The sequence below is a fragment of the Colletes latitarsis genome, unplaced genomic scaffold (genome assembly GCF_051014445.1).
Source record: "Colletes latitarsis isolate SP2378_abdomen unplaced genomic scaffold, iyColLati1 scaffold0007, whole genome shotgun sequence".
Taxonomy (NCBI): Eukaryota; Metazoa; Arthropoda; class Insecta; order Hymenoptera; family Colletidae; genus Colletes; species Colletes latitarsis.
In genome coordinates this window covers 9,683,488-9,827,666 of record NW_027488367.1, presented here as the reverse complement: position 1 = coordinate 9,827,666, position 144,179 = coordinate 9,683,488, and positions in this window count along the sequence as shown.

Here is a 144,179-nt window from a genome sequence, read left to right as displayed (position 1 = left end):
TCTGGCCAACAAGTATGCGAAAAATGCGAAAGCACGAGACAGATGAGGGCAAATCCCAGACCTAACCGAGACATAAACGGCGTTATCCTCTAAAATATTAATCGCAACCAGGTTTATTGACTGGTTCGGTGTGGAACCACATTACGACGGGATCCAAACCACAAAAAACACAAGATCTGGCCAACAAGTACGCGAAAATTGCGAAAGTATGAGCCAGATGATTGCAAATACTAGAACTAACCCGGACATAACCAGCATTATCCTCTAAAATATTAATCGGAACCAGGTTTAATTGACTGTTTCAGTGTGGTACCACATTACTACGCGATCCAAACCAGATAAAGGCCAGGATCTGGCAAACATGTATGCGAAAAATGCGAAGGTACGAGTCAGATGAGGGCAAATTCCAGACCTAACCGAGACATAACCGGCGTTATGCTCTAAAACATTAATCGCATCCAGGTTTAATTGACTGTTTCGGTGTGGTAACGCATTACTACGTGATCCACACCAGAAAACGGCCAGGATCTGGCCAACAAGTATGCGAAAAATGCGAATGTACGAGCCAGATGAGGGCAAATACCAGACCTAACCCAGACATAACCGGCGTTATCCTCTAAAATATTAATCGGAACCAGCTGTAATTGACTGTTTCGGTGTGGTACCAAATTACTACGTGGTCCAAGCCAGAAACGGCCAGGATCTGGCCAACAAGTATGCGAAAAATGCGAAAGTACGAGCCAGATGAGGGCAAATCCCAGACCTGACCGAGACATAACCGGCGTTATCCTCTAAAATATTAATCGGAACCAGGTTTAATTGACTGTTTCAGTGTGGTACCACATCACTACGTGGTCCAAGCCAGAAAAAGGCCAGGATCTGGCCAACAAGTATGCGAAAAATGCGAAAATACGAGCCAGATGAGGGCAAATCCCAGACCTGACCGAGACATAACCGGCGTTATCCTCTAAAATATTAATCGGAACCAGCTGTAATTGACTGTTTCGGTGTGGTACCAAATTACTACGTGGTCCAAGCCAGAAACGGCCAGGATCTGGCCAACAAGTATGCGAAAAATGCGAAAGTACGAGCCAGATGAGGGCAAATCCCAGACCTGACCGAGACATAACCGGCGTTATCCTCTAAAATATTAATCGGAACCAGGTTTAATTGACTGTTTCAGAGTGGTACCACATCACTACGTGGTCCAAGCCAGAAAAAGGCCAGGATCTGGCCAACAAGTATGCGAAAAATGCGAAAATACGAGCCAGATGAGGGCAAATCCCAGACCTGACCGAGACATAACCGGCGTTATCCTCTAAAATATTAATCGGAACCAGGTTTAATTGACTGTTTCAGTGTGGTACCACATCACTACGTGGTCCAAGCCAGAAAAAGGCCAGGATCTGGCCAACAAGTATGCGAAAAATGCGAAAATACGAGCCAGATGAGGGCAAATTCCAGACCTAACCCTGACATAACCGGCGTTAACCTCTAAAATATTAATCGCAACCTGCTTTAATTGACTGTTTCAGTGTGGCACCACATTACTACGTGATACAAACCAGAGAAAGCCCAGGATCTGGCAAACAAGTATGCGAAAAAAGCGAAAGTACGAGCCAGATGAGGGCAAATACCAGACCTAACCCAGACATAACCGGCGTTATCCTCTAAAATATTAATCGGAACCAGGTTTAATTGACTGTTTCAGTGTGGCACCACATTACTACGTGATACAAACCAGAGAAAGCTCAGGATCTGGCCAACAAGTATGCCAAAAATGCGAAAGTACGAGCCAGATGAGGGCAAATTCCAGACCTAACCCAGACATAACCGGCGTTATCCTCTAAAATATTAATCGCAACCTGGTTTAATTGACTATTTCGGTGTGGAACCACATTACTACGGGATCCATTCCAGAAAAAGGCCAGGATCTGGCCAACAAGTATGCGAAAAATGCGAATGTACGAGCCAGATGAGGGCAAATCCCAGACCTAACCGAGACATAACCGGCGTTATGCTCTAAAACAATAATCGCAACCAGGTTTAATTGACTGTTTCGGTGTGGTAACGCATTACTACGTGATCCACACCAGAAAACGGCCAGGATCTGGCCAACAAGTATGCGAAAAATGCGAATGTACGAGCCAGATGAGGGCAAATACCAGACCTAACCCAGACATAACCGGCGTTATCCTCTAAAATATTAATCGGAACCAGCTGTAATTGACTGTTTCAGTGTGGTACCACATCACTACGTGGTCCAAGCCAGAAAAAGGCCAGGATATGGCCAACAAGTATGCGAAAAATGCGAAAATACGAGCCAGATGAGGGCAAATATCAGACCAAACCCAGACATAACCGGCGTTATCCTCTAAAATATTAATCGGAGCAAGGTTTAATTGACTGTTTCGGTGTGGCACCACATTACTACGTGATACAAACCAGAGAAAGCCCAGGATCTGGCCAACAAGTATGCGAAAAATGCGAAAGTACGAGCCAGATGAGGGCAAATACCGGACCTAACCCAGACATAACCGGCGTTATCCTCCAAAATAGTAATCGGAACCAGCTTTAATTGACTATTTCGGTGTGGAACCTCATTACTACGGGATCCAAACCAGAAAAAGGCCAGGATCTGGCCAACAAGTATGCGAAAAATGCGAAAGCCCGAGACAGATGAGGGCAAATCCCAGACCTAACCGAGACATAAACGGCGTTATCCTCTAAAATATTAATCGCAACCAGGTTTAATTGACTGGTTCAGTGTGGCACCACATTACTACGTGATACAAACCAGAGAAAGCCCAGGATCTGGCCAACAAGTATGCGAAAAATGCGAAAGTACGAGCCAGATGAGGGCAAATACCAGACCTAACCCAGACATAACCGGCGTTATCCTCTAAAATATTAATCGCAACCTGCTTTAATTGACTGTTTCAGTGTGGCACCACATTACTACGTGATACAAACCAGAGAAAGCCCAGGATCTGGCCAACAAGTATGCGAAAAATGCGAAAGTACGAGCCAGATGAGGGCAAATACCAGATCTAACCCAGACATAACCGGCGTTATCCTCTAAAATATTAATCGCAACCTGGTGTAGTTGACAATATCGGTGTGGTACCGCATTACTACGTGAGCCAAACCAGAAAAAGGCCAGGATCTGGCCAACAAGTATGCGAAAAATGCGAAAGTACGAGCCAGATGAGGGCAAATTCCAGACCTAACACAGACATAACCGGCGTTGTCCTCTAAAATATTAATCGCAACCTACTTTAATTGACTGTTTCAGTGTGGCACCACATTACTATGTGATACAAACCAGAGAAAGCCCAGGATCTGGCCAACAAGTATGCGAAAAATGCGAAAGTACGAGCCAGATGAGAGCAAATACCAGACCTAACCCAGACATAACCGGCGTTATCCTCTAAAATATTAATCGGAACCAGGTTTAATTGACTGTTTCAGTGTGGCACCACATTTCTACGTGATACAAACCAGAGAAAGCCCAGGATCTGGCCAACAAGTATGCCAAAATTGCGAAAGTACGAGCCAGATGAGGGCAAATTCCAGACCTAACCCAGACATAACCGGCGTTATCCTCTAAAATATTAATCGCAACCTGGTTTAATTGACTGTTTCGGTGTGGTACCAAATTACTACGTGGTCCAAGCCAGAAACGGCCAGGATCTGGCCAACAAGTATGCGAAAAATGCGAAAGTACGAGCCAGATGAGGGCAAATCCCAGACCTAACCGAGACATAACCGGCGTTATGCTCTAAAACATTAATCGCATCCAGGTTTAATTGACTGTTTCGGTGTGGTAACGCATTACTACGTGATCCACACCAGAAAACGGCCAGGATCTGGCCAACAAGTATGCGAAAAATGCGAATGTACGAGCCAGATGAGGGCAAATACCAGACCTAACCCAGACGTAACCGGCGTTATCCTCTAAAATATTAATCGGAGCAAGGTTTAATTGACTGTTTCAGTGTGGCACCACATTACTACGAGATACAAACCAGAGAAAGCCCAGGATCTGGCCAACAAGTATGCGAAAAATGCGAAAGTACGAGCCAGATGAGGGCAAATACCAGACCTAACCCAGACATAACCGGCGTTATCCTCCAAAATATTAATCGGAACCAGCTTTAATTGACTATTTCGGTGTGGAACCTCATTACTACGGGATCCAAACCAGAAAAAGGCCAGGATCTGGCCAACAAGTATGCGAAAAATGCGAAAGCACGAGACAGATGAGGGCAAATCCCAGACCTAACCGAGACATAAACGGCGTTATCCTCTAAAATATTAATCGCAACCAGGTTTATTGACTGGTTCGGTGTGGAACCACATTACGACGGGATCCAAACCACAAAAAACACAAGATCTGGCCAACAAGTACGCGAAAATTGCGAAAGTATGAGCCAGATGATTGCAAATACTAGAACTAACCCGGACATAACCAGCATTATCCTCTAAAATATTAATCGGAACCAGGTTTAATTGACTGTTTCAGTGTGGTACCACATTACTACGCGATCCAAACCAGATAAAGGCCAGGATCTGGCAAACATGTATGCGAAAAATGCGAAGGTACGAGTCAGATGAGGGCAAATTCCAGACCTAACCGAGACATAACCGGCGTTATCCTCAAAAATATTAATCGCAACCAGGTTTAATTGACTGCTTCGGTGTGGTACCGCATTACTACGTGATCCAAACGAGAAAAAGCCCAGGGTCTTGCCAACAAGTATGCGAAAAGTTGGAAGGTACGAGCCAGATGAGGGCAAATCCCAGACCTAACCGAGACATAACAGGCGTTATCCTCTAAAATATTAATCGCAACCAGGTTTAATTGACTGGTTCGGTGTGGAACCACATTACGACGGGATCCACACCACAAAAAACCCAAGATCTGGCCAACAAGTACGCGAAAATTGCGAAGGTATGAGCCAGATGATTGCAAATACTAGAACTAACCCAGACATAACCAGCATTATCCTCTAAAATATTAATCGGAACCAGGTTTAATTGACTGTTTCAGTGTGGTACCACATTACTACGTGATACAAACCAGAAAAAGGCCAGGATCGGCCAACAAGTATGCGAAAAATGCGAAAGTACGAGCCAGATGAGGGCAAAAACCAGACCTAACCCAAACATAGCCGGCGTTATCCTCTAAAATAATAATCGCAACCAGGTTTAATTGGCTGCTTCGGTGTGGTACCGCATTACTACGTGATCCAAACCAGAAAAAGCCCAGGATCTGGCCAACAAGTAGGCGAAAAATGCGAAAGTACGAGCCAGATGAGGGCAAATACCAGACCTAACCCAGACATAACCGGCGTTATCCTCTAAAATATTGATCGGAACCTGGTGTAGTTGACAATATCGGTGTGGTACCGCATTACTACGTGAGCCAAACCAGAAAAAGGCCAGGATCTGGCCAACAAGTATGCGAAAAATGCGAAAGTACGAGCCAGATGAGGGCAAATTCCAGACCTAACCCTGACATAACCGGCGTTAACCTCTAAAATATTAATCGCAACCTGCTTTAATTGACTGTTTCAGTGTGGCACCACATTACTACGTGATACAAACCAGAGAAAGCCCAGGATCTGGCCAACAAGTATGCGAAAAATGCGAAAGTACGAGCCAGATGAGGGCAAATACCAGACCTAACCCAGACATAACCGGCGTTATCCTCTAAAATATTAATCGGAACCAGGTTTAATTGACTGTTTCAGTGTGGCACCACATTACTACGTGATACAAACCAGAGAAAGCCCAGGATCTGGCCAACAAGTATGCCAAAAATGCGAAAGTACGAGCCAGATGAGGGCAAATTCCAGACCTAACCCAGACATAACCGGCGTTATCCTCTAAAATATTAATCGCAACCTGGTTTAATTGACTGTTTCGGTGTGGAACCACATTACTACGGGATCCATTCCAGAAAAAGGCCAGGATCTGGCCAACAAGTGTGCGAAAAATGCGAAAGTACGAGCCAGATGAGGGCAAATCCCAGACCTAACCGAGACATAACCGGCGTTATGCTCTAAAACATTAATCGCAACCAGGTTTAATTGACTGTTTCGGTGTGGTAACGCATTACTACGTGATCCACACCAGAAAACCGCCAGGATCTGGCCAACAAGTATGCGAAAAATGCGAATGTACGAGCCAGATGAGGGCAAATACCAGACCTAACCCAGACATAACCGGCGTTATCCTCTAAAATATTAATCGGAACCAGCTGTAATTGACTGTTTCGGTGTGGTACCAAATTACTACGTGGTCCAAGCCAGAAACGGCCAGGATCTGGCCAACAAGTATGCGAAAAATGCGAAAGTACGAGCCAGATGAGGGCAAATCCCAGACCTGACCGAGACATAACCGGCGTTATCCTCTAAAATATTAATCGGAACCAGGTTTAATTGACTGTTTCAGTGTGGTACCACATCACTACGGGATCCATTCCAGAAAAAGGCCAGGATCTGGCCAACAAGTGTGCGAAAAATGCGAAAGTACGAGCCAGATGAGGGCAAATCCCAGACCTAACCGAGACATAACCGGCGTTATGCTCTAAAACATTAATCGCAACCAGGTTTAATTGACTGTTTCGGTGTGGTAACGCATTACTACGTGATCCACACCAGAAAACCGCCAGGATCTGGCCAACAAGTATGCGAAAAATGCGAATGTACGAGCCAGATGAGGGCAAATACCAGACCTAACCCAGACATAACCGGCGTTATCCTCTAAAATATTATTCGGAACCAGCTGTAATTGACTGTTTCGGTGTGGTACCAAATTACTACGTGGTCCAAGCCAGAAACGGCCAGGATCTGGCCAACAAGTATGCGAAAAATGCGAAAGTACGAGCCAGATGAGGGCAAATCCCAGACCTGACCGAGACATAAGCGGCGTTATCCTCTAAAATATTAATCGGAACCAGGTTTAGTTGACTGTTTCAGTGTGGTACCACATCACTACGTGGTCCAAGCCAGAAAAAGGCCAGGATCTGGCCAACAAGTATGCGAAAAATGCGAAAATACGAGCCAGATGAGGGCAAATACCAGACCAAACCCAGACATAACCGGCGTTATCCTCTAAAATATTAATCGGAGCAAGGTTTAATTGACTGTTTCAGTGTGGTACCACAGCACTACGTGGTCCAAGCCAGAAAAAGGCCAGGATCTGGCCAACAAGTATGCGAAAAATGCGAAAATACGAGCCAGATGAGGGCAAATACCAGACCAAACCCAGACATAACCGGCGTTATCCTCTAAAATATTAATCGGAGCAAGGTTTATTGACTGTTTCGGTGTGGCACCACATTACTACGTGATACAAACCAGAGAAAGCCCAGGATCTGGCCAACAAGTATGCGAAAAATGCGAAAGTACGAGCCAGATGAGGGTAAATACCAGACCTAACCCAGACATAACCGGCGTTATCCTCCAAAATATTAATCGGAACCAGCTTTAATTGACTATTTCGGTGTGGAACCTCATTACTACGGGATCCAAACCAGAAAAAGGCCAGGATCTGGCCAACAAGTATGCGAAAAATGCGAAAGCACGAGACAGATGAGGGCAAATCCCAGACCTAACCGAGACATAAACGGCGTTATCCTCTAAAATATTAATCGCAACCAGGGTTAATTGACTGTTTCGGTGTGGTACCGCATTACTACGTGATCCAAACCAGAAAAAGGCCAGGATATGGCCAACAAGTATGCGAAAAATGCGAAAGTACGAGCGAGATGAGGGCAAATACCAGACCTAACCCAGACATAACCGGCGTTATCCTCTAAAATATTAATCGGAGCCAGCTTTAATTGACTGTTTCGGTGTGGTACCAAATTACTACGTGGTCCTAGCCAGAAACGGCCAGGATCTGGCCAACAAGTATGCGAAAAATGCGAAAGTACGAGCCAGATGAGGGCAAATCCCAGACCTGACCGAGACATAACCGGCGTTATCCTCTAAAATATTAATCGCAACCAGGGTTAATTGACTGTTTCGGTGTGGTACCGCATTACTACGTGATCCAAACCAGAAAAAGGCCAGGATATGGCCAACAAGTATGCGAAAAATGCGAAAGTACGAGCCAGATGAGGACAAATCCCAGACCTAACCGAGACATAACCGGCGTTATGCTCTAAAACATTAATCGCAACCAGGTTTAATTGACTGTTTCGGTGTGGTAACGCATTACTACGTGATCCACACCAGAAAACGGCCAGGATCTGGCCAACAAGTATGCGAAAAATGCGAAAGTACGAGCCAGATGAGGGCAAATCCCAGACCTGACCGAGACATAACCGGCGTTATCCCCTAAAATATTAATCGCAACCAGGTTTAATTGACTGTTTCAGTGTGGTACCACATCACTACGTGGTCCAAGCCAGAAAAAGGCCAGGATCTGGCCAACAAGTATGCGAAAAATGTGAAAATACGAGCCAGATGAGGGCAAATACCAGACCAAACCCAGACATAACCGGCGTTATCCTCTAAAATATTAATCGGAACCAGGTTTAATTGACTGTTTCAGAGTGGCACCACATTACTACGTGATACAAACCAGAGAAAGCCCAGGATCTGGCCAACAAGTATGCGAAAAATGCGAAAGTACGAGCCAGATGAGGGCAAATTCCAGACCTAACCCAGACATAACCGGCGTTATCCTCTAAAATATTAATCGCAACCTGCTTTAATTGACTGTTTCAGTGTGGCACCACATTACGACGGGATACAAACCACAAAAAACCCAAGATCTGGCCAACAAGTACGCGAAAATTGCGAAAGTATGAGCCAGATGATTGCAAATACTAGAACTAACCCGGACATAACCAGCATTATCCTCTAAAATATTAATCGGAGCCAGGTTTAATTGACTGTTTCAGTGTGGTACCACATTACTACGCGATCCAAACCAGATAAAGGCCAGGATCTGGCAAACATGTATGCGAAAAATGCGAAAGTACGAGCCAGATGAGGGCAAATCCCAGACCTAACCGAGACATAACCGGCGTTATGCTCTAAAACATTAATCGCATCCAGGTTTAATTGACTGTTTCGGTGTGGTAACGCATTACTACGTGATCCACACCAGAAAACGGCCAGGATCTGGCCAACAAGTATGCGAAAAATGCGAATGTACGAGCCAGATGAGGGCAAATACCAGACCTAACCCAGACGTAACCGGCGTTATCCTCTAAAATATTAATCGGAGCAAGGTTTAATTGACTGTTTCAGTGTGGCACCACATTACTACGAGATACAAACCAGAGAAAGCCCAGGATCTGGCCAACAAGTATGCGAAAAATGCGAAAGTACGAGCCAGATGAGGGCAAATACCAGACCTAACCCAGACATAACCGGCGTTATCCTCCAAAATATTAATCGGAACCAGCTTTAATTGACTATTTCGGTGTGGAACCTCATTACTACGGGATCCAAACCAGAAAAAGGCCAGGATCTGGCCAACAAGTATGCGAAAAATGCGAAAGCACGAGACAGATGAGGGCAAATCCCAGACCTAACCGAGACATAAACGGCGTTATCCTCTAAAATATTAATCGCAACCAGGTTTATTGACTGGTTCGGTGTGGAACCACATTACGACGGGATCCAAACCACAAAAAACACAAGATCTGGCCAACAAGTACGCGAAAATTGCGAAAGTATGAGCCAGATGATTGCAAATACTAGAACTAACCCGGACATAACCAGCATTATCCTCTAAAATATTAATCGGAACCAGGTTTAATTGACTGTTCCAGTGTGGTACCACATTACTACGCGATCCAAACCAGATAAAGGCCAGGATCTGGCAAACATGTATGCGAAAAATGCGAAGGTACGAGTCAGATGAGGGCAAATTCCAGACCTAACCGAGACATAACCGGCGTTATGCTCTAAAACATTAATCGCATCCAGGTTTAATTGACTGTTTCGGTGTGGTAACGCATTACTACGTGATCCACACCAGAAAACGGCCAGGATCTGGCCAATAAGTATGCGAAAAATGCGAATGTACGAGCCAGATGAGGGCAAATACCAGACCTAACCCAGACATAACCGGCGTTATCCTCTAAAATATTAATCGGAACCAGCTGTAATTGACTGTTTCGGTGTGGTACCAAATTACTACGTGGTCCAAGCCAGAAACGGCCAGGATCTGGCCAACAAGTATGCGAAAAATGCGAAAGTACGAGCCAGATGAGGGCAAATCCCAGACCTGACCGAGACATAACCGGCGTTATCCTCTAAAATATTAATCGGAACCAGGTTTAATTGACTGTTTCAGTGTGGTACCACATCACTACGTGGTCCAAGCCAGAAAAAGGCCAGGATCTGGCCAACAAGTATGCGAAAAATGCGAAAATACGAGCCAGATGAGGGCAAATCCCAGACCTGACCGAGACATAACCGGCGTTATCCTCTAAAATATTAATCGGAACCAGCTGTAATTGACTGTTTCGGTGTGGTACCAAATTACTACGTGGTCCAAGCCAGAAACGGCCAGGATCTGGCCAACAAGTATGCGAAAAATGCGAAAGTACGAGCCAGATGAGGGCAAATCCCAGACCTGACCGAGACATAACCGGCGTTATCCTCTAAAATATTAATCGGAACCAGGTTTAATTGACTGTTTCAGTGTGGTACCACATCACTACGTGGTCCAAGCCAGAAAAAGGCCAGGATCTGGCCAACAAGTATGCGAAAAATGCGAAAATACGAGCCAGATGAGGGCAAATCCCAGACCTGACCGAGACATAACCGGCGTTATCCTCTAAAATATTAATCGGAACCAGGTTTAATTGACTGTTTCAGTGTGGTACCACATCACTACGTGGTCCAAGCCAGAAAAAGGCCAGGATCTGGCCAACAAGTATGCGAAAAATGCGAAAATACGAGCCAGATGAGGGCAAATTCCAGACCTAACCCTGACATAACCGGCGTTAACCTCTAAAATATTAATCGCAACCTGCTTTAATTGACTGTTTCAGTGTGGCACCACATTACTACGTGATACAAACCAGAGAAAGCCCAGGATCTGGCAAACAAGTATGCGAAAAAAGCGAAAGTACGAGCCAGATGAGGGCAAATACCAGACCTAACCCAGACATAACCGGCGTTATCCTCTAAAATATTAATCGGAACCAGGTTTAATTGACTGTTTCAGTGTGGCACCACATTACTACGTGATACAAACCAGAGAAAGCTCAGGATCTGGCCAACAAGTATGCCAAAAATGCGAAAGTACGAGCCAGATGAGGGCAAATTCCAGACCTAACCCAGACATAACCGGCGTTATCCTCTAAAATATTAATCGCAACCTGGTTTAATTGACTATTTCGGTGTGGAACCACATTACTACGGGATCCATTCCAGAAAAAGGCCAGGATCTGGCCAACAAGTATGCGAAAAATGCGAATGTACGAGCCAGATGAGGGCAAATCCCAGACCTAACCGAGACATAACCGGCGTTATGCTCTAAAACAATAATCGCAACCAGGTTTAATTGACTGTTTCGGTGTGGTAACGCATTACTACGTGATCCACACCAGAAAACGGCCAGGATCTGGCCAACAAGTATGCGAAAAATGCGAATGTACGAGCCAGATGAGGGCAAATACCAGACCTAACCCAGACATAACCGGCGTTATCCTCTAAAATATTAATCGGAACCAGCTGTAATTGACTGTTTCAGTGTGGTACCACATCACTACGTGGTCCAAGCCAGAAAAAGGCCAGGATATGGCCAACAAGTATGCGAAAAATGCGAAAATACGAGCCAGATGAGGGCAAATACCAGACCAAACCCAGACATAACCGGCGTTATCCTCTAAAATATTAATCGGAGCAAGGTTTAATTGACTGTTTCGGTGTGGCACCACATTACTACGTGATACAAACCAGAGAAAGCCCAGGATCTGGCCAACAAGTATGCGAAAAATGCGAAAGTACGAGCCAGATGAGGGCAAATACCGGACCTAACCCAGACATAACCGGCGTTATCCTCCAAAATAGTAATCGGAACCAGCTTTAATTGACTATTTCGGTGTGGAACCTCATTACTACGGGATCCAAACCAGAAAAAGGCCAGGATCTGGCCAACAAGTATGCGAAAAATGCGAAAGCCCGAGACAGATGAGGGCAAATCCCAGACCTAACCGAGACATAAACGGCGTTATCCTCTAAAATATTAATCGCAACCAGGTTTAATTGACTGGTTCAGTGTGGCACCACATTACTACGTGATACAAACCAGAGAAAGCCCAGGATCTGGCCAACAAGTATGCGAAAAATGCGAAAGTACGAGCCAGATGAGGGCAAATACCAGACCTAACCCAGACATAACCGGCGTTATCCTCTAAAATATTAATCGCAACCTGCTTTAATTGACTGTTTCAGTGTGGCACCACATTACTACGTGATACAAACCAGAGAAAGCCCAGGATCTGGCCAACAAGTATGCGAAAAATGCGAAAGTACGAGCCAGATGAGGGCAAATACCAGATCTAACCCAGACATAACCGGCGTTATCCTCTAAAATATTAATCGCAACCTGGTGTAGTTGACAATATCGGTGTGGTACCGCATTACTACGTGAGCCAAACCAGAAAAAGGCCAGGATCTGGCCAACAAGTATGCGAAAAATGCGAAAGTACGAGCCAGATGAGGGCAAATTCCAGACCTAACACAGACATAACCGGCGTTGTCCTCTAAAATATTAATCGCAACCTACTTTAATTGACTGTTTCAGTGTGGCACCACATTACTATGTGATACAAACCAGAGAAAGCCCAGGATCTGGCCAACAAGTATGCGAAAAATGCGAAAGTACGAGCCAGATGAGAGCAAATACCAGACCTAACCCAGACATAACCGGCGTTATCCTCTAAAATATTAATCGGAACCAGGTTTAATTGACTGTTTCAGTGTGGCACCACATTTCTACGTGATACAAACCAGAGAAAGCCCAGGATCTGGCCAACAAGTATGCCAAAATTGCGAAAGTACGAGCCAGATGAGGGCAAATTCCAGACCTAACCCAGACATAACCGGCGTTATCCTCTAAAATATTAATCGCAACCTGGTTTAATTGACTGTTTCGGTGTGGTACCAAATTACTACGTGGTCCAAGCCAGAAACGGCCAGGATCTGGCCAACAAGTATGCGAAAAATGCGAAAGTACGAGCCAGATGAGGGCAAATCCCAGACCTAACCGAGACATAACCGGCGTTATGCTCTAAAACATTAATCGCATCCAGGTTTAATTGACTGTTTCGGTGTGGTAACGCATTACTACGTGATCCACACCAGAAAACGGCCAGGATCTGGCCAACAAGTATGCGAAAAATGCGAATGTACGAGCCAGATGAGGGCAAATACCAGACCTAACCCAGACGTAACCGGCGTTATCCTCTAAAATATTAATCGGAGCAAGGTTTAATTGACTGTTTCAGTGTGGCACCACATTACTACGAGATACAAACCAGAGAAAGCCCAGGATCTGGCCAACAAGTATGCGAAAAATGCGAAAGTACGAGCCAGATGAGGGCAAATACCAGACCTAACCCAGACATAACCGGCGTTATCCTCCAAAATATTAATCGGAACCAGCTTTAATTGACTATTTCGGTGTGGAACCTCATTACTACGGGATCCAAACCAGAAAAAGGCCAGGATCTGGCCAACAAGTATGCGAAAAATGCGAAAGCACGAGACAGATGAGGGCAAATCCCAGACCTAACCGAGACATAAACGGCGTTATCCTCTAAAATATTAATCGCAACCAGGTTTATTGACTGGTTCGGTGTGGAACCACATTACGACGGGATCCAAACCACAAAAAACACAAGATCTGGCCAACAAGTACGCGAAAATTGCGAAAGTATGAGCCAGATGATTGCAAATACTAGAACTAACCCGGACATAACCAGCATTATCCTCTAAAATATTAATCGGAACCAGGTTTAATTGACTGTTTCAGTGTGGTACCACATTACTACGCGATCCAAACCAGATAAAGGCCAGGATCTGGCAAACATGTATGCGAAAAATGCGAAGGTACGAGTCAGATGAGGGCAAATTCCAGACCTAACCGAGACATAACCGGCGTTATCCTCAAAAATATTAATCGCAACCAGGTTTAATTGACTGCTTCGGTGTGGTACCGCATTACTACGTGATCCAAACGAGAAAAAGCCCAGGGTCTTGCCAACAAGTATGCGAAAAGTTGGAAGGTACGAGCCAGATGAGGGCAAATCCCAGACCTAACCGAGACATAACAGGCGTTATCCTCTAAAATATTAATCGCAACCAGGTTTAATTGACTGGTTCGGTGTGGAACCACATTACGACGGGATCCACACCACAAAAAACCCAAGATCTGGCCAACAAGTACGCGAAAAATGCGAAAGCACGAGACAGATGAGGGCAAATCCCAGACCTAACCGAGACATAAACGGCGTTATCCTCTAAAATATTAATCGCAACCAGGTTTATTGACTGGTTCGGTGTGGTACCGCATTACTACGTGATCCAAACGAGAAAAAGGCCAGGATCGGCCAACAAGTATGCGAAAAATGCGAAAGTACGAGCCAGATGAGGGCAAAAACCAGACCTAACCCAAACATAGCCGGCGTTATCCTCTAAAATAATAATCGCAACCAGGTTTAATTGGCTGCTTCGGTGTGGTACCGCATTACTACGTGATCCAAACCAGAAAAAGCCCAGGATCTGGCCAACAAGTAGGCGAAAAATGCGAAAGTACGAGCCAGATGAGGGCAAATACCAGACCTAACCCAGACATAACCGGCGTTATCCTCTAAAATATTGATCGGAACCTGGTGTAGTTGACAATATCGGTGTGGTACCGCATTACTACGTGAGCCAAACCAGAAAAAGGCCAGGATCTGGCCAACAAGTATGCGAAAAATGCGAAAGTACGAGCCAGATGAGGGCAAATTCCAGACCTAACCCTGACATAACCGGCGTTAACCTCTAAAATATTAATCGCAACCTGCTTTAATTGACTGTTTCAGTGTGGCACCACATTACTACGTGATACAAACCAGAGAAAGCCCAGGATCTGGCCAACAAGTATGCGAAAAATGCGAAAGTACGAGCCAGATGAGGGCAAATACCAGACCTAACCCAGACATAACCGGCGTTATCCTCTAAAATATTAATCGGAACCAGGTTTAATTGACTGTTTCAGTGTGGCACCACATTACTACGTGATACAAACCAGAGAAAGCCCAGGATCTGGCCAACAAGTATGCCAAAAATGCGAAAGTACGAGCCAGATGAGGGCAAATTCCAGACCTAACCCAGACATAACCGGCGTTATCCTCTAAAATATTAATCGCAACCTGGTTTAATTGACTGTTTCGGTGTGGAACCACATTACTACGGGATCCATTCCAGAAAAAGGCCAGGATCTGGCCAACAAGTGTGCGAAAAATGCGAAAGTACGAGCCAGATGAGGGCAAATCCCAGACCTAACCGAGACATAACCGGCGTTATGCTCTAAAACATTAATCGCAACCAGGTTTAATTGACTGTTTCGGTGTGGTAACGCATTACTACGTGATCCACACCAGAAAACCGCCAGGATCTGGCCAACAAGTATGCGAAAAATGCGAATGTACGAGCCAGATGAGGGCAAATACCAGACCTAACCCAGACATAACCGGCGTTATCCTCTAAAATATTAATCGGAACCAGCTGTAATTGACTGTTTCGGTGTGGTACCAAATTACTACGTGGTCCAAGCCAGAAACGGCCAGGATCTGGCCAACAAGTATGCGAAAAATGCGAAAGTACGAGCCAGATGAGGGCAAATCCCAGACCTGACCGAGACATAACCGGCGTTATCCTCTAAAATATTAATCGGAACCAGGTTTAATTGACTGTTTCAGTGTGGTACCACATCACTACGGGATCCATTCCAGAAAAAGGCCAGGATCTGGCCAACAAGTGTGCGAAAAATGCGAAAGTACGAGCCAGATGAGGGCAAATCCCAGACCTAACCGAGACATAACCGGCGTTATGCTCTAAAACATTAATCGCAACCAGGTTTAATTGACTGTTTCGGTGTGGTAACGCATTACTACGTGATCCACACCAGAAAACCGCCAGGATCTGGCCAACAAGTATGCGAAAAATGCGAATGTACGAGCCAGATGAGGGCAAATACCAGACCTAACCCAGACATAACCGGCGTTATCCTCTAAAATATTATTCGGAACCAGCTGTAATTGACTGTTTCGGTGTGGTACCAAATTACTACGTGGTCCAAGCCAGAAACGGCCAGGATCTGGCCAACAAGTATGCGAAAAATGCGAAAGTACGAGCCAGATGAGGGCAAATCCCTGACCTGACCGAGACATAACCGGCGTTATCCTCTAAAATATTAATCGGAACCAGGTTTAATTGACTGTTTCAGTGTGGTACCACATCACTACGTGGTCCAAGCCAGAAAAAGGCCAGGATCTGGCCAACAAGTATGCGAAAAATGCGAAAATACGAGCCAGATGAGGGCAAATACCAGACCAAACCCAGACATAACCGGCGTTATCCTCTAAAATATTAATCGGAGCAAGGTTTAATTGACTGTTTCAGTGTGGTACCACAGCACTACGTGGTCCAAGCCAGAAAAAGGCCAGGATCTGGCCAACAAGTATGCGAAAAATGCGAAAATACGAGCCAGATGAGGGCAAATACCAGACCAAACCCAGACATAACCGGCGTTATCCTCTAAAATATTAATCGGAGCAAGGTTTATTGACTGTTTCGGTGTGGCACCACATTACTACGTGATACAAACCAGAGAAAGCCCAGGATCTGGCCAACAAGTATGCGAAAAATGCGAAAGTACGAGCCAGATGAGGGTAAATACCAGACCTAACCCAGACATAACCGGCGTTATCCTCCAAAATATTAATCGGAACCAGCTTTAATTGACTATTTCGGTGTGGAACCTCATTACTACGGGATCCAAACCAGAAAAAGGCCAGGATCTGGCCAACAAGTATGCGAAAAATGCGAAAGCACGAGACAGATGAGGGCAAATCCCAGACCTAACCGAGACATAAACGGCGTTATCCTCTAAAATATTAATCGCAACCAGGGTTAATTGACTGTTTCGGTGTGGTACCGCATTACTACGTGATCCAAACCAGAAAAAGGCCAGGATATGGCCAACAAGTATGCGAAAAATGCGAAAGTACGAGCGAGATGAGGGCAAATACCAGACCTAACCCAGACATAACCGGCGTTATCCTCTAAAATATTAATCGGTGCCAGCTTTAATTGACTGTTTCGGTGTGGTACCAAATTACTACGTGGTCCTAGCCAGAAACGGCCAGGATCTGGCCAACAAGTATGCGAAAAATGCGAAAGTACGAGCCAGATGAGGGCAAATCCCAGACCTGACCGAGACATAACCGGCGTTATCCTCTAAAATATTAATCGCAACCAGGGTTAATTGACTGTTTCGGTGTGGTACCGCATTACTACGTGATCCAAACCAGAAAAAGGCCAGGATATGGCCAACAAGTATGCGAAAAATGCGAAAGTACGAGCCAGATGAGGACAAATCCCAGACCTAACCGAGACATAACCGGCGTTATGCTCTAGAACATTAATCGCAACCAGGTTTAATTGACTGTTTCGGTGTGGTAACGCATTACTACGTGATCCACATCAGAAAACGGCCAGGATCTGGCCAACAAGTATGCGAAAAATGCGAAAGTACGAGCCAGATGAGGGCAAATCCCAGACCTGACCGAGACATAACCGGCGTTATCCTCTAAAATATTAATCGCAACCAGGTTTAATTGACTGTTTCAGTGTGGTACCACATCACTACGTGGTCCAAGCCAGAAAAAGGCCAGGATCTGGCCAACAAGTATGCGAAAAATGTGAAAATACGAGCCAGATGAGGGCAAATACCAGACCAAACCCAGACATAACCGGCGTTATCCTCTAAAATATTAATCGGAACCAGGTTTAATTGACTGTTTCAGAGTGGCACCACATTACTACGTGATACAAACCAGAGAAAGCCCAGGATCTGGCCAACAAGTATGCGAAAAATGCGAAAGTACGAGCCAGATGAGGGCAAATTCCAGACCTAACCCAGACATAACCGGCGTTATCCTCTAAAATATTAATCGCAACCTGCTTTAATTGACTGTTTCAGTGTGGCACCACATTACGACGGGATACAAACCACAAAAAACCCAAGATCTGGCCAACAAGTACGCGAAAATTGCGAAAGTATGAGACAGATGATTGCAAATACTAGAACTAACCCAGACATAACCAGCATTATCCTCTAAAATATTTATCGGAACCAGGTTTAATTGACTGTTTCAGTGTGGTACCACATTACTACGTGATCCAAAGGAAAAAAAGCCCAGGATCTTGTCAACAAGTATGCGAAAAATGCGAAAGTATTAGCCAGATGAGGGCAAATACCAGACCTAACCCAGACATAACCGGCGTTGTCCTCTAAAATATGAATCGGAACCAGGTTTAATTGACTGTTTCAGAGTGATACCACATTACTACGTGGTCCAAGCCAGAAATAGCCCAGGATCTAGCCATGAAGTATGAGAAATATGCGAAAGTATGAGCCTGATGAGGGAAAATCCCAGGCCTAACCTAGACCTAACATGCGTTATCCTCTAAGATATTGATCGAAAACAGGTTTAGTCGACTGTTTCAGTGTGGTCCCACATTACTACGTGATCCAAACCAGAAAAAACCCAGGATCCGTTCAACAAGTGTGTGAAAAACGCGAAAGTATGAGCCTGATGAGGGCAAATCCTAGACCTAGCCGAGACCATAACATGTGTTTTCCTCAAAAATATTGATCGCAACCAGGTTTAATCGACTGTTTCAGTGTGGTACCACATTACTGCGTGATCCAAAGCAGAAAAAGCCAGGATGTGTTCAACAAGTATGTGAAGAATGCGAAAGTAAGAGTCTGATGAGGGCAAATCCCAGGCCTAACCTAGACCTAACATGCGTTATCATCTAAAATATTGATCGAAACCTGGGTTAATCGACTGTTTCAGTGTGGAACCACATTACTATGTGATCCCAAACAGAAAAAGCCCAGAATCTGGCCATCAAGTATGAGAAATATGCGAAAGTATGAGCCTCATGAAGGCAAATCCCAGACCTATCCCAGACCTAACTTGCGTTACCCTCTAAAATATTGATCGAAACCAGGTTTAATGGACTGTTTCAGTGTGGTGCCACATTACTACGTGATCCAAACCAGTGAAAGCCCAGGATCTTGCAAACAAGTAGGCGAAAAATGCGGAGGTACGAGCCAGATGATTGCAAATCCCAGACCTAACCGAGACATAACCGGCGTTATCCTCAAAAATATTAATCGCAACCAGGTTTAATTGACTGTTACGGTGTGGTACCGCACTACTACGTGATCCAAACCAGAAAAAGGCCAGGATCGGCCTACAAGTATGCGAAAAAAGCGAAACTACGAGCCAGATGAGGGCAAAAACCAGACCTAACCCAAACATAACCGGCGTTATCCTCTAAAATAATAATCGCAACTAGGTTTAATTGGCTGCTTCGGTGTGGTACCGCATTACTACGTGATCCAAACCAGAATAAGCCCAGGATCTGGCTAACAAGTAGGCGAAAAATGCGAAGGTACGAGCTAGATGAGGGCAAATCCCAGACCTAACCGAGACATAACCGGCGTTATCCTCTAAAATATTAATCGCAACCAGGTGTAGTTGAAAATATCGGTGTGGTACCGCATTACTACGTGAGCCAAACCAGAAAAAGGCCAGGATCTGGCCAACAAGTATGCGAAAAATGCGAAAGTACGAGCCAGATGAGGGCAAATTCCAGACCTAACCCAGACATAACCGGCGTTATCCTCTAAAATATTAATCGCAACCAGGTTTAATTGACTGTTTCGGTGTGGTAACGCATTACTACGTGATCCACACCAGAAAACGGCCAGGATCTGGCCAACAAGTATGCGAAAAATGCGAAAGTACGAGCCAGATGAGGGCAAATACCAGACCTAACCCAGACATAACCGGCGTTATCCTCTAAAATATTATTCGGAACCAGCTTTAATTGACTGCTCCGGTGTGGTACCGCATTACTACGTGATCCAAACCAGAATAAGCCCAGGATCTGGCTAACAAGTAGGCGAAAAATGCGAAGGTACGAGCTAGATGAGGGCAAATCCCAGACCTAACCGAGACATAACCGGCGTTATCCTCTAAAATATTAATCGCAACCAGGTGTAGTTGAAAATATCGGTGTGCCACCGCATTACTACGTGAGCCAAACCAGAAAAAGGCCAGGATCTGGCCAACAAGTATGCGAAAAATGCGAAAGTACGAGCCAGATGAGGGCAAATTCCAGACCTAACCCAGACATAACCGGCGTTATCCTCTAAAATATTAATCGCAACCAGGTTTAATTGACTGTTTCGGTGTGGTAACGCATTACTACGTGATCCACACCAGAAAACGGCCAGGATCTGGCCAACAAGTATGCGAAAAATGCGAAAGTACGAGCCAGATGAGGGCAAATACCAGACCTAACCCAGACATAACCGGCGTTATCCTCTAAAATATTATTCGGAACCAGCTTTAATTGACTGTTCCGGTGTGGTACCGCATTACTACGTGATCCAAACCAGAATAAGCCCAGGATCTGGCTAACAAGTAGGCGAAAAATGCGAAGGTACGAGCTAGATGAGGGCAAATCCCAGACCTAACCGAGACATAACCGGCGTTATCCTCTAAAATATTAATCGCAACCAGGTGTAGTTGAAAATATCGGTGTGCCACCGCATTACTACGTGAGCCAAACCAGAAAAAGGCCAGGATCTGGCCAACAAGTATGCGAAAAATGCGAAAGTACGAGCCAGATGAGGGCAAATTCCAGACCTAACCCAGACGTAACCGGCGTTATCCTCTAAAATATTAATCGCAACCAGGTTTAATTGACTGTTTCGGTGTGGTAACGCATTACTACGTGATCCACACCAGAAAACGGCCAGGATCTGGCCAACAAGTATGCGAAAAATGCGAAAGTACGAGCCAGATGAGGGCAAATACCAGACCTAACCCAGACATAACCGGCGTTATCCTCTAAAATATTAATCGGAACCAGCTTTAATTGACTGTTCCGGTGTGGTACCAAATTACTACGTGGTCGTAGCGAGAAACGGCCAGGATCTGGCCAACAAGTATGCGAAAAATGCGAAAGTACGAGCCAGATGAGGGCAAATTCCAGACCTAACCCAGACATAACCGGCGTTATCCTCTAAAATATTAATCGCAACCTGCTTTAATTGACTGTTTCAGTGTGGCACCACATTACGACGGGATACAAACCACAAAAAACCCAAGATCTGGCCAACAAGTACGCGAAAATTGCGAAAGTATGAGACAGATGATTGCAAATACTAGAACTAACCCAGACATAACCAGCATTATCCTCTAAAATATTTATCGGAACCAGGTTTAATTGACTGTTTCAGTGTGGTACCACATTACTACGTGATCCAAACGAAAAAAAGCCCAGGATCTTGTCAACAAGTATGCGAAAAATGCGAAAGTATTAGCCAGATGAGGGCAAATACCAGACCTAACCCAGACATAACCGGCGTTGTCCTCTAAAATATGAATCGGAACCAGGTTTAATTGACTGTTTCAGAGTGATACCACATTACTACGTGGTCCAAGCCAGAAAAAGGCCAGGATCTGGCCAACAAGTATGCGAAAAATGCGAAAATACGAGCCAGATGAGGGCAAATACCAGACCTAACCCAGACATAACCGGCGTTATCCTCTAAAATATTAATCGGAACCAGGTTTAATTGACTGTTTCAGTGTGGCACCACATTACTACGTGATACAAACCAGAAAAAGCCCAGGATCTGGCCAACAAGTATGCGAAAAATACGAAAGCACGAGACAGATGAGGGCAAATCCCAGACCTAACCGAGACATAAACGGCGTTATCCTCTTGTTACGGTAATTTAAGAAAAAGGAGAATTCCGGTAAAAAGTAAGTTTATTTAGACTGCCCCGTTAATACAATCGCTCGCTATCGGTTTTGTGAAGGAAGTGCCGAATATTGGGAAATCGTCACGCGCTCGTCGCGCTCTGAATCGTATTGTCCCACTCCTTGGAAGAATTCGCGCGCGGAATTAGAATGTTTCTGGACCCTTTTTTTTTCTCAACACTCTCCCTAAAAGGTCCGATACATTCTTCCTCTTTCTTATCGACATCTGACTTGCACCTTATTCCTATTCGTTCTCGGAGAAAATCAAATCTGGATTTATTAAGAGGCTTTGTTAATGTATCTGCCAGTTGATTTTCTGTACAAATATATCTTACATCTATTAATCCTTTCTGATACAGATCGCGTACAAAATGAAATTTTATATCGATATGTTTGCTCCGCTGATGGAACTCTGGGTTCTTTATCAGCCTTATTGCGCTTTGATTATCTACATATAGTACATTGTTGCTTATTTCAAAACCTATGTCTTTTAACAGTCTCGTTGTCCATACATTATTTTTCGCTGCTGTGGCCGCGCTAACGTATTCGGCTTCCGTTGTTGAGAGCGCTACGCATTGTTGTTTTTTACTTTGCCAGCTTATTGCTGCACCTGCAAACATGCATATTACACCACTTGTAGATTTGCGCGACTCAATGTCGCCAGCAAAATCGGCATCCGATAAGGTAACAAAATCTGAATTCTGATCATACAGTAGCCCGTAATCGCATGTCCCCTTGACGTATCGGATAATTCGCTTAGCTAGATTCCAGTGAGCCAAAGTTGGGTTTTCTAATGCTCTAGACGCGATGTTTAGGGCAAATGCGATATCCGGTCTACTTACAATTTGGAGAAACATCAAGCTTCCGATCGCTTCGCGGTATGGTACATCCTTGTCAACCCTCTCGGAGCCACTCGCATTCCATCCATTCTCTATCGGTGTTTTTGCAATTTTTGCTTCTACTAATCCAAATCTTTCGACTAGTTTTCTCGCGTAATTTTCCTGATTTACAAAAATTGAGCCACTTGGCAACTTTATGATTTCCATCCCTACGAACCTTTTTACATTCAAACAAATGTTTGCTTTAAATTTCTCACACAGCTTACTTAAAAAGATATTAATTTCTTGAACACACGAACCGCCTATTAGGCCATCGTCGACCCACAGCGCTAATATTAGACTGCTCTTATTCCCTATGCGTGAGTACAGACACGGATCTGCTGTGCTCTCCCTCAAACCATAGCTACGTAAGAAATTTGAAAAATGTTCGCTCCAGCACCTTGGTGCTTGTTTGAGTCCGTACAAGCTTCTTCGTAGCTTGCACACTCGATTTGAACCATCGTCAAATCCTTGAGGTTGTTGCATGTGTATTTCTTCGCTCAGATTCCCATACAGAAACGCTGTTTTAATATCAAATTGTCTTAAATGTAAGTTTTTAAGTGCTGCTAAACCTATTATAACTCGAAGTGTATCATATCTAACTACTGGACTGAAAGTTTCGATAAAATCAATGCCCCGACGTTGCGAGCAACCCTTTATTACCAATCGCGCTTTGTATATCTTTCCATCATTATTATTGTTCTCTTTTATTCTAAATACCCATCTGTTGTTTAAAACTTTTGCATTTTTAGGCTTGTTGACCAAAAACCATGTGTTATTTTCATTTAAGGAATTTATTTCATCTTTCATCGCATTACTCCAATTTTCAACATCTTTAGAATTTACTGCTTCTTGGTAGTCTCTCGGAATTGTCTCTACAAAGTACGCCAATGGATTTCCATAGACTTCCGGTTTTTTAATTTTGTGCCTGTCACGTAATTCCCTACAGTTTTCTACCTTACTTTCTTCTTCGGTTTCTTCTTTATCCGCGTTTACACTTTCATTTCCAGTAGTCTTTTCTTCTATGTCTACATAACATGACGATAATTTTTCTTCTTTAAATATGACATCGCGACTTTCAATGACTTCGCGCGTTTCTGGTACATACACCCTATAACCCTTTAGATCTTCCTTATATCCGACAAGAAATCCTCGTATTGCTTTCTTATCTAGTTTACGTCTTTTTTCTTTCGGTACATGAATAAAGCATTCCGTGGCGAAGATTTTAAGATGGTTTACAGGCGCGCTTTTATTATACCATAATTCATAAGGCGTTTTATTTGCAATTTTAGTGGGACCGCTTCTGTTTAACACATATACTACAAAGTTCATAGCCTCTGCCCACAGCAACTTAGGCAGTTTATTTTGTGCATACAAAATCGACCTTGCTGCTTCTACAATGATTCGATTTTCTCTTTCAGCGGTACCATTTTGTTCTGGCGTGTACGGAATTGTCACGGTATGCTTTATTCCCCTGTTTTGTAAAAAATCAGTAACCTCTTTGTTTATATATTCCCTCCCTCCGTCCGTAATTAGCTCTTTGATATCTTCACTAAACTGATTTTTAATTTCGTTACAGTAGATTTTAACCTTTTTTATTACTTCTGATTTTTGACTAATAAAGTAGATCGCGCGAAAACTGGAGTACTCATCTTTAAACGCAACGTAATATCGGCTTTTACCTAACGACTCTACTTCCATTGGACCGCAGACGTCTGAATAAACCCTTTTTCTTGGAACGCAAGCTTTGTTTTCCACCCGTTTGAATGCGGATCGGTGGTGTTTCCCTACAGCGCACGCATCGCAAAACTCTTTATCTACTTCTACATTTATTTTAAGTTTTTTTAGAAAATCCTTTACGTGTCGTTTGTTTTGATGCACTAAACGCTCATGCCACAATTGCAATGAATCTGTTTTATTCGCACTGTTCGCTAATTTAGGCAAGAGAATATGAACATCAAGTCGGTAAAGCTGTCCATATTCTAATCCTTTCGCTACAATTTTACCTTCACTCATAAAGGTGCATTCTTTTCCGCCGTTTGAAATCAGGAAATTTTTACCCTTTTTTACGACCTTGTTGACGGAAAAAAGGTTTACATTTAGTTTTGGAACGTATAAAACATCGTGCAGTGTACCGGTAATCCGTTGCCCTTGAACTTGTGTTTCAAAGTTTATGTTACCCTTACCAACCGCCGTCAGTTGCTCACCGTTGCTGATTTGAATTTGCAGGGGTACCTCGAATCGTTGAATGTTGACAAACCAATCGTCGCGATGAGTCATGTGATCGGATGCCCCAGAGTCGATTATCCAGTATTCGTCTGTGTGGTTGTTGTCCATGTCCAGGTGGCAGTGATGGTTAACGCTGTTGACCATAAAAGATACATGTTGGGTATCGGTGTTCTTTGAACCTGTGTCGCTATCGTTCCTCTTATTGTTCTTTGGGCAGTTCCGAGAAAAATGCCCCTTCACACCACACGTATAACATCCTTTACATTGTTTCTGTTTATGTCCCGTTCTTCCGCACGAATAACACCGAGCTGTCTTTGAATCTGCGTGCCATTTCGTGTTTACGTTTTTTCGTGTTTGTTCACTTGTTCTTACTTTTGACAACAAGGCGACTGCCGTATTCTCCGTCGTATCGTTTTTAACACGCGATTCCTCTATCATTAATCGGGCCATTAAATTTCTTAGCGTTTTCTTTGCACTTTCCGCACTGTCCCACGCACTGTGGAAATAATGGAACATCGGTGGCAACGTTGAAAGAATTCGCGAAATTACCATAGAGTCTGAGATATTTCCACCGAGCGCTTTCATTTTTTGCACTAATTGCTCGACCTTAGAGAAATTTGATGCGACATCAACCGCCGTATCCCACTTGAATTCGAAAAACCTCTTTTGCATTAAAGACAAACTTTCTTCGCTTTTCATATCGTACACAGTACACAACTTTTGCCACATTTCACACGCGGTTTCACAGTTCATTATTAATTTGAGTGGCTCACATTCAATTGTCGTTACTATTATTCGTTTAGCTGTTTTGTTGGCCTTTTCCCACTTCTTAAGTTTGTCTACATAGTTTGCTGCTCCTTGCTCTGGTTTTACAAATACACCGTTGCATACACTAAGCAAATCATCATCATCGAGCAGGACTTCGATCACAAATTTCCACTGCTGCCAGTTATTAGCACTACGTAACTTTTCTATTTTCGAGCTGGTCTCCATTGTTAAATGTTACGCCAAAAGATTCCACGTGTTAAGCACACTCAGTTTGTTACCTCTATTTAAACGAATCTTTTTCGCTTTTCACCACTTCACACGTCTAAAACAGACTAGTTTCGGTCACTCCTCACTCCTGGGCCCATAACCTGTTACGGTAATTTAAGAAAAAGGAGAATTCCGGTAAAAAGTAAGTTTATTTAGACTGCCCCGTTAATACAATCGCTCGCTATCGGTTTCGTGAAGGAAGTGCCGAATATTGAGAAATCGTCACGCGCTCGTCGCGCTCTGAATCGTATTGTCCCACACCTTGGAAGAATTCGCGCGCGGAATTAGAATGTTTCTGGACCCTTTTTTTTTCTCAACACCTCTAAAATATTAATCGCAACCAGGTTTAATTGACTGTTTCGGTGTGGAACCTCATTACTACTTTATCCAAACCAGAAAAAACCCAGGATCTGGCCAACAAGTATGCGAAAAACGCGAAAGTATGAGCCAGATGATTGCAAATACCAGAACTAACCCAGACGTAACCTACGTTATCCTCTAAAATACTATTCGGAACCAGCTTTTATTGACTGTTTCAGGGTGGTACCACATTACTACGTGATCCAAACCAGAAAAAGCCCAGGATCTGGCCAACAAGTAAGCGAAAAATATGAAAACACGAGCCAGATGAGGGCAAATCCCAGACCTAACCGAGACATAACCGGCGTTATCCGCTAAAATATTAATCGCAACCAGGTTTAATTGACTGTTTCGGTGTGGTACCGCATTACTACGTGATCCAAACCAGAAATAGACCAGGATCCGGCCAACAAGTATGCGAAAAATGCGAAAGTACGAGCCAGATGAGGGCAAATCCCAGACCTAACCGAGACATAACCGGCGTTATCCTCTAAAATATTAATCGCAACCAGGTTTAATTGACTGTTTCGGTGTGGTACCGCTTTACTACGTGATCCAAACCAGAAATAGGCCAGGATCAGGCCAACAAGTATGCAAAAAATGCGAAAGCATGAGCCAGATGATTGCAAATACCAGAACTAACCCAGACAAAACGAGCGTTATCCTCTAGAATACTAATCGGAACCAGCTTTTATTGACTGTTTCAGTGTGGTACCACATTACTACGTGATCCAAACCATAAAAAGCCCAGGATCTTGCAAACAAGTAGGCGAAAAATGCGGAGGTACGAGCCAGATGATTGCAAATCCCAGACCTAACCGAGACATAACCGGCGTTATCCTCAAAAATATTAATCGCAACCAGGTTTAATTGACTGTTACGGTGTGGTACCGCACTACTACGTGATCCAAACCAGAAAAAGGCCAGGATCGGCCTACAAGTATGCGAAAAAAGCGAAACTACGAGCCAGATGAGGGCAAAAACCAGACCTAACCCAAACACAACCGGCGTTATCCTCTAAAATGATAATCGCAACTAGGTTTAATTGGTTGCTTCGGTGTGGTACCGCATTACCACGTGATCCAAACCAGAATAAGCCCAGGATCTGGCTAACAAGTAGGCGAAAAATGCGAAGGTACGAGCCAGATGAGGGCAAATCCCAGACCTAACCGAGACATAACCGGCGTTATCCTCTAAAATATTAATCGCAACCAGGTGTAGTTGACAATATCGGTGTGGTACCGCATTACTACGTGAGCCAAACCAGAAAAAGGCCAGGATCTGGCCAACAAGTATGCGAAAAATGCGAAAGTACGAGCCAGATGAGGGCAAATTCCAGACCTAACCCAGACATAACCAGCGTTATCCTCTAAAATATTAATCGCAACCTGGTTTAATTGACTGTTTCGGTGTGGAACCACATTACTACGGGATCCAATCCAGAAAAAGGCCAGGATCTGGCCAACAAGTATGCGAAAAATGCGAAAGTACGAGCCAGATGAGGGCAAATCCCAGACCTGACCGAGACATAACCGGCGTTATACTCTAAAATATTAATCGCAACCAGGGTTAATTGACTGTTTCGGTGTGGTACCGCATTACTACGTGATCCAAACCAGAAAAAGGCCAGGATATGGCCAACAAGTATGCGAAAAATGCGAAAGTACGAGCCAGATGAGGGCAAATCCCAGACCTGACCGAGACATAACCGGCGTTATCCTCTAAAATATTAATCGCAACCAGGGTTAATTGACTGTTTCGGTGTGGTACCGCATTACTACGTGATCCAAACCAGAAAAAGGCCAGGATATGGCCAACAAGTATGCGAAAAATGCGAAAGTACGAGCCAGATGAGGGCAAATCCCAGACCTAACCGAGACATAACCGGCGTTATGCTCTAAAACATTAATCGCAACCAGGTTCAATTGACTGTTTCGGTGTGGTAACGCATTACTACGTGATCCACATCAGAAAACGGCCAGGATCTGGCCAACAAGTATGCGAAAAATGCGAAAGTACGAGCCAGATGAGGGCAAATACCAGACCTATCCCAGACATAACCGGCGTTATCCTCTGAAATATTAATCGGGACCAGCTTTAATTGACTGTTTCGGTGTGGTACCAAATTACTACGTGGTCCTAGCGAGAAACGGCCAGGATCTGGCCAACAAGTATGCGAAAAATGCGAAAGTACGAGCCAGATGAGGGCAAATCCCAGACCTGACCGAGACATAACCGGCGTTATCCTCTAAAATATTAATCGCAACCAGGTGTAGTTGACAATATCGGTGTGGTACCGCAGTACTACGTGAGCCAAACCAGAAAAAGGCCAGGATCTGGCCAACAAGTATGCGAAAAATGCGAAAGTACGAGCCAGATGAGGGCAAATTCCAGACCGAACCCAGACATAACCGGCGTTATCCTCTAAAATATTAATCGCAACCTGCTTTAATTGACTGTTTCAGTGTGGCACCAAATTACTACGTGGTCGTAGCGAGAAACGGCCAGGATCTGGCCAACAAGTATGCGAAAAATGCGAAAGTACGAGCCAGATGAGGGCAAATCCCAGACCTGACCGAGACATAACCGGCGTTATCCTCTAAAATATTAATCGCAACCAGGTTTAATTGACTGTTTCGGTGTGGTAACGCATTACTACGTGATCCACACCAGAAAACGGCCAGGATCTGGCCAACAAGTATGCGAAAAATGCGAAAGTACGAGCCAGATGAGGGCAAATACCAGACCTAACCCAGACATAACCGGCGTTATCCTCTAAAATATTAATCGGAACCAGTTTTAATTGACTGTTCCGGTGTGGTACCAAATTACTACGTGGTCGTAGCGAGAAACGGCCAGGATCTGGCCAACAAGTATGCGAAAAATGCGAAAGTACGAGCCAGATGAGGGCAAATCCCAGACCTGACCGAGACATAACCGGCGTTATCCTCTAAAATATTAATCGCAACCAGGGTTAATTGACTGTTTCGGTGTGGTACCGCATTACTACGTGATCCAAACCAGAAAAAGGCCAGGATATGGCCAACAAGTATGCGAAAAATGCGAAAGTACGAGCCAGATGAGGGCAAATACCAGACCTAACCCAGACATAACTGGCGTTATCCTCTAAAATATTAATCGCAACCAGGTGTAGTTGACAATATCGGTGTGGTACCGCAGTACTACGTGAGCCAAACCAGAAAAAGGCCAGGATCTGGCCAACAAGTATGCGAAAAATGCGAAAGTACGAGCCAGATGAGGGCAAATTCCAGACCGAACCCAGACATAACCGGCGTTATCCTCTAAAATATTAATCGCAACCTGCTTTAATTGACTGTTTCAGTGTGGCACCACATTACGACGGGATACAAACCACAAAAAACCCAAGATCTGGCCAACAAGTACGCGAAAATTGCGAAAGTACGAGCCAGATGAGGGCTAATACCAGACCTAACCCAGACATAACCGGCGTTATCCTCTAAAATATTAATCGGAACCAGCTTTAATTGACTGTTCCGGTGTGGTACCAAATTACTACGTGGTCGTAGCGAGAAACGGCCAGGATCTGGCCAACAAGTATGCGAAAAATGCGAAAGTACGAGCCAGATGAGGGCAAATCCCAGACCTGACCGAGACATAACCGGCGTTATCCTCTAAAATATTAATCGCAACCAGGGTTAATTGACTGTTTCGGTGTGGTACCGCATTACTACGTGATCCAAACCAGAAAAAGGCCAGGATATGGCCAACAAGTATGCGAAAAATGCGAAAGTACGAGCCAGATGAGGGCAAATACCAGACCTAACCCAGGCATAACCGGCGTTATCCTCTAAAATATTAATCGCAACCTGCTTTAATTGACTGTTTCAGTGTGGCACCACATTACGACGGGATACAAACCACAAAAAACCCAAGATCTGGCCAACAAGTACGCGAAAATTGCGAAAGTACGAGCCAGATGGGGGCAAATACCAGACCTAACCCAGACATAACCGGCGTTATCCTCTAAAATATTAATCGGAACCAGCTTTAATTGACTGTTCCGGTGTGGTACCAAATTACTACGTGGTCGTAGCGAGAAACGGCCAGGATCTGGCCAACAAGTATGCGAAAAATGCGAAAGTACGAGCCAGATGAGGGCAAATCCCAGACCTGACCGAGACATAACCGGCGTTATCCTCTAAAATATTAATCGCAACCAGGTGTAGTTGACAATATCGGTGTGGTACCGCAGTACTACGTGAGCCAAACCAGAAAAAGGCCAGGATCTGGCCAACAATTATGCGAAAAATGCGAAAGTACGAGCCAGATGAGGGCAAATTCCAGACCTAACCCAGACATAACCGGCGTTATCCTCTAAAATATTAATCGCAACCAGGTTTAATTGACTGTTTCGGTGTGGTAACGCATTACTACGTGATCCACACCAGAAAACGGCCAGGATCTGGCCAACAAGTATGCGAAAAATGCGAAAGTACGAGCCAGATGAGGGCAAATACCAGACCTAACCCAGACATAACCGGCGTTATCCTCTAAAATATTAATCGGAACCAGTTTTAATTGACTGTTCCGGTGTGGTACCAAATTACTACGTGGTCGTAGCGAGAAACGGCCAGGATCTGGCCAACAAGTATGCGAAAAATGCGAAAGTACGAGCCAGATGAGGGCAAATCCCAGACCTGACCGAGACATAACCGGCGTTATCCTCTAAAATATTAATCGCAACCAGGGTTAATTGACTGTTTCGGTGTGGTACCGCATTACTACGTGATCCAAACCAGAAAAAGGCCAGGATCTGGCCAACAAGTATGCGAAAAATGCGAAAGTACGAGCCAGATGAGGGCAAATACCAGACCTAACCCAGACATAACTGGCGTTATCCTCTAAAATATTAATCGCAACCAGGTGTAGTTGACAATATCGGTGTGGTACCGCAGTACTACGTGAGCCAAACCAGAAAAAGGCCAGGATCTGGCCAACAAGTATGCGAAAAATGCGAAAGTACGAGCCAGATGAGGGCAAATTCCAGACCGAACCCAGACATAACCGGCGTTATCCTCTAAAATATTAATCGCAACCTGCTTTAATTGACTGTTTCAGTGTGGCACCACATTACGACGGGATACAAACCACAAAAAACCCAAGATCTGGCCAACAAGTACGCGAAAATTGCGAAAGTACGAGCCAGATGGGGGCAAATACCAGACCTAACCCAGACATAACCGGCGTTATCCTCTAAAATATTAATCGGAACCAGCTTTAATTGACTGTTCCGGTGTGGTACCAAATTACTACGTGGTCGTAGCGAGAAACGGCCAGGATCTGGCCAACAAGTATGCGAAAAATGCGAAAGTACGAGCCAGATGAGGGCAAATCCCAGACCTGACCGAGACATAACCGGCGTTATCCTCTAAAATATTAATCGCAACCAGGTGTAGTTGACAATATCGGTGTGGTACCGCAGTACTACGTGAGCCAAACCAGAAAAAGGCCAGGATCTGGCCAACAATTATGCGAAAAATGCGAAAGTACGAGCCAGATGAGGGCAAATTCCAGACCTAACCCAGACATAACCGGCGTTATCCTCTAAAATATTAATCGCAACCAGGTTTAATTGACTGTTTCGGTGTGGTAACGCATTACTACGTGATCCACACCAGAAAACGGCCAGGATCTGGCCAACAAGTATGCGAAAAATGCGAAAGTACGAGCCAGATGAGGGCAAATACCAGACCTAACCCAGACATAACCGGCGTTATCCTCTAAAATATTAATCGGAACCAGTTTTAATTGACTGTTCCGGTGTGGTACCAAATTACTACGTGGTCGTAGCGAGAAACGGCCAGGATCTGGCCAACAAGTATGCGAAAAATGCGAAAGTACGAGCCAGATGAGGGCAAATCCCAGACCTGACCGAGACATAACCGGCGTTATCCTCTAAAATATTAATCGCAACCAGGGTTAATTGACTGTTTCGGTGTGGTACCGCATTACTACGTGATCCAAACCAGAAAAAGGCCAGGATCTGGCCAACAAGTATGCGAAAAATGCGAAAGTACGAGCCAGATGAGGGCAAATACCAGACCTAACCCAGACATAACTGGCGTTATCCTCTAAAATATTAATCGCAACCAGGTGTAGTTGACAATATCGGTGTGGTACCGCAGTACTACGTGAGCCAAACCAGAAAAAGGCCAGGATCTGGCCAACAAGTATGCGAAAAATGCGAAAGTACGAGCCAGATGAGGGCAAATTCCAGACCGAACCCAGACATAACCGGCGTTATCCTCTAAAATATTAATCGCAACCTGCTTTAATTGACTGTTTCAGTGTGGCACCACATTACGACGGGATACAAACCACAAAAAACCCAAGATCTGGCCAACAAGTACGCGAAAATTGCGAAAGTACGAGCCAGATGGGGGCAAATACCAGACCTAACCCAGACATAACCGGCGTTATCCTCTAAAATATTAATCGGAACCAGCTTTAATTGACTGTTCCGGTGTGGTACCAAATTACTACGTGGTCGTAGCGAGAAACGGCCAGGATCTGGCCAACAAGTATGCGAAAAATGCGAAAGTACGAGCCAGATGAGGGCAAATCCCAGACCTGACCGAGACATAACCGGCGTTATCCTCTAAAATATTAATCGCAACCAGGGTTAATTGACTGTTTCGGTGTGGTACCGCATTACTACGTGATCCAAACCAGAAAAAGGCCAGGATATGGCCAACAAGTATGCGAAAAATGCGAAAGTACGAGCCAGATGAGGGCAAATACCAGACCTAACCCAGACATAACCGGCGTTATCCTCTAAAATATTAATCGTAACCAGGTGTAGTTGACAATATCGGTGTGGTACCGCAGTACTACGTGATCCAAACCAAGAAAAGCCCAGGATCTTGCCAACAAGTATGCGAAAAATGCGAAAGTACGAGCCAGATGAGGGCAAATACCAGACCTAACCCAGACATAACCGGCGTTATCCTCTAAAATATGAATCGGAACCAGGTTTAATTGACTGTTTCAGTGTGATACCACATTACTACGTGGTCCAAGCCAGAAAAAGGCCAGGATCTGGCCAACAAGTATGCGAAAAATGCGAAAGTACGAGCCAGATGAGGGCAAATCCCAGACCTGACCGAGACATAACCGGCGTTATCCTCTAAAATATTAATCGGAACCAGGTTTAATTGACTGTTTCAGTGTGATACCACACTACTACGTGGTCCAAACCAGAAAAAGCCCAGGATCTGGCCAACAAGTAAGCGAAAAATATGAAAGCACGAGCCAGATGGGGGCAAATCCCAGACCTAACCGAGACATAACCGGCGTTATCCGATAAAATATTAATCGCAACCATGTTTAATTGACTGTTTCGGTGTGGTACCGCATTACTACGTGATCCAAACCAGAAAAAGGCAAGGATCTGGCCAACAAGTATGCGAAAAATGCGAAAATACGAGCCAGATGAGGGCAAAAACCAGACCTAACCCAAACATAGCCGGCGTTATCCTCTAAAATAATAATCGCACCCAGGTTTAATTGGCTGCTTCGGTGTGGTACCGCATTACTACGTGATCCAAACCAGAAACGGCCAGGATCTGGCCAACAAGTATGCGAAAAATGCGAAAGTACGAGCCAGATGAGGACAAATCCCAGACCTGACCGAGACATAACCGGCGTTATCCTCTAAAATATTAATCGGAACCAGGTTTAATTGACTGTTTCAGTGTGGTACCACATCACTACGTGGTCCAAGCCAGAAAAAGACCAGGATATGGCCAACAAGTATGCGAAAAATGCGAAAGTACGAGCCAGATGAGGGCAAATACCAGACCTAACCCAGACATAACCGGCGTTATCCTCTAAAATATGAATCGGAACCAGGTTTAATTGACTGTTTCAGTGTGATACCACACTACTACGTGGTCCAAGCCAGAAAAAGGCCAGGATCTGGCCAACAAGTATGCGAAGAATGCGAAAATACGAGCCAGATGAGGGCAAATACCAGACCTAACCGAGACATAAACGGCGTTATCCTCTAAAATATTAATTGCAACCAGGTTTAATTGACTGTTTCAGGGTGGTATCACATTACTACTTGATCCAAACCAGAAAAAGCCCAGGATCTGGCCAACAAGTAAGCGAAAAATATGAAAGCACGAGCCAGATGGGGGCAAATCCCAGACCTAACCGAGACATAACCGGCGTTATCCGATAAAATATTAATCGCAACCATGTTTAATTGACTGTTTCGGTGTGGTACCGCATTACTACGTGATCCAAACCAGAAAAAGGCAAGGATCTGGCCAACAAGTATGCGAAAAATGCGAAAATACGAGCCAGATTCCCTCAGGGGCTGCCAGCCTTTCAGCTGCAGTACGGGCTTAACGAACCCGGGGTACCCGAGTCATACACACACCGTAAGCCTCCTGTTGGTCGTCACAACGACCCATTCACAATTCCCTATTGGTTTTGTGAATGGTACGTGACGGCAGGAGGAACGGGGGTCTTGGCTTAACCGCCTGGGCCACGAGTATGGCGACTCTATAAAATCGCCCTCCAATCCTAAGCTATGGTGCGCGGCGATGGGATGCATGGTTGGGGGAGAAGGCCCAATCCCAAGCGACCACCTCCGGGGAACCTGCCGAACCCCCGGAGTATTAGGCTTACCCGGGTAAGGCGGCTCTGCCCGGGTGGACCTTTATTTCCGACCATCTCGTGGGACTATTATGGACACAGAAAATAAAATGGGGATGGGGCGGGTTTTGTCGGTTGGGGAGGACGGAGACGGGGTTGGGGTTAGGGTGGCGGCGCTCGCGCCCCACTCAGCGCCAGGTCCGGCTTCGTGGAGGGTGGAGGAGGACGACGAGACGGCGTCGGTCTCGTCCTTCTCCTCCAGCACGAGCCACATAGGCTCTAAGAGGAAGAGGACGGGGCAGGCCGTCGTCGAGGTGGGCGGGGCGATGAGCCCGTCGGTGAGGCTGAGTTGCCTCAGGGACGAGGTGACCGAGGAGATATCGGAGAGGATCTCCTCGTCCCTGAGGCGGGTGGAGAAAGTCGCCGCTGCCTGCGCCTTTAAGGGGCAGAAAAGCGGTGGCGCGAAGGCCCTGAAGGCCGCGGCGGAGGAAATGAGGGAGGCGGCGCGGGAGCTCAGAGGGCGGAACGCCCGTCTGCAGCTCCTGTTGGAGGAGGAGCGACAGGGGAGGAGGAGGGCAGAGGCGCTGTGGAACAGCGCGGCCCTCCCTCCCATCCTCCCTCCTCCTCCACCGCCGCGTCCCTCGGCGGTGGTAAATAAGCGGAGTGCGGCGGCAGTGGTGCGGGGCACCGCGGGCCCCTCCACCCGCACTCCGCCCGTGAAGAAGTCCCCGTCCTCCTCAGAAGACGATCTTCTGAGGAGGATTGGGGACATGATTGATGGCAAGCTGGCCGCCTTCCGGGAGGAGCTCCTCGCCGGAAGAGCGGTCAGCAGGAAGGCGGTGCCTCCCCGACCTGTTCCGGTACAGTCGGGGAAGGCAAAGAAGGGCGGAGTGAAGGCTCCGCCCAGAGTTGCGGCACCAGGGCCCTGGGTCGCGACCCCCAAGGGGGGTGGTGTACCCGTGGTCGCGGTGGTCGCGTCCTCCACAGCACCCTCCCAAGGGGGGGTGGCGTGGAGTGAGGTTGTGGGGCGGAAGGCGAAGCGGGCGGCGAGGAAGGCCTCGCAACCGCAGCCTCCTCCTCCGACGCCGGCGGCCAAGGTAAAGGCCGCGAAGGTCGGGAAGGCACGACCAGGTCGTCCCCCAAAAACGGCAGCGGTGACGCTGACCGTTGCGCAGGGGGGCGACCTGACCCTCGCGGAGGCGATGCGGCTCGCCAGGGAGAATATCTCCCTGGAAGAGCTGGGCATCGCCTCCGTGAGGGCGAAGAGGGCCGTGACCGGGGGTCTCTTGCTGGAGATCCCCGGTGCAGAAGGCGGCGCGAAGGCGGATCGTCTCGCCCAGAGGCTCCGGGAGCAGCTGGGCGAGCGAGGTGTCCGAGTCGCCCGGCCCACGAAGCGCACGGAGATGCGCGTTTGTGGCCTGGACGACTCGGTCAGCGCACAGGATGTGTCCCGTGCCCTTGCGAGGGCGGGGGACTGTCCTGAGGAGGACCTGCGGATCGGAGAGATCCGCAGGTCGCCCTCCGGCCTCGGGTCGGTGTGGGCCCGGTGCCCCCTCTCCGCCGCCCGTAAGGTGGCGGAATCCGGGAGGGTGTTGGTGGGGTGGGTTTCGGCGCGAGTGGAAATCCTCGCGCCGCGCCCGCTCCAGTGTCACCGCTGCCTCGAATTGGGGCACGTGAGGCAGTGGTGCACCTCGCCGGTGGACCGCAGCGGTCAGTGTTACCGCTGCGGTGCCAAAGAGCACCGTGCGAGCCAGTGCTCGGCGGCCCCCCACTGCCCGCTGTGTGCGGACATGGGGAGGCCAGCCGATCACAGGGTGGGGAGCAAGAAGTGCTCCCCCCCCTCCCGGAAGGAGAGGAAGAGGCGGGCTGCACCGGCTCCGGTGCCGAGGGCGGTGGCATCGTCCTCCATGGAGGTGGACGGTGCTACGGGGACGGACGGCCGGGAGGAGGCTGGCGCGGCCATTAATTAATGCCGCCCCGCCTCCTCCTCCAGGCCAACCTCAACCACTGCCGCGCGGCACAGGACTTGATGTCCCAAGTCCTCGCGGAGTGGGGGGTTGGCCTGGCGGTCGCCGCCGAGCCGTACCGCGTCCCTGATCACCCTCATTGGGTGGGCGACGCGGACGGCTTGGTGGCGACGGTATGGGGAGGGGGCGACGGGTCCCCACCGTTCTCCTTGTTGGAGCGCGGTCGGGGATTCGTCGCCGTGGACTGGGGGGGAGTCGCTGTGGTGGGGTGCTACATTTCGCCCCGTAGCGGTCACGCTGCGTTCGAGCTGTACTTGGCCGAGGTCGCGGCATGCGTGCAGCGCTACGCGGCCCGGCCGGTGCTGGTCCTGGGGGATTTTAATGCCAAGTCGGTGGCTTGGGGATCCCCCAGGACCTCCGTTCGCGGCGGGATCCTGGGCGATTGGGCGGCGGGGCTCGACCTCCGGGTATTGAACCGGGGGTCGGAGCACACTTGCGTGCGGCGATATGGGGGGTCCATCGTGGATGTTGGATTCGCGACCCCCAACGCCGTGCGCATGGTGTCGGGTTGGCACGTGGTCGCGGGGGCAGAGACACTCTCCGATCACCGGTACATCCGGATGGAGGTCTCTGCCGCCGCGAGTGCATCCCGACACGGCCGCCTGCGTGGCACCCCACCACGCCGCTGGGCGCTTCGGCGCCTGGACAAGGACGCCCTGATGGCAGCTGCCCTCGCTGCAACTTGGCCGCAGGGAGCGGCCGAGTTGCCGAGCATAGAGGAGGAGGTCGCCCGGCTCGGAGCATTGGTCGCGGGTATTTGCGACGCGGGGATGCCTCGGGTCGGGCGGGCTTCTCCTCGCCGGGCGGTGTACTGGTGGTCGGACGCGATCGCGGAGTTGCGAGTCGCGACTGTCCGCGCCCGACGCCAGTACACCCGCGCCCGCCGTCGTCAACGTACAGGCGACGGGGTGGCGCGAGCGAGGGCAGCTGATGACCTGTATGGAGCATACCGCTTGGCGCGGGTTGCTCTGCAGGTCGCCATCAAACGGGCCAAGACCCAGGCATGGAAGGAGCTCCTCCAGACCCTTGATGACGATCCATGGGGGCGCCCATATAAGGTGGTGCTGAATAAGCTCCGCCCGTGGGCGCCCCCCGTCACCGAGGGTCTTGACCCCCGGCTGCTGGAGGACGTGGTCAATACACTCTTCCCAATTGGGGAGAGGGGACCGCGTCCTCCGGCGGCGGCGGCTGTCCCAGTGGAGTGGACGGCCGAGCTGGGGGTCACGCAGGAGGAGCTGGCAGCGGCCATCAGACGGCTCGGGGTTCGTAACACGGCCCCGGGTCCGGATGGTGTGCCCGGCCGGGTTTGGGTCTTGACCCAGGGCGTCCTTGGGGCCGACCTCAGGCGGTTGTTCGACCGCTGCCTGAGGGACGGGCGATTCCCCCCCAGTTGGAAGGTGGCGAGGATGGTCCTCCTCCGGAAGGAGGGTCGGCCCGCGGAGTCTCCCTCCGCATACCGGCCCATTTGTCTCCTCGACGAGGTGGGCAAGCTCTTCGAGCGTGTGATTGCTGCCCGCCTCGTCGAGCACCTGTCGCGGGGTGATCCCGGTCTGGCCGACTGCCAGTTCGGTTTCCGGGGGGGCCGATCGACTATCGACGCGATAGGTCGTGTGAGGGCCCTCTCGGAGGCGGCCGTCTCCCGGGGAGGGGTGGCATTGGCAATATCCTTGGATATTGCCAATGCCTTTAACACCCTCCCCTGGGAAGAGATAAGGAGGGGACTCGAATATCATCGAGTCCCCCCTTGTCTCAGGGCGGTCGTCGGGGATTATCTCCGCGGCAGGTGGATCGAGTATCCGGGCCGGGATGGTGATATGCGGAGGGAGGTGTACTGCGGTGTTCCGCAGGGGTCGGTCCTCGGGCCACTCCTGTGGAACATCGCGTACGACTCGGTGTTGCGGGCCGGCCTCCCCGACGGCGTCAGCACGGTGTGTTATGCGGATGACACACTGGTGCTGGCCGTCGGGGCGCACTGGGGGAGGGCCATGCGTCGCGCGGAGGAGGGGTCGCAACGCGTCGTCGACCGGATCAGGGGGATGGGGATGACGGTGGCGGTCCATAAGACCGAGGTGATTGCGTTTCATTCACCTCGGCAGGATCCGCCACCCCCTCTGATTCGGGTGGGTGGGGCTGACATCGAGGTGAAGCCCCAGATCAGGTATCTAGGGCTGATCCTCGATAGCCACTGGCGTTTCGAGAAGCATTTCCGCTGCCTGGTCCCCCGGTTGGAAAGGATGGTTGCGGCTCTGGGCCGGATCCTGCCCAACCTGGGGGGCCCGGCGGGCCGAGTTCGTCGCCTCTATGTGGCAGTGGTCCAGTCGGTGGCCCTATACGGGGCCCCCGTCTGGGCGGACGACCTGGCAGCCTCCCGGCGCAGCATGACTATGCTGCGTCGGGTGCAGAGGCGCATGGCGCTCAGGGTCGTCCGCGGGTATCGGACCATGTCACATGAGGCGGCGACGGTTCTAGCGGGGATGCCGCCCATGGACCTGCTCGCGCGGTCGCACGCGGTGATGTACCGGCACCGCGTCGACCGTCGCGCGGGGGTGGGGGCGGTCCCGGGCGGGCAGGAACCTGCTTGGGGCGATTTGAAGCGCCAGGCCCGGCAGTCCGTGTTGCTCGCGTGGCAGGAGCGGCTGGCTCTGCCAACCGCGGGGCACCGGACTGTCGGGGCTGTTCGGCCACTCCTGAAGGAGTGGCTGGACAGAGGCCATGGCAGCCTCACCTACCGGATGGCACAGGTATTTTCCGGGCATGGCAGCTTCGGAAGATACCTGTGCCGGATAGGGAAGGAGCCGACGGCGCGTTGCTGCCACTGCGACGCTGAGCAGGACACGGCGGATCATACCCTGGAGGTATGCCCCGCGTGGGAGGGGGAGCGCCGTGTCCTGGTCGGCGTCGTCGGGCGGGATGTCTCGCTGCCGGGCGTGGTGCGCGCCATGCTCGGCAGCGAGGAGAAGTGGAGGGCCGTGGCCTCCTTCTGCGAGAACGTAATGTTGCAGAAGGAGGCCGCGGGGAGGGAGCGCGAGCTTCAGCGGCGCGCTGAAGCTCGCGCTCGTGCGGTGGCCCGAGGTCGTCGCCCGGTCGCGAGGCGTCGCGGGCGGCCGCCTCGGCGTGGCGGATGACCTAGGCTGGGAGGGGGGTCCTGAGGGGACCCTCCTCCCGCCAGGCGGCGCCGGGTCGGACCGGTTGGGGGTAGGAGTGCCTCCCCCTACCGGTCCGACGCAAGGGGAGGCACCCTCGGCGGTCTGGTGCGGCCATGAACGCCCGGCCGCCGAGGGGTGGAAACGGGGTCGCGGGCGGTTGCGAGTTGGGGCTCGCAGCCGCCACTAAGCGCGGCCCCGGGACGGATAGCGGCGGGATGGAGTGGCCCCGTCCCGCCGCTATGAGGCAGTGTGTCTACTGGGGGGACCGATTGTCCCCCCGGGGGATGGGCGCGAAAGCGCGGGCACGGGGAGGATACCGGAAGAATGCTTCGAGCGATTCCCGGTATCCTCCCAAAGCGTGCCGAAGCGTCACCGTGGGGTTTTTAGTGGGTAGGTCCCGCGCCTGTCGTTGTACGGGTGCGGGGAATCCCACACACCCCTCCCACCTCTCCCCAAGGAGGTGGGAGGGAGTCTTTCGAAGATTTTCCCCACGACAAAAAAAAAAAAAAAAAAAAAAAATACGAGCCAGATGAGGGCAAATACCAGACCGAGACATAAACGGCGTTATCCTCTAAAATATTAATCGCAACCAGGTTTAATTGACTGTTTCAGGGTGGTATCACATTACTACTTGATCCAAACCAGAAAAAGCCCAGGATCTGGCCAACAAGTAAGCGAAAAATATGAAAGCACGAGCCAGATGAGGGCAAATCCCAGACCTAACCGAGACATAACCGGCGTTATCCGATAAAATATTAATCGCAACCTGGTTTAATTGACTGTTTCGGTGTGGAACCACATTACTACGGGATCCAAACCAGAAAAAGGCCAGTATCTGGCCAACAAGTATGCGAAAAATGCGAAAGTACGAGCCAGATGAGGGCAAATCCCAGACCTAACCGAGACATAACCGGCGTTATCCGATAAAATATTAATCGCAACCTGGTTTAATTGACTGTTTCGGTGTGGAACCACATTACTACGGGATCCAAACCAGAAAATGGCCAGTATCTGGCCAACAAGTATGCGAAAAATGCGAAAGTACGAGCCAGATGAGGGCAAATCCCAGACCTAACCGAGACATAACCGGCGTTATGCTCTAAAACATTAATCGCAACCAGGTTTAATTGACTGTTTCGGTGTGGTAACGCATTACTACGTGATCCACACCAGAAAACGGCCAGGATCTGGCCAACAAGTATGCGAAAAATGCGAAAGTACGAGCCAGATGAGGGCAAATACCAGACCTAACCCAGACATAACCGGCGTTATCCTCTAAAATATTAATCGGAACCAGCTGTAATTGACCGTTTCGGTGTGGTACCAAATTACTACGTGGTCCAAGCCAGAAACGGCCAGGATCTGGCCAACAAGTATGCGAAAAATGCGAAAGTACGAGCCAGATGAGGGCAAATCCCAGACCTGACCGAGACATAACCGGCGTTATCCTCTAAAATATTAATCGGAACCAGGTTTAATTGACTGTTTCGGTGTGGTACCAAATTACTACGTGGTCCAAGCCAGAAACGGCCAGGATCTGGCCAACAAGTATGCGAAAAATGCGAAAGTACGAGCCAGATGAGGGCAAATCCCAGACCTGACCGAGACATAACCGGCGTTATCCTCTAAAATATTAATCGGAACCAGGTTTAATTGACTGTTTCAGTGTGGTACCACATCACTACGTGGTCCAAGCCAGAAAAAGGCCAGGATATGGCCAACAAGTATGCGAAAAATGCGAAAGTACGAGTCAGATGAGGGCAAATTCCAGACCTAGCCGAGACATAACCGGCGTTATCCTCAAAAATATTAATCGCAACCAGGTTTAATTGACTGCTTCGGTGTGGTACCGCATTACTACGTGATCCAAACGAGAAAAAGCCCAGGGTCTCTCCAACAAGTATGCGAAAAATGCGAAAGTACGAGCCAGATGGGGGGAAACTCCAGACCTAACCCAGACATTACCGGCGATATCCTCTAAAATATTAATCGCAACCAGGGTTAATTGACTGTTTCGGTGTGGTACCGCATTACTACGTGATCCAAACCAGAAAAAGGCCCGGATCTGGCCAACAAGTATGCGAAAAATGCGAAAGTACGAGCCAGATGAGGGCAAATTTCAGACCTAACCCAGACATAACCGGCGTTATCCTCTAAAATATTAATCGCAACCTGCTTTAATTGACTGTTTCAGTGTGGTACCACATTACTACGTGATACAAACCAGAGAAAGCCCAGGATCTGGCCAACAAGTATGCGAAAAGTGCGATAGTACGAGCCAGATGAGGGCAAACTCCAGACCTAACCCAGACATAACCGGCGTTATCCTCTAAAATATTAATCGCAACCTGGTTTAATTGACTGTTTCGGTGTGGAACCACATTACTACGGTATCCAAACCAGAAAAAGGCCAGGATCTGGCCAACAAGTATGCGAAAAATGCGAAAGTACGAGCCAGATGAGGGCAAATCCCAGACCTAACCGAGACATAACCGGCGTTATGCTCTAAAACATTAATCGCAACCAGGTTTAATTGACTGTATCGGTGTGGTAACGTATTACTACGTGATCCACACCAGAAAACGGCCAGGATCTGGCCAACAAGTATGCGAAAAATGCGAAAGTACGAGCCAGATGAGGGCAAATACCAGACCGAGACATAAACGGCGTTATCCTCTAAAATATTAATCGCAACCAGGTTTAATTGACTGTTTCAGGGTGGTATCACATTACTACTTGATCCAAACCAGAAAAAGCCCAGGATCTGGCCAACAAGTAAGCGAAAAATATGAAAGCACGAGCCAGATGAGGGCAAATCCCACACCTGACCGAGACATAACCGGCGTTATCCGATAAAATATTAATCGCAACCATGTTTAATTGACTGTTTCGGTGTGGTACCGCATTACTACGTGATCCAAACCAGAAAAAGGCAAGGATCTGGCCAACAAGTATGCGAAAAATGCGAAAATACGAGCCAGATGAGGGCAAATACCAGACCGAGACATAAACGGCGTTATCCTCTAAAATATTAATCGGAACCAGGTTTAATTGACTGTTTCAGTGTGGTACCACATCACTACGGGATCCAAACCAGAAAAAGGCCAGGATCTGGCCAACAAGTATGCGAAAAATGCGAAAGTACGAGCCAGATGAGGGCAAATCCCAGACCTAACCGAGACATAACCGGCGTTATGCTCTAAAACATTAATCGCAACCAGGTTTAATTGACTGTTTCGGTGTGGTAACGCATTACTACGTGATCCACACCAGAAAACGGCCAGGATCTGGCCAACAAGTATGCGAAAAATGCGAAAGTACGAGCCAGATGAGGGCAAATACCAGACCTAACCCAGACATAACCGGCGTTATCCTCTAAAATATTAATCGGAACCAGCTGTAATTGACCGTTTCGGTGTGGTACCAAATTACTACGTGGTCCAAGCCAGAAACGGCCAGGATCTGGCCAACAAGTATGCGAAAAATGCGAAAGTACGAGCCAGATGAGGGCAAATCCCAGACCTGACCGAGACATAACCGGCGTTATCCTCTAAAATATTAATCGGAACCAGGTGTAATTGACTGTTTCGGTGTGGTACCAAATTACTACGTGGTCCAAGCCAGAAACGGCCAGGATCTGGCCAACAAGTATGCGAAAAATGCGAAAGTACGAGCCAGATGAGGGCAAATCCCAGACCTGACCGAGACATAACCGGCGTTATCCTCTAAAATATTAATCGGAACCAGGTTTAATTGATTGTTTCAGTGTGGTACCACACCACTACGTGGTCCAAGCCAGAAAAAGGCCAGGATATGGCCAACAAGTATGCGAAAAATGCGAAAGTACGAGCCAGATGAGGGCAAATTCCAGACCTAACCCAGACATAACCGGCGTTATCCTCTAAAATATTAATCGCAACCTGCTTTAATTGACTGTTTCAGTGTGGCACCACATTACTACGTGATACAAACCAGAGAAAGCCCAGGATCTGGCCAACAAGTATGAGAAAAATGCGAAAGTACGAGCCAGATGAGGGCAAACTCCAGACCTAACCCAGACATAGCTGGCGTTATCCTCTAAAATATTAATCGCAACCAGGTGTAGTTGACAATATCGGTGTGGTACCGCAGTACTACGTGAGCCAAACCAGAAAAAGGCCAGGATCTGGCCAACAAGTATGCGAAAAATGCGAAAGTACGAGCCAGATGAGGGCAAATTCCAGACCGAACCCAGACATAACCGGCGTTATCCTCTAAAATATTAATCGCAACCTGCTTTAATTGACTGTTTCAGTGTGGCACCACATTACGACGGGATACAAACCACAAAAACCCAAGATCTGGCCAACAAGTACGCGAAAATTGCGAAAGTACGAGCCAGATGAGGGCAAATACCAGACCTAACCCAGACATAACCGGCGTTATCCTCTAAAATATTAATCGGAACCAGCTTTAATTGACTGTTCCGGTGTGGTACCAAATTACTACGTGGTCGTAGCGAGAAACGGCCAGGATCTGGCCAACAAGTATGCGAAAAATGCGAAAGTACGAGCCAGATGAGGGCAAATCCCAGACCTGACCGAGACATAACCGGCGTTATCCTCTAAAATATTAATCGCAACCTGGTTTAATTGACTGTTTCAGTGTGGTACCACATTACTACGTGGTCCAAGCCAGAAAAAGGCCAGGATCTGGCCAACAAGTATGCGAAAAATGCGAAAATACGAGCCAGATGAGGGCAAATACCAGACCAAACCCAGACATAACCGGCGTTATCCTCTAAAATATTAATCGGAACAAGGTTTAATTGACTGTTTCAGTGTGGCACCACATTACTACGTGATACAAACCAGAGAAAGCCCAGGATCTGGCCAACAAGTATGCGAAAAATGCGAAGGTACGAGCCAGATGAGGGCAAATACCAGACCTAACCCAGACATAACCGGCGTTATCCTCCAAAATATTAATCGGAACCAGCTTTAATTGACTATTTCGGTGTGGAACCTCATTACTACGGGATCCAAACCAGAAAAAGGCCAGGATCTGGCCAACAAGTGTGCGAAAAATGCGAAAGCACGAGACAGATGAGGGCAAATCCCAGACCTAACCGAGACATAACCGGCGTTATCCTCTAAAATATTAATCGCAACCAGGTTTAATTGACTGGTTCGGTGTGGAACCACATTACGACGAGATCCAAACCACAAAAAACCCAGGATCTGGCCAACAAGTACGCGAAAGTTGCGAAAGTATGAGCCAGATGATTGCAAATACTAGAACTAATCCGGACATAACCAGCATTATCCTCTAAAATATTAATCGGAACCAGGTTTAATTGACTGTTTCAGTGTGGTACCACATTACTACGTGATCCAAACCAAGAAAAGCCCAGGATCTTGCCAACAAGTATGCGAAAAATGCGAAAGTACGAGCCAGATGAGGGCAAATACCAGACCTAACCCAGACATAACCGGCGTTATCCTCTAAAATATGAATCGGAACCAGGTTTAATTGACTGTTTCAGTGTGATACCACATTACTACGTGGTCCAAGCCAGAAAAAGGCCAGGATCTGGCCAACAAGTATGCGAAAAATGCGAAAGTACGAGCCAGATGAGGGCAAATCCCAGACCTAACCGAGACATAACCGGCGTTATCATCTAAAATATTAATCGGAGCCAGCTTTTATTGACTGCTTCAGTGTGGTACCACATTACTACGCGATCCAAACCAGAAAAAGGCCAGGATCTGGCAAACATGTATGCGAAAAATGCGAAGGTACGAGTCAGATGAGGGCAAATTCCAGACCTAACCGAGACATAACCGGCGTTATCCTCAAAAATATTAATCGCAACCAGGTTTAATTGACTGCTTCGGTGTGGTACCGCATTACTACGTGATCCAAACGAGAAAAAGCCCAGGGTCTTGCCAACAAGTATGCGAAAAATTGGAAGGTACGAGCCAGATGAGGGCAAATCCCAGACCTAACCGAGACATAACCGGCGTTATCCTCTAAAATATTAATCGCAACCAGGTTTAATTGACTGGTTCTGTGTGGAACCACATTACGACGGGATCCACACCACAAAAAACCCAAGATCTGGCCAACAAGTACGCGAAAAATGCGAAAGTACGAGCCAGATGAGGGCAAATCCCAGACCTAACCGAGACATAACCGGCGTTATGCTCTAAAACATTAATCGCAACCAGGTTTAATTGACTGTTTCGGTGTGGTAACGCATTACTACGTGATCCACACCAGAAAACGGCCAGGATCTGGCCAACAAGTATGCGAAAAATGCGAAAGTACGAGCCAGATGAGGGCAAATACCAGACCTAACCCAGACATAACCGGCGTTATCTTCTAAAATATTAATCCGAAACAGGTTTAATTGACTGTTTCAGTGTGGCACCACATTACTACGTGATACAAACCAGAGAAAGCCCAGGATCTGGCCAACAAGTATGCGAAAAATGCGAAAGTACGAGCCAGATGAGGGCAAATACCAGACCTAACCCAGACATAACCGGCGTTATCCTCTAAAATATTAATCGCAACCAGGTGTAGTTGACAATATCGGTGTGGTACCGCAGTACTACGTGAGCCAAACCAGAAAAAGGCCAGGATCTGGCCAACAAGTATGCGAAAAATGCGAAAGTACGAGCCAGATGAGGGCAAATTCCAGACCTAACCGAGACATAACCGGCGTTATCCTCTAAAATATTAATCGCAACCTGGTTTAATTGACTGTTTCAGTGTGGTACCACATTACTACGTGGTCCAAGCCAGAAAAAGGCCAGGATCTGGCCAACAAGTATGCGAAAAATGCGAAAGTACGAGTCAGATGAGGGCAAATTCCAGACCTAGCCGAGACATAACCGGCGTTATCCTCAAAAATATTAATCGCAACCAGGTTTAATTGACTGCTTCGGTGTGGTACCGCATTACTACGTGATCCAAACGAGAAAAAGCCCAGGGTCTCTCCAACAAGTATGCGAAAAATGCGAAAGTACGAGCCAGATGGGGGGAAACTCCAGACCTAACCCAGACATTACCGGCGATATCCTCTAAAATATTAATCGCAACCAGGGTTAATTGACTGTTTCGGTGTGGTACCGCATTACTACGTGATCCAAACCAGAAAAAGGCCCGGATCTGGCCAACAAGTATGCGAAAAATGCGAAAGTACGAGCCAGATGAGGGCAAATTTCAGACCTAACCCAGACATAACCGGCGTTATCCTCTAAAATATTAATCGCAACCTGCTTTAATTGACTGTTTCAGTGTGGTACCACATTACTACGTGATACAAACCAGAGAAAGCCCAGGATCTGGCCAACAAGTATGCGAAAAGTGCGATAGTACGAGCCAGATGAGGGCAAACTCCAGACCTAACCCAGACATAACCGGCGTTATCCTCTAAAATATTAATCGCAACCTGGTTTAATTGACTGTTTCGGTGTGGAACCACATTACTACGGTATCCAAACCAGAAAAAGGCCAGGATCTGGCCAACAAGTATGCGAAAAATGCGAAAGTACGAGCCAGATGAGGGCAAATCCCAGACCTAACCGAGACATAACCGGCGTTATGCTCTAAAACATTAATCGCAACCAGGTTTAATTGACTGTATCGGTGTGGTAACGTATTACTACGTGATCCACACCAGAAAACGGCCAGGATCTGGCCAACAAGTATGCGAAAAATGCGAAAGTACGAGCCAGATGAGGGCAAATACCAGACCGAGACATAAACGGCGTTATCCTCTAAAATATTAATCGCAACCAGGTTTAATTGACTGTTTCAGGGTGGTATCACATTACTACTTGATCCAAACCAGAAAAAGCCCAGGATCTGGCCAACAAGTAAGCGAAAAATATGAAAGCACGAGCCAGATGAGGGCAAATCCCACACCTGACCGAGACATAACCGGCGTTATCCGATAAAATATTAATCGCAACCATGTTTAATTGACTGTTTCGGTGTGGTACCGCATTACTACGTGATCCAAACCAGAAAAAGGCAAGGATCTGGCCAACAAGTATGCGAAAAATGCGAAAATACGAGCCAGATGAGGGCAAATACCAGACCGAGACATAAACGGCGTTATCCTCTAAAATATTAATCGGAACCAGGTTTAATTGACTGTTTCAGTGTGGTACCACATCACTACGGGATCCAAACCAGAAAAAGGCCAGGATCTGGCCAACAAGTATGCGAAAAATGCGAAAGTACGAGCCAGATGAGGGCAAATCCCAGACCTAACCGAGACATAACCGGCGTTATGCTCTAAAACATTAATCGCAACCAGGTTTAATTGACTGTTTCGGTGTGGTAACGCATTACTACGTGATCCACACCAGAAAACGGCCAGGATCTGGCCAACAAGTATGCGAAAAATGCGAAAGTACGAGCCAGATGAGGGCAAATACCAGACCTAACCCAGACATAACCGGCGTTATCCTCTAAAATATTAATCGGAACCAGCTGTAATTGACCGTTTCGGTGTGGTACCAAATTACTACGTGGTCCAAGCCAGAAACGGCCAGGATCTGGCCAACAAGTATGCGAAAAATGCGAAAGTACGAGCCAGATGAGGGCAAATCCCAGACCTGACCGAGACATAACCGGCGTTATCCTCTAAAATATTAATCGGAACCAGGTGTAATTGACTGTTTCGGTGTGGTACCAAATTACTACGTGGTCCAAGCCAGAAACGGCCAGGATCTGGCCAACAAGTATGCGAAAAATGCGAAAGTACGAGCCAGATGAGGGCAAATCCCAGACCTGACCGAGACATAACCGGCGTTATCCTCTAAAATATTAATCGGAACCAGGTTTAATTGATTGTTTCAGTGTGGTACCACACCACTACGTGGTCCAAGCCAGAAAAAGGCCAGGATATGGCCAACAAGTATGCGAAAAATGCGAAAGTACGAGCCAGATGAGGGCAAATTCCAGACCTAACCCAGACATAACCGGCGTTATCCTCTAAAATATTAATCGCAACCTGCTTTAATTGACTGTTTCAGTGTGGCACCACATTACTACGTGATACAAACCAGAGAAAGCCCAGGATCTGGCCAACAAGTATGAGAAAAATGCGAAAGTACGAGCCAGATGAGGGCAAACTCCAGACCTAACCCAGACATAGCTGGCGTTATCCTCTAAAATATTAATCGCAACCAGGTGTAGTTGACAATATCGGTGTGGTACCGCAGTACTACGTGAGCCAAACCAGAAAAAGGCCAGGATCTGGCCAACAAGTATGCGAAAAATGCGAAAGTACGAGCCAGATGAGGGCAAATTCCAGACCGAACCCAGACATAACCGGCGTTATCCTCTAAAATATTAATCGCAACCTGCTTTAATTGACTGTTTCAGTGTGGCACCACATTACGACGGGATACAAACCACAAAAACCCAAGATCTGGCCAACAAGTACGCGAAAATTGCGAAAGTACGAGCCAGATGAGGGCAAATACCAGACCTAACCCAGACATAACCGGCGTTATCCTCTAAAATATTAATCGGAACCAGCTTTAATTGACTGTTCCGGTGTGGTACCAAATTACTACGTGGTCGTAGCGAGAAACGGCCAGGATCTGGCCAACAAGTATGCGAAAAATGCGAAAGTACGAGCCAGATGAGGGCAAATTTCAGACCTAACCCAGACATAACCGGCGTTATCCTCTAAAATATTAATCGCAACCTGGTTTAATTGACTGTTTCAGTGTGGTACCACATTACTACGTGGTCCAAGCCAGAAAAAGGCCAGGATCTGGCCAACAAGTATGCGAAAAATGCGAAAATACGAGCCAGATGAGGGCAAATACCAGACCAAACCCAGACATAACCGGCGTTATCCTCTAAAATATTAATCGGAACAAGGTTTAATTGACTGTTTCAGTGTGGCACCACATTACTACGTGATACAAACCAGAGAAAGCCCAGGATCTGGCCAACAAGTATGCGAAAAATGCGAAGGTACGAGCCAGATGAGGGCAAATACCAGACCTAACCCAGACATAACCGGCGTTATCCTCCAAAATATTAATCGGAACCAGCTTTAATTGACTATTTCGGTGTGGAACCTCATTACTACGGGATCCAAACCAGAAAAAGGCCAGGATCTGGCCAACAAGTGTGCGAAAAATGCGAAAGCACGAGACAGATGAGGGCAAATCCCAGACCTAACCGAGACATAACCGGCGTTATCCTCTAAAATATTAATCGCAACCAGGTTTAATTGACTGTTTCAGGGTGGTATCACATTACTACTTGATCCAAACCAGAAAAAGCCCAGGATCTGGCCAACAAGTAAGCGAAAAATATGAAAGCACGAGCCAGATGAGGGCAAATCCCACACCTGACCGAGACATAACCGGCGTTATCCGATAAAATATTAATCGCAACCATGTTTAATTGACTGTTTCGGTGTGGTACCGCATTACTACGTGATCCAAACCAGAAAAAGGCAAGGATCTGGCCAACAAGTATGCGAAAAATGCGAAAATACGAGCCAGATGAGGGCAAATACCAGACCGAGACATAAACGGCGTTATCCTCTAAAATATTAATCGGAACCAGGTTTAATTGACTGTTTCAGTGTGGTACCACATCACTACGGGATCCAAACCAGAAAAAGGCCAGGATCTGGCCAACAAGTATGCGAAAAATGCGAAAGTACGAGCCAGATGAGGGCAAATCCCAGACCTAACCGAGACATAACCGGCGTTATGCTCTAAAACATTAATCGCAACCAGGTTTAATTGACTGTTTCGGTGTGGTAACGCATTACTACGTGATCCACACCAGAAAACGGCCAGGATCTGGCCAACAAGTATGCGAAAAATGCGAAAGTACGAGCCAGATGAGGGCAAATACCAGACCTAACCCAGACATAACCGGCGTTATCCTCTAAAATATTAATCGGAACCAGCTGTAATTGACTGTTTCGGTGTGGTACCAAATTACTACGTGGTCCAAGCCAGAAACGGCCAGGATCTGGCCAACAGGTATGCGAAAAATGCGAAAGTACGAGCCAGATGAAGGCAAATCCCAGACCTGACCGAGACATAACCGGCGTTATCCTCTAAAATATTAATCGGAACCAGGTTTAATTGACTGTTTCAGTGTGGTACCACATCTCTACGTGGTCCAAGCCAGAAAAAGGCCAGGATATGGCCAACAAGTATGCGAAAAATGCGAAAGTACGAGCCAGATGAGGGCAGATACCAGACCTAACCCAGACATAACCGGCGTTATCCTCTAAAATATTAATCGGAACCAGGTTTAATTGACTGTTTCAGTGTGGTACCTCATTACTACGTGGTCCAAGCCAGAAAAAGGCCAGGATCTGGCCAACAAGTATGCGAAAAATGCGAAAATACGAGCCAGATGAGGGCAAATACCAGACCAAACCCAGACATAACCGGCGTTATCCTCCAAAATATTAATCGGAACAAGGTTTAATTGACTGTTTCAGTGTGGCACCACATTACTACCTGATACAAACCAGAGAAAGCCCAGGATCTGGCCAACAAGTATGCGAAAAATGCGAAAGTACGAGCCAGATGAGGGCAAATACCAGACCTAACCCAGACATAACCGGCGTTATCCTCCAAAATATTAATCGGAACCAGCTTTAATTGACTATTTCGGTGTGGAACCTCATTACTACGGTATCCAAACCAGAAAAAGGCCAGGATCTGGTCAACAAGTATGCGAAAAATGCGAAAGCACGAGACAGATGAGGGCAAATCCCAGACCTAACCGAGACATAACCGGCGTTATCCTCTAAAATATTAATCGCAATCAGGTTTAATTGACTGGTTCGGTGTGGAACCACATTACGACGGGATCCAGACCACAAAAAACCCAAGATCTGGCCAACAAGTACGCGAAAATTGCGAAAGTACGAGCCAGATGATTGCAAATCCCAGACCTAACCCAGACATAACCGGCGTTATCCTCTAAAATATTAATCGCAACCAGGTTTAATTGACTGTTTCAGTGTGATACCACAGTACTACGTGGTCCAAGCCAGAAAAAAGCCAGGATCTGGCCAACAAGTATGCGAAAAATGCGAAGGTACGAGCCAGATGAGGGCAAATACCAGAGCTAACCTTGACATAACCGGCGTTATCCTCTAAAATATTAATCGCAACCAGGTTTAATTGACTGTTTCGGTGTAGAATCGCATTACTACGTGTTCCAAACCAGAATTAGCCCAGGATCTGGCCAACAAGTATGCGAAAAATGCGAAAGTACGAGCCAGATGAGGGCAAATCCCAAACCTAACCGAGACATAACCGGCGTTATCATCTAAAATATTAAGCGGAACCAGCTTTTATTGACTGCTCCAGTGTGGTACCACATTACTACGTGATCCAAACGAAAAAAAGCCCATGATCTTGTCAACAAGTATGCGAAAAATGCGAAACTACGAGCCAGATGAGGGCAAAAACCAGACCTAACCCAAACATAACCGGCGTTATCCTCTAAAATGATAATCGCAACTAGGTTTAATTGGCTGCTTCGGTGTGGTACCGCATTACCACGTGATCCAAACCAGAATAAGCCCAGGATCTGGCTAACAAGTAGGCGAAAAATGCGAAGGTACGAGCCAGATGAGGGCAAATCCCAGACCTAACCGAGACATAACCGGCGTTATCCTCTAAAATATTAATCGCAACCTGGTTTAATTGACTGTTTCAGTGTGGTACCACATTACTACGTGGTCCAAGCCAGAAAAAGGCCAGGATCTGGCCAACAAGTATGCGAAAAATGCGAAAATACGAGCCAGATGAGGGCAAATACCAGACCAAACCCAGACATAACCTGCGTTATCCTCTAAAATATTAATCGGAACAAGGGTTAATTGACTGTTTCAGTGTGGCACCACATTACTACGTGATACAAACCAGAGAGAGCCCAGGATCTGGCCAACAAGTATGCGAAAAATGCGAAAGTACGAGCCAGATGAGGGCAAATACCAGACCTAACCCAGACATAACCGGCGTTATCCTCCAAAATATTAATCGGAACCAGCTTTAATTGACTATTTCGGTGTGGAACCTCATTACTACGGGATCCAAACCAGAAAAAGGCCAGGATCTGGCCAACAAGTGTGCGAAAAATGCGAAAGCACGAGACAGATGAGGGCAAATCCCAGACCTAACCGAGACATAACCGGCGTTATCCTCTAAAATATTAATCGCAACCAGGTTTAATTGACTGGTTCGGTGTGGAACCACATTACGACGGGATCCAAACCACAAAAAACCCAAGATCTGGCCAACAAGTACGCGAAAATTGCGAAAGTATGAGCCAGATGATTGCAAATACTAGAACTAATCCGGACATAACCAGCATTATCCTCTAAAATATTAATCGGAACCAGGTTTAATTGACTGTTTCAGTGTGGTACCACATTACTACGTGATCCAAACCAAGAAAAGCCCAGGATCTTGCCAACAAGTATGCGTAAAATGCGAAAGTACGAGCCAGATGAGGGCAAATACCAGACCTAACCCAGACATAACCGGCGTTATCCTCTAAAATATGAATCGGAACCAGGTTTAATTGACTGTTTCAGTGTGATACCACATTACTACGTGGTCCAAGCCAGAAAAAGGCCAGGATCTGGCCAACAAGTATGCGAAAAATGCGAAAGTACGAGCCAGATGAGGGCAAATCCCAGACCTAACCGAGACATAACCGGCGTTATCATCTAAAATATTAATCGGAACCAGCTTTTATTGACTGTTTCGGTGTGGTACCAAATTACTACGTGGTCCTAGCGAGAAACGGCCAGGATCTGGCCAACAAGTATGCGAAAAATGCGAAAGTACGAGCCAGATGAGGGCAAATCCCAGACCTGACCGAGACATAACCGGCGTTATCCTCTAAAATATTAATCGCAACCAGGTGTAGTTGACAATATCGGTGTGGTACCGCAGTACTACGTGAGCCAAACCAGAAAAAGGCCAGGATCTGGCCAACAATTATGCGAAAAATGCGAAAGTACGAGCCAGATGAGGGCAAATTCCAGACCTAACCCAGACATAACCGGCGTTATCCTCTAAAATATTAATCGCAACCAGGTTTAATTGACTGTTTCGGTGTGGTAACGCATTACTACGTGATCCACACCAGAAAACGGCCAGGATCTGGCCAACAAGTATGCGAAAAATGCGAAAGTACGAGCCAGATGAGGGCAAATACCAGACCTAACCCAGACATAACCGGCGTTATCCTCTAAAATATTAATCGGAACCAGTTTTAATTGACTGTTCCGGTGTGGTACCAAATTACTACGTGGTCGTAGCGAGAAACGGCCAGGATCTGGCCAACAAGTATGCGAAAAATGCGAAAGTACGAGCCAGATGAGGGCAAATCCCAGACCTGACCGAGACATAACCGGCGTTATCCTCTAAAATATTAATCGCAACCAGGGTTAATTGACTGTTTCGGTGTGGTACCGCATTACTACGTGATCCAAACCAGAAAAAGGCCAGGATATGGCCAACAAGTATGCGAAAAATGCGAAAGTACGAGCCAGATGAGGGCAAATACCAGACCTAACCCAGACATAACTGGCGTTATCCTCTAAAATATTAATCGCAACCAGGTGTAGTTGACAATATCGGTGTGGTACCGCAGTACTACGTGAGCCAAACCAGAAAAAGGCCAGGATCTGGCCAACAAGTATGCGAAAAATGCGAAAGTACGAGCCAGATGAGGGCAAATTCCAGACCGAACCCAGACATAACCGGCGTTATCCTCTAAAATATTAATCGCAACCTGCTTTAATTGACTGTTTCAGTGTGGCACCACATTACGACGGGATACAAACCACAAAAAACCCAAGATCTGGCCAACAAGTACGCGAAAATTGCGAAAGTACGAGCCAGATGGGGGCAAATACCAGACCTAACCCAGACATAACCGGCGTTATCCTCTAAAATATTAATCGGAACCAGCTTTAATTGACTGTTCCGGTGTGGTACCAAATTACTACGTGGTCGTAGCGAGAAACGGCCAGGATCTGGCCAACAAGTATGCGAAAAATGCGAAAGTACGAGCCAGATGAGGGCAAATCCCAGACCTGACCGAGACATAACCGGCGTTATCCTCTAAAATATTAATCGCAACCAGGGTTAATTGACTGTTTCGGTGTGGTACCGCATTACTACGTGATCCAAACCAGAAAAAGGCCAGGATATGGCCAACAAGTATGCGAAAAATGCGAAAGTACGAGCCAGATGAGGGCAAATACCAGACCTAACCCAGACATAACCGGCGTTATCCTCTAAAATATTAATCGTAACCAGGTGTAGTTGACAATATCGGTGTGGTACCGCAGTACTACGTGATCCAAACCAAGAAAAGCCCAGGATCTTGCCAACAAGTATGCGAAAAATGCGAAAGTACGAGCCAGATGAGGGCAAATACCAGACCTAACCCAGACATAACCGGCGTTATCCTCTAAAATATGAATCGGAACCAGGTTTAATTGACTGTTTCAGTGTGATACCACATTACTACGTGGTCCAAGCCAGAAAAAGGCCAGGATCTGGCCAACAAGTATGCGAAAAATGCGAAAGTACGAGCCAGATGAGGGCAAATCCCAGACCTGACCGAGACATAACCGGCGTTATCCTCTAAAATATTAATCGGAACCAGGTTTAATTGACTGTTTCAGTGTGGTACCACATCACTACGTGGTCCAAGCCAGAAAAAGACCAGGATATGGCCAACAAGTATGCGAAAAATGCGAAAGTACGAGCCAGATGGGGGCAAATCCCAGACCTAACCGAGACATAACCGGCGTTATCCGATAAAATATTAATCGCAACCATGTTTAATTGACTGTTTCGGTGTGGTACCGCATTACTACGTCATCAAACCAGAACAAGGCAAGGATCTGGCCAACAAGTATGCGAAAAATGCGAAAATACGAGCCAGATGAGGGCAAATACCAGACCGAGACATAAACGGCGTTATCCTCTAAAATATTAATCGCAACCAGGTTTAATTGACTGTTTCAGGGTGGTATCACATTACTACTTGATCCAAACCAGAAAAAGCCCAGGATCTGGCCAACAAGTAAGCGAAAAATATGAAAGCACGAGCCAGATGAGGGCAAATCCCAGACCTAACCGAGACATAACCGGCGTTATCCGATAAAATATTAATCGCAACCTGGTTTAATTGACTGTTTCGGTGTGGAACCACATTACTACGGGATCCAAACCAGAAAAAGGCCAGTATCTGGCCAACAAGTATGCGAAAAATGCGAAAGTACGAGCCAGATGAGGGCAAATCCCAGACCTAACCGAGACATAACCGGCGTTATGCTCTAAAACATTAATCGCAACCAGGTTTAATTGACTGTTTCGGTGTGGTAACGCATTACTACGTGATCCACACCAGAAAACGGCCAGGATCTGGCCAACAAGTATGCGAAAAATGCGAAAGTACGAGCCAGATGAGGGCAAATACCAGACCTAACCCAGACATAACCGGCGTTATCCTCTAAAATATTAATCGGAACCAGCTGTAATTGACCGTTTCGGTGTGGTACCAAATTACTACGTGGTCCAAGCCAGAAACGGCCAGGATCTGGCCAACAAGTATGCGAAAAATGCGAAAGTACGAGCCAGATGAGGGCAAATCCCAGACCTGACCGAGACATAACCGGCGTTATCCTCTAAAATATTAATCGGAACCAGGTTTAATTGACTGTTTCGGTGTGGTACCAAATTACTACGTGGTCCAAGCCAGAAACGGCCAGGATCTGGCCAACAAGTATGCGAAAAATGCGAAAGTACGAGCCAGATGAGGGCAAATCCCAGACCTGACCGAGACATAACCGGCGTTATCCTCTAAAATATTAATCGGAACCAGGTTTAATTGACTGTTTCAGTGTGGTACCACATCACTACGTGGTCCAAGCCAGAAAAAGGCCAGGATATGGCCAACAAGTATGCGAAAAATGCGAAAGTACGAGTCAGATGAGGGCAAATTCCAGACCTAGCCGAGACATAACCGGCGTTATCCTCAAAAATATTAATCGCAACCAGGTTTAATTGACTGCTTCGGTGTGGTACCGCATTACTACGTGATCCAAACGAGAAAAAGCCCAGGGTCTCTCCAACAAGTATGCGAAAAATGCGAAAGTACGAGCCAGATGGGGGGAAACTCCAGACCTAACCCAGACATTACCGGCGATATCCTCTAAAATATTAATCGCAACCAGGGTTAATTGACTGTTTCGGTGTGGTACCGCATTACTACGTGACCCAAACCAGAAAAAGGCCCGGATCTGGCCAACAAGTATGCGAAAAATGCGAAAGTACGAGCCAGATGAGGGCAAATTTCAGACCTAACCCAGACATAACCGGCGTTATCCTCTAAAATATTAATCGCAACCTGCTTTAATTGACTGTTTCAGTGTGGTACCACATTACTACGTGATACAAACCAGAGAAAGCCCAGGATCTGGCCAACAAGTATGCGAAAAGTGCGATAGTACGAGCCAGATGAGGGCAAACTCCAGACCTAACCCAGACATAACCGGCGTTATCCTCTAAAATATTAATCGCAACCTGGTTTAATTGACTGTTTCGGTGTGGAACCACATTACTACGGTATCCAAACCAGAAAAAGGCCAGGATCTGGCCAACAAGTATGCGAAAAATGCGAAAGTACGAGCCAGATGAGGGCAAATCCCAGACCTAACCGAGACATAACCGGCGTTATGCTCTAAAACATTAATCGCAACCAGGTTTAATTGACTGTATCGGTGTGGTAACGTATTACTACGTGATCCACACCAGAAAACGGCCAGGATCTGGCCAACAAGTATGCGAAAAATGCGAAAGTACGAGCCAGATGAGGGCAAATACCAGACCGAGACATAAACGGCGTTATCCTCTAAAATATTAATCGCAACCAGGTTTAATTGACTGTTTCAGGGTGGTATCACATTACTACTTGATCCAAACCAGAAAAAGCCCAGGATCTGGCCAACAAGTAAGCGAAAAATATGAAAGCACGAGCCAGATGAGGGCAAATCCCACACCTGACCGAGACATAACCGGCGTTATCCGATAAAATATTAATCGCAACCATGTTTAATTGACTGTTTCGGTGTGGTACCGCATTACTACGTGATCCAAACCAGAAAAAGGCAAGGATCTGGCCAACAAGTATGCGAAAAATGCGAAAATACGAGCCAGATGAGGGCAAATACCAGACCGAGACATAAACGGCGTTATCCTCTAAAATATTAATCGGAACCAGGTTTAATTGACTGTTTCAGTGTGGTACCACATCACTACGGGATCCAAACCAGAAAAAGGCCAGGATCTGGCCAACAAGTATGCGAAAAATGCGAAAGTACGAGCCAGATGAGGGCAAATCCCAGACCTAACCGAGACATAACCGGCGTTATGCTCTAAAACATTAATCGCAACCAGGTTTAATTGACTGTTTCGGTGTGGTAACGCATTACTACGTGATCCACACCAGAAACGGCCAGGATCTGGCCAACAAGTATGCGAAAAATGCGAAAGTACGAGCCAGATGAGGGCAAATCCCAGACCTGACCGAGACATAACCGGCGTTATCCTCTAAAATATTAATCGGAACCAGGTTTAATTGATTGTTTCAGTGTGGTACCACACCACTACGTGGTCCAAGCCAGAAAAAGGCCAGGATATGGCCAACAAGTATGCGAAAAATGCGAAAGTACGAGCCAGATGAGGGCAAATTCCAGACCTAACCCAGACATAACCGGCGTTATCCTCTAAAATATTAATCGCAACCTGCTTTAATTGACTGTTTCAGTGTGGCACCACATTACTACGTGATACAAACCAGAGAAAGCCCAGGATCTGGCCAACAAGTATGAGAAAAATGCGAAAGTACGAGCCAGATGAGGGCAAACTCCAGACCTAACCCAGACATAGCTGGCGTTATCCTCTAAAATATTAATCGCAACCAGGTGTAGTTGACAATATCGGTGTGGTACCGCAGTACTACGTGAGCCAAACCAGAAAAAGGCCAGGATCTGGCCAACAAGTATGCGAAAAATGCGAAAGTACGAGCCAGATGAGGGCAAATTCCAGACCGAACCCAGACATAACCGGCGTTATCCTCTAAAATATTAATCGCAACCTGCTTTAATTGACTGTTTCAGTGTGGCACCACATTACGACGGGATACAAACCACAAAAACCCAAGATCTGGCCAACAAGTACGCGAAAATTGCGAAAGTACGAGCCAGATGAGGGCAAATACCAGACCTAACCCAGACATAACCGGCGTTATCCTCTAAAATATTAATCGGAACCAGCTTTAATTGACTGTTCCGGTGTGGTACCAAATTACTACGTGGTCGTAGCGAGAAACGGCCAGGATCTGGCCAACAAGTATGCGAAAAATGCGAAAGTACGAGCCAGATGAGGGCAAATCCCAGACCTGACCGAGACATAACCGGCGTTATCCTCTAAAATATTAATCGCAACCTGGTTTAATTGACTGTTTCAGTGTGGTACCACATTACTACGTGGTCCAAGCCAGAAAAAGGCCAGGATCTGGCCAACAAGTATGCGAAAAATGCGAAAATACGAGCCAGATGAGGGCAAATACCAGACCAAACCCAGACATAACCGGCGTTATCCTCTAAAATATTAATCGGAACAAGGTTTAATTGACTGTTTCAGTGTGGCACCACATTACTACGTGATACAAACCAGAGAAAGCCCAGGATCTGGCCAACAAGTATGCGAAAAATGCGAAAGTACGAGCCAGATGAGGGCAAATACCAGACCTAACCCAGACATAACCGGCGTTATCCTCCAAAATATTAATCGGAACCAGCTTTAATTGACTATTTCGGTGTGGAACCTCATTACTACGGGATCCAAACCAGAAAAAGGCCAGGATCTGGCCAACAAGTGTGCGAAAAATGCGAAAGCACGAGACAGATGAGGGCAAATCCCAGACCTAACCGAGACATAACCGGCGTTATCCTCTAAAATATTAATCGCAACCAGGTTTAATTGACTGGTTCGGTGTGGAACCACATTACGACGGGATCCAAACCACAAAAAACCCAAGATCTGGCCAACAAGTACGCGAAAGTTGCGAAAGTATGAGCCAGATGATTGCAAATACTAGAACTAATCCGGACATAACCAGCATTATCCTCTAAAATATTAATCGGAACCAGGTTTAGTTGACTGTTTCAGTGTGGTACCACATTACTACGTGATCCAAACCAAGAAAAGCCCAGGATCTTGCCAACAAGTATGCGAAAAATGCGAAAGTACGAGCCAGATGAGGGCAAATACCAGACCTAACCCAGACATAACCGGCGTTATCCTCTAAAATATGAATCGGAACCAGGTTTAATTGACTGTTTCAGTGTGATACCACATTACTACGTGGTCCAAGCCAGAAAAAGGCCAGGATCTGGCCAACAAGTATGCGAAAAATGCGAAAGTACGAGCCAGATGAGGGCAAATCCCAGACCTAACCGTGACATAACCGGCGTTATCATCTAAAATATTAATCGGAGCCAGCTTTTATTGACTGCTTCAGTGTGGTACCACATTACTACGCGATCCAAACCAGAAAAAGGCCAGGATCTGGCAAACATGTATGCGAAAAATGCGAAGGTACGAGTCAGATGAGGGCAAATTCCAGACCTAACCGAGACATAACCGGCGTTATCCTCAAAAATATTAATCGCAACCAGGTTTAATTGACTGCTTCGGTGTGGTACCGCATTACTACGTGATCCAAACGAGAAAAAGCCCAGGGTCTTGCCAACAAGTATGCGAAAAATTGGAAGGTACGAGCCAGATGAGGGCAAATCCCAGACCTAACCGAGACATAACCGGCGTTATCCTCTAAAATATTAATCGCAACCAGGTTTAATTGACTGGTTCTGTGTGGAACCACATTACGACGGGATCCACACCACAAAAAACCCAAGATCTGGCCAACAAGTACGCGAAAAATGCGAAAGTACGAGCCAGATGAGGGCAAATCCCAGACCTAACCGAGACATAACCGGCGTTATGCTCTAAAACATTAATCGCAACCAGGTTTAATTGACTGTTTCGGTGTGGTAACGCATTACTACGTGATCCACACCAGAAAACGGCCAGGATCTGGCCAACAAGTATGCGAAAAATGCGAAAGTACGAGCCAGATGAGGGCAAATACCAGACCTAACCCAGACATAACCGGCGTTATCTTCTAAAATATTAATCCGAAACAGGTTTAATTGACTGTTTCAGTGTGGCACCACATTACTACGTGATACAAACCAGAGAAAGCCCAGGATCTGGCCAACAAGTATGCGAAAAATGCGAAAGTACGAGCCAGATGGGGGGAAACTCCAGACCTAACCCAGACATTACCGGCGATATCCTCTAAAATATTAATCGCAACCAGGGTTAATTGACTGTTTCGGACTGGTACCGCATTACTACGTGATCCAAACCAGAAAAAGGCCCGGATCTGGCCAACAAGTATGCGAAAAATGCGAAAGTACGAGCCAGATGAGGGCAAATTTCAGACCTAACCCAGACATAACCGGCGTTATCCTCTAAAATATTAATCGCAACCTGCTTTAATTGACTGTTTCAGTGTGGTACCACATTACTACGTGATACAAACCAGAGAAAGCCCAGGATCTGGCCAACAAGTATGCGAAAAGTGCGATAGTACGAGCCAGATGAGGGCAAACTCCAGACCTAACCCAGACATAACCGGCGTTATCCTCTAAAATATTAATCGCAACCTGGTTTAATTGACTGTTTCGGTGTGGAACCACATTACTACGGTATCCAAACCAGAAAAAGGCCAGGATCTGGCCAACAAGTATGCGAAAAATGCGAAAGTACGAGCCAGATGAGGGCAAATCCCAGACCTAACCGAGACATAACCGGCGTTATGCTCTAAAACATTAATCGCAACCAGGTTTAATTGACTGTATCGGTGTGGTAACGTATTACTACGTGATCCACACCAGAAAACGGCCAGGATCTGGCCAACAAGTATGCGAAAAATGCGAAAGTACGAGCCAGATGAGGGCAAATACCAGACCGAGACATAAACGGCGTTATCCTCTAAAATATTAATCGCAACCAGGTTTAATTGACTGTTTCAGGGTGGTATCACATTACTACTTGATCCAAACCAGAAAAAGCCCAGGATCTGGCCAACAAGTAAGCGAAAAATATGAAAGCACGAGCCAGATGAGGGCAAATCCCACACCTGACCGAGACATAACCGGCGTTATCCGATAAAATATTAATCGCAACCATGTTTAATTGACTGTTTCGGTGTGGTACCGCATTACTACGTGATCCAAACCAGAAAAAGGCAAGGATCTGGCCAACAAGTATGCGAAAAATGCGAAAATACGAGCCAGATGAGGGCAAATACCAGACCGAGACATAAACGGCGTTATCCTCTAAAATATTAATCGGAACCAGGTTTAATTGACTGTTTCAGTGTGGTACCACATCACTACGGGATCCAAACCAGAAAAAGGCCAGGATCTGGCCAACAAGTATGCGAAAAATGCGAAAGTACGAGCCAGATGAGGGCAAATCCCAGACCTAACCGAGACATAACCGGCGTTATGCTCTAAAACATTAATCGCAACCAGGTTTAATTGACTGTTTCGGTGTGGTAACGCATTACTACGTGATCCACACCAGAAAACGGCCAGGATCTGGCCAACAAGTATGCGAAAAATGCGAAAGTACGAGCCAGATGAGGGCAAATACCAGACCTAACCCAGACATAACCGGCGTTATCCTCTAAAATATTAATCGGAACCAGCTGTAATTGACCGTTTCGGTGTGGTACCAAATTACTACGTGGTCCAAGCCAGAAACGGCCAGGATCTGGCCAACAAGTATGCGAAAAATGCGAAAGTACGAGCCAGATGAGGGCAAATCCCAGACCTGACCGAGACATAACCGGCGTTATCCTCTAAAATATTAATCGGAACCAGGTGTAATTGACTGTTTCGGTGTGGTACCAAATTACTACGTGGTCCAAGCCAGAAACGGCCAGGATCTGGCCAACAAGTATGGGAAAAATGCGAAAGTACGAGCCAGATGAGGGCAAATCCCAGACCTGACCGAGACATAACCGGCGTTATCCTCTAAAATATTAATCGGAACCAGGTTTAATTGATTGTTTCAGTGTGGTACCACACCACTACGTGGTCCAAGCCAGAAAAAGGCCAGGATATGGCCAACAAGTATGCGAAAAATGCGAAAGTACGAGCCAGATGAGGGCAAATTCCAGACCTAACCCAGACATAACCGGCGTTATCCTCTAAAATATTAATCGCAACCTGCTTTAATTGACTGTTTCAGTGTGGCACCACATTACTACGTGATACAAACCAGAGAAAGCCCAGGATCTGGCCAACAAGTATGAGAAAAATGCGAAAGTACGAGCCAGATGAGGGCAAACTCCAGACCTAACCCAGACATAGCTGGCGTTATCCTCTAAAATATTAATCGCAACCAGGTGTAGTTGACAATATCGGTGTGGTACCGCAGTACTACGTGAGCCAAACCAGAAAAAGGCCAGGATCTGGCCAACAAGTATGCGAAAAATGCGAAAGTACGAGCCAGATGAGGGCAAATTCCAGACCGAACCCAGACATAACCGGCGTTATCCTCTAAAATATTAATCGCAACCTGCTTTAATTGACTGTTTCAGTGTGGCACCACATTACGACGGGATACAAACCACAAAAACCCAAGATCTGGCCAACAAGTACGCGAAAATTGCGAAAGTACGAGCCAGATGAGGGCAAATACCAGACCTAACCCAGACATAACCGGCGTTATCCTCTAAAATATTAATCGGAACCAGCTTTAATTGACTGTTCCGGTGTGGTACCAAATTACTACGTGGTCGTAGCGAGAAACGGCCAGGATCTGGCCAACAAGTATGCGAAAAATGCGAAAGTACGAGCCAGATGAGGGCAAATCCCAGACCTGACCGAGACATAACCGGCGTTATCCTCTAAAATATTAATCGCAACCTGGTTTAATTGACTGTTTCAGTGTGGTACCACATTACTACGTGGTCCAAGCCAGAAAAAGGCCAGGATCTGGCCAACAAGTATGCGAAAAATGCGAAAATACGAGCCAGATGAGGGCAAATACCAGACCAAACCCAGACATAACCGGCGTTATCCTCTAAAATATTAATCGGAACAAGGTTTAATTGACTGTTTCAGTGTGGCACCACATTACTACGTGATACAAACCAGAGAAAGCCCAGGATCTGGCCAACAAGTATGCGAAAAATGCGAAAGTACGAGCCAGATGAGGGCAAATACCAGACCTAACCCAGACATAACCGGCGTTATCCTCCAAAATATTAATCGGAACCAGCTTTAATTGACTATTTCGGTGTGGAACCTCATTACTACGGGATCCAAACCAGAAAAAGGCCAGGATCTGGCCAACAAGTGTGCGAAAAATGCGAAAGCACGAGACAGATGAGGGCAAATCCCAGACCTAACCGAGACATAACCGGCGTTATCCTCTAAAATATTAATCGCAACCAGGTTTAATTGACTGGTTCGGTGTGGAACCACATTACGACGGGATCCAAACCACAAAAAACCCAAGATCTGGCCAACAAGTACGCGAAAGTTGCGAAAGTATGAGCCAGATGATTGCAAATACTAGAACTAATCCGGACATAACCAGCATTATCCTCTAAAATATTAATCGGAACCAGGTTTAATTGACTGTTTCAGTGTGGTACCACATTACTACGTGATCCAAACCAAGAAAAGCCCAGGATCTTGCCAACAAGTATGCGAAAAATGCGAAAGTACGAGCCAGATGAGGGCAAATACCAGACCTAACCCAGACATAACCGGCGTTATCCTCTAAAATATGAATCGGAACCAGGTTTAATTGACTGTTTCAGTGTGATACCACATTACTACGTGGTCCAAGCCAGAAAAAGGCCAGGATCTGGCCAACAAGTATGCGAAAAATGCGAAAGTACGAGCCAGATGAGGGCAAATCCCAGACCTAACCGTGACATAACCGGCGTTATCATCTAAAATATTAATCGGAGCCAGCTTTTATTGACTGCTTCAGTGTGGTACCACATTACTACGCGATCCAAACCAGAAAAAGGCCAGGATCTGGCAAACATGTATGCGAAAAATGCGAAGGTACGAGTCAGATGAGGGCAAATTCCAGACCTAACCGAGACATAACCGGCGTTATCCTCAAAAATATTAATCGCAACCAGGTTTAATTGACTGCTTCGGTGTGGTACCGCATTACTACGTGATCCAAACGAGAAAAAGCCCAGGGTCTTGCCAACAAGTATGCGAAAAATTGGAAGGTACGAGCCAGATGAGGGCAAATCCCAGACCTAACCGAGACATAACCGGCGTTATCCTCTAAAATATTAATCGCAACCAGGTTTAATTGACTGGTTCTGTGTGGAACCACATTACGACGGGATCCACACCACAAAAAACCCAAGATCTGGCCAACAAGTACGCGAAAAATGCGAAAGTACGAGCCAGATGAGGGCAAATCCCAGACCTAACCGAGACATAACCGGCGTTATGCTCTAAAACATTAATCGCAACCAGGTTTAATTGACTGTTTCGGTGTGGTAACGCATTACTACGTGATCCACACCAGAAAACGGCCAGGATCTGGCCAACAAGTATGCGAAAAATGCGAAAGTACGAGCCAGATGAGGGCAAATACCAGACCTAACCCAGACATAACCGGCGTTATCTTCTAAAATATTAATCCGAAACAGGTTTAATTGACTGTTTCAGTGTGGCACCACATTACTACGTGATACAAACCAGAGAAAGCCCAGGATCTGGCCAACAAGTATGCGAAAAATGCGAAAGTACGAGCCAGATGAGGGCAAATACCAGACCTAACCCAGACATAACCGGCGTTATCCTCTAAAATATTAATCGCAACCAGGTGTAGTTGACAATATCGGTGTGGTACCGCAGTACTACGTGAGCCAAACCAGAAAAAGGCCAGGATCTGGCCAACAAGAATGCGAAAAATGCGAAAGTACGAGCCAGATGAGGGCAAATTCCAGACCTAACCGAGACATAACCGGCGTTATCCTCTAAAATATTAATCGCAACCTGCTTTAATTGACTGTTTCAGTGTGGCACCACATTACTACGTGATACGAACCAGAGAAAGCCCAGGATCTGGCCAACAAGTATGCGAAAAATGCGAAAGTACGAGCCAGATGAGGGCAAACTCCAGACCTAACCCAGACACAACCGGCGTTATCCTCTAAAATATTAATCGCAACCTGGTTTAATTGACTGTTTCGGTGTGGAACCACATTACTACGGGATCCAAACCAGAAAAAGGCCAGGATCTGGCCAACAAGTATGCGAAAAATGCGAAAGTACGAGCCAGATGAGGGCAAATCCCAGACCTAACCGAGACATAACCGGCGTTATGCTCTAAAACATTAATCGCAACCAGGTTTAATTGACTGTTTCGGTGTGGTAACGCATTACTACGTGATCCACACCAGAAAACGGCCAGGATCTGGCCAACAAGTATGCGAAAAATGCGAAAGTACGAGCCAGATGAGGGCAAATACCAGACCTAACCCAGACATAACCGGCGTTATCCTCTAAAATATTAATCGGAACCAGCTGTAATTGACTGTTTCGGTGTGGTACCAAATTACTACGTGGTCCAAGCCAGAAACGGCCAGGATCTGGCCAACAGGTATGCGAAAAATGCGAAAGTACGAGCCAGATGAAGGCAAATCCCAGACCTGACCGAGACATAACCGGCGTTATCCTCTAAAATATTAATCGGAACCAGGTTTAATTGACTGTTTCAGTGTGGTACCACATCTCTACGTGGTCCAAGCCAGAAAAAGGCCAGGATATGGCCAACAAGTATGCGAAAAATGCGAAAGTACGAGCCAGATGAGGGCAGATACCAGACCTAACCCAGACATAACCGGCGTTATCCTCTAAAATATTAATCGGAACCAGGTTTAATTGACTGTTTCAGTGTGGTACCTCATTACTACGTGGTCCAAGCCAGAAAAAGGCCAGGATCTGGCCAACAAGTATGCGAAAAATGCGAAAATACGAGCCAGATGAGGGCAAATACCAGACCAAACCCAGACATAACCGGCGTTATCCTCCAAAATATTAATCGGAACAAGGTTTAATTGACTGTTTCAGTGTGGCACCACATTACTACCTGATACAAACCAGAGAAAGCCCAGGATCTGGCCAACAAGTATGCGAAAAATATGAAAGCACGAGCCAGATGAGGGCAAATCCCAGACCTAACCGAGACACAACCGGCGTTATCCGATAAAATATTAATCGCAACCATGTTTAATTGACTGTTTCGGTGTGGTACCGCATTACTACGTGATCCACACCAGAAAACGGCCAGGATCTGGCCAACAAGTATGCGAAAAATGCGAAAGTACGAGCCAGATGAGGGCAAATACCAGACCTAACCCAGCCATAACCGGCGTTATCCTCTAAAATATTAATCGGAACCAGATTTAATTGACTGTTTCGGTGTGGTACCAAATTACTACGTGGTCCTAGCGAGAAACGGCCAGGATCTGGCTAACAAGTATGCGAAAAATGCGAAAGTACGAGCCAGATGAGGGCAAATCCCAGACCTGACCGAGACATAACCGGCGTTATCCTCTAAAATATTAATCGCAACCAGGGTTAATTGACTGTTTCGGTGTGGTACCGCATTACTACGTGATCCAAACCAGAAAAAGGCCAGGATATGGCCAACAAGTATGCGAAAAATGCGAAAGTACGAGCCAGATGAGGGCAAATACCAGACCAAACCCAGACATAACCGGCGTTATCTTCTAAAATATTAATCCGAACCAGGTTTAATTGACTGTTTCAGTGTGGCACCACATTACTACGGGATCCAAACCAGAAAAAGGCCAGGATCTGGCCAACAAGTATGCGAAAAATGCGAAAGTACGAGCCAGATGAGGGCAAATACCAGACCTAACCCAGCCATAACCGGCGTTATCCTCTAAAATATTAATCGCAACCAGGTGTAGTTGACAATATCGGTGTGGTACCGCAGTACTACGTGAGCCAAACCAGAAAAAGGCCAGGATCTGGCCAACAAGTATGCGAAAAATGCGAAAGTACGAGCCAGATGAGGGCAAATTCCAGACCTAACCCAGACATAACCGGCGTTATCCTCTAAAATATTAATCGCAACCTGCTTTAATTGACTGTTTCAGTGTGGCACCACATTACTACGTGATACAAACCAGAGAAGGCCCAGGATCTGGCCAACAAGTATGCGAAAAATGCGAAAGTACGAGCCACATGAGGGCAAATACCAGACCTAACCCAGACATAACCGGCGTTATCCTCTAAAATATTAATCGCAACCAGGTGTAGTTGACAATATCGGTGTGGTACCGCATTACTACGTGAGCCAAACCACAAAAAACCCAAGATCTGGCCAACAAGTACGCGAAAATTGCGAAAGTATGAGCCAGATGATTGCAAATACTAGAACTAATCCGGACATAACCAGCATTATCCTCTAAAATATTAATCGGAACCAGGTTTAGTTGACTGTTTCAGTGTGGTACCACATTACTACGTGATCCAAACCAAGAAAAGCCCAGGATCTTGCCAACAAATATGCGAAAAATGCGAAAATACGAGCCAGATGAGGGCAAATACCAGACCTAACCGAGACATAAACGGCGTTATCCTCTAAAATATTAATCGCAACCAGGTTTAATTGACTGTTTCAGGGTGGTGTCACATTACTATTTGATCCAAACCAGAAAAAGCCCAGGATCTGGCCAACAAGTAAGCGAAAAATATGAAAGCACGAGCCAGATGAGGGCAAATCCCAGACCTAACCGAGACATAACCGGCGTTATCCGATAAAATATTAATCGCAACCATGTATAATTGACTGTTTCGGTGTGGTACCGCATTACTACGTGATCCAAACCAGAAAAAGGCCAGGATCTGGCCAACAAGTATGCGAAAAATGCGAAAATACGAGCCAGATGAGGGCAAATACCAGACCTAACCGAGACATAAACGGCGTTATCCTCTAAAATATTAATCGCAACCAGGTTTAATTGACTGTTTCAGGGTGGTATCACATTACTACTTGATCCAAACCAGAAAAAGCCCAGGATCTGGCCAACAAGTAAGCGAAAAATATGAAAGCACGAGCCAGATGAGGGCAAATCCCAGACCTAACCGAAACATAACCGGCGTTATCCAGTAAAATATTAATCGCAACCATGTTTAATTGACTGTTTCGGTGTGGTACCGCATTACTACGTGATCCAAACCAGAAAAAGGCCAGGATCTGGCCAACAAGTATGCGAAAAATGCGAAAGTACGAGCCAGATGAGGGCAAATCCCAGACCTAACCGAGACATAACCGGCGTTATCCTCTAAAATATTAATCGCAACCAGGTTTAATTGACTGTTTCGTTGTGGTACCGCTTTACTACGTGATCCAAACCAGAAAAAGGCCAGGATCAGTCCAACAAGTATCCAAAAAATGCGAAAGTATGAGCCAGATGATTGCAAATACCAGAACTAACCCAGACAAAACGAGCGTTATCCTCTAGAATACTAATCGGAACCAGCTTTTATTGACGGTTTCAGTGTGGTACCACATCACTAAGTGATACAAACCAGAAAACGCCCAGGATCTTGCAAACAAGTAGGCGAAAAATGCGGAGGTACGAGCCAGATGATTGCAAATCCCAGACCTAACCCAGACATAACCGGCGTTATCCTCTAAAATATTAATCGCAACCAGGTTTAATTGACTGTTTCAGTGTGATACCACAGTACTACGTGCTCCAAGCCAGAAAAAAGCCAGGATCTGGCCAACAAGTATGTGAAAAATGCGAAAGTACGAGCCAGATGAGGGCAAATACCAGAGCTAACCTTGACATAACGGGCGTTATCCTCTAAAATATTAATCGCAACCAGGTTTAATTGACTGTTTCGGTGTAGAACCACATTACTACGTGTTCCAAACCAGAATTGGCCCAGGATCTGGCCAACAAGTATGCGAAAAATGCGAAAGTACTAGTCAGATGAGGGCAAATCCCAGACCTAACCGAGACATAACCGGCGTTATCATCTAAAATATTAATCGGAACCAGCTTTTATTGACTGCTTCAGTGTGGTACCACATTACTACGCGATCCAAACCAGAAAAAGGCCAGGATCTGGCAAACATGTATGCGAAAAATGCGAAGGTACGAGTCAGATGAGGGCAAATTCCAGACCTAACCGAGACATAACCGGCGTTATCCTCAAAAATATTAATCGCAACCAGGTTTAATTGACTGCTTCGGTGTGGTACCGCATTACTACGTGCTCCAAACGAGAAAAAGCCCAGGGTCTTGCCAACAAGTATGCGAAAAATTGGAAGGTACGAGCCAGATGAGGGCAAATCCCAGACCTAACCCAGACAAAACGAGCGTTATCCTCTAAAATATTAATCGCAACCAGGTTTAATTGACTGGTTCGGTGTGGAACCACATTACGACGGGATCCACACCACAAAAAACCCAATATCTGGCCAACAAGTACGCGAAAATTGCGAAAGTATGAGCCAGATGATTGCAAGTACTAGAACTAACCCAGACATAACCAGCATTATCCTCTAAAATATTAATCGGAACCAGGTTTAATTGACTGTTTCAGTGTGGTACCACATTACTACGTGATACAAACCAGAAAAAGGCCAGGATCGGCCAACAAGTATGCGAAAAAAGCGAAAGTACGAGCCAGATGAGGCCAAAAACCAGACCTAACCCAAACATAGCCGGCGTTATCCTCTAAAATAATAATCGCACCCAGGTTTAATTGGCTGCTTCGGTGTGGTACCGCATTACTACGTGATCCAAACCAGAAAAAGCCCAGGATCTGGCCAACAAGTAGGCGAAAAATGCGAAAGTAGGAGCCAGATGAGGGCAAATACCAGACCTAACACAGACATAACCGGCGTTATCCTCTAAAATATTAATCGGAACCAGCTTTAATTGACTGTTTCGGTGTGGTACCAAATTACTACGTGGTCCAAGCCAGAAACGGCCAGGATCTGGCCAACAAGTATGCGAAAAATGCGAAAGTACGAGCCAGATGAGGGCAAATACCAGACCAAACCCAGACATAACCGGCGTTATCCTCTAAAATATTAATCGGAACAAGGTTTAATTGACTGTTTCAGTGTGGCACCACATTACTACGTGATACAAACCAGAGAAAGCCCAGGATCTGGCCAACAAGTATGCGAAAAATGCGAAAGTACGAGCCAGATGAGGGCAAATACCAGACCTAACCCAGACATAACCGGCGTTATCCTCCAAAATATTAATCGGAACCAGCTTTAATTGACTATTTCGGTGTGGAACCTCATTACTACGGGATCCAAACCAGAAAAAGGCCAGGATCTGGCCAACAAGTATGCGAAAAATGCGAAAGCACGAGACAGATGAGGGCATATCCCAGACCTAGCCGAGACATAACCGGCGTTATCCTCTAAAATATTAATCGCAACCAGGTTTAATTGACTGGTTCGGTGTGGAACCACATTACGACGGGATCCAAACCACAAAAAAACAAGATCTGGCCAACAAGTACGCGAAAATTGCGAAAGTATGAGCCAGATGATTGCAAATACTAGAACTAACCCGGATATAACCAGCATTATCCTCTAAAATATTAATCGGAACCAGGTTTAATTGACTGTTTCAGTGTGACACCACATTACTACGTGGTCCAAGCAGAAAAAGGCCAGGATCTGGCCAACAAGTATGCGAAAAATGCGAAAGTACGAGTCAGATGAGGGCAAATTCCAGACCTAACCGAGACATAAACGGCGTTATCCTCTAAAATATTAATCGCAACCAGGTTTAATTGACTGGTTCGGTGTGGAACCACACTACGACGGGATCCAAACCACAAAAAACCCAAGATCTGGCCAACAAGTACGCGAAAATTGCGAAAGTATGAGCCAGATGATTGCAAATACTAGAACTAACCCGGACATAACCAGCATTATCCTCTAAAATATTAATCGGAACCAGCTTTTATTGACTGCTTCAGTGTGCTACCACATTACTACGCGATCCAAACCAGAAAAAGCCCCGGGTCTGGCCAACAAGTATGCGAGAAATGCGGAAGTACTAGCCAGATGAGGGCAAATCCCAGAACTAACCAAGACATAACCGGCGTTATTCGCTAAAATATTAATCGGAACCAGGTTTAATTGACTGTTTCGGTGTGGTTCCGCATTACTACGTGGTCCAAGCCAGAAACGGCCAGGATCTGGCCAACAAGTATGCGAAAAATGCGAAAATACGAGCCAGATGAGGGCAAATACTAGACCTAACCCAGACATAACCAGCATTATCCTCTAAAATATTAATGGGAACCAGGTTTAATTGACTGGTTAGGTGTGGTACCACATTACTACGTGATACAAACCAGAAGAAGGCCAGGATCGGCCAACAAGTATGCGAAAAAGCGAAAGTACGAGCCAGATAGGGGCAAAAACCAGACCTAACCCATACATAACCGGCGTTATCCTCTAAAATAATAATCGCAACCAGGCTTAATTGGCTGCTTCGGTGTGGTACCGCATTACTACGTGATCCAAACCAGAATTAGCCCAGGATCTGGCCAACAAGTAGGCGAAAAATGCGAAAGTACGAGCCAGATGAGGGCAAATACCAGACCTAACACAGACATAACCGGCGTTATCCTCTAAAATATTAATCGCAACCAGGTTTAATTGACTGTTTCGGTGTGGTACCAAATTACTACGTGGTCCAAGCCAGAAACGGCCAGGATCTGGCCAACAAGTATGCGAAAAATGCGAAAGTACGAGCCAGATGAGGGCAAATCCCAGACCTGACCGAGACATAACCGGCGTTATCCTCAAAAATATTAATCGCAACCAGGTTTAATTGACTGTTACGGCGTGGTACCGCACTACTACGTGATCCAAACCAGAAAAAGGCCAGGATCTGGCCAACAAGTATGCGAAAAATGCGAAAGTACGAGCCAGATGAGGGCAAATACCAGACCTAACCCAGACATAACCGGCGTTATCCTCCAAAATATTAATCGGAACCAGCTTTAATTGACTATTTCGGTGTGGAACCACATTACGACGGGATCCAAACCACAAAAAACCCAAGATCTGGCCAACAAGTACGCGAAAATTGCGAAAGTATGAGCCAGATGATTGCAAATACTAGAACTAACCCGGATATAACCAGCATTATCCTCTAAAATATTAATCGGAACCAGGTTTAATTGACTGTTTCAGTGTGGTACCACATTACTACGTGATCCAAACCAAGAAATGCCCAGGATCTTGCCAACAAGTATGCGAAAAATGCGAAAATACGAGCCAGATGAGGGCAAATACCAGACCTAACCGAGACATAAACGGCGTTATCCTCTAAAATATTAATCGCAACCAGGTTTAATTGACTGTTTCAGGGTGGTATCACATTACTACTTGATCCAAACCAGAAAAAGCCCAGGATCTGGCTAACAAGTAAGCGAAAAATATGAAAGCACGAGCCAGATGAGGGCAAATCCCAGACCTAACCGAGACATAACCGGCGTTATCCTCTAAAATATTAATCGCAACCAGGTTTAATTGACTGTTTCGGTGTGGTACCGCTTTACTACGTGATCCAAACCAGAAAAAGCCAAGGATCTGGCCAACAAGTAAGCGAAAAATATGAAAGCACGAGCCAGATGAGGGCAAATCCCAGACCTAACCGAGACATAACCGGCGTTATCCGCTAAAATATTAATCGCAACCATGTTTAATTGACTGTTACGGTGTGGTACCGCATTACTACGTGATCCAAACCAGAAAAAGCCCAGGATCTTGCAAACAAGTAGGCGAAAAATGCGGAGGTACGAGCCAGATGATTGCAAATCCCAGACCTAACCCAGACATAACCGGCGTTATCCTCTAAAATATTAATCGCAACGAGGTTTAATCGACTGTTTCAGTGTGATACCACAGTACTACGTGGTCCAAGCCAGAAAAAAGCCAGGATCTGGCCAACAAGTGAGCGAAAAATGCGAAAGTACGAGCCGGATGAGGGCAAATACCAGAGCTAACCTTGACATAACCGGCGTTATCCTCTAAAATATTAATCGCAACCAGGTTTAATTGAATGTTTCGGTGTAGAACCACATTACTACGTGTTCCAAACCTGAATTAGCCCAGGATCTGGCCAACAAGTATGCGAAAAATGCGAAAGTACGAGCCAGATGAGGGCAAATCCCAGACCTAACCGAGACATAAACGGCGTTATCATCTAAAATATTAATCGGAACCAGCTTTTATTGACTGCTCCAGTGTGGTACCACATTACTACGCGATCCAAACCAGAAAAAGGCCGGGATCTGGCAAACATGTATGCGAAAAATGCGAAGGTACGAGTCAGATGAGGGCAAATTCCAGACCTAACCGAGACATAACCGGCGTTATCCTCAATAATATTAATCGCAACCAGGTTTAATTGACTGCTTCGGTGTGGTACCGCATTACTACGTGATCCAAACGAGAAAAAGCCCAGAGTCTTGCCAACAAGTATGCGAAAAATTGGAAGGTACGAGCCAGATGAGGGCAAATCCCAGACCTAACCGAGACATACCCGGCGTTATCCTCTAAAATATTAATCGCAACCAGGTTTAATTGACTGGTTCGGTGTGGAACCACATTACGACGGGATCCACACCACAAAAAACCCAAGATCTGGCCTACAAGTACGCGAAAATTGCGAAAGTATGAGCCAGATGATTGCAAATACTAGAACTAACCCAGACATAACCAGCATTATCCTCTAAAATATTAATCGGAACCAGGTTTAATTGACTGTTTCAGTGTGGTACCACATTACTACGTGATACAAACCAGAAAAAGGCCAGGATCGGCCAACAAGTATGCGAGAAAAGCGAAAGTACGAGCCAGATGAGGTCAAATACCAGACCTAACACAGACATAACCGGCGTCATCCTCTAAAATATTAATCGGAACCAGCTTTAATTGACAGTTTCGGTGTGGTACCACATTACTACGTGATCCAAACCAAAAAAAGCCCAGGATCTTGCCAACAAGTATGCGAAAAATGCGAAAGTACGAGCCAGATGAGGGCAAATACCAGACCTAACCCAGACATAACCGGCGTTATCCTCTAAAATAATAATCGCAACCAGGTTTAATTGGCTGCTTCGGTGTGGTACCGCATTACTACGTGATACAAACCGGAATAAGCCCAGGATCTGGCCAACAAGTAGGCGAAAAATGCGAAGGTACGAGCCAGATCAGGGCAAATCCCAGACCTAACCGAGACATAACCGGCGTTATCCGATAAAATATTAATCGCAACCATGTTTAATTGACTGTTTCGGTGTGGTACCGCATTACTACGTGATCCACACCAGAAAACGGCCAGGATCGGCCAACAAGTATGCGAGAAAAGCGAAAGTACGAGCCAGATGAGGTCAAATACCAGACCTAACACAGACATAACCGGCGTTATCCTCTAAAATATTAATCGGAACCAGCTTTAATTGACTGTTTCGGTGTGGTACCACATTACTACGTGATCCAAACCAAAAAAAGCCCAGGATCTTGCCAACAAGTATGCGAAAAATGCGAAAGTACGAGCCAGATGAGGGCAAATACCAGACCTAACCCAGACATAACCGGCGTTATCCTCTAAAATAATAATCGCAACCAGGTTTAATTGGCTGCTTCGGTGTGGTACCGCATTACTACGTGATACAAACCGGAATAAGCCCAGGATCTGGCCAACAAGTAGGCGAAAAATGCGAAAGTACGAGCCAGATGAGGGCAAATTCCAGACCTAACCCAGACATAACCGGCGTTATCCTCTAAAATATTAATCGCAACCAGGTGTAGTTGACAATATCGGTGTGGTACCGCATTACTACGTGAGCCAAACCACAAAAAACCCAAGATCTGGCCAACAAGTACGCGAAAATTGCGAAAGTATGAGCCAGATGATTGCAAATACTAGAACTAATCCGGACATAACCAGCATTATCCTCTAAAATATTAATCGGAACCAGGTTTAGTTGACTGTTTCAGTGTGGTACCACATTACTACGTGATCCAAACCAAGAAAAGCCCAGGATCTTGCCAACAAATATGCGAAAAATGCGAAAATACGAGCCAGATGAGGGCAAATACCAGACCTAACCGAGACATAAACGGCGTTATCCTCTAAAATATTAATCGCAACCAGGTTTAATTGACTGTTTCAGGGTGGTGTCACATTACTATTTGATCCAAACCAGAAAAAGCCCAGGATCTGGCCAACAAGTAAGCGAAAAATATGAAAGCACGAGCCAGATGAGGGCAAATCCCAGACCTAACCGAGACATAACCGGCGTTATCCGATAAAATATTAATCGCAACCATGTATAATTGACTGTTTCGGTGTGGTACCGCATTACTACGTGATCCAAACCAGAAAAAGGCCAGGATCTGGCCAACAAGTATGCGAAAAATGCGAAAATACGAGCCAGATGAGGGCAAATACCAGACCTAACCGAGACATAAACGGCGTTATCCTCTAAAATATTAATCGCAACCAGGTTTAATTGACTGTTTCAGGGTGGTATCACATTACTACTTGATCCAAACCAGAAAAAGCCCAGGATCTGGCCAACAAGTAAGCGAAAAATATGAAAGCACGAGCCAGATGAGGGCAAATCCCAGACCTAACCGAAACATAACCGGCGTTATCCAGTAAAATATTAATCGCAACCATGTTTAATTGACTGTTTCGGTGTGGTACCGCATTACTACGTGATCCAAACCAGAAAAAGGCCAGGATCTGGCCAACAAGTATGCGAAAAATGCGAAAATACGAGCCAGATGAGGGCAAATACCAGACCTAACCGAGACATAAACGGCGTTATCCTCTAAAATATTAATCGCAACCAGGTTTAATTGACTGTTTCGGTGTGGTACCGCTTTACTACGTGATCCAAACCAGAAAAAGGCCAGGATCAGTCCAACAAGTATCCAAAAAATGCGAAAGTATGAGCCAGATGATTGCAAATACCAGAACTAACCCAGACAAAACGAGCGTTATCCTCTAGAATACTAATCGGAACCAGCTCTTATTGACGGTTTCAGTGTGGTACCACATCACAAAGTGATACAAACCAGAAAACGCCCAGGATCTTGCAAACAAGTAGGCGAAAAATGCGGAGGTACGAGCCAGATGATTGCAAATCCCAGACCTAACCCAGACATAACCGGCGTTATCCTCTAAAATATTAATCGCAACCAGGTTTAATTGACTGTTTCAGTGTGATACCACAGTACTACGTGCTCCAAGCCAGAAAAAAGCCAGGATCTGGCCAACAAGTATGTGAAAAATGCGAAAGTACGAGCCAGATGAGGGCAAATACCAGAGCTAACCTTGACATAACCGGCGTTATCCTCTAAAATATTAATCGCAACCAGGTTTAATTGACTGTTTCGGTGTAGAACCACATTACTACGTGTTCCAAACCAGAATTGGCCCAGGATCTGGCCAACAAGTATGCGAAAAATGCGAAAGTACGAGTCAGATGAGGGCAAATCCCAGACCTAACCGAGACATAACCGGCGTTATCATCTAAAATATTAATCGGAACCAGCTTTTATTGACTGCTTCAGTGTGGTACCACATTACTACGCGATCCAAACCAGAAAAAGGCCAGGATCTGGCAAACAAGTATGCGAAAAATGCGAAAGTACGAGCCAGATGAGGGCAAATACCAGACCAAACCCAGACATAACCGGCGTTATCTTCTAAAATATTAATCCGAACCAGGTTTAATTGACTGTTTCAGTGTGGCACCACATTACTACGTGAGCCAAACCAGAAAAAGGCCAGGATCTGGCCAACAAGTATGCGAAAAATGCGAAAGTACGAGCCAGATGAGGGCAAATTCCAGACCTAACCCAGACATAACCGGCGTTATCCTCTAAAATATTAATCGCAACCTGCTTTAATTGACTGTTTCAGTGTGGCACCACATTACTACGTGATACAAACCAGAGAAGGCCCAGGATCTGGCCAACAAGTATGCGAAAAATGCGAAAGTACGAGCCACATGAGGGCAAATACCAGACCTAACCCAGACATAACCGGCGTTATCCTCTAAAATATTAATCGCAACCAGGTGTAGTTGACAATATCGGTGTGGTACCGCATTACTACGTGAGCCAAACCACAAAAAACCCAAGATCTGGCCAACAAGTACGCGAAAATTGCGAAAGTATGAGCCAGATGATTGCAAATACTAGAACTAGTCCGGACATAACCAGCATTATCCTCTAAAATATTAATCGGAACCAGGTTTAGTTGACTGTTTCAGTGTGGTACCACATTACTACGTGATCCAAACCAAGAAAAGCCCAGGATCTTGCCAACAAATATGCGAAAAATGCGAAAATACGAGCCAGATGAGGGCAAATACCAGACCTAACCGAGACATAAACGGCGTTATCCTCTAAAATATTAATCGCAACCAGGTTTAATTGACTGTTTCAGGGTGGTGTCACATTACTATTTGATCCAAACCAGAAAAAGCCCAGGATCTGGCCAACAAGTAAGCGAAAAATATGAAAGCACGAGCCAGATGAGGGCAAATCCCAGACCTAACCGAGACATAACCGGCGTTATCTTCTAAAATATTAATCCGAACCAGGTTTAATTGACTGTTTCAGTGTGGCACCACATTACTACGGGATCCAAACCAGAAAAAGGCCAGGATCTGGCCAACAAGTATGCGAAAAATGCGAAAGTACGAGCCAGATGAGGGCAAATACCAGACCTAACCCAGCCATAACCGGCGTTATCCTCTAAAATATTAATCGCAACCAGGTGTAGTTGACAATATCGGTGTGGTACCGCAGTACTACGTGAGCCAAACCAGAAAAAGGCCAGGATCTGGCCAACAAGTATGCGAAAAATGCGAAAGTACGAGCCAGATGAGGGCAAATTCCAGACCTAACCCAGACATAACCGGCGTTATCCTCTAAAATATTAATCGCAACCTGCTTTAATTGACTGTTTCAGTGTGGCACCACATTACTACGTGATACAAACCAGAGAAGGCCCAGGATCTGGCCAACAAGTATGCGAAAAATGCGAAAGTACGAGCCACATGAGGGCAAATACCAGACCTAACCCAGACATAACCGGCGTTATCCTCTAAAATATTAATCGCAACCAGGTGTAGTTGACAATATCGGTGTGGTACCGCATTACTACGTGAGCCAAACCACAAAAAACCCAAGATCTGGCCAACAAGTACGCGAAAATTGCGAAAGTATGAGCCAGATGATTGCAAATACTAGAACTAATCCGGACATAACCAGCATTATCCTCTAAAATATTAATCGGAACCAGGTTTAGTTGACTGTTTCAGTGTGGTACCACATTACTACGTGATCCAAACCAAGAAAAGCCCAGGATCTTGCCAACAAATATGCGAAAAATGCGAAAATACGAGCCAGATGAGGGCAAATACCAGACCTAACCGAGACATAAACGGCGTTATCCTCTAAAATATTAATCGCAACCAGGTTTAATTGACTGTTTCAGGGTGGTGTCACATTACTACTTGATCCAGACCAGAAAAAGCCCAGGATCTGGCCAACAAGTAAGCGAAAAATATGAAAGCACGAGCCAGATGAGGGCAAATCCCAGACCTAACCGAAACATAACCGGCGTTATCCAGTAAAATATTAATCGAAACCATGTTTAATTGACTGTTTCGGTGTGGTACCGCATTACTACGTGATCCAAACCAGAAAAAGGCCAGGATCTGGCCAACAAGTATGCGAAAAATGCGAAAGTACGAGCCAGATGAGGGCAAATCCCAGACCTAACCGAGACATAACCGGCGTTATCCTCTAAAATATTAATCGCAACCAGGTTTAATTGACTGTTTCGGTGTGGTACCGCTTTACTACGTGATCCAAACCAGAAAAAGGCCAGGATCAGTCCAACAAGTATCCAAAAAATGCGAAAGTATGAGCCAGATGATTGCAAATACCAGAACTAACCCAGACAAAACGAGCGTTATCCTCTAGAATACTAATCGGAACCAGCTTTTACTGACGGTTTCAGTGTGGTACCACATCACTAAGTGATACAAACCAGAAAACGCCCAGGATCTTGCAAACAAGTAGGCGAAAAATGCGGAGGTACGAGCCAGATGATTGCAAATCCCAGACCTAACCCAGACATAACCGGCGTTATCCTCTAAAATCTTAATCGCAACCAGGTTTAATTGACTGTTTCAGTGTGATACCACAGTACTACGTGCTCCAAGCCAGAAAAAAGCCAGGATCTGGCCAACAAGTATGTGAAAAATGCGAAAGTACGAGCCAGATGAGGGCAAATACCAGAGCTAACCTTGACATAACCGGCGTTATCCTCTAAAATATTAATCGCAACCAGGTTTAATTGACTGTTTCGGTGTAGAACCACATTACTACGTGTTCCAAACCAGAATTGGCCCAGGATCTGGCCAACAAGTATGCGAAAAATGCGAAAGTACGAGTCAAATGAGGGCAAATCCCAGACCTAACCGAGACATAACCGGCGTTATCATCTAAAATATTAATCGGAACCAGCTTTTATTGACTGCTTCAGTGCGGTACCACATTACTACGCGATCCAAACCAGAAAAAGGCCAGGATCTGGCAAACATGTATGCGAAAAATGCGAAGGTACGAGTCAGATGAGGGCAAATTCCAGACCTAACCGAGACATAACCGGCGTTATCCTCAAAAATATTAATCGCAACCAGGTTTAATTGACTGCTTCGGTGTGGTACCGCATTACTACGTGCTCCAAACGAGAAAAAGCCCAGGGTCTTGCCAACAAGTATGCGAAAAATTGGAAGGTACGAGCCAGATGAGGGCAAATCCCAGACCTAACCCAGACAAAACGAGCGTTATCCTCTAAAATATTAATCGCAACCAGGTTTAATTGACTGGTTCGGTGTGGAACCACATTACGACGGGATCCACACCACAAAAAACCCAATATCTGGCCAACAAGTTCGCGAAAATTGCGAAAGTATGAGCCAGATGATTGCAAATACTAGAACTAACCCAGACATAACCAGCATTATCCTCTAAAATATTAATCGGAACCAGGTTTAATTGACTGTTTCAGTGTGGTACCACATTACTACGTGATACAAACCAGAAAAAGGCCAGGATCGGCCAACAAGTATGCGAAAAAAGCGAAAGTACGAGCCAGATGAGGCCAAAAACCAGACCTAACCCAAACATAGCCGGCGTTATCCTCTAAAATAATAATCGCACCCAGGTTTAATTGGCTGCTTCGGTGTGGTACCGCATTACTACGTGATCCAAACCAGAAAAAGCCCAGGATCTGGCCAACAAGTAGGCGAAAAATGCGAAAGTACGAGCCAGATGAGGGCAAATACCAGACCTAACACAGACATAACCGGCGTTATCCTCTAAAATATTAATCGGAACCAGCTTTAATTGACTGTTTCGGTGTGGTACCAAATTACTACGTGGTCCAAGCCAGAAACGGCCAGGATCTGGCCAACAAGTATGCGAAAAATGCGAAAGTACGAGCCAGATGAGGGCAAATACCAGACCAAACCCAGACATAACCGGCGTTATCCTCTAAAATATTAATCGGAACAAGGTTTAATTGACTGTTTCAGTGTGGCACCACATTACTACGTGATACAAACCAGAGAAAGCCCAGGATCTGGCCAACAAGTATGCGAAAAATGCGAAAGTACGAGCCAGATGAGGGCAAATACCAGACCTAACCCAGATATAACCGGCGTTATCCTCCAAAATATTAATCGGAACCAGCTTTAATTGACTATTTCGGTGTGGAACCTCATTACTACGGGATCCAAACCAGAAAAAGGCCAGGATCTGGCCAACAAGTATGCGAAAAATGCGAAAGCACGAGACAGATGAGGGCATATCCCAGACCTAGCCGAGACATAACCGGCGTTATCCTCTAAAATATTAATCGCAACCAGGTTTAATTGACTGGTTCGGTGTGGAACCACATTACGACGGGATCCAAACCACAAAAAACCCAAGATCTGGCCAACAAGTACGCGAAAATTGCGAAAGTATGAGCCAGATGATTGCAAATACTAGAACTAACCCGGATATAACCAGCATTATCCTCTAAAATATTAATCGGAACCAGGTTTAATTGACTGTTTCTGTGTGACACCACATTACTACGTGGTCCAAGCAGAAAAAGGCCAGGATCTGGCCAACAAGTATGCGAAAAATGCGAAAGTACGAGTCAGATGAGGGCAAATTCCAGACCTAACCGAGACATAAACGGCGTTATCCTCTAAAATATTAATCGCAACCAGGTTTAATTGACTGGTTCGGTGTGGAACCACACTACGACGGGATCCAAACCACAAAAAACCCAAGATCTGGCCAACAAGTACGCGAAAATTGCGAAAGTATGAGCCAGATGATTGCAAATACTAGAACTAACCCGGACATAACCAGCATTATCCTCTAAAATATTAATCGGAACCAGCTTTTATTGACTGCTTCAGTGTGCTACCACATTACTACGCGATCCAAACCAGAAAAAGCCCCGGGTCTGGCCAACAAGTATGCGAGAAATGCGGAAGTACTAGCCAGATGAGGGCAAATCCCAGAACTAACCAAGACATAACCGGCGTTATTCGCTAAAATATTAATCGGAACCAGGTTTAATTGACTGTTTCGGTGTGGTACCGCATTACTACGTGGTCCAAGCCAGAAACGGCCAGGATCTGGCCAACAAGTATGCGAAAAATGCGAAAATACGAGCCAGATGAGGGCAAATACTAGACCTAACCCAGACATAACCAGCATTATCCTCTAAAATATTAATGGGAACCAGGTTTAATTGACTGGTTAGGTGTGGTACCACATTACTACGTGATACAAACCAGAAGAAGGCCAGGATCGGCCAACAAGTATGCGAAAAAGCGAAAGTACGAGCCAGATAGGGGCAAAAACCAGACCTAACCCATACATAACCGGCGTTATCCTCTAAAATAATAATCGCAACCAGGCTTAATTGGCTGCTTCGGTGTGGTACCGCATTACTACGTGATCCAAACCAGAATTAGCCTAGGATCTGGCCAACAAGTAGGCGAAAAATGCGAAAGTACGAGCCAGATGAGGGCAAATACCAGACCTAACACAGACATAACCGGCGTTATCCTCTAAAATATTAATCGCAACCAGGTTTAATTGACTGTTTCGGTGTGGTACCAAATTACTACGTGGTCCAAGCCAGAAACGGCCAGGATCTGGCCAACAAGTATGCGAAAAATGCGAAAGTACGAGCCAGATGAGGGCAAATCCCAGACCTGACCGAGACATAACCGGCGTTATCGTCAAAAATATTAATCGCAACCAGGTTTAATTGACTGTTACGGCGTGGTACCGCACTACTACGTGATCCAAACCAGAAAAAGGCCAGGATCTGGCCAACAAGTATGCGAAAAATGCGAAAGTACGAGCCAGATGAGGGCAAATACCAGACCTAACCCAGACATAACCGGCGTTATCCTCCAAAATATTAATCGGAACCAGCTTTAATTGACTATTTCGGTGTGGAACCTCATTACTACGGGATCCAAACCAGAAAAAGCCCAGGATCTGGCCAACAAGTATGCGAAAAATGCGAAAGTATGAGCCAGATGAGGGCAAATCCCAGACCTAACCGAGACATAACCGGCGTTATGCTCTAAAACATTAATCGCAACCAGGTTTAATTGACTGTTTCGGTGTGAAACGCATTACTACGTGATCTACACCAGAAAACGGCCAGGATCTGGCCAACAAGTATGCGAAAAATGCGAAAGTACGAGCCAGATGAGGGCAAATACCAGACCTAACCCAGCCATAACCGGCGTTATGCTCTAAAACATTAATCGCAACCAGGTTTAATTGACTGTTTCGGTGTGAAACGCATTACTACGTGATCCACACCAGAAAACGGCCAGGATCTGGCCAACAAGTATGCGAAAAATGCGAAAGTACGAGCCAGATGAGGGCAAATCCCAGACCTGACCGAGACATAACCGGCGTTATCCTCTAAAATATTAATCGGAACCAGGTTTAATTGACTGTTTCAGTGTGGTACCACATCACTACGTGGTCCAAGCCAGAAAAAGGCCAGGATATGGCCAACAAGTATGCGAAAAATGCGAAAATACGAGCCAGATGAGGGCAAATACCAGACCAAACCCAGACATAACCGGCGTTATCCTCTAAAATATTATTCGGAACAAGGTTTAATTGACTGCTTCAGTGTGGCACCACATTACAACGTGATACAAACCAGAGAAAGCCCAGGATCTGGCCAACAAGTATGCGAAAAATGCGAAAGTACGAGCCAGATGAGGGCAAATACCAGACCTAACCCAGCCATAACCGGCGTTATCCTCTAAAATATTAATCGGAACCAGCTGTAATTGACTGTTTCGTTGTGGTACCAAATTACTACGTGATCCAAGCCAGAAACGGCCAGGATCTGGCCAACAAGTATGCGAAAAATGCGAAAGTACGAGCCAGATGAGGGCAAATCCCAGACCTGACCGAGACATAACCGGCGTTATCCTCTAAAATATTAATCGGAACCAGGTTTAATTGACTGTTTCAGTGTGGTACCACATCACTACGTGGTCCAAGCCAGAAAAAGTCCAGGATATGGCCAACAAGTATGCGAAAAATGCGAAAATACGAGCCAGATGAGGGCAAATACCAGACCAAACCCAGACATAACCGGCGTTATCCTCTAAAATATTATTCGGAACAAGGTTTAATTGACTGCTTCAGTGTGGCACCACATTACTACGTGATACAAACCAGAGAAAGCCCAGGATCTGGCCAACAGGTATGCGAAAAATGCGAAAGTACGAGCCAGATGAGGGCAAATACCAGACCTAACCCAGACATGACCGGCGTTATCCTCCAAAATATTAATCGGAACCAGCTTTAATTGACTATTTCGGTGTGGAACCTCATTACTACGGGATCCAAACCAGAAAAAGGCCAGGATCTGGCCAACAAGTATGCGAAAAATGCGAAAGCACGAGCCAGATGAGGGCAAATACCAGACCAAACCCAGACATAACCGGCGTTATCCTCTAAAATATGAATCGGAACCAGGTTTAATTGACTGTTTCAGTGTGATACCACATTACTACGTGGTCCAAGCTAGAAAAAGGCCAGGATCTGGCCAACAAGTATGCGAAAAATGCGAAAATACGAGCCAGATGAGGGCAAATACCAGACCTAACCGAGACATAAACGGCGTTATCCTCAAAAGTATTAATCGCAACCAGGTTTAATTGACTGCTTCGGTGTGGTACCGCATTACTACGTGATCCAAACGAGAAAAAGCCCAGGGTCTTGCCAACAAGTATGCGAAAAATTGGAAGGTACGAGCCAGATGAGGGCAAATCCCAGACCTAACCGAGACATAACCGGCGTTATCCTCTAAAATATTAATCGCAACCAGGTTTAATTGACTGGTTCGGTGTGGAACCACATTACGACGGGATCCAAACCACAAAAAACCCAAGATCTGGCCAACAAGTACGCGAAAATTGCCAAAGTATGGGCCAGATGATTGCAAATACTAGACCTAACCCAGACATAACCAGCATTATCCTCTAAAATATTAATCGGAACCAGGTTTAATTGACTGGTTCAGTGTGGTACCACATTACTACGTGATACAAACCAGAAGAAGGCCAGGATCGGCCAACAAGTATGCGAAAAAGCGAAAGTACGAGCCAGATAGGGGCAAAAACCAGACCTAACCCAGACATAACCGGCGTTATCCTCCAAAATATTAATCGGAACCAGCTTCAATTGACTATTTCGGTGTGGAACCTCATTACTACGGGATCCACACCAGAAAACGGCCAGGATCTGGCCAACAAGTATGCGAAAAATGCGAAAGTACGAGCCAGATGAGGGCAAATACCAGACCTAACACAGACATAACCGGCGTTATCCTCTAAAATATTAATCGGAACCAGCTTTAATTGACTGTTTCGGTGTGGTACCACATTACTACGTGATCCAAACAAAAAAAAGCCCAGGATCTTGCCAACAAGTATGCGAAAAATGCGAAAGTACGAGCCAGATGAGGGCAAATACCAGACCTAACCCAGACATAACCGGCGTTATCCTCTAAAATAATAATCGCAACCAGGTTTAATTGGCTGCTTCGGTGTGGTACCGCATTACTACGTGATACAAACCGGAATAAGCCCAGGATCTGGCCAACAAGTAGGCGAAAAATGCGAAGGTACGAGCCAGATCAGGGCAAATCCCAGACCTAACCGAGACATAACCGGCGTTATCCTCTAAAATATTAAACGCAACCTGGTTTAATTGACTGTTTCGGTGTGGAACCACATTACTACGGGATCCAAACCAGAAAAAGGCCAGGATCTGGCCAACAAGTATGCGAAAAATGCGAAAGTACGAGCCAGATGAGGGCAAATCCCAGACCTAACCCAGACATAACTAGCATTATCCTCTAAAATATTAATCGGAACCAGGTTTAATTGACTGTTTCAGTGTGGTACCACATTACTACGTGATCCAAACCAAAAAAAGCCCAGGATCTTGCCAACAAGTATGCGAAAAACGCGAAAGTATGAGCCAGATGATTGCAAATACCAGAACTAACCCAGACGTAACCTACGTTATCCTCTAAAATACTATTCGGAACCAGCTTTTATTGACTGTTTCAGGGTGGTAACACATTACTACGTGATCCAAACCAGAAAAAGCCCAGGATCTGGCCAACAAGTATGCGAAAAATGCGAAAGTACGGGCCAGATGAGGGCAAATCCCAGACCTAACCGAGACATAACCGGCGTTATGCTCTAAAACATTAATCGCAACCAGGTTTAATTGACTGTTTCGGTGTGAAACGCATTACTACGTGATCCACACCAGAAAACGGCCAGGATCTGGCCAACAAGTATGCGAAAAATGCGAAAGTACGAGCCAGGTGAGGGCAAATACCAGACCTAACCCAGCCATAACCGGCGTTATGCTCTAAAACATTAATCGCAACCAGGTTTAATTGACTGTTTCGGTGTGAAACGCATTACTACGTGATCCACACCAGAAAACGGCCAGGATCTGGCCAACAAGTATGCGAAAAATGCGAAAGTACGAGCCAGATGAGGGCAAATACCAGACCTAACCCAGCCATAACCGGCGTTATCCTCTAAAATATTAATCGGAACCAGCTGTAATTGACTGTTTCTTTGTGGTACCAAATTACTACGTGGTCCAAGCCAGAAACGGCCAGGATCTGGCCAACAAGTATGCGAAAAATGCGAAAGTACGAGCCAGATGAGGGCAAATCCCAGACCTGACCGAGACATAACCGGCGTTATCCTCTAAAATATTAATCGGAACCAGGTTTAATTGACTGTTTCAGTGTGGTACCACATCACTACGTGGTCCAAGCCAGAAAAAGGCCAGGATATGGCCAACAAGTATGCGAAAAATGCGAAAATACGAGCCAGATGAGGGCAAATACCAGACCAAACCCAGACATAACCGGCGTTATCCTCTAAAATATTAATCGGAACCAGGTTTAATTGACTGCTTCAGTGTGGCACCACATTACTACGTGATACAAACCAGAGAAAGCCCAGGATCTGGCCAACAAGTATGCGAAAAATGCGAAAGTACGAGCCAGATGAGGGCAAATCCCAGACCTAACCGAGACATAACCGGCGTTATGCTCTAAAACATTAATCGCAACCAGGTTTAATTGACTGTTTCGGTGTGAAACGCATTACTACGTGATCCACACCAGAAAACGGCCAGGATCTGGCCAACAAGTATGCGAAAAATGCGAAAGTACGAGCCAGATGAGGGCAAATACCAGACCTAACCCAGACATAACCGGCGTTATCCTCCAAAATATTAATCGGAACCAGCTTTAATTGACTATTTCGGTGTGGAACCTCATTACTACGGGATCCAAACCAGAAAAAGGCCAGGATCTGGGCAACAAGTATGCGAAAAATGCGAAAGCACGAGCCAGATGAGGGCAAATACCAGACCAAACCCAGACATAACCGGCGTTATCCTCTAAAATATGAATCGGAACCAGGTTTAATTGACTGTTTCAGTGTGATACAACATTACTACGTGGTCCAAGCTAGAAAAAGGCCAGGATCTGGCCAACAAGTATGCGAAAAATGCGAAAATACGAGCCAGATGAGGGCAAACACCAGACCTAACCGAGACATAAACGGCGTTATCCTCAAAAGTATTAATCGCAACCAGGTTTAATTGACTGCTTCGGTGTGGTACCGCATTACTACGTGATCCAAACGAGAAAAAGCCCAGGGTCTTGCCAACAAGTATGCGAAAAATTGGAAGGTACGAGCCAGATGAGGGCAAATCCCAGACCTAACCGAGACATAACCGGCGTTATCCGCTAAAATATTAATCGCAACCAGGTTTAATTGACTGGTTCGGTGTGGAACCACATTACGACGGGATCCAAACCAAAAAAACCCAAGATCTGGCCAACAAGTACGCGAAAATTGCCAAAGTATGGGCCAGATGATTGCAAATACTAGACCTAACCCAGACATAACCAGCATTATCCTCTAAAATATTAATCGGAACCAGGTTTAATTGACTGGTTCAGTGTGGTACCACATTACTACGTGATACAAACCAGAAGAAGGCCAGGATCGGCCAACAAGTATGCGAAAAAGCGAAAGTACGAGCCAGATAGGGGCAAAAACCAGACCTAACCCAGACATAACCGGCGTTATCCTCCAAAATATTAATCGGAACCAGCTTTAATTGACTATTTCGGTGTGGAACCTCATTACTACGGGATCCAAACCAGAAAAAGGCCAGGATCTGGCCAACAAGTATGCGAAAAATGCGAAAGCACGAGACAGATGAGGGCAAATCCCAGACCTATCCGAGACATAACCGGCGTTATCCTCTAAAATATTAATCGCAACCAGGTTTAATTGACTGGCTCGGTGTGGAACCACATTACGACGGAATCCAAACCACAAAAAACCCAAGATCTGACCAACAAGTACGCGAAAATTGCGAAAGTATGAGCCAGATGATTGCAAATACTAGAACTAACCCGGATATAACCAGCATTATCCTCAAAAATATTAATCGCAACCAGGTTTAATTGACTGTTACGGCGTGGTACCGCACTACTACGTGATCCAAACCAGAAAAAGGCCAGGATCTGGCCAACAAGTATGCGAAAAATGCGAAAGTACGAGCCAGGTGAGGGCAAATACCAGACCTAACCCAGACATAAACGGCGTTATCCTCTAAAATATTAATCGGAACCAGGTTTAATTGACTGTTTCAGTGTGGTACCACATTACTACGTGGTCCAAGCCAGAAAAAGGCCAGGATCTGGCCAACAAGTATGCGAAAAATGCGATAATACGAGCCAGATGAGGGCAAATACCAGACCAAACCCAGACATAAACGGCGTTATCCTCTAAAATATTAATCGGAACAAGGTTTAATTGACTGTTTCAGTGTGGCACCACATTACTACGTGATACAAACCAGAGAAAGCCCAGGATCTGGCCGACAAGTATGCGAAAAATGCGAAAGTACGAGCCAGATGAGGGCAAATACCAGACCTAACCCTGACATAACCGGCGTTATCCTCCAAAATATTAATCGGAACCAGCTTTAATTGACTGGTTCGGTGTGGAACCACATTACGACGGGATCCACACCACAAAAAACCCAAGATCTGGCCTACAAGTACGCGAAAATTGCGAAAGTATGAGCCAGATGATTGCAAATACTAGAACTAACCCAGACATAACCACCATTATCCTCTAAAATATTAATCGGAACCAGGTTTAATTGACTGTTTCAGTGTGGTACCACATTACTACGTGATACAAACCAGAAAAAGGCCAGGATCGGCCAACAAGTATGCGAAAAAAGCGAAAGTACGAGCCAGATGAGGGCAAGAACCAGACCTAACCCAAACATAGCCGGCGTTATCCTCTAAAATAATAATCGCACCCAGGTTTAATTGGCTGCTTCGGTGTGGTACTGCATTACTACGTGATCCAAACCAGAAAAAGCCCAGGATCTGGCCAACAAGTAGGCGAAAAATGCGAAAGTACGAGCCAGATGAGGGCAAATACCAGACCTAACACAGACATAACCGGCGTTATCCTCTAAAATATTAATCGGAACCAGCTTTAATTGACTGTTTCGGTGTGGTACCACATTACTACGTGATCCAAACCAAAAAAAGCCCAGGATCTTGCCAACAAGTATGCGAAAAATGCGAAAGTACGAGCCAGATGAAGGCAAATACCAGACCTAACCCAGACATAACCGGCGTTATCCTCTAAAATAATTATCGCAACCAGGTTTAATTGGCTGCTTCGGTGTGGTACCGCATTACTACGTGATACAAACCGGAATAAGCCCAGGATCTGGCCAACAAGTAGGCGAAAAATGCGAAGGTACGAGCCAGATCAGGGCAAATCCCAGACCTAACCGAGACATAACCGGCGTTATCCTCCAAAATATTAATCGCAACCAGGTTTAATTGACTGGTTCGGTGTGGAACCACATTACGACGGGATCCAAACCACAAAAAACCCAAGACCTGGCCAACAAGTACTCGAAAAATGCGAAAGTACGAGCCAGATGAGGGCAAATCCCAGACCTAACCCAGACATAACTAGCATTATCCTCTAAAATATTAATCGGAACCAGGTTTAATTGACTGTTTCAGTGTGGTACCACATTACTACGTGATCCAAACCAAAAAAAGTCCAGGATCTTGCCAACAAGTATGCGAAAAACGCGAAAGTATGACCCAGATGATTGCAAATACCAGAACTAACCCAGACGTAACCTACGTTATCCTCTAAAATACTATTCGGAACCAGCTTTTATTGACTGTTTCAGGGTGGTAACACATTACTACGTGATCCAAACCAGAAAAAGCCCAGGATCTGGCCAACAAATAAGCGAAAAATATGAAAGCACGAGCCAGATGAGGGCCAATCCCAGACCTAACCGAGACATAACCGGCGTTATCCGCTAAAATATTAATCGCAACCAGGTTTAATTGGCTGCTTCGGTGTGGTACCGCATTACTACGTGATACAAACCGGAATAAGCCCAGGATCTGGCCAACAAGTAGGCGAAAAATGCGAAGGTACGAGCCAGATCAGGGCAAATCCCAGACCTAACCGAGACATAACCGGCGTTATGCTCTAAAACATTAATCGCAACCAGGTTTGATTGACTGTTTCGGTGTGAAACGCATTACTACGTGATCCACACCAGAAAACGGCCAGGATCTGGCCAACAAGTATGCGAAAAATGCGAAAATACGAGCCAGATGAGGGCAAATACCAGACCAAACCCAGACATAACCGGCGTTATCCTCTAAAATATTATTCGGAACCAGGTTTAATTGACTGTTTCAGTGTGATACCACATCACTACGTGGTCCAAGCTAGAAAAAGGCCAGGATCTGGCCAACAAGTATGCGAAAAATGCGAAAATACGAGCCAGATGAGGGCAAATACCAGACCTAACCGAGACATAAACGGCGTTATCCTCTAAAATATTAATCGCAACCAGGTTTAATTGACTGTTTCAGGGTGGTATCACATTACTACTTGATCCAAACCAGAAAAAGCCCAGGATCTGGCCAACAAGTAAGCGAAAAATATGAAAGCACGAGCCAAATGAGGGCAAATCCCAGACCTAACCGAGACATAACCGGCGTTATCCGCTAAAATATTAATCGCAACCATGTTTAATTGACTGTTTCGGTGTGGTACCGCATTACTACGTGATCCAAGCCAGAAGAAGGCCCGGATCTGGCCAACAAGTAAGCGAAAAATATGAAAGCACGAGCCAGATGAGGGCAAATCCCAGACCTAACCGAGACATAACCGGCGTTATCCGCTAAAATATTAATCGCAACCATGTTTAATTGACTGTTTCAGTGTGGTACCACATTACTACGTGATACAAACCAGAAAAAGGCCAGCATCGGCCAACAAGTATGCGAAAAAGCGAAAGTACGAGCCAGATAAGGGCAAAAACCAGACCTAACCCATACATAACCGGCGTTATCCTCTAAAATAATAATCGCAACCAGGCTTAATTGGCTGCTTCGGTGTGGTACCGCATTACTACGTGATCCAAACCAGAATTAGCCCAGGATCTGGCCAACAAGTAGGCGAAAAATGCGAAAGTACGAGCCAGATGAGGGCAAATACCAGACCTAACACAGACATAACCGGCGTTATCCTCTAAAATATTAATCGGAACCAGCTTTAATTGACTGTTTCGGTGTGGTACCAAATTACTACGTGGTCCAAGCCAGAAACGGCCAGGATCTGGCCAACAAGTATGCGAAAAATGCGAAAGTACGAGCCAGATGAGGCCAAATCCCAGACCTGACCGAGACATAACCGGCGTTATCCTCATAAATATTAATCGCAACCAGGTTTAATTGACTGGTACGGCGTGGTACCGCACTACTACGTGATCCAAACCAGAAAAAGGCCAGGATCTGGCCAACAAGTATGCGAAAAATGCGAAAGCACGAGACAGATGAGGGCAAATCCCAGACCTATCCGAGACATAACCGGCGTTATCCTCTAAAATATTAATCGCAACCAGGTTTAATTGACTGGTTCGATGTGGAACCACATTACGACGGGATCCAAACCACAAAAAACCCAAGATCTGGCCAACAAGTACGCGAAAATTGCGAAAGTACGAGCCAGATGAGGGCAAATACCAGACCTAACCCAGACATAACCGGCGTTATCCTCCAAAATATTAATCGGAACCAGCTTTAATTGACTATTTCGGTGTGGAACCTCATTACTACGGGATCCAAACCAGAAAAAGGCCAGGATCTGGCCAACAAGTATGCGAAAAATGCGAAAGCACGAGACAGATGAGGGCAAATCCCAGACCTATCCGAGACATAACCGGCGTTATCGTCTAAAATATTAATCGCAACCAGGTTTAATTGACTGTTTCAGTGTGGTACCACATTACTACGTGGTCCAAGCCAGAAAAAGGCCAGGATCTGGCCAACAAGTATGCGAAAAATATGAAAGCACGAGCCAAATGAGGGCAAATCCCAGACCTAACCGAGACATAACCGGTGTTATCCGCTAAAATATTAATCGCAACCATGTTTAATTGACTGTTTCAGTGTGGTACAACATTACTACGTGATACAAACCAGAAAAAGGCCAGGATCGGCCAACAAGTATGCGAAAAAGCGAAAGTACGAGCCAGATAAGGGCAAAAACCAGACCTAACCCATACATAACCGGCGTTATCCTCTAAAATATTAATCGGAACCAGGTTTAATTGACTGTTTCAGTGTGGTACCACATTACTACGTGGTCCAAGCCAGAAAAAGGCCAGGATCTGGCCAACAAGTATGCGAAAAATGCGATAATACGAGCCAGATGAGGGCAAATACCAGACCAAGCCCAGACATAACCGGCGTTATCCTCTAAAATATTAATCGGAACAAGGTTTAATTGACTGTTTCAGTGTGGCACCACATTACTACGTGATACAAACCAGAGAAAGCTCAGGATCTGGCCAACAAGTATGCGAAAAATGCGAAAGTACGAGCCAGATGAGGGCAAATACCAGACCTACCCCAGACATAACCGGCGTTATCCTCCAAAATATTAATCGGAACCAGCTTTAATTGACTATTTCGGTGTGGAACCTCATTACTACGGGATCCAAACCAGAAAAAGGCCAGGATCTGGCCAACAAGTATGCGAAAAATGCGAAAGCACGAGACAGATGAGGGCAAATCCCAGACCTATCCGAGACATAACCGGCGTTATCCTCTAAAATATTAATCGCAACCAGGGTTAATTGACTGGTTCGGTGTGGAACCACATTACGACGGGATCCAAACCACAAAAAACCCAAGATCTGGCCAACAAGTACGCGAAAATTGCGAAAGAATGAGCCAGATGATTGCAAATACTAGAACTAACCCGGATATAACCAGCATTATCCTCTAAAATATTAATCGGAACCAGGTTTAATTGACTGTTTCAGTGTGGTACCACATTACTACGTGATCCAAACCAAGAAAAGCCCAGGATCTTGCCAACAAGTATGCGAAAAATGCGAAAGTACGAGCCAGATGAGGGCAAATACCAGACCTAACCGAGACATAAACGGTGTTATCCTCTAAAATATTAATCGCAACCAGGTTTAATTGACTGTTTCAGGGTGGTATCACATTACTACGTGATCCAAACCAGAAAAAGCCCAGGACCTTGCAAACAAGTAGGCGAAAAATGCGGAGGTACGAGCCAGGTGATTGCAAATCCCAGACCTAACCCAGACATAACCGGCGTTATCCTCTAAAATATTAATCGCAACCAGGTTTGATCGACTGTTTCAGTGTGATATCACAGTACTACGTGGTCCAAGCCAGAAAAAAGCCAGGATCTGGCCAACAAGTGTGCGAAAAATGCGAAAGTACGAGCCGGATGAGGGCAAATACCAGAGCTAACCTTGACATAACCGGCGTTATCCTCTAAAATATTAATCGCAACCAGGTTTAACTGAATGTTTCGGTGTAGAACCACATTACTACGTGTTCCAAACCAGAATTAGCCCAGGATCTGGCCAACAAGTATTCGAAAAATGCGAAAGTACGAGCCAGATGAGGGCAAATCCCAGACCTAACCGAGACATACCCGGCGTTATCCTCTAAAATATTAATCGCAACCAGGTTTAATTGACTGGTTCGGTGTGGAACCACATTACGACGGGATCCACACCACAAAAAACCCAAGATCTGGCCTACAAGTACGCGAAAATTGCGAAAGTATGAGCCAGATGATTGCAAATACTAGAACTAACCCAGACATAACCAGCATTATCCTCTAAAATATTAATCGGAACCAGGTTTAATTGACTGTTTCAGTGTGGTACCACATTACTACGTGATACAAACCAGAAAAAGGCCAGGATCTTGCCAACAAGTATGCGAAAAACGCGAAAGTATGAGCCAGATGATTGCAAATACCAGAACTAACCCAGACGTAACCTACGTTATCCTCTAAAATACTATTCGGAACCAGCTTTTATTGACTGTTTCAGGGTGGTAAGACATTACTACGTGATCCAAACCAGAAAAAGCCCAGGATCTGGCCAACAAGTAAGCGAAAAATATGAAAGCACGAGCCAGATGAGGGCAAATCCCAGACCTAACCGAGACATAACCGGCGTTATCCGCTAAAATATTAATCGCAACCAGGTTTAATTGACTGTTTCAGTGTGGCACCACATTACTACGTGATACAAACCAGAGAAAGCCCAGGATCTGGCCAACAAGTATGCGGAAAATGCGAAAGTACGAGCCAGATGAGGGCAAGTCCCAGACCTAACCGAGACATAACCGGCGTTATGCTCTAAAACATTAATCGCAACCAGGTTTAATTGACTGTTTCGGTGTGAAACGCATTACTACGTGATCCACACCAGAAAACGGCCAGGATCTGGCCAACAAGTATGCGAAAAATGCGAAAGTACGAGCCAGATGAGGGCAAATACCAGACCTAACCCAGCCATAACCGGCGTTATCCACTAAAATATTAATCGGAACCAGCTGTAATTGACTGTTTCGTTGTGGTACCAAATTACTACGTGGTCCAAGCCAGAAACGGCCAGGATCTGGCCAACAAGTATGCGAAAAATGCGAAAGCACGAGCCAGATGAGGGCAAATCCCAGACCTGACCGAGACATAACCGGCGTTATCCTCTAAAATATTAATCGGAACCAGGTTTAATTGACTGTTTCAGTGTGGTACCACATCACTACGTGGTCCAAGCCAGAAAAAGGCCAGGATCTGGCCAACAAGTATGCGAAAAATGCGAAAATAGGAGCCAGATGAGGGCAAATACCAGACCTAACCGAGACATAAACGGCGTTATCCTCTAAAATATTAATCGCAACCAGGTTTAATTGACTGTTTCAGGGTGGTATCACATTACTACTTGATCCAAACCAGAAAAAGCCCAGGATCTGGCCAACAAGTAAGCGAAAAATATGAAAGCACGAGCCAGATGAGGGCAAATCCCAGACCTAACCGAGACATAACCGGCGTTATCCGCTAAATTATTAATCGCAACCATGTTTAATTGACTGCTTCAGTGTGGTACCACATTACTACGCGATCCAAACCAGAAAAAGGCCAGGATCTGGCAAACATGTATGCGAAAAATGCGAAGGTACGAGTCAGATGAGGGCAAATCCCAGACCTAACCGAGACATGACCGGCGTTATCCTCAAAAGTATTAATCGCAACCAGGTTTAATTGACTGCTTCGGTGTGGTACCGCATTACTACGTGATCCAAACGAGAAAAAGCCCAGGGCCTTGCCAACAAGTATGCGAAAAATTGGAAGGTACGAGCCAGATGAGGGCAAATCCCAGACCTAACCGAGACATAACCGGCGTTATCCTCTAAAATATTAATCGCAACCAGGTTTAATTGACTGGTTCGGTGTGGAACCACATTACGACGGGATCCACACCACAAAAAACCCAAGATCTGGCCAACAAGTACGCGAAAATTGCGAAAGTATGAGCCAGACGATTGCAAATACTAGAACTAACCCAGACATAACCAGCATTATCCTCTAAAATATTAATCGGAACGAGGTTTAATTGACTGTTTCAGTGTGGTACCACATTACTACGTGATACAAACCAGAAAAAGGCCAGGATCGGCCAACAAGTATGCGAAAAAAGCGAAAGTACGAGCCAGATGAGGGCAAAAACCAGACCTAACCCAAACATAGCCGGCGTTATCCTCTAAAATAATAATCGCAACCAGGTTTAATTGGCTGCTTCGGTGTAGTACCGCATTACTACGTGATCCAAACCAGAAAAGCGCCCAGGATCTGGCCAACAAGTAGGCGAAAAATGCGAAAGTACGAGCCAGATGAGGGCAAATACCAGACCTAACACAGACATAACCGGCGTTATCCTCTAAAATATTAATCGGAACCAGCTTTAATTGACTGTTTCGGTGTGGTACCAAATTACTACGTGGTCCAAGCCAGAAACGGCCAGGATCTGGCCAACAAGTATGCGAAAAATGCGAAAGTACGAGCCAGATGAGGGCAAATCCCAGACCTGACCGAGACATAACCGGCGCTATCCTCAAAAATAATAATCGCAACCAGGTTTAATTGACTGTTTCAGTGTGGCACCACATTACTACGTGATACAAACCAGAGAAAGCCCAGGATCTGGCCAACAAGTATGCGAAAAATGCGAGAGCACGAGACAGATGAGGGCAAATCCCAGACCTAACCGAGACATAACCGGCGTTATCCTCTAAAATATTAATCGCAACCAGGTTTAATTGACTGGTTCGGTGTGGAACCACATTACGACGGGATCCAGACCACAAAAAACCCAAGATCTGGCCAACAAGTACGCGAAAATTGCGAAAGTATGAGCCAGATGATTGCAAATACTAGAACTAATCCGGACATAACCAGCATTATCCTCTAAAATATTAATCGGAACCAGGTTTAATTGACTGTTTCAGTGTGGTACCACATTACTACGTGATCCAAACCAAGAAAAGCCCAGGATCTTGCCAACAAGTATGCGAAAAATGCGAAAGTACGAGCCAGATGATTGCAAATACCAGAACTAACCCAGACAAAACGAGCGTTATCCTCTAGAATACTAATCGGAACCAGCTTTTGTTGACGGTTTCAGTGTGGTACCACATTACTACGTGATACAAACCAGAGAAAGCCCAGGATCTGGCCAACAAGTATGCGAAAAATGCGAAAGTACGAGCCAGATGAGGGCAAATACCAGAGCTAACCTTGACATAACCGGCGTTATCCTCTAAAATATTAATCGCAACCAGGTTTAATTGACTGTTTCGGTGTAGAACCACATTACTACGCGATCCAAACCAGAAAAAGGCCAGGATCTGGCCTACAAGTACGCGAAAATTGCGAAAGTATGAGCCAGATGATTGCAAATACTAGAACTAACCCAGACATAACCAGCATTATCCTCTAAAATATTAATCGGAACCAGGTTTAATTGACTGTTTCAGTGTGGTACCACATTACTACGTGATACAAACCAGAAAAAGGCCAGGATCTGGCCAACAAGTATGCGAAAAATGCGAAAGTACGAGCCAGATGAGGGCAAATACCAGAGCTAACCTTGACATAACCGGCGTTATCCTCTAAAATATTAATCGCAACCAGGTTTAATTGACTGTTTCGGTGTAGAACCACATTACTACGTGTTCCAAACCAGAATTAGCCCAGGATCTGGCCAACAAGTATGCGAAAAATGCGAAAGTACGAGCCAGATGAGGGCAAATCCCAGACCTAACCGAGACATAACCGGCGTTATCATCTAAAATATTAATCGGAACCAGCTTTTATTGACTGCTCCAGTGTGGTACCACATTACTACGCGATCCAAACCAGAAAAAGGCCAGGATCTGGCAAACATGTATGCGAAAAATGCGAAGGTACGAGTCAGATGAGGGCAAATTCCAGACCTAACCGAGACATAACCGGCGTTATCCTCAAAAATATTAATCGCAACCAGGTTTAATTGACTGCTTCGGTGTGGTACCGCATTACTACGTGATCCAAACGAGAAAAAGCCCAGGGTCTTGCCAACAAGTATGCGAAAAATTGGACGGTACGAGCCAGATGAGGGCAAATCCCAGACCTAACCGAGACATACCCGGCGTTATCCTCTAAAATATTAATCGCAACCAGGTTTAATTGACTGGTTCGGTGTGGAACCACATTACGACGGGATCCACACCACAAAAAACCCAAGATCTGGCCTACAAGTACGCGAAAATTGCGAAAGTATGAGCCAGATGATTGCAAATACTAGAACTAACCCAGACATAACCAGCATTATCCTCTAAAATATTAATCGGAACCAGGTTTAATTGACTGTTTCAGTGTGGTACCACATTACTACGTGATACAAACCAGAAAAAGGCCAGGATCTTGCCAACAAGTATGCGAAAAACGCGAAAGTATGAGCCAGATGATTGCAAATACCAGAACTAACCCAGACGTAACCTACGTTATCCTCTAAAATACTATTCGGAACTAGCTTTTATTGACTGTTTCAGGGTGGTAAGACATTACTACGTGATCCAAACCAGAAAAAGCCCAGGATCTGGCCAACAAGTAAGCGAAAAATATGAAAGCACGAGCCAGATGAGGGCAAATCCCAGACCTAACCGAGACATAACCGGCGTTATCCGCTAAAATATTAATCGCAACCAGGTTTAATTGACTGTTTCAGTGTGGCACCACATTACTACGTGATACAAACCAGAGAAAGCCCAGGATCTGGCCAACAAGTATGCGGAAAATGCGAAAGTACGAGCCAGATGAGGGCAAATCCCAGACCTAACCGAGACATAACCGGTGTTATGCTCTAAAACATTAATCGCAACCAGGTTTAATTGACTGTTTCGGTGTGAAACGCATTACTACGTGATCCACACCAGAAAACGGCCAGGATCTGGCCAACAAGTATGCGAAAAATGCGAAAGTACGAGCCAGATGAGGGCAAATACCAGACCTAACCCAGCCATAACCGGCGTTATCCTCTAAAATATTAATCAGAACCAGCTGTAATTGACTGTTTCGTTGTGGTACCAAATTACTACGTGGTCCAAGCCAGAAACGGCCAGGATCTGGCCAACAAGTATGCGAAAAATGCGAAAGCACGAGCCAGATGAGGGCAAATCCCAGACCTGACCGAGACATAACCGGCGTTATCCTCTAAAATATTAATCGGAACCAGGTTTAATTGACTGCTTCAGTGTGGTACCACATCACTACGTGGTCCAAGCCAGAAAAAGGCCAGGATCTGGCCAACAAGTATGCGAAAAATGCGAAAATAGGAGCCAGATGAGGGCAAATACCAGACCTAACCGAGACATAAACGGCGTTATCCTCTAAAATATTAATCGCAACCAGGTTTAATTGACTGTTTCAGGGTGGTATCACATTACTACTTGATCCAAACCAGAAAAAGCCCAGGATCTGGCCAACAAGTAAGCGAAAAGTATGAAAGCACGAGCCAGATGAGGGCAAATCCCAGACCTAACCGAGACATAACCGGCGTTATCCGCTAAATTATTAATCGCAACCATGTTTAATTGACTGCTTCAGTGTGGTACCACATTACTACGCGATCCAAACCAGAAAAAGGCCAGGATCTGGCAAACATGTATGCGAAAAATGCGAAGGTACGAGTCAGATGAGGGCAAATCCCAGACCTAACCGAGACATGACCGGCGTTATCCTCAAAAGTATTAATCGCAACCAGGTTTAATTGACTGCTTCGGTGTGGTACCGCATTACTACGTGATCCAAACGAGAAAAAGCCCAGGGCCTTGCCAACAAGTATGCGAAAAATTGGAAGGTACGAGCCAGATGAGGGCAAATCCCAGACCTAACCGAGACATAACCGGCGTTATCCTCTAAAATATTAATCGCAACCAGGTTTAATTGACTGGTTCGGTGTGGAACCACATTACGACGGGATCCACACCACAAAAAACCCAAGATCTGGCCAACAAGTACGCGAAAATTGCGAAAGTATGAGCCAGACGATTGCAAATACTAGAACTAACCCAGACATAACCAGCATTATCCTCAAAAATATTAATCGGAACCTGGTTTAATTGACTGTTTCAGTGTGGTACCACATTACTACGTGATACAAACCAGAAAAAGGCCAGGATCGGCCAACAAGTATGCGAAAAAAGCGAAAGTACGAGCCAGATGAGGGCAAAAACCAGACCTAACCCAAACATAGCCGGCGTTATCCTCTAAAATAATAATCGCAACCAGGTTTAATTGGCTGCTTCGGTGTAGTACCGCATTACTACGTGATGCAAACCAGAAAAAGCCCAGGATCTGGCCAACAAGTAGGCGAAAAATGCGAAAGTACGAGCCAGATGAGGGCAAATACCAGACCTAACACAGACATAACCGGCGTTATCCTCTAAAATATTAATCGGAACCAGCTTTAATTGACTGTTTCGGTGTGGTACCAAATTACTACGTGGTCCAAGCCAGAAACGGCCAGGATCTGGCCAACAAGTATGCGAAAAATGCGAAAGTACGAGCCAGATGAGGGCAAATCCCAGACCTGACCGAGACATAACCGGCGCTATCCTCAAAAATATTAATCGCAACCAGGTTTAATTGACTGTTACGGTGTGGTACCGCACTACTACGTGATGCAATCCTGAAAAAGGCCAGGATCGGCCAACAAGTATGCGAAAAATGCGAATGTACGAGCCAGATGAGGGCAAATCCCAGACCTAACCGAGACATAACCGGCGTTATCCTCTAAAATATTAATCGCAACCAGGTGTAGTTGACAATATCGGTGTGGTACCGCAGTACTACGTGAGCCAAACCAGAAAAAGGCCAGGATCTGGCCAACAAGTATGCGAAAAATGAGAAAGTACGAGCCAGATGAGGGCAAATTCCAGACCTAACCCAGACATAACCGGCGTTATCCTCTAAAATATTAATCGCAACCAGCTTTAATTGACTGTTTCAGTGTGGCACCACATTACTACGTGATACAAACCAGAGAAAGCCCAGGATCTGGCCAACAAGTATGCGAAAAATGCGAAAGTACGAGCCAGATGAGGGCAAACTCCAGACCTAACCCAGACATAACCGGCGTTATCCTCTAAAATATTAATCGCAACCTGGTTTAATTGACTGTTTCGGTGTGGAACCACATTACTACGGGATCCAAACCAGAAAAAGGCCAGGATCTGGCCAACAAGTATGCGAAAAATGCGAAAGTACGAGCCAGATGAGGGCAAATACCAGACCTAACCCAGACATAACCGGCGTTATCCTCCAAAATATTAATCGGAACCAGCTTTAATTGACTATTTCGGTGTGGAACCTCATTACTACGGGATCCAAACCAGAAAATGGCAAGGATCTGGCCAACAAGTATGCGAAAAATGCGAGAGCACGAGACAGATGAGGGCAAATCCCAGACCTAACCGAGACATAACCGGCGTTATCCTCTAAAATATTAATCGCAACCAGGTTTAATTGACTGGTTCGGTGTGGAACCACATTACGACGGGATCCAGACCACAAAAAACCCAAGATCTGGCCAACAAGTACGCGAAAATTGCGAAAGTATGAGCCAGATGATTGCAAATACTAGAACTAATCCGGACATAACCAGCATTATCCTCTAAAATATTAATCGGAACCAGGTTTAATTGACTGTTTCAGTGTGGTACCACATTACTACGTGATCCAAACCAAGAAAAGCCCAGGATCTTGCCAACAAGTATGCGAAAAATGCGAAAGTACGAGCCAGATGATTGCAAATACCAGAACTAACCCAGACAAAACGAGCGTTATCCTCTAGAATACTAATCGGAACCAGCTTTTGTTGACGGTTTCAGTGTGGTACCACATTACTACGTGATACAAACCAGAGAAAGCCCAGGATCTGGCCAACAAGTATGCGAAAAATGCGAAAGTACGAGCCAGATGAGGGCAAATACCAGAGCTAACCTTGACATAACCGGCGTTATCCTCTAAAATATTAATCGCAACCAGGTTTAATTGACTGTTTCGGTGTAGAACCACATTACTACGCGATCCAAACCAGAAAAAGGCCAGGATCTGGCCTACAAGTACGCGAAAATTGCGAAAGTATGAGCCAGATGATTGCAAATACTAGAACTAACCCAGACATAACCAGCATTATCCTCTAAAATATTAATCGGAACCAGGTTTAATTGACTGTTTCAGTGTGGTACCACATTACTACGTGATACAAACCAGAAAAAGGCCAGGATCTGGCCAACAAGTATGCGAAAAATGCGAAAGTACGAGCCAGATGAGGGCAAATACCAGAGCTAACCTTGACATAACCGGCGTTATCCTCTAAAATATTAATCGCAACCAGGTTTAATTGACTGTTTCGGTGTAGAACCACATTACTACGTGTTCCAAACCAGAATTAGCCCAGGATCTGGCCAACAAGTATGCGAAAAATGCGAAAGTACGAGCCAGATGAGGGCAAATCCCAGACCTAACCGAGACATAACCGGCGTTATCATCTAAAATATTAATCGGAACCAGCTTTTATTGACTGCTCCAGTGTGGTACCACATTACTACGCGATCCAAACCAGAAAAAGGCCAGGATCTGGCAAACATGTATGCGAAAAATGCGAAGGTACGAGTCAGATGAGGGCAAATTCCAGACCTAACCGAGACATAACCGGCGTTATCCTCAAAAATATTAATCGCAACCAGGTTTAATTGACTGCTTCGGTGTGGTACCGCATTACTACGTGATCCAAACGAGAAAAAGCCCAGGGTCTTGCCAACAAGTATGCGAAAAATTGGACGGTACGAGCCAGATGAGGGCAAATCCCAGACCTAACCGAGACATACCCGGCGTTATCCTCTAAAATATTAATCGCAACCAGGTTTAATTGACTGGTTCGGTGTGGAACCACATTACGACGGGATCCACACCACAAAAAACCCAAGATCTGGCCTACAAGTACGCGAAAATTGCGAAAGTATGAGCCAGATGATTGCAAATACTAGAACTAACCCAGACATAACCAGCATTATCCTCTAAAATATTAATCGGAACCAGGTTTAATTGACTGTTTCAGTGTGGTACCACATTACTACGTGATACAAACCAGAAAAAGGCCAGGATCTTGCCAACAAGTATGCGAAAAACGCGAAAGTATGAGCCAGATGATTGCAAATACCAGAACTAACCCAGACGTAACCTACGTTATCCTCTAAAATACTATTCGGAACTAGCTTTTATTGACTGTTTCAGGGTGGTAAGACATTACTACGTGATCCAAACCAGAAAAAGCCCAGGATCTGGCCAACAAGTAAGCGAAAAATATGAAAGCACGAGCCAGATGAGGGCAAATCCCAGACCTAACCGAGACATAACCGGCGTTATCCGCTAAAATATTAATCGCAACCAGGTTTAATTGACTGTTTCAGTGTGGCACCACATTACTACGTGATACAAACCAGAGAAAGCCCAGGATCTGGCCAACAAGTATGCGGAAAATGCGAAAGTACGAGCCAGATGAGGGCAAATCCCAGACCTAACCGAGACATAACCGGTGTTATGCTCTAAAACATTAATCGCAACCAGGTTTAATTGACTGTTTCGGTGTGAAACGCATTACTACGTGATCCACACCAGAAAACGGCCAGGATCTGGCCAACAAGTATGCGAAAAATGCGAAAGTACGAGCCAGATGAGGGCAAATACCAGACCTAACCCAGCCATAACCGGCGTTATCCTCTAAAATATTAATCAGAACCAGCTGTAATTGACTGTTTCGTTGTGGTACCAAATTACTACGTGGTCCAAGCCAGAAACGGCCAAGATCTGGCCAACAAGTATGCGAAAAATGCGAAAGCACGAGCCAGATGAGGGCAAATCCCAGACCTGACCGAGACATAACCGGCGTTATCCTCTAAAATATTAATCGGAACCAGGTTTAATTGACTGCTTCAGTGTGGTACCACATCACTACGTGGTCCAAGCCAGAAAAAGGCCAGGATCTGGCCAACAAGTATGCGAAAAATGCGAAAATAGGAGCCAGATGAGGGCAAATACCAGACCTAACCGAGACATAAACGGCGTTATCCTCTAAAATATTAATCGCAACCAGGTTTAATTGACTGTTTCAGGGTGGTATCACATTACTACTTGATCCAAACCAGAAAAAGCCCAGGATCTGGCCAACAAGTAAGCGAAAAGTATGAAAGCACGAGCCAGATGAGGGCAAATCCCAGACCTAACCGAGACATAACCGGCGTTATCCGCTAAATTATTAATCGCAACCATGTTTAATTGACTGCTTCAGTGTGGTACCACATTACTACGCGATCCAAACCAGAAAAAGGCCAGGATCTGGCAAACATGTATGCGAAAAATGCGAAGGTACGAGTCAGATGAGGGCAAATCCCAGACCTAACCGAGACATGACCGGCGTTATCCTCAAAAGTATTAATCGCAACCAGGTTTAATTGACTGCTTCGGTGTGGTACCGCATTACTACGTGATCCAAACGAGAAAAAGCCCAGGGCCTTGCCAACAAGTATGCGTAAAATTGGAAGGTACGAGCCAGATGAGGGCAAATCCCAGACCTAACCGAGACATAACCGGCGTTATCCTCTAAAATATTAATCGCAACCAGGTTTAATTGACTGGTTCGGTGTGGAACCACATTACGACGGGATCCACACCACAAAAAACCCAAGATCTGGCCAACAAGTACGCGAAAATTGCGAAAGTATGAGCCAGACGATTGCAAATACTAGAACTAACCCAGACATAACCAGCATTATCCTCAAAAATATTAATCGGAACCTGGTTTAATTGACTGTTTCAGTGTGGTACCACATTACTACGTGATACAAACCAGAAAAAGGCCAGGATCGGCCAACAAGTATGCGAAAAAAGCGAAAGTACGAGCCAGATGAGGGCAAAAACCAGACCTAACCCAAACATAGCCGGCGTTATCCTCTAAAATAATAATCGCAACCAGGTTTAATTGGCTGCTTCGGTGTAGTACCGCATTACTACGTGATGCAAACCAGAAAAAGCCCAGGATCTGGCCAACAAGTAGGCGAAAAATGCGAAAGTACGAGCCAGATGAGGGCAAATACCAGACCTAACACAGACATAACCGGCGTTATCCTCTAAAATATTAATCGGAACCAGCTTCAATTGACTGTTTCGGTGTGGTACCAAATTACTACGTGGTCCAAGCCAGAAACGGCCAGGATCTGGCCAACAAGTATGCGAAAAATGCGAAAGTACGAGCCAGATGAGGGCAAATCCCAGACCTGACCGAGACATAACCGGCGCTATCCTCAAAAATATTAATCGCAACCAGGTTTAATTCACTGTTACGGTGTGGTACCGCACTACTACGTGATGCAATCCTGAAAAAGGCCAGGATCGGCCAACAAGTATGCGAAAAATGCGAATGTACGAGCCAGATGAGGGCAAATCCCAGACCTAACCGAGACATAACCGGCGTTATCCTCTAAAATATTAATCGCAACCAGGTGTAGTTGACAATATCGGTGTGGTACCGCAGTACTACGTGAGCCAAACCAGAAAAAGGCCAGGATCTGGCCAACAAGTATGCGAAAAATGCGAAAGTACGAGCCAGATGAGGGCAAATTCCAGACCTAACCCAGACATAACCGGCGTTATCCTCTAAAATATTAATCGCAACCTGCGTTAATTGACTGTTTCAGTGTGGCACCACATTACTACGTGATACAAACCAGAGAAAGCCCAGGATCTGGCCAACAAGTATGCGAAAAATGCGAAAGTACGAGCCAGATGAGGGCAAACTCCAGACCTAACCCAGACATAACCGGCGTTATCCTCTAAAATATTAATCGCAACCTGGTTTAATTGACTGTTTCGGTGTGGAACCACATTACTACGGGATCCAAACCAGAAAAAGGCCAGGATCTGGCCAACAAGTATGCGAAAAATGCGAAAGTACGAGCCAGATGAGGGCAAATACCAGAGCTAACCTTGACATAACCGGCGTTATCCTCTAAGATATTAATCGCAACCAGGTTTAATTGACTGTTTCGGTGTAGAACCATATTACTACGTGTTCCAAACCAGAATTAGCCCAGGATCTGGCCAACAAGTATGCGAAAAATGCGAAAGTACGAGCCAGATGAGGGCAAATCCCAGACCTAACCGAGACATAACCGGCGTTATCATCTAAAATATTAATCGGAACCAGCCTTTATTGACTGCTCCAGTGTGGTACCACATTACTACGCGATCCAAACCAGACAAAGGCCAGGATCTGGCAAACATGTATGCGAAAAATGCGAAGGTAAGAGTCAGATGAGGGCAAATTCCAGACCTAACCGAGTCATAACCGGCGTTATCCTCAAAAGTATTAATCGCAACCAGGTTTAATTGACTGCTTCGGTGTGGTACCGCATTACTACGTGATCCAAACGAGAAAAAGCCCAGGGTCTTGCCAACAAGTATACGAAAAATGCGAAAGTACGAGCCAGATGAGGGCAAACTCCAGACCTAACCCAGACATAACCGGCGTTATCCTCTAAAATATTAATCGCAACCAGGGTTAGTTGACTGTTTCGGTGTGGTACCGCATTACTACGTGATCCAAACCAGAAAAAGGCCAGGTTATGGCCAACAAGTATGCGAAAAATGGTGAAGTACGAGCCAGATGAGTGCAAATACCAGACCTAACCCAGACATAACCGGCGTTATCTTCTAAAATATTAATCCGAACCAGGTTTAATTGACTGTTTCAGTGTGGCACCACATTACTACGTGATACAAACCAGAGAAAGTCCAGGATCTGACCAACAAGTATGCGAAAAATGCGAAAGTACGAGCCAGATGAGGGCAAATACCAGACCTAACCCAGCCATAACCGGCGTTATCCTCTAAAATATTAATCGCAACCAGGTGTAGTTGACAATATCGGTGTGGTACCGCAGTACTACGTGATCCAAACCAGAAAAAGGCCAGGATCAGTCCAACAAGTATCCAAAAAACGCGAAAGTATGAGCCAGATGATTGCAAATACCAGAACTAACCCAGACAAAACGAGCGTTATCCACTAGAATACTAATCGGATCCAGCTTTTATTGACGGTTTCAGTGTGGTACCTCATTACTAAGTGATCCAAACCAGAAAAAGCCCAGGATCTTGCAAACAAGTAGGCGAAAAATGCGGAGGTACGAGCCAGATGATTGCAAATCCCAGACCTAACCCAGACATAACCGGCGTTATCCTCTAAAATATTAATCGCAGCCAGGTTTCGTTTACTGTTTCAGTGTGATACCACAGTACTACGTGGTCCAAGCCAGAAAAAAGCCAGGATCTGGCCAACAGGTATGCGAAAAATGCGAAAGTACGAGCCAGATGAGGGCAAATACCAGAGCTAACCTTGACATAACCGGCGTTATCCTCTAAAATATTAATCGCAACCAGGTTTAATTGACTGTTTCGGTGTAGAACCACATTACTACGTGTTCCAAACCAGAATTAGCCCAGGATCTGGCCAACGAGTATGCGAAAAATGCGAAAGTACGAGCCAGATGAGGGCAAATCCCAGACCTAACCGAGACATAACCGGCGTTATCATCTAAAATATTAATCGGAACCAGCTTTTATTGACTGCTTCAGTGTGGTACCACATTACTACGCGATCCAAACCAGAAAAAGGCCAGGATCTGGCAAACATGTATGCGAAAAATGCGAAGGTACGAGTCAGATGAGGGCAAATTCCAGACCTAACCGAGACATGACCGGCGTTATCCTCAAAAATATTAATCGCAACCAGGTTTAATTGACTGCTTGGGTGTGGTACCGCATTACTACGTGATCCAAACGAGAAAAAGCCCAGGGTCTTGCCAACAAGTATGCGAAAAATTGGAAGGTACGAGCCAGATGAGGGCAAATCCCAGACCTAACCGAGACATAACCGGCGTTATCCTCAAAAATATTAATCGCAACCAGGTTTAATTGACTGTTACGGTGTGGTACCGCTCTACTACGTGATGCAATCCAGAAAAAGGCCAGGATCGGCCAACAAGTATGCGAAAAATGCGAATGTACGAGCCAGATGAGGGCAAACTCCAGACCTAACCCAGACATAACCGGCGTTATCCTCTAAAATATTAATCGCAACCAGGTTTAATTGACTGGTTCGGTGTGGAACCACATTACGACGGGATCCAGACCACAAAAAACCCAAGATCTGGCCAACAAGTACGCGAAAATTGCGAAAGTATGAGCCAGATGATTGCAAATACTAGAACTAATCCGGACATAACCAGCATTATCCTCTAAAATATTAATCGGAACCAGGTTTATTTGACTGTTTCAGTGTGGTACCACATTACTACGTGATCCAAACCAAGAAAAGCTCAGGATCTTGCCAACAAGTATGCGAAAAATGCGAAAGTACGAGCCAGATGATTGCAAATACCAGAACTAACCCAGACAAAACAAGCGTTATCCTCTAGAATACTAATCGGAACCAGCTTTTGTTGACGGTTTCAGTGTGGTACCACATCGCTAAGTGATCCAAACCAGAAAAAGCCCAGGATCTTGCAAACAAGTAGGCGAAAAATGCGGAGGTACGAGCCAGATGATTGCAAATCCCAGACCTAACCCAAACATAACCGGCGTTATCCTCTAAAATATTAATCGCAACCTGCTTTAATTGACTGTTTCAGTGTGGCACCACATTACTACGTGATACAAACCAGAGAAAGCCCAGGATCTGGCCAACAAGTATGCGAAAAATGCGAAGGTTCGAGTCAGATGGGGGCAAATCCCAGACCTGACCGAGACATAACCGGCGCTATCCTCTATAATATTAATCGGAACAAGGTTTAATTGACTGTTTCAGTGTGGCACCACATTACTACGTGATACAAACCAGAGAAAGCCCAGGATCTGGCCAACAAGTATGCGAAAAATGCGAAAGTACGAGCCAGATGAGGGCAAATACCAGACCTAACCCAGCCATAACCGGCGTTATCCTCTAAAATATTAATCGCAACCAGGTGTAGTTGACAATATCGGTGTGGTACCGCAGTACTACGTGAGCCAAACCAGAAAAAGGCCAGGATCTGGCCAACAAGTATGCGAAAAATGCGAAAGTACGAGCCAGATGAGGGCAAATTCCAGACCTAACCCAAACATAACCGGCGTTATCCTCTAAAATATTAATCGCAACCTGCTTTAATTGACTGTTTCAGTGTGGCACCACATTACTACGTGATACAAACCAGAGAAAGCCCAGGATCTGGCCAACAAGTATGCGAAAAATGCGAATGTTCGAGTCAGATGAGGGCAAATTCCAGAGCTAACCTTGACATAACCGGCGTTATCCTCTAAAATATTAATCGCAACCAGGTTTAATTGACTGTTTCGGTGTAGAACCACATTACTACGTGTTCCAAACCAGAATTAGCCCAGGATCTGGCCAACAAGTATGCGAAAAATGCGAAAGTACGAGCCAGATGAGGGCAAATCCCAGACCTAACCGAGACATAACCGGCGTTATCATCTAAAATATTTATCGGAACCAGCTTTTATTGACTGCTCCAGTGTGGTACCACATTACTACGCGATCCAAACCAGAAAAAGGCCAGGATCTGGCAAACATGTATGCGAAAAATGCGAAGGTACGAGTCAGATGAGTGCAAATACCAGACCTAACCCAGACATAACCGGCGTTATCCTCTAAAATATTAATCGGATCAAGGTTTAATTGACTGTTTCAGTGTGGCACCACATTACTACGTGATACAAACCAGAGAAAGCCCAGGATCTGGCCAACAAGTATGCGAAAAATGCGAAAGTACGAGCCAGATGAGGGCAAATACCAGACCTAACCCAGCCATAACCGGCGTTATCCTCTAAAATATTAATCGCAACCAGGTGTAGTTGACAATATCGGTGTGGTACCGCAGTACTACGTGAGCCAAACCAGAAAAAGGCCAGGATCTGGCCAACAAGTATGCGAAAAATGCGAAAGTACGAGCCAGATGAGGGCAAATTCCAGACCTAACCCAAACATAACCGGCGTTATCCTCTAAAATATTAATCGCAACCTGCTTTAATTGACTGTTTCAGTGTGGCACCACATTACTACGTGATACAAACCAGAGAAAGCCCAGGATCTGGCCAACAAGTATGCGAAAAATGCGAAGGTTCGAGTCAGATGAGGGCAAATTCCAGAGCTAACCTTGACATAACCGGCGTTATCCTCTAAAATATTAATCGCAACCAGGTTTAATTGACTGTTTCGGTGTAGAACCACATTACTACGTGTTCCAAACCAGAATTGGCCCAGGATCTGGCCAACAAGTACGCGAAAAATGCGAAAGTACGAGCCAGATGAGGGCAAATCCCAGACCTAACCGAGACATAACCGGCGTTATCATCTAAAATATTAATCGGAACCAGCTTTTATTGACTGCTTCAGTGTGGTAACACATTACTACGCGATCCAAACCAGAAAAAGGCCAGGATCTGGCAAACATGTATGCGAAAAATGCGAAGGTACGAGCCAGATGAGGGCAAATCCCAGACCTAACCGAGACATAACCGGCGTTATCCTCTAAAATATTAATCGCAACCAGGTATAATTGACTGGTTCGGTGTGGAACCACATTACGACGGGATCCACACCACAAAAAACCCAAGATCTGGCCAACAAGTACGCGAAAATTGCGAAAGTATGAGCCAGATGATTGCAAATACTAGGACTAACCCAGACATAACCAGCATTATCCTCTAAAATATTAGTCGGAACCAGGTTTAATTGACTGTTTCAGTGTGGTACCACATTACAACGTGATACAAACCAGAAAAAGGCCAGGATCGGCCAAAAAGTATGCGAAAAATGCGAAAATACGAGCCAGATGAGGGCAAATACCAGACCTAACCGGGACATAAACGGCGTTATCCTCTAAAATATTAATCGCAACCAGGTTTAATTGACTGTTTCAGGGTGGTATCACATTACTACTTGATCCAAACCAGAAAAAGCCCAGGATCTGGGCAACAAGTAAGCGAAAAATATGAAAGCACGAGCCAGATGAGGGCAAATCCCAGACCTAACCGAGACATAACCGGCGTTATCCGATAAAATATTAATCGCAACCGTGTTTAATTGGCTGCTTCGGTGTGGTACCGCATTACTACGTGATCCAAACCAGAAAAAGCCCAGGATCTGGCCAACAAGTAGGCGAAAAATGCGAAAGTACGAGCCAGATGAGGGCAAATACCAGACCTAACACAGACATAACCGGCGTTATCCTCTAAAATATTAATCGGAACCAGCTTTAATTGACTGTTTCGGTATGGTACCAAATTACTACGTGGTCCAAGCCAGAAACGGCCAGGATCTGGCCAACAAGTATGTGAAAAATGCGAAAGTACGAGCCAGATGAGGGCAAATCCCAGACCTGACCGAGACATAACCGGCGTTATCCTCTAAAATATTAATCGGAACCAGGTTTAATTGACTGTTTCAGTGTGGTACCACATCACTACGTGGTTCAAGCCAGAAAAAGGCCAGGATATGGCCAACAAGTATGCGAAAAATGCGAAAGTACGAGCCAGATGAGGGCAAATACCAGACCTAACCCAGACATAACCGGCGTTATCCTCTAAAATATTAATCGGAACCAGGTTTAATTGACTGTTTCAGTGTGGTACCACATTACTACGTGGTCCAAGCCAGAAAAAGGCCAGGATCTGGCCAACAAGTATGCGAAAAATGCGAAAGCACGAGACAGATGAGGGCAAATCCCAGACCTAACCGAGACATAACCGGCGTTATCCTCTAAAATATTAATCGCAACCAGGTTTAATTGACTGGTTCGGTGTGGAACAACATTACGACGGGATCCAAACCACAGAAAACCCAAGATCTGGCCAACAAGTACGCGAAAATTGCGAAAGTATGAGCCAGATGATTGCAAATACTAGAACTAACCCGGATATAACGAGCATTATCCTCTAAAATATTAATCGGAACCAGGTTTAATTGACTGTTTCAGTGTGATACCACATTACTACGTGGTCCAAGCCAGAAAAAGGCCAGGATCTGGCCAACAAGTATGCGAAAAATGCGAAAATACGAGCCAGATGAGGGCAAATACCAGACCTAACCGAGACATAAACGGCGTTATCCTCTAAAATATTAATCGGAACCAGCTTTTATTGACTGCTTCAGTGTGGTACCACATTACTACGTGATCCAAACCAGAATAAGCCCAGGATCTGGCCAACAAGTAGGCGAAAAATGCGAAGGTACGAGCCAGATGAGGGCAAATACCAGACCTAACCCAGACATAACCAGCATTATCCTCTAAAATATTAATCGGAACCAGGTTTAATTGACTGTTTCAGTGTGGTACCACATTACTACGTGATACAAACCAGAAAAAGGCCAGGATCGGCCAACAAGTATGCGAAAAAAGCGAAAGTACGAGCCAGATGAGGGCAAAAACCAGACCTAACCCAAACATAGCCGACGTTATCCTCTAAAATAATAATCGCACCCAGGTTTAATTGGCTGCTTCGGTGTGGTACCGCATTACTACGTGATCCAAACCAGAAAAAGCCCAGGATCTGGCCAACAAGTATGCGAAAAATGCGAAAGTACGAGCCAGATGAGGGCAAATACCAGACCTAACACAGACATAACCGGCGTTATCCTCTAAAATATTAATCGGAACCATTTTAATTGACTGTTTCGGTGTGGTACCACATTACTACGTGATCCAAACCAAAAAAAGCCCAGGATCTTGCCAACAAGTATGCGAAAAATGCGAAAGTACGAGCCAGATGAGGGCAAATACTAGACCTAACCCAGACATAACCGGCGTTATCCTCTAAAATATGAATCGGAACCAGGTTTAATTGACTGTTGCGGTGTGGTACCGCACTACTACGTGATCCAATCCAGAAAAAGGCCAGGATCGGCCAACAAGTATGCGAAAAAAGCGAAAGTACGAGCCAGATGAGGGCAAAAACCAGACCTAACCCAAACATAACCGTCGTTATCCTCTAAAATAATAATCGCAACCAGGTTTAATTGGCTGCTTCGGTGTGGTACCGCATTACTACGTGATACAAACCAGAATAAGCCCAGGATCTGGCCAACAGGTAGGCGAAAAATGCGAAGGTACGAGCCAGATCAGGGCAAATCCCAGACCTAACCGAGACATAACCGGCGTTATCCTCTAAAATATTAATCGCAACCTGGTTTAATTGACTGTTTCGGTGTGGAACCACATTACTACGTGATCCAAACCAGAAAAAGGCCAGGATCTGGCAAACAAGTATGCGAAAAATGCGAAAGTACAAGTCAGATGAGGGCAAATTCCAGACCTAACCGAGACATAACCGGCGATATCCTCAAAAATATTAATCGCAACCAGGTTTGATTGACTGTTTCAGTGTGGTACCACATTACTACGTGATCCAAACCAAAGAAAGCCCAGGATCTTGCCAACAAGTATGCGAAAAACGCGAGAGTATGAGCCAGATGATTGCAAATACCAGAACTAACCCAGACGTAACCTACGTTATCCTCTAACATACTATTCGGAACCAGCTTTTGTTGACTGCTTCAGGGTGGTACCACATTACTACGTGATCCAAACCAGAAAAAGCCCAGGATCTGGCCAACAAGTAAGCGAAAAATATGAAAGCACGAGCCAGATGAGGGCAAATCCCAGACCTAACCGAGACATAACCGGCGTTATCCGCTAAAATATTATTCGCAACCAGGTTCAATTGACTGTTTCGGTGTGGTACCGCATTACTACGTGATCCAAACCAGAAATAGGCCAGGATCTGGCCAACAAGTATGCGAAAAATGCGAAAGTACGAGCCAGATGAGGGCAAATCCCACACCTAACCGAGACATAACCTGCGTTATCCTCTAAAATATTAATCGCAACCAGGTTTAATTGACTGTTTCGGTGTGGTGCCGCTTTACTACGTGATCCAAACCAGAAAAAGGCCAGGATCAGGCCAACAAGTATGCAAAAAATGCGAAAGTATGAGCCAGATGATTGCAAAAACCAGAACTAACCCAGACAAAACGAGCGTTATCCTCTAGAATACTAATCGGAACCAGCTTTTATTGACTGTTTCAGTGTGGTACCACATTACTACGTGATCCAAACCATAAGAAGCCCAGGATCTTGCAAACAAGTAGGCGAAAAATGCGGAGGTACGAGCCAGATGATTGCAAATCCCAGACCTAACCGAGACATAACCGGCGTTATCCTCTAAAATATTAATCGCAACCAGGTTTAATTGACTGTTACGGTGTGGTACCGCACTACTACGTGATCCAAACCAGAAAAAGGCCAGGATCGGCCTACAAGTATGCGAAAAAAGCGAAAGTACGAGCCAGATGAGTGCAAAAACCAGACCTAACCCAAACATAACCGGCGTTATCCTCTAAAATATTAATCGCAACTAGGTTTAATTGGCTGCTTCGGTGTGGTACCGCATTACTACGTGATCCAAACCAGAATAAGCCCAGGATCTGGCTAACAAGTAGGCGAAAAATGCGAAGGTACGAGCCAGATGAGGGCAAATCCCAGACCTAACCGAGACATAACCGGCGTTATCCTCTAAAATATTAATCGCAACCAGGTGTAGTTGACAATATCGATGTGGTACCGCATTACTACGTGAGCCAAACCAGAAAAAGGCCAGGATCTGGCCAACAAGTATGCGAAAAATGCGAAAGTACGAGCCAGATGAGGGCAAATTCCAGACCTAACCCAGACATAACCGGCGTTATCCTCTAAAATATTAATCGCAACCTGGTTTAATTGACTGTTTCGGTGTGGAACCACATTACTACGGGATCCAAACCAGAAAAAAACCGGGATCTGGCCAACAAGTATGCGAAAAATGCGAAAGTACGAGCCAGATGGGGGCACATCCCAGACCTAACCGAGACATAACCGGCGTTATGCTCTAAAACATTAATCGCAACGAGGTTTAATTGACTGTTTCGGTGTGGTAACGCATTACTACGTGATCCACACCAGAAAAGGGCCAGGATCTGGCCAACAAGTATGCGAAAAATGCGAAAATACGAGCCAGATGAGGGCAAATACCAGACCTAACCCAGACATAACCGGCGTTATCCTCCAAAATATTAATCGGAACCAGCTTTAATTGACTATTTCGGTGTGGAACCTCATTACTACGGGATCCAAACCAGAAAAAGGCCAGGATCTGGCCAACAAGTACGCTAAAATTGCGAAAGTATGAGCCAGATGATTGCAAATACTAGAACTAACCCGGACATAACCAGCATTATCCTCTAAAATATTAATCGGAACCAGGTTTAAGTGACTGTTTCAGTGTGATACCACATTACTACGTGGTCCAAGCCAGAAAAAGGCCAGGATCTGGCCAACAAGTATGCGAAAAATGCGAAAATACGAGCCAGATGAGGGCAAATACCAGACCTAACCGAGACATAAACGGCGTTATCCTCTAAAATATTAATCGGAACCAGCTTTTATTGACTGCTTCAGTGTGGTACCACATTACTACGTGATCCAAACCAGAATAAGCCCAGGATCTGGCCAACAAGTAGGCGAAAAATGCGAAGGTACGAGCCAGATGAGGGCAAATCCCAGACCTAACCGAGACATAACCGGCGTTATCCTCTAAAATATTAATCGCGACCTGGTTTAATTGACTGTTTCGGTGTGGAACCGCATTACTACGTGGTCCAAGCCAGAAAAAGGCCAGGATCTGGCCAACAAGTATGCGAAAAATGCGATAATACGAGCCAGATGAGGGCAAATACCAGACCAAACCCAGACATAACCGGCGTTATCCTCTAAAATATTAATCGGAACAAGGTTTAATTGACTGTTTCAGTGTGGCACCACATTACTACGTGATACAAACCAGAGAAAGCCCAGGATCTGGCCAACAAGTATGCGAAAAATGCGAAAGTACGAGCCAGATGAGGGCAAATACCAGACCTAACCCAGACATAACCGGCGTCATCCTCCAAAATATTAATCGGAACCAGCTTTAATTGACTATTTCGTTGTGGAACCTCATTACTACGGGATTCAAACCAGAAAAAGGCCAGGATCTGGCCAACAAGTATGCGAAAAATGCGAAAGCACGAGACAGATGAGGGCAAATCCCAGACCTATCCGAGACATAACCGGCGTTATCCTCTAAAATATAAATCGCAACCAGGTTTAATTGACTGCTTCGGTGTGGTACCGCATTACTACGTGATCCAAACGAGAAAAAGCCCAGGGTCTTGCCAACAAGTATACGAAAAATGCGAAAGTACGAGCCAGATGAGGGCAAATTCCAGACCTAACCCAGACATAACCGGCGTTATCCTCTAAAATATTAATCGCAACCTGCTTTAATTGACTGTTTCAGTGTGGCACCACATTACTACGTGATACAAACCAGAGAAAGCCCAGGATCTGGCCAACAAGTATGCGAAAAATGCGAAAGTACGAGCCAGATGAGGGCAAATACCAGACCTAACCCAGCCATAACCGGCGTTATCCTCTAAAATATTAATCGCAACCAGGTGTAGTTGACAATATCGGTGTGGTACCGCAGTACTACGTGAGCCAAACCAGAAAAAGGCCAGGATCTGGCCAACAAGTATGCGAAAAATGCGAAAGTACGAGCCAGATGAGGGCAAATTCCAGACCTAACCCAAACATAACCGGCGTTATCCTCTAAAATATTAATCGCAACCTGCTTTAATTGACTGTTTCAGTGTGGCACCACATTACTACGTGATACAAACCAGAGAAAGCCCAGGATCTGGCCAACAAGTATGCGAAAAATGCGAAGGTTCGAGTCAGATGAGGGCAAATTCCAGAGCTAACCTTGACATAACCGGCGTTATCCTCTAAAATATTAATCGCAACCAGGTTTAATTGACTGTTTCGGTGTAGAACCACATTACTACGTGTTCCAAACCAGAATTGGCCCAGGATCTGGCCAACAAGTACGCGAAAAATGCGAAAGTACGAGCCAGATGAGGGCAAATCCCAGACCTAACCGAGACATAAACGGCGTTATCCTCTAAAATATTAATCGGAACCAGCTTTTATTGACTGCTTCAGTGTGGTACCACATTACTACGTGATCCAAACCAGAATAAGCCCAGGATCTGGCCAACAAGTAGGCGAAAAATGCGAAGGTACGAGCCAGATGAGGGCAAATACCAGACCTAACCCAGACATAACCAGCATTATCCTCTAAAATATTAATCGGAACCAGGTTTAATTGACTGTTTCAGTGTGGTACCACATTACTACGTGATACAAACCAGAAAAAGGCCAGGATCGGCCAACAAGTATGCGAAAAAAGCGAAAGTACGAGCCAGATGAGGGCAAAAACCAGACCTAACCCAAACATAGCCGACGTTATCCTCTAAAATAATAATCGCACCCAGGTTTAATTGGCTGCTTCGGTGTGGTACCGCATTACTACGTGATCCAAACCAGAAAAAGCCCAGGATCTGGCCAACAAGTATGCGAAAAATGCGAAAGTACGAGCCAGATGAGGGCAAATACCAGACCTAACACAGACATAACCGGCGTTATCCTCTAAAATATTAATCGGAACCATTTTAATTGACTGTTTCGGTGTGGTACCACATTACTACGTGATCCAAACCAAAAAAAGCCCAGGATCTTGCCAACAAGTATGCGAAAAATGCGAAAGTACGAGCCAGATGAGGGCAAATACTAGACCTAACCCAGACATAACCGGCGTTATCCTCTAAAATATGAATCGGAACCAGGTTTAATTGACTGTTGCGGTGTGGTACCGCACTACTACGTGATCCAATCCAGAAAAAGGCCAGGATCGGCCAACAAGTATGCGAAAAAAGCGAAAGTACGAGCCAGATGAGGGCAAAAACCAGACCTAACCCAAACATAACCGTCGTTATCCTCTAAAATAATAATCGCAACCAGGTTTAATTGGCTGCTTCGGTGTGGTACCGCATTACTACGTGATACAAACCAGAATAAGCCCAGGATCTGGCCAACAGGTAGGCGAAAAATGCGAAGGTACGAGCCAGATCAGGGCAAATCCCAGACCTAACCGAGACATAACCGGCGTTATCCTCTAAAATATTAATCGCAACCTGGTTTAATTGACTGTTTCGGTGTGGAACCACATTACTACGTGATCCAAACCAGAAAAAGGCCAGGATCTGGCAAACAAGTATGCGAAAAATGCGAAAGTACAAGTCAGATGAGGGCAAATTCCAGACCTAACCGAGACATAACCGGCGATATCCTCAAAAATATTAATCGCAACCAGGTTTGATTGACTGTTTCAGTGTGGTACCACATTACTACGTGATCCAAACCAAAGAAAGCCCAGGATCTTGCCAACAAGTATGCGAAAAACGCGAGAGTATGAGCCAGATGATTGCAAATACCAGAACTAACCCAGACGTAACCTACGTTATCCTCTAACATACTATTCGGAACCAGCTTTTGTTGACTGCTTCAGGGTGGTACCACATTACTACGTGATCCAAACCAGAAAAAGCCCAGGATCTGGCCAACAAGTAAGCGAAAAATATGAAAGCACGAGCCAGATGAGGGCAAATCCCAGACCTAACCGAGACATAACCGGCGTTATCCGCTAAAATATTATTCGCAACCAGGTTCAATTGACTGTTTCGGTGTGGTACCGCATTACTACGTGATCCAAACCAGAAATAGGCCAGGATCTGGCCAACAAGTATGCGAAAAATGCGAAAGTACGAGCCAGATGAGGGCAAATCCCACACCTAACCGAGACATAACCTGCGTTATCCTCTAAAATATTAATCGCAACCAGGTTTAATTGACTGTTTCGGTGTGGTGCCGCTTTACTACGTGATCCAAACCAGAAAAAGGCCAGGATCAGGCCAACAAGTATGCAAAAAATGCGAAAGTATGAGCCAGATGATTGCAAAAACCAGAACTAACCCAGACAAAACGAGCGTTATCCTCTAGAATACTAATCGGAACCAGCTTTTATTGACTGTTTCAGTGTGGTACCACATTACTACGTGATCCAAACCATAAGAAGCCCAGGATCTTGCAAACAAGTAGGCGAAAAATGCGGAGGTACGAGCCAGATGATTGCAAATCCCAGACCTAACCGAGACATAACCGGCGTTATCCTCTAAAATATTAATCGCAACCAGGTTTAATTGACTGTTACGGTGTGGTACCGCACTACTACGTGATCCAAACCAGAAAAAGGCCAGGATCGGCCTACAAGTATGCGAAAAAAGCGAAAGTACGAGCCAGATGAGTGCAAAAACCAGACCTAACCCAAACATAACCGGCGTTATCCTCTAAAATATTAATCGCAACTAGGTTTAATTGGCTGCTTCGGTGTGGTACCGCATTACTACGTGATCCAAACCAGAATAAGCCCAGGATCTGGCTAACAAGTAGGCGAAAAATGCGAAGGTACGAGCCAGATGAGGGCAAATCCCAGACCTAACCGAGACATAACCGGCGTTATCCTCTAAAATATTAATCGCAACCAGGTGTAGTTGACAATATCGATGTGGTACCGCATTACTACGTGAGCCAAACCAGAAAAAGGCCAGGATCTGGCCAACAAGTATGCGAAAAATGCGAAAGTACGAGCCAGATGAGGGCAAATTCCAGACCTAACCCAGACATAACCGGCGTTATCCTCTAAAATATTAATCGCAACCTGGTTTAATTGACTGTTTCGGTGTGGAACCACATTACTACGGGATCCAAACCAGAAAAAAACCGGGATCTGGCCAACAAGTATGCGAAAAATGCGAAAGTACGAGCCAGATGGGGGCACATCCCAGACCTAACCGAGACATAACCGGCGTTATGCTCTAAAACATTAATCGCAACGAGGTTTAATTGACTGTTTCGGTGTGGTAACGCATTACTACGTGATCCACACCAGAAAAGGGCCAGGATCTGGCCAACAAGTATGCGAAAAATGCGAAAATACGAGCCAGATGAGGGCAAATACCAGACCTAACCCAGACATAACCGGCGTTATCCTCCAAAATATTAATCGGAACCAGCTTTAATTGACTATTTCGGTGTGGAACCTCATTACTACGGGATCCAAACCAGAAAAAGGCCAGGATCTGGCCAACAAGTACGCTAAAATTGCGAAAGTATGAGCCAGATGATTGCAAATACTAGAACTAACCCGGACATAACCAGCATTATCCTCTAAAATATTAATCGGAACCAGGTTTAAGTGACTGTTTCAGTGTGATACCACATTACTACGTGGTCCAAGCCAGAAAAAGGCCAGGATCTGGCCAACAAGTATGCGAAAAATGCGAAAATACGAGCCAGATGAGGGCAAATACCAGACCTAACCGAGACATAAACGGCGTTATCCTCTAAAATATTAATCGGAACCAGCTTTTATTGACTGCTTCAGTGTGGTACCACATTACTACGTGATCCAAACCAGAATAAGCCCAGGATCTGGCCAACAAGTAGGCGAAAAATGCGAAGGTACGAGCCAGATGAGGGCAAATCCCAGACCTAACCGAGACATAACCGGCGTTATCCTCTAAAATATTAATCGCGACCTGGTTTAATTGACTGTTTCGGTGTGGAACCGCATTACTACGTGGTCCAAGCCAGAAAAAGGCCAGGATCTGGCCAACAAGTATGCGAAAAATGCGATAATACGAGCCAGATGAGGGCAAATACCAGACCAAACCCAGACATAACCGGCGTTATCCTCTAAAATATTAATCGGAACAAGGTTTAATTGACTGTTTCAGTGTGGCACCACATTACTACGTGATACAAACCAGAGAAAGCCCAGGATCTGGCCAACAAGTATGCGAAAAATGCGAAAGTACGAGCCAGATGAGGGCAAATACCAGACCTAACCCAGACATAACCGGCGTCATCCTCCAAAATATTAATCGGAACCAGCTTTAATTGACTATTTCGTTGTGGAACCTCATTACTACGGGATTCAAACCAGAAAAAGGCCAGGATCTGGCCAACAAGTATGCGAAAAATGCGAAAGCACGAGACAGATGAGGGCAAATCCCAGACCTATCCGAGACATAACCGGCGTTATCCTCTAAAATATAAATCGCAACCAGGTTTAATTGACTGCTTCGGTGTGGTACCGCATTACTACGTGATCCAAACGAGAAAAAGCCCAGGGTCTTGCCAACAAGTATACGAAAAATGCGAAAGTACGAGCCAGATGAGGGCAAATTCCAGACCTAACCCAGACATAACCGGCGTTATCCTCTAAAATATTAATCGCAACCTGCTTTAATTGACTGTTTCAGTGTGGCACCACATTACTACGTGATACAAACCAGAGAAAGCCCAGGATCTGGCCAACAAGTATGCGAAAAATGCGAAAGTACGAGCCAGATGAGGGCAAATACCAGACCTAACCCAGCCATAACCGGCGTTATCCTCTAAAATATTAATCGCAACCAGGTGTAGTTGACAATATCGGTGTGGTACCGCAGTACTACGTGAGCCAAACCAGAAAAAGGCCAGGATCTGGCCAACAAGTATGCGAAAAATGCGAAAGTACGAGCCAGATGAGGGCAAATTCCAGACCTAACCCAAACATAACCGGCGTTATCCTCTAAAATATTAATCGCAACCTGCTTTAATTGACTGTTTCAGTGTGGCACCACATTACTACGTGATACAAACCAGAGAAAGCCCAGGATCTGGCCAACAAGTATGCGAAAAATGCGAAGGTTCGAGTCAGATGAGGGCAAATTCCAGAGCTAACCTTGACATAACCGGCGTTATCCTCTAAAATATTAATCGCAACCAGGTTTAATTGACTGTTTCGGTGTAGAACCACATTACTACGTGTTCCAAACCAGAATTGGCCCAGGATCTGGCCAACAAGTACGCGAAAAATGCGAAAGTACGAGCCAGATGAGGGCAAATCCCAGACCTAACCGAGACATAACCGGCGTTATCATCTAAAATATTAATCGGAACCAGCTTTTATTGACTGCTTCAGTGTGGTAACACATTACTACGCGATCCAAACCAGAAAAAGGCCAGGATCTGGCAAACATGTATGCGAAAAATGCGAAGGTACGAGCCAGATGAGGGCAAATCCCAGACCTAACCGAGACATAACCGGCGTTATCCTCTAAAATATTAATCGCAACCAGGTATAATTGACTGGTTCGGTGTGGAACCACATTACGACGGGATCCACACCACAAAAAACCCAAGATCTGGCCAACAAGTACGCGAAAATTGCGAAAGTATGAGCCAGATGATTGCAAATACTAGGACTAACCCAGACATAACCAGCATTATCCTCTAAAATATTAGTCGGAACCAGGTTTAATTGACTGTTTCAGTGTGGTACCACATTACAACGTGATACAAACCAGAAAAAGGCCAGGATCGGCCAAAAAGTATGCGAAAAATGCGAAAATACGAGCCAGATGAGGGCAAATACCAGACCTAACCGGGACATAAACGGCGTTATCCTCTAAAATATTAATCGCAACCAGGTTTAATTGACTGTTTCAGGGTGGTATCACATTACTACTTGATCCAAACCAGAAAAAGCCCAGGATCTGGGCAACAAGTAAGCGAAAAATATGAAAGCACGAGCCAGATGAGGGCAAATCCCAGACCTAACCGAGACATAACCGGCGTTATCCGATAAAATATTAATCGCAACCATGTTTAATTGGCTGCTTCGGTGTGGTACCGCATTACTACGTGATCCAAACCAGAAAAAGCCCAGGATCTGGCCAACAAGTAGGCGAAAAATGCGAAAGTACGAGCCAGATGAGGGCAAATACCAGACCTAACACAGACATAACCGGCGTTATCCTCTAAAATATTAATCGGAACCAGCTTTAATTGACTGTTTCGGTATGGTACCAAATTACTACGTGGTCCAAGCCAGAAACGGCCAGGATCTGGCCAACAAGTATGTGAAAAATGCGAAAGTACGAGCCAGATGAGGGCAAATCCCAGACCTGACCGAGACATAACCGGCGTTATCCTCTAAAATATTAATCGGAACCAGGTTTAATTGACTGTTTCAGTGTGTTACCACATCACTACGTGGTTCAAGCCAGAAAAAGGCCAGGATATGGCCAACAAGTATGCGAAAAATGCGAAAGTACGAGCCAGATGAGGGCAAATACCAGACCTAACCCAGACATAACCGGCGTTATCCTCTAAAATATTAATCGGAACCAGGTTTAATTGACTGTTTCAGTGTGGTACCACATTACTACGTGGTCCAAGCCAGAAAAAGGCCAGGATCTGGCCAACAAGTATGCGAAAAATGCGAAAGCACGAGACAGATGAGGGCAAATCCCAGACCTAACCGAGACATAACCGGCGTTATCCTCTAAAATATTAATCGCAACCAGGTTTAATTGACTGGTTCGGTGTGGAACAACATTACGACGGGATCCAAACCACAGAAAACCCAAGATCTGGCCAACAAGTACGCGAAAATTGCGAAAGTATGAGCCAGATGATTGCAAATACTAGAACTAACCCGGATATAACGAGCATTATCCTCTAAAATATTAATCGGAACCAGGTTTAATTGACTGTTTCAGTGTGATACCACATTACTACGTGGTCCAAGCCAGAAAAAGGCCAGGATCTGGCCAACAAGTATGCGAAAAATGCGAAAATACGAGCCAGATGAGGGCAAATACCAGACCTAACCGAGACATAAACGGCGTTATCCTCTAAAATATTAATCGGAACCAGCTTTTATTGACTGCTTCAGTGTGGTACCACATTACTACGTGATCCAAACCAGAATAAGCCCAGGATCTGGCCAACAAGTAGGCGAAAAATGCGAAGGTACGAGCCAGATGAGGGCAAATACCAGACCTAACCCAGACATAACCAGCATTATCCTCTAAAATATTAATCGGAACCAGGTTTAATTGACTGTTTCAGTGTGGTACCACATTACTACGTGATACAAACCAGAAAAAGGCCAGGATCGGCCAACAAGTATGCGAAAAAAGCGAAAGTACGAGCCAGATGAGGGCAAAAACCAGACCTAACCCAAACATAGCCGACGTTATCCTCTAAAATAATAATCGCACCCAGGTTTAATTGGCTGCTTCGGTGTGGTACCGCATTACTACGTGATCCAAACCAGAAAAAGCCCAGGATCTGGCCAACAAGTATGCGAAAAATGCGAAAGTACGAGCCAGATGAGGGCAAATACCAGACCTAACACAGACATAACCGGCGTTATCCTCTAAAATATTAATCGGAACCATTTTAATTGACTGTTTCGGTGTGGTACCACATTACTACGTGATCCAAACCAAAAAAAGCCCAGGATCTTGCCAACAAGTATGCGAAAAATGCGAAAGTACGAGCCAGATGAGGGCAAATACTAGACCTAACCCAGACATAACCGGCGTTATCCTCTAAAATATGAATCGGAACCAGGTTTAATTGACTGTTGCGGTGTGGTACCGCACTACTACGTGATCCAATCCAGAAAAAGGCCAGGATCGGCCAACAAGTATGCGAAAAAAGCGAAAGTACGAGCCAGATGAGGGCAAAAACCAGACCTAACCCAAACATAACCGTCGTTATCCTCTAAAATAATAATCGCAACCAGGTTTAATTGGCTGCTTCGGTGTGGTACCGCATTACTACGTGATACAAACCAGAATAAGCCCAGGATCTGGCCAACAGGTAGGCGAAAAATGCGAAGGTACGAGCCAGATCAGGGCAAATCCCAGACCTAACCGAGACATAACCGGCGTTATCCTCTAAAATATTAATCGCAACCTGGTTTAATTGACTGTTTCGGTGTGGAACCACATTACTACGTGATCCAAACCAGAAAAAGGCCAGGATCTGGCAAACAAGTATGCGAAAAATGCGAAAGTACAAGTCAGATGAGGGCAAATTCCAGACCTAACCGAGACATAACCGGCGATATCCTCAAAAATATTAATCGCAACCAGGTTTGATTGACTGTTTCAGTGTGGTACCACATTACTACGTGATCCAAACCAAAGAAAGCCCAGGATCTTGCCAACAAGTATGCGAAAAACGCGAAAGTATGAGCCAGATGATTGCAAATACCAGAACTAACCCAGACGTAACCTACGTTATCCTCTAACATACTATTCGGAACCAGCTTTTGTTGACTGCTTCAGGGTGGTACCACATTACTACGTGATCCAAACCAGAAAAAGCCCAGGATCTGGCCAACAAGTAAGCGAAAAATATGAAAGCACGAGCCAGATGAGGGCAAATCCCAGACCTAACCGAGACATAACCGGCGTTATCCGCTAAAATATTATTCGCAACCAGGTTCAATTGACTGTTTCGGTGTGGTACCGCATTACTACGTGATCCAAACCAGAAATAGGCCAGGATCTGGCCAACAAGTATGCGAAAAATGCGAAAGTACGAGCCAGATGAGGGCAAATCCCACACCTAACCGAGACATAACCTGCGTTATCCTCTAAAATATTAATCGCAACCAGGTTTAATTGACTGTTTCGGTGTGGTGCCGCTTTACTACGTGATCCAAACCAGAAAAAGGCCAGGATCAGGCCAACAAGTATGCAAAAAATGCGAAAGTATGAGCCAGATGATTGCAAAAACCAGAACTAACCCAGACAAAACGAGCGTTATCCTCTAGAATACTAATCGGAACCAGCTTTTATTGACTGTTTCAGTGTGGTACCACATTACTACGTGATCAAAACCATAAGAAGCCCAGGATCTTGCAAACAAGTAGGCGAAAAATGCGGAGGTACGAGCCAGATGATTGCAAATCCCAGACCTAACCGAGACATAACCGGCGTTATCCTCTAAAATATTAATCGCAACCAGGTTTAATTGACTGTTACGGTGTGGTACCGCACTACTACGTGATCCAAACCAGAAAAAGGCCAGGATCGGCCTACAAGTATGCGAAAAAAGCGAAAGTACGAGCCAGATGAGTGCAAAAACCAGACCTAACCCAAACATAACCGGCGTTATCCTCTAAAATATTAATCGCAACTAGGTTTAATTGGCTGCTTCGGTGTGGTACCGCATTACTACGTGATCCAAACCAGAATAAGCCCAGGATCTGGCTAACAAGTAGGCGAAAAATGCGAAGGTACGAGCCAGATGAGGGCAAATCCCAGACCTAACCGAGACATAACCGGCGTTATCCTCTAAAATATTAATCGCAACCAGGTGTAGTTGACAATATCGATGTGGTACCGCATTACTACGTGAGCCAAACCAGAAAAAGGCCAGGATCTGGCCAACAAGTATGCGAAAAATGCGAAAGTACGAGCCAGATGAGGGCAAATTCCAGACCTAACCCAGACATAACCGGCGTTATCCTCTAAAATATTAATCGCAACCTGGTTTAATTGACTGTTTCGGTGTGGAACCACATTACTACGGGATCCAAACCAGAAAAAAACCGGGATCTGGCCAACAAGTATGCGAAAAATGCGAAAGTACGAGCCAGATGGGGGCACATCCCAGACCTAACCGAGACATAACCGGCGTTATGCTCTAAAACATTAATCGCAACGAGGTTTAATTGACTGTTTCGGTGTGGTAACGCATTACTACGTGATCCACACCAGAAAAGGGCCAGGATCTGGCCAACAAGTATGCGAAAAATGCGAAAATACGAGCCAGATGAGGGCAAATACCAGACCTAACCCAGACATAACCGGCGTTATCCTCCAAAATATTAATCGGAACCAGCTTTAATTGACTATTTCGGTGTGGAACCTCATTACTACGGGATCCAAACCAGAAAAAGGCCAGGATCTGGCCAACAAGTACGCTAAAATTGCGAAAGTATGAGCCAGATGATTGCAAATACTAGAACTAACCCGGACATAACCAGCATTATCCTCTAAAATATTAATCGGAACCAGGTTTAAGTGACTGTTTCAGTGTGATACCACATTACTACGTGGTCCAAGCCAGAAAAAGGCCAGGATCTGGCCAACAAGTATGCGAAAAATGCGAAAATACGAGCCAGATGAGGGCAAATACCAGACCTAACCGAGACATAAACGGCGTTATCCTCTAAAATATTAATCGGAACCAGCTTTTATTGACTGCTTCAGTGTGGTACCACATTACTACGTGATCCAAACCAGAATAAGCCCAGGATCTGGCCAACAAGTAGGCGAAAAATGCGAAGGTACGAGCCAGATGAGGGCAAATCCCAGACCTAACCGAGACATAACCGGCGTTATCCTCTAAAATATTAATCGCAACCTGGTTTAATTGACTGTTTCGGTGTGGAACCGCATTACTACGTGGTCCAAGCCAGAAAAAGGCCAGGATCTGGCCAACAAGTATGCGAAAAATGCGATAATACGAGCCAGATGAGGGCAAATACCAGACCAAACCCAGACATAACCGGCGTTATCCTCTAAAATATTAATCGGAACAAGGTTTAATTGACTGTTTCAGTGTGGCACCACATTACTACGTGATACAAACCAGAGAAAGCCCAGGATCTGGCCAACAAGTATGCGAAAAATGCGAAAGTACGAGCCAGATGAGGGCAAATACCAGACCTAACCCAGACATAACCGGCGTCATCCTCCAAAATATTAATCGGAACCAGCTTTAATTGACTATTTCGTTGTGGAACCTCATTACTACGGGATTCAAACCAGAAAAAGGCCAGGATCTGGCCAACAAGTATGCGAAAAATGCGAAAGCACGAGACAGATGAGGGCAAATCCCAGACCTATCCGAGACATAACCGGCGTTATCCTCTAAAATATAAATCGCAACCAGGTTTAATTGACTGGTTCGGTGTGGAACCACATTACGACGGGATCCAAACCACAAAAAGCCCATGATCTGGCCAACAAGTACGCGAAAATTGCGAAAGTATCAGCCAGATGATTGCAAATACTAGAACTAACCCGGATATAACCAGCATTATCCTCTAAAATATTAATCGGAACCAGGTTTAATTGACTGTTTCAGTGTGGTACCACATTACTACGTGATCCAAACCAAGAAAAGCCCAGGATCTTGCCAACAAGTATGCGAAAAATGCGAAAGTACGAGCCAGATGAGGGCAAATCCCAGACCTAACCCAGACATAACCGGCGTTATCCTCTAAAATATTAATCGCAACCAGGTTTAATTGACTGTTTCGGTGTGGTACCGCTTTACTACGTGATCCAAACCAGAAAAAGGCCAGGATCAGTCCAACAAGTATCCAAAAAATGCGAAAGTATGAGCCAGATGATTGCAAATACCAGAACTAACCCAGACAAAACGAGCGTTATCCTCTAGAATACTAAACGGAACCAGCTTTTATTGACGGTTTCAGTGTGGTACCACATTACTACGTGGTCCAAACCAGAAAAAGCTCAGGATCTTGCAAACTAGTAGGCGAAAAATGCGGAGGTACGAGCCAGATGATTGCAAATCCCAGACCTAACCCAGACATAACCGGCGTTATCCTCTAAAATATTAATCGCAACCAAGTTTAATCGACTGTTTCAGTGTGATACCACAGTACTACGTGGTCCAAGCCAGAAAAAAGCCAGGATCTGGCCAACAAGTATGCGAAAAATGCGAAAGTACGAGCCAGATGAGGGCAAATCCCAGACCTAACCGAGACATAACCGGCGTTATCATCTAAAATATTAATCGGAACCAGCTTTTATTGACTGCTCCAGTGTGGTACCACATTACTACGCGATCCAAACCAGAAAAAGCCCAGGGTCTTGCCAACAAGTATGCGAAAAATTGGAAGGTACGAGCCAGATGAGGGCAAATCCCAGACCTAACCGAGACATAGCCGGCGTTATCCTCTAAAATATTAATCGCAACCAGGTTTAATTGACTGGTTCGGTGTGGAACCACATTACGACGGGATCCACACCACAAAAAACCCAAGATCTGGCCAACAAGTACGCGAAAATAGCGAAAGTATGAGCCAGATGATTGCAAATACTAGAACTAACCCAGACATAACCAGCATTATCCTCTAAAATATTAATCGGAACCAGGTTTAATTGACTGTCTTAGTGTGGTACCACATTACTACGTGGTACAAACCAGAAAAAGGCCAGGATCGGCCAACAAGTATGCGAAAAAAGCGAAAGTACGAGCCAGATGAGGGCAAGAACCAGACCTAACCCAGACATAGCCGGCGTTATCCTCTAAAATAATAATCGCACCCAGGTTTAATTGGCTGCTTCGGTGTGGTACCGCATTACTACGTGATCCAAACCAGAAAAAGCTCAGGATCTGGCCAACAAGTAGGCGAAAAATGCGAAAGTACGAGCCAGATGAGGGCAAATACCAGACCTAACACAGACATAACCGGCGTTATCCTCTAAAATATTAATCGGAACCAGCTTTAATTGACTGTTTCGGTGTGGTACCACATTACTACGTGATCCAAACCAAAAAAAGCCCAGGATCTTGCCAACAAGTATGCGAAAAATGCGAAAGTACGAGCCAGATGAGGGCAAATACCAGACCTAACCCAGACATAACCGGCGTTATCCTCTAAAATATGAATCGGAACCAGGTTTAATTGACTGTTACGGTGTGGTACCGCACTACTACGTGATCCAATCCAGAAAAAGGCCAGGATCGGCCAACAAGTATGCGAAAAATGCGAAAGTACGAGCCAGATGAGGGCAAATACCAGACCTAACCGAGACATAACCGGCGTTATCCTCTAAAATATTAATCGCAACCTGGTTTAATTGACTGTTTCGGTGAGGAACCACATTACTACGGGATCCAAACCAGAAAAAGGCCAGGATCTGGCCAACAAGTATGCGAAAAATGCGAAAGTACGAGCCAGATGAGGGCAAATCCCAGACCTAACCCAGACATAGCTAGCATTATCCTCTAAAATATTAATCGCAACCAGGTTTAATTGAATGTTTCGGTATGGTACCGCATTACTACGTGATCCAAACCAGAAAAAGGCCATGATCAGGCCAACAAGTATGCAAAAAATGCGAAAGTATGAGCCAGATGATTGCAAATACCAGAACTAACCCAGACAAAACGAGCGTTATCCTCTAGAATACTAATCGGAACCAGCTTTTATTGACTGTTTCAGTGTGGTACCACATTACTACGTGATCCAAACCATAAAAAGCCCAGGATCTTGCAAACAAGTAGGCGAAAAATGCGGAGGTACGAGCCAGATGATTGCAAATCCCAGACCTAACCGAGACATAACCGGCGTTATCCTCTAAAATATTAATCGCAACCAGGTTTAATTGACTGTTTCGGTATGGTACCGCATTACTACGTGATCCAAACCAGAAAAAGGCCAGGATCTGGCAAACAAGTATGCGAAAAATGCGAAAGTACGAGTCAGATGAGGGCAAATTCCAGACCTAACCGAGACATAACCGGCGTTATCCTCAAAAATATTAATCGCAACCAGGTTTAATTGACTGTTACGGTGTGGTACCGCACTACTACGTGATCCAAACCAGAAAAAGGCCAGGATCGGCCAACAGGTATGCGAAAAAAGCGAAAGTACGAGCCAGATGAGTGCAAAAACCAGACCTAACCCAAACATAACCGGCGTTATCCTCTAAAATATTAATCGCAACTAGGTTTAATTGGCTGCTTCGGTGTGGTACCGCATTACTACGTGATCCAAACCAGAATAAGCCCAGGATCTGGCTAACAAGTAGGCGAAAAATGCGAAGGTACGAGCCAGATGAGGGCAAATTCCAGACCTAACCCAGACATAACCGGCGTTATCCTCTAAAATATTAATCGCAACCTGGTTTAATTGACTGTTTCGGTGTGGAACCACATTACTACGGGATCCAAACCTGAAAAAAACCGGGATCTGGCCAACAAGTATGCGAAAAATGCTAAAGTACGAGCCAGATGGGGGCACATCCCAGACCTAACCGAGACATAACCGGCGTTATGCTCTAAAACATTAATCGCAACGAGGTTTAATTGACTGTTTCGGTGTGGTAACGCATTACTACGTGATCCACACCAGAAAAGGGCCAGGAACTGGCCAACAAGTATGCGAAAAATGCGAAACTACGAGCCAGATAAGGGCAAATACCAGACCTAACCGAGACATAACCGGCGTTATCCTCTATAATATTAATCGGAACCAGGTTTAATTGACTGTTTCAGTGTGGTACCACGTTACTACGTGATACAAACCAGAAAAAGGTCAGGATCGGTCAACAAGTATGCGAAAAAAGCGAAGGTACGAGCCAGATAAGGGCAAAAACCAGACCTAACCCAAACATAACCGGCGTTATCCTCTAAAATAATAATCGCAACCAGGTTTAATTGGCTGCTTCGGAGTGGTACCGCATTACTACGTGATCCAACCCAGAAAAAGGCCAGGATCTGGCCAACAAGTACGCGAAAAATGCGGAAGTACGAGCCAGATGGGGGCACATCCCAGACCTAACCGAGACATAACCAGCGTTATGCTCTAAAACATTAATCGCAACGAGGTTTAATTGACTGTTTCGGTGTGGTAACGCATTACTACGTGATCCACACCAGAAAAGGGCCAGGAACTGGCCAACAAGTATGCGAAAAATCGAAAATACGAGCCAGATGAGGGCAAATACCAGACCTAACACAGACATAACCGGCGTTATCCTCTAAAATATTAATCGGAACCAGGTTTAATTGGCTGCTTCGGTGTGGTACCGCATTACTACGTGATCCAAACCAGAATTAGCCCAGGATCTTGCCAACAAGTAGGCGAAAAATGCGAAAGTACGAGCCAGATGAGGGCAAATACCAGACCTAACCCAGACATAACCGGCGTTATCCTCTAAAATATTAATCGCAACCAGGTTTAATTGACTGTTTCGGTGTGGTACCGCTTTACTACGTGATCCAAACCAGAAAAAGGCCAGGATCAGGCCAACAAGTATGCGAAAAATGCGAAAGCACGAGACAGACGAGGGCAAATCCCAGACCTAACCGAGACATAAACGGCGTTATCCTCTAAAATATTAATCGCAACCAGGTTTATGTGACTGGTTCGGTGTGGAACCACATTACGACGGGATCCAAACCACAAAAAACCCAAGATCTGGCCAACAAGTACGCGAAAATTGCGAAAGTATGAGCCAGATGATTGCAAATACTAGAACTAACCCGGACATAACCAGCATTATCCTCTAAAATATTAATCGCAACCAGGTTTAATTGACTGTTTCGGTGTGGAACCGCATTACTACGTGATGCAAACCAGAAAAAGGCCAGGATCTGGCAAACATGTATGCGAAAAATGCGAAGGTACGAGTCAGATGAGGGCAAATTCCAGACCTAACCGAGACATAACCGGCGTTATCATCTAAAATATTAATCGGAACCAGCTTTTATTGACTGCTTCCGTGTGGTACCACATTACTACGCGATCCAAACCAGAAAAAGCCCAGGGTCTGGCCAACAAGTATGCGAAAAAGCGAAAGTACGAGCCAGATGAGGGCAAATCCCAGACCTAACCGAGACATAACCGGCGTTATCCGCCAAAATATTAACCGCAACCATGTTTAATTGACTGTTTCAGTGTGGTACCACGTTACTACGTGATACAAACCAGAAAAAGGTCAGGATCGGTCAACAAGTATGCGAAAAAAGCGAAGGTACGAGCCAGATAAGGGCAAAAACCAGACCTAACCCAAACATAACCGGCGTTATCCTCTAAAATAATAATCGCAACCAGGTCTAATTGGCTGCTTCGGTGTGGTACCGCATTACTACGTGATCCAAACCAGAATTAGCCCAGGATCTGGCCAACAAGTAGGCGAAAAATGCGAAAGTACGAGCCAGATGAGGGCAAATACCAGACCTAACACAGACATAACCGGCGTTATCCTCTAAAATATTAATCGCAACCAGGTTTAATTGACTGTTTCAGAGTGATACCGCACTACTACGTGATCCAAACCAGAAAAAGGCCAGGATCGGCCAACAAGTATGCGAAAAAAGCGAAAGTACGAGCCAGATGAGGGCAAAAACCAGACCTAACCCAAACATAACCGTCGTTATCCTGTAAAATAATAATCGCAACCAGGTTTAATTGGCTGCTTCGGTGAGGTACCGCATTACTACGTGATCCAAACCAGAATAAGCCCAGGATCTGGCCAACAAGTAGGCGAAAAATGCGAAGGTACGAGCCAGATGAGGGCAAATCCCAGACCTAACCGAGACATAACCGGCGTTATCCTCTAAAATATTAATCGCTACCTGGTTTAATTGACTGTTTCGGTGTGGAACCACATTACTACGGGATCCAAACCAGAAAAAGGCCTGGATCTGGCCAACAAGTATGCGAAAAATGCGAAAGTACGAACCAGATGAGGGCAAATCCCAGACCTAACCCAGAAATAACCAGTATTATCCTCTAAAATATTAATCGGAACCAGCTTTAATTGACTGTTTCGGTGTGGTACCAAATTACTACGTGGTCCTAGCCAGAAACGGCCAGGATCTGGCCAACAAGTATGCGAAAAATGCGAAAGTACGAGCCAGATGAGGGCAAATCCCAGACCTGACCGAGACATAACCGGCGTTATCCTCTAAAATATTAATCGCAACCAGGGTTAATTGACTGTTTCGGTGTGGTACCGCATTACTACGTGATCCAAACCAGAAAAAGGCCAGGATATGGCCAACAAGTATGCGAAAAATGCGAAAGTACGAGCCAGATGAGGGCAAATACCAGACCTAACCGAGACATAACCGGCGTTATCCTCTAAAATATTAATCGGAACCAGGTATAATTGACTGTTTCAGTGTGGTACCACATCACTACGTGGTCCAAGCCAGAAAAAGGCCAGGATCTGGCCAACAAGTATGCGAAAAATGCGAAAATACGAGCCAGATGAGGGCAAATACCAGACCTAACCGAGACATAACCGGCGTTATCCTCTAAAATATTAATCGCAACTAGGTTTAATTGACTGTTTCGGTGTGGTACCGCTTTACTACGTGATCCAAACCAGAAAAAGGCCAGGATCAGGCCAACAAGTATGCGAAAAAAGCGAAAGCACGAGACAGATGAGGGCAAATCCCAGACCTAACCGAGACATAAACGGCGTTATCCTTTAAAATATTAATCGCAACCAGGTTTAATTGACTGGTTCGGTGTGGAACCACATTACGACGGGATCCAAACCACAAAAAACCCAAGATCTGGCCAACAAGTACGCGAAAATTGCGAAAGTATGAGCCAGATGATTGCAAATACCAGACCTAACCCAGACATAACCGGCGTTATCCTCTAAAATATGAATCGGAACCAGGTTTAATTGACTGTTTCAGTGTGATACCACATTACTACGTGGTCCAAGCCAGAAAAAGGCCAGGATCTGGCCAACAAGTATGCGAAAAATGCGAAAATACGAGCCAGATGAGGGCAAATACCAGACCTAACCGAGACATAAACGGCGTTATCCTCTAAAATATTAATCGCAACCAGGTTTAATTGACTGTTTCAGGGTGGTATCACATTACTACTTGACCCAAACCAGAAAAAGCCCAGGATCTGGCCAACAAGTAAGCGAAAAGTATGAAAGCACGAGCCAGATGAGGGCAAATCCCAGACCTAACCGAGACATAACTGGCGATATCCGCTAAAATATTAACCGCAACCATGTTTAATTGACTGTTTCGGTGTGGTACCGCATTACTACGTGATCCAAACCAGAAAAAGGCCAGGATCTGGCCAACAAGTATGCGAAAAATGCGAAAGTACGAGCCTGATGAGGGCAAATCCCAGACCTAACCGAGACATAACCGGCGTTATCCTCTAGAATATTAATCGCAACCAGGTTTAATTGACTGTTTCGGTGTGGTACCGCTTTACTACGTGATCCAAACCAGAAAAAGGCCAGGATCAGTCCAACAAGTATCTAACAAATGCGAAAGTATGAGCCAGATGATTGCAAATACCAGAACTAACCCAGACAAAACGAGCGTTATCCTCTAGAATACTAATCGGAACCAGCTTTTATTGACGGTTTCAGCGTGGTACCACATTACTAAGTGATCCAAACCAGAAGAAGCCCAGGGTCTTGCCAACAAGTATGCGAGAAATGCGAAAGCACTAGCCAGATGAGGGCAAATACCAGACCTAACACAGACATAACCGGCGTTATCCTCTAAAATATTAATCGCAACCAGGTCTAATTGACTGTTTCGCTGTAGAACCAGATTACTACGTGTTCCAAACCAGAATAAGCCCAGGATCTGGCCAACAAGTATGCGAATAATGCGAAAGTACGAGTCAGATGAGGGCAAATCCCAGACCTAACCGAGACATAACCGGCGTTATCATCTAAAATATTAATCGGAACCGCCTTTTATTGACTGCTTCAGTGTGGTACCACATTACTACGCGATCCAAACCAGAAAAAGCCCAGGATCTGGCCAACAAGTATGCGAGAAATGCGAAAGTACTAGCCAGATGAGGGCAAATCCCAGAACTAACCGAGACATAACCGGCGTTATTCTCTAAAATATTAATCGCAACCAGGTTTAATTGACTGTTGCGGTGTGGTACCGCACTACTACGTGATCCAAACCAGAAAAAGGCCAGGATCGGCCAACAAGTATGCGAAAAAAGCGAAAGTACGAGCCAGATGAGGGCAAAAACCAGACCTAACCCAAACATAACCGTCGTTATCCTCTAAAATAATAATCGCAACCAGGTTTAATTGGCTGCTTCGGTGTGGTACCGCATTACTACGTGATCCAAACCAGAATAAGCCCAGGATCTGGCCAACAAGACGGCGAAAAATGCGAAGGTACGACCCAGATGAGGGCAAATCCCAGACCTAACCGAGACATAACCGGCGTTATCCTCTAAAATATTAATCGCAACCAGGTTTAATTGACTGTTTCAGGGTGGTATCACATTACTACTTGACCCAAACCAGAAAAAGCCCAGGATCTGGCCAACAAGTAAGCGAAAAGTATGAAAGCACGAGCCAGATGAGGGCAAATCCCAGACCTAACCGAGACATAACTGGCGATATCCGCTAAAATATTAACCGCAACCATGTTTAATTGACTGTTTCGGTGTGGTACCGCATTACTACGTGATCCAAACCAGAAAAAGGCCAGGATCTGGCCAACAAGTATGCGAAAAATGCGAAAGTACGAGCCTGATGAGGGCAAATCCCAGACCTAACCGAGACATAACCGGCGTTATCCGCTAGAATATTAATCGCAACCAGGTTTAATTGACTGTTTCGGTGTGGTACCGCTTTACTACGTGATCCAAACCAGAAAAAGGCCAGGATCAGTCCAACAAGTATCTAACAAATGCGAAAGTATGAGCCAGATGATTGCAAATACCAGAACTAACCCAGACAAAACGAGCGTTATCCTCTAGAATACTAATCGGAACCAGCTTTTATTGACGGTTTCAGCGTGGTACCACATTACTAAGTGATCCAAACCAGAAGAAGCCCAGGGTCTTGCCAACAAGTATGCGAGAAATGCGAAAGCACTAGCCAGATGAGGGCAAATACCAGACCTAACACAGACATAACCGGCGTTATCCTCTAAAATATTAATCGCAACCAGGTCTAATTGACTGTTTCGCTGTAGAACCAGATTACTACGTGTTCCAAACCAGAATAAGCCCAGGATCTGGCCAACAAGTATGCGAATAATGCGAAAGTACGAGTCAGATGAGGGCAAATCCCAGACCTAACCGAGACATAACCGGCGTTATCATCTAAAATATTAATCGGAACCGCCTTTTATTGACTGCTTCAGTGTGGTACCACATTACTACGCGATCCAAACCAGAAAAAGCCCAGGATCTGGCCAACAAGTATGCGAGAAATGCGAAAGTACTAGCCAGATGAGGGCAAATCCCAGAACTAACCGAGACATAACCGGCGTTATTCTCTAAAATATTAATCGCAACCAGGTTTAATTGACTGTTGCGGTGTGGTACCGCACTACTACGTGATCCAAACCAGAAAAAGGCCAGGATCGGCCAACAAGTATGCGAAAAAAGCGAAAGTACGAGCCAGATGAGGGCAAAAACCAGACCTAACCCAAACATAACCGTCGCTATCCTCTAAAATAATAATCGCAACCAGGTTTAATTGGCTGCTTCGGTGTGGTACCGCATTACTACGTGATCCAAACCAGAATAAGCCCAGGATCTGGCCAACAAGACGGCGAAAAATGCGAAGGTACGACCCAGATGAGGGCAAATCCCAGACCTAACCGAGACATAACCGGCGTTATCCTCTAAAATATTAATCGCAACCTGGTTTAATTGACTGTTTCGGTGTGGAACCACATTACTACGGGATCCAAACCAGAAAAAGGCCAGGATCTGGCCAACAAGTATGCGAAAAATGCGAAAGTACGGGCCAGATGAGGGCAAATCCCAGACCTAACCCAGACATAACCAGCGTTATCCTTTAAAATATTAATCGGAACCAGGTTTAATTGACTGTTTCAGTGTGGTACCACATTACTACGTGATCCAAACCAAAAAAAGCCCAGGATCTTCCCAACAAGTATGCGAAAAATGCGAAAGTACGAGCCAGATGAGGGCAAATACCAGACATAACCCAGACATAACCGGCGTTATCCTCTAAAATATGAATCGGAACCAGGTTTAATTGACTGTTTCAGTGTGATACCACATTACTACGTGGGCCAAGCCAGAAAAAGGCCAGGATCTGGCCAACAAGTATGCGAAAAATGCGCAAATACGAGCCAGATGAGGGCAAATACCAGACCTAACCCAGACATAACCGGCGTTATCCTCTAAATTATTGATCGGAACCAGGTTTAATTGACTGTTTCAGTGTGGCACCACATTACTACGTTATACAAACCAGAAAAAGCCCAGGATCTGGCCAACAAGTATGCGAAAAATACGAAAGCACGAGACAGATGAGGGCAAATCCCAGACCTAACCGAGACATAAACGGCGTTATCCTCTAAAATATTAATCGCAACCTGGTTTAGTTGACTGTATCAGGGTGGTATCATATTACTACTTGATCCAAACCAGAAAAGGCCCAGGATCTGGCCAACAAGTAAGCGAAAAATATGAAAGCACGAGCCAGATGAGGGCAAATCCCAGACCTAACCGAGACATAACCGGCGTTATCCGCTAAAATATTAATCGCAACCATGTTTAATTGACTGTTGCGGTGTGGTACCGCATTACTACGTCATCCAAACCAGAAAAAGGCCAGGATCTGGCCAACAAGTATGCGAAAAATGCGAAAGTACGAGCCAGATGAGGGCAAATCCCAGACCTAACCGAGACATAACCGGCGTTTTCCTCTAAAATATTAATCGCAACCAGGTTTAATTGACTGTTTCGGTGTAGTACCGATTTACTACGTGATCCAAACCAGAAAAATGCCAGGATCAGTCCAACAAGTATGCGAAAAATGCGAAAGTACGAGCCAGATGAGGGCAAATCCCAGACCTAACCGAGACATAACCGACGTTATCCTCTAAAATATTAATCGCAACCAGGTTTAATTGACCGTCTCGGTGTGGTACCGCTTTACTACGTGATCCAAACCAGAAAAAGGCCCGGATCAGGTCAACAGGTATGCAATAAAGGCGAAAGTATGACCCAGATGATTGCAAATACCAGAACTAACCCAAACATAACCAGCGTTATTCTCTAGAATACTAATCGGAACCAGCTTTTATTGACTGTTTCAGTGTGGTACGACGTTACTACGTGATCCAATCCAGAAAAAGGCCAGGATCTGGCCAACAAGGATGCGAAAAATGCGAAAGTACGAGACACATGAGGGCAAATACCGGACCTAACCCAGACATAACCGGCGTTATCCTCTAAAATATTAATCGGAACCAGGTTTAATTGACTGCTTCAGTGAGATACCACATTACTACGTGGTCCAAGCCAGAAAAAGGCCAGGATCTGGCCAGCAAGTATGCGAAAAATGCGAAAATACGAGACAGATGACGGCAAATGCCAGAGCTAACCGAGACATAACCGGCGTTATCCTCTAAAATATTAATCGCAACCAGGTTTAATTGACTGTTTCGGTGTGGAACCTCATTACTACGGGATCCAAACCAGAAAAAGGCCAGGATCTAGCCATCAAGTATGAGAAATATGCGAAAGAATGAGCCTGATGAGAGCAAATCTCAGACCTAACCTAGACCTAACATGAATTATTCTCTAAAATATTCATCGAAACCAGGTTTAATCGACTGTTTCAGTGTGGTACCACACTACTGCGTGATACAAACCAGAAAATAACCCAGGATCTGTTCAACGAGTATGTGAAGTGTGCGAAAGTATGAGTCTGATGAGGTCAAATCCCAGACCAATCCCAGACTTAACTTGCGTTATCCTCTAAAATATTGATCGAAACCAGGTTTAATCGACTGTTTCAGTGTGGTACCACATTACTACGTGATCCAAACCAGAAAAAACCCAGGATCAGTTCAACAAGTATAAGAAGAATGCGAAAGTATGAGTCTGATGAGTGAAAATCCCAGGCCTAACCTAGACCTAACATGCGTTGTCCTCAAAAATATTGATCGAAACCTGGTTTAATCGACAGTTTCAGTGTGGTACCACATTACAATGTGATCCAAACCAGAAAATAACCCAGGATCTGTTCAACGAGTATGTGAAGTGTGCGAAAGTATGAGTCTGATGAGGGCAAATCCCAGACCTATCCCAGACCTAACATGCGTTATCCTCTAAAATATTTATCAAGACCAGGTTTAATTGATTGTTTCAGTGTGGACCCACATTACTACGTGATCCAAACCAGAAAAAACCCAGGATCCGTTCAACAAGTATGTGAAGAATGCGAAAGTATGAGTCTGATGAGTGAAAATCCCAGGCCTAACCTAGACCTAACATGCGTTGTCCTCAAAAATATTGATCGAAACCTGGTTTAATCGACTGTTTCAGTGTGGTACCACATTACTATGTGATCCAAACCAGAAAATAACCCAGGATCTGTTCAACGAGTATGTGAAGTGTGCGAAAGTATGAGTCTGATGAGGGCAAATCCCAGACCTATCCCAGTCCTAACTTGCGTTATCCACTAAAATATTGATCGAAACCAGGTTTAACCGACTGTTTCAGTGTGGAACCACATTGCTACGTGATCCAAACCAGAAAAAAACCCAGTTTCAGTTCAACAAGTATGTGAAGAATGCGAAAGTATGAGTCTGATGAGTGAAAATCCCAGGCCTAACCTAGACCTAACATGCGTTGTCCTCAAAAATATTGATCGAAACCTGGTTGAATCGACAGTTTCAGTGTGGTACCACATTACTATGTGATCCAAACCAGAAAATAACCCAGGATCTGTTCAACGAGTATGTGAAGTGTGCGAAAGTATGAGTCTGATGAGGGCAAATCCCAGACCTATCCCAGACCTAACATGCGTTATCCTCTAAAATATTTATCAAGACCAGGTTTAATGGACTGTTTCAGTGTGGTACCACACTACTACGTGATCCAAACCAGAAAAAACCCAGGATCTGTTCAACAAGTATGTGAAAAACGCGAAAGTATGAGCCTGATGAGGGCAAATCCCAGACCAATCCCAGACCTAACTTGCGTTTCCTCTAAGATATTGATGGAAACCAGGTTTAATTAACTGTTTCAGTGTTGTACTTCATTACTACCTGATGCAATCCAGAAAAAGCCCAGGATCTAGCCATCAAGTATGAGAAATATGCGAAAGAATGAGCCTGATGAGAGCAAATCTCAGACCTAACCTAGACCTAACATGAATTATTCTCTAAAATATTCATCGAAACCAGGTTTAATCGACTGTTTCAGTGTGGTACCACACTACTGCGTGATACAAACCAGAAAATAACCCAGGATCTGTTCAACGAGTATGTGAAGTGTGCGAAAGTATGAGTCTGATGAGGTCAAATCCCAGACCAATCCCAGACTTAACTTGCGTTATCCTCTAAAATATTGATCGAAACCAGGTTTAATCGACTGTTTCAGTGTGGTACCACATTACTACGTGATCCAAACCAGAAAAAACCCAGGATCAGTTCAACAAGTATAAGAAGAATGCGAAAGTATGAGTCTGATGAGTGAAAATCCCAGGCCTAACCTAGACCTAACATGCGTTGTCCTCAAAAATATTGATCGAAACCTGGTTTAATCGACAGTTTCAGTGTGGTACCACATTACAATGTGATCCAAACCAGAAAATAACCCAGGATCTGTTCAACGAGTATGTGAAGTGTGCGAAAGTATGAGTCTGATGAGGGCAAATCCCAGACCTATCCCAGACCTAACATGCGTTATCCTCTAAAATATTTATCAAGACCAGGTTTAATTGATTGTTTCAGTGTGGACCCACATTACTACGTGATCCAAACCAGAAAAAACCCAGGATCCGTTCAACAAGTATGTGAAGAATGCGAAAGTATGAGTCTGATGAGTGAAAATCCCAGGCCTAACCTAGACCTAACATGCGTTGTCCTCAAAAATATTGATCGAAACCTGGTTTAATCGACTGTTTCAGTGTGGTACCACATTACTATGTGATCCAAACCAGAAAATAACCCAGGATCTGTTCAACGAGTATGTGAAGTGTGCGAAAGTATGAGTCTGATGAGGGCAAATCCCAGACCTATCCCAGACCTAACTTGCGTTATCCACTAAAATATTGATCGAAACCAGGTTTAACCGACTGTTTCAGTGTGGAACCACATTGCTACGTGATCCAAACCAGAAAAAAACCCAGTTTCAGTTCAACAAGTATGTGAAGAATGCGAAAGTATGAGTCTGATGAGTGAAAATCCCAGGCCTAACCTAGACCTAACATGCGTTGTCCTCAAAAATATTGATCGAAACCTGGTTGAATCGACAGTTTCAGTGTGGTACCACATTACTATGTGATCCAAACCAGAAAATAACCCAGGATCTGTTCAACGAGTATGTGAAGTGTGCGAAAGTATGAGTCTGATGAGGGCAAATCCCAGACCTATCCCAGACCTAACATGCGTTATCCTCTAAAATATTTATCAAGACCAGGTTTAATTGATTGTTTCAGTGTGGACCCACATTACTACGTGATCCAAACCAGAAAAAACCCAGGATCCGTTCAACAAGTATGTGAAGAATGCGAAAGTATGAGTCTGATGAGTGAAAATCCCAGGCCTAACCTAGACCTAATATGCGTTATCCTCAAAAATATTGATCGAAACCTGGTTTAATCGACTGTTTCAGTGTGGTACCACATTACTATGTGATCCAAACCAGAAAATAACCCAGGATCTGTTCAACGAGTATGTGAAGTGTGCGAAAGTATGAGTCTGATGAGGGCAAATCCCAGACCTATCCCAGACCTAATACGCGTTATCCTCTAAAATATTTATCAAGACCAGGTTTAATTGATTGTTTCAGTGTGGACCCACATAACTACGTGATCCAAACCAGAAAAAACCCAGGATCCGTTCAACAAGTATGTGAAGAATGCGAATGTATGAGTCTGATCAGTGAAAATCTCAGGCCTTACCTAGACCTAACTTGCGTTGTCCTCTAAAATATTGATGGAAACCAGGTTTCATTGACTGTTTCAGTGTGGTACTACATTACTACGTGATGCAATCCAGAAAAAGCTCAGGATCTAGCCATCAAGTATGAGAAATATGCGAAAGAATGAGCCTGATGAGAGCAAATCCCAGACCTATCCCAGACCTAACTTGCGTTAACCTCCAAAATATTTAT